The following is a 141172-nucleotide window of genomic DNA, read 5'->3' as shown; positions in this document are numbered from 1 at the left end:
CCCCGCCCCTGCCGGCCGCACCCCCAGACTGCCAGCCTCCAACACCCCCTCCGCCCAGCCGCGTGTCGTCCCCTGTCCCCGTCTCCCAACTCGTCCTGGCCTTCCGCGCAGCTCAGCCCCTCCCCTGCTGCGTGCACTGGCACGCGTGCTCTGCGGCCCGCAGACCCGAGTCCCACCTGGAATCTTACCAGTTTTCTCCCTCGCCTCTCCCCGCCCCTCCCCTCCGCCCTGTCACTCGCCCGCCCCCCCTCAAAATAGCCAGCTCCCCACCCCACCGCCTCCCCCTCCGCTCGCCCCTCCCTTCCCACCGCTAGCCCCCTCCGGCCCGCGCAGTGCCCCCTGAGACCTGCCCGCCCCTCCCGGTCCCCGGCCATCCTCACCCGGTCCCCTCCTTCCGGCTGTATTCGGGCGGCGGAGTAACTACCCAACAACCGGACCTGACGCCGAAGACCGGAGGGAGGGGGCGGGGACCGCCGGCATCCAGGGTCTGCCACGCCGGTCCCTTGGAGTGTCCCTACCGGCTGTAAGACGTCTAGCGCTGAACCGTTAGCGCTGAACCCCTGCTGTTTTGGTCAGGCATCCTGGCTGGAGGCCCCATATACGTTCTTGTTAATTCTTGTTAGAATTCCCATCACCTTTATGGCATATGGCCATAAGATGCATATGGCCGTGCATCTTACCCCCGTTTCACGGGAGAAAGGCTCTGGCAGGAGCCAATGCATTTATGTTGACTCCAAAGAATATTCTAACCAGTAATAATGCCTGCCAACCTTACGGAGCATTTCACTGCCTGTCGGGGTAACAACCTCCCCAGGTAGGTACGGCTATGTCCCCACCTCACAAGTGAGAAGACTGAGGCCAGCAGAGGCCCAGTGGTCACAGAGGCCATGGTCACAGTAGGTGACAGAGCTGGATTTGAATCCTTGCTTTTAATCTGTGTCAACTCTAACTAGTAAAAATAAAATGCAAGCCACACATATAATTTAAAATATCAGCAAATAAAAACAGACCTGGATTCTTGCCCACATGGAATTTACCTTCTAGAGGGAGGAACAGAATAAAGAAATTATGCAGCGGTGGGGAAATAAAATTTCCTGCAAACCCCCCAAAATCCTCTCCACAAATGCAGAACAGAACAAAGTGGTTTTATTATTGAATGAGCGGGACCCTGAAGACCAGTAGACATAGCATGTAAATTGTATAGTGTTAGAGGTGATGAATGCTCTGGAAAAACAAGCTGGGGGCATAAACAGCCTGGGTCAGGAGACCCTTAATTCTAAAAGATGGATTGACTATGACACTGGCCTCATTTCTTTTCAGTACACACATTTGCACTCAACTTTTTACTGTGGAGGTTTTCAAAAACATACCCAGAAGTGGAACGTTAGGAAGAGCACCCAGCCCCAGCAGTTAACTCCCGGCCAGTCTACTTTCTTCTCTGCTCTCACCCACTTGCTCCTCCAGACAATTTGAAGCAAATCTTAGACATCACACCCTTCCGTCCAGAAGAATACATTATTTTTTAATGTGATACATATGTTAGGGGGATATTTTTGATAAGAAGATTGTGAAAATTGATTATCACCCAATCATATGAATTCAAAAAACGATTAAAAAAAAAGTTTAAAACTTCCAGTAGGATAGAAGGGCAGGCACTGATAAGTCAGTTTCCCTTCTCATTCCTCAACTCTCCTCCTCAGAGGCAGCCTCTGTTAATTTCTGGAATTACATAGTACCTGTACTCTGATTAAAAAGAAAACCAAATGTAAATAGGTTCAAGAAGGGCCTGTCACCTAGCAGATACCGACTAGGGAATAATGGCCCCTAGGAGGGTGGTGGTGTGCAAAGCACCCCAGGGGCTGCTTGGGAAAGTTATGGGGGCATTTTGGTGTCACAGTAATGGGGGGTAGGGTGGTGGTATGCAAAGCACCCTAGGGGCTGCTTGGGAAAGTTATGGGGGCATTTTGGTGTCACAGTAATGGGGAGTATCATTGGGAAGCCATGCATAGGACAGTGCTGTCCAGCAAACTATGCTGGTCCCTCCTCCTGTTCAAAATCGTCTATTCTCAAGTAGGAGGAAAGCCAGTCCCCGTGAGCCTAGAAGCCCGTTCCATTTCCCACATAAATGTAAAGTGTTTTACCAGACACTGAATTATCTGGGAATGCAACTACTGGGTCAACTGGAAGATTGTCCCAGGCTTGGGGATTTTACCACATGTTCTCCAATTCAGAAAAGCAGAGAATCTCTTCATCTAGGCAGTGCCACCTGTGGGTTTTATGGAGTGTCAGGGATTATACACGGAGGGATGAACATCCTGGGAATATATCCAATCCCCTGTGGAGATTTTAAACATGCATATTTTGAATCATCAGGTTTGCGTGTGTTAAGAAATCCCTGGGGGACTTCCGAACATTATAAATGATAACTTTTGCTCCTTTTACTTTACCTTTACACTATAGTTAAGGTGTCTTGTTAACATTTTAAGAATTATCTGTGGAGGTAGGTTTCATTATCTAAGATTTCACTTCAAAATAGTAAAAGGCAGCTTGAGAAATTATTTGCTCTAAATCAGGGGGTTGGCTCTGACAGTAGCAGGGAGCGCAGGGGAGGGCTGAGTGGAGGCTTCAGGGGCATCTTTCCACTGCAGGGGCTGGTGGGACAGGGAAAACCCGTCAGTCCGGTTTGCAGAAGTAGAAAACAGACTATTTGTGCAGCTCTAGGAGGTGGGCTGCAAATAACTGCAAGGGCCTCAGAGGCTCCACCCCCTCAGCGTCTCTGTCTCCCGCTGTCCTGCGCAGAGGCCACTGTTCACAGAATTGGGGCGGTCTGCACGGCTGTGTTTTGATTCCAGGAAACAGAATTCGACAGCAAATGGACTCTTTAGGTGGTGGGAAAGCCAGAGGCAGCAGGTCAACAGTTAGAAATCTCTGCTTTCAGAAGGGCAGGAAAGAAGCTGACTCCCCAAAGGCTGGACTTAGTCCAGCCCTGGGTAAGGGGTAATTAAGCTCCTTCCCCAGGGTGATTCAGCCCCAGAACACGTTTTTTCTTTCATGGGTGGGGGGGAGAGAGGAGAAGACGGGATATCAGTGTAAAACCCTCTTGCAAGAGCTCCCCCGTCAGCCCAGCCTTGAGGGGTCAAAGGCATGAAAAACAAAAGAGCCACAAACCCCACAAAACTTCTTTGCCCTAAAGAAGTAATTCTTTCTACTGAAGCTGCATTTGGACATAGTCAAGACCTAAGAAAAATTTCATCAAGGAGGAAGGGCCTGGAGGGAGAGCAGTGGAGAGGAGGGGTCTGCAAATATGCGGGAGTGAGGAAAGGGAGATGGGCCTGGAGGGAGCAGAGGGGCTGCCTCCTTCCAGAGGAATCCATCCTGTCTGCAGCCCACAGGACTATCTAGCCGGAGTAGCCACAATAACAGACCAAGCGAGCATTCCTGATCAGAGGGTTAAGCGGGTCAGTGGCAGCTAATCACATCTCCCATGCATTGTAACCAGTAATATCACTGAATGCTGGCAGCTGCCCATTTAGAAAATATAATTAACAGGTAACTCCATATATTAAAAAATAGATTAATTCCTTAAGTATGACAATGGTATTTGTTTAAAAAAGGAGAAAGTCCTTATCTTTTTGAGGTGCAGAGATACATACTGAAGTATTTTTGGAGGAAATGATATGAAATCTCGAATTACTTTAAAATTATCAAACGGAGGGCTGGGTGGAAGTATAGGGCAAAAAGACTGACCACAAATTGCAATGAACACATGAAAAGATGCTCGACCTCCTTAATCACCAGGGTAAAGTAAATCAAAACCATCACCCACCCATGAGAATGACTAAAAAATCCAAAAGCCAAAAACTCAAACAAACAGCAAAGTGTTAGCAAGAATGGGGAGCGAATGATTGGAACTCTGTTCCATGGTTTGTGGAGATGTGGCCCTACTGTGTGGGAAAACTGTTTGGCAGCTGAGTTAGCCTAGCCGAGAGGGGCAATCTCACTTGCGAAAAGTAAACTTGGAAGGGAAACCTGACTGACATGGACATGGGAGGCCAGCAAAGGGAGGTCTCATTCCCACCGGCCTCCGAGGTTGCAGACCTAATGGGAAGAGAGATAGGCACCTTGCAAGTTATACAATTTCAGCCACTTTACTACTCAGCAGGAGGAAGGAAGAGTTTCTGTTTCCCACAGCAACAGCCCAGCCAATGAGAGACTGTCACAACTCAGCTAATGAGAAGCCAAGAAACGAGGCAATTCCAGTTTACTCCAATGGACTCTTTTTTTTTAGCTTAGAACAGCCTTTCCAATTCTGGCATTTCTTTCTAGAAAAGAGTGTTCCTCCCCTTTGTTCCCAGGACTTGCCTGTGGTTTTGCCATAGCTTGCCTGTCTCAGATTGTAATTCTTTGCTACTCCTGAATAAACCCGTTTTTGCTAGTAGATTAACTCTTTTATTTTTAAGGTTAACACACTCCTGAGTATAATAAATGCGTGCATGTAGAACTAGGTAACTAGAATGTTCACTGCAGCTTTATTTATCATAGGCTCAGATGGAAACAAACCAACGTGCACCCACAGCAATCGGATAGATCAGTATCATGCAACACCGGGGTGGGGGGGCAGGTACAGCCACTTCCAATCACAGGGAAGGACTTGAGGAGCCTAAGGTAAAGGGAATAGTTCAGACACAAAGGAGCAAGTGCGGTGTGATTCAAGTAGTGGGTTGCCATCCATAGATGATTCTGTTTCTGTGGGAATTGTTTGCTTTCCTTGTTATCTGTGGTGCATGCCGCAGCTCACTAAATCTAAACCGAGATCTGTTTCTTGTTATCTCTACCCCCTCATTGCCTGGCGCCAGGGACGACTTGCCCCAGCGACCTGGAGGCAATTACATTCCTGGAGTAAAGCATGTTAATCATTGTGTCTAGAAACTTGTTAACCCGCTCAGGAATGTGATGCCTGATCAATAAATATGAGAGGCGCCTTTCCAGCACCACTCTTGAGCTGGTATGCCTTGAGTCCCCTGGCTGCCCTACTCAGGTCTTCGATATCTCATCGCGTCGCCTCCTCTGTCTGCGGGTTGGAGACGGGGAGGAGGCTGACACAAGTTAACATAGATCAGGAAAGAAGAACCCATCAGTGATGTTGAAAGTCTGGATTGGTAATTAGCCTAAAGGCACAAGAGGCCAGGTCTGATTCATTTCTCAGCCTGATTGCTGGCATTAAAAAGAAAAACACAGGCTCAACATGGGGGTACTTCTCTGAGGCCAAGTCACCAAACTGGGGAGCACTGCTCTACCAAATTGCAGTGTCAGGCTCTCCCAGGAGTGGAATTTTAAGCCAATCAGTTTGGAATTTCCTGATTCCTGGTGTAACCTGCGTAAGACCCCGTGCTCCCCCTAAGGGAGGGTGACCTCACTTGAAACAGTCCCTCATCTCTTCTCTGTCTAGTAACTTTTTGCCCCACCCTCCTTTCTATGAAAGCCTTCCATTTCGTACAACTCCTCAGAGCATTTCTCTACTTGCTAGATGAGCTGCTACCCAAATCATGATCTCTTAATAAAACCAATTAGATCTTCAAGTTTTCTTGGTTGAATTTTGCAAATTTTGTAAATTTGACATTTTACCACATTAAGAGCTTTTGACATTAAAAGAATTCATTTTTTTAATGAAATGAAAACATTGAGGTGACTCAAAATAAATCTAACAAAAGATATGCAATATTTTATGAAAAAATTGATAAACCTTTATTAAAGGGCATTAAAGAAGAGTTAAATATTGACACACAAGAAAACAAATCTACATGTAACAAATACGGGCTAGTCCAAAAGTATGTTTTCCAGGCAAACATGAAGTTTCAGGCTGGTGAGTGTAACATACCATTTACATAGAACTTATTAACACATAAAACATTGCTACCTAATAACTGTGGGACAAACATAACAAGAAAAAGGAGAAAATACCTCAAAGTGTGTGTGCTTTCCAGATGGTGGTTGGGAGTAGGAGTGGGATTGGAGGGAGGGGGAAGACGTAGAGCGTTTGGTTTGTCAGCTAGGATTTGAAACCTGGCAGTCTTGGCTTCAGAATCCACACTCTAACAATTCCACTAGGCTCTGTGCCAAGTTCATGGATTCTTAGTGAAGACGGGCCAGGAGCTTAGGGCTCCCGCCTCCACCTGGCCTAGGAGAGCCTGCTCCTGGCTGAGACTGACTCCTCCATCCATCATTGCCCCGACTGGGCATCCTGCGCTGTGGACCAGGTTCAGCTGTGTGTCTTTGGCAGGCTGCTACCCTCTCCAAGTTTTGATTTCTCATACTGTAAAATGGATGGTAGCAATACATAAACTAGGGTGAGTTGAGAGGAGTTGATAAAATAGTGCCCCTAAGACTTTCAGCCAAGTGCCTGGGATGCGGGGAGCGCTATTATTGCTGGTGTTATTACCATGCTCCCTGGGTGGAAGGGCTCAAGAAAACTTAGCCACCCTCCAAGGACAATCCAGGCAGCCCTTGATCTCCCCACTCACCTGCCAGACCTAGAATCCCCGCCAGAAACCTATTTCTCTTGGGCAATGACAACATTCACACCAGCACCATTTCCCTCCACTGAGGTGGTGCAGTGCAGGGCTTCAGAGCACCAGAGTCACATGCCCCCAGCACCACCCCTCCAGAGCTGGGCAAGTCACTTGTCTTCTGTCAGAAGCTCAGTTTCTTCCTGAATTCAATGTGAACTGTCACCTTTACTTCCGGAGTTCGACAATGATTTCCTGACGTGGTCCATAACTGTCTTCATGCAGCAGGCCCATGCAGAATCTAGTTAAAATGGAACCGTGACCCTATGAGGAAATGCTGCAATTCACTCACAAATTCTGCAAGCATTTATTGAGCTCCAACTATTTGCCAGGCTGCAGGCTAGGCACTGGGGACACAGCAGCCAGTGGGACTGGTAAAGCATTTACTCAACTGGAGCTGAAAACAGACAATAAATAAGTAAAGATGAAATAAATAGAATATAGGAGGATGGTAAATACTATGGAAAAACTAATAAAGTGGGGAAGGAGGATGGAAAATCTGGTTTCAGACAGGGCAGTCAGGGGCTGACATTTGAGCTGAGATCTAAAGGGATTAGGGATTAAGTCCTGTCAATATCTGGGAAGGAAATACTTTCAGAAAGAACAGCAAGTGCAAAGTCCCTGTGTTAGGAACAAGGAGCAAGAAGTCCTGTGCGACTGGGGAGCAGAAAGGAGAGGTAGAAAATGCACTCGGAAGTGATGGGCTGTCTGTGGGGGCTTTGTCTTTTTCCCTGAGTGAGATGGAACCATGAGGGCTCTGAGCTGGGAAGGGATGTGACCTGGCTTAGGTGTTCACAGGCACCCTCTTCCTGCATGTGGGAACAGGAGGATGTACGGAGAGCACGGAAGGATGCTGCCAAGATGCAGATGTCCACAGAGGAGGGTGGACTGGACTAGGGCATGGGAGCAGAGAGCAGTGGGCTGTTTCTACACAGATTCTAAGTGGAACAGACAGGATTTGCCGGAGAATTGGGTGTGAGGTGCAGAGCCACGCTCTGGTGTGTGCGGCCCCAGGCAAATTTTTTTTTGTGGATTTCCTGTCTGTAGAGATGATTTGATTGAAAATATGTTAACAAAAATTCATGGACTCAAGTGAAGTATAGTGATTTGCCAAGGAAGATAGAGAAAAATGGACAGAGAGGAGATACTTAGGTATTTGCTTATCATTCAACCAACTGCCCGTGAGATTCTTCAGAGTACAAGTGCCATCTTCTCCGGTCCTTCTGGCCAGATGTGTCATTTTCAGCTGATTTAGTCGCCCTCGTCATGGCGGGAGGGGGCAGTGCTGTTATTGCTACTGTTCTAGTCTGCTTTCTCCAGTGCCATTTATTTAGTTCTGATGACATCATTATTCATGAACCGCCTCAGGCGCTGATCCTCTAAAAGGTTTTACTAGGCTTCATTGAGGATGGCCACAAACGTAATTTGTAACCAGAGAATGCAGAGAAACGTGAGCAAGAACTTCCCTGGTGGTGTTAAATGGCCACGCTGGGAATTTCATAGCATAAATGTAGATGACCTCTTCTGAACAGCTGTTTCTTTTTTCTTTTTTTTGGTATTTATTATTTTAATTTATTTCCTCTCTGTGTGTTTATGATTTTTTTTTAGCGTTTTTAAAATTAAGGTATTGTTGATATAAAATCTTATGAAGGTTTCACATGAGTAACATTGTGGTTTCAACATGCACCCATATTATGAAGTCCACCCCCCGACAACTGCAATCACAGTCTATCAGTGCAGTAAGATGCTATAGAGTCATTACTTGTCTTCTCCGTGCTGTACTCCCTTCCCCATGACCAACCTACATTGTGAGTGCTAATTATAGTGCCCCTTAATCCCCTTCTCCCTCCCTCCCCAACCCCTTTCCCTTGGTAACTGCTAGTCCCTTCTTGACCAGCTGTTTCTTACTCTTTAGGCAATAATCCCTGAGTTCCTGGGGTCTGTCAACCTTAACAGTGCCCTGGCCTTACACATACCTCCTTCCCCCACCTCCCACTCCCCAGTGAGGATGCAAAGCAAGGCGAGTGGTCTCCTGTCCCCCCACACAGATGAAGACTGATCCAGGGCAGCATCTTGTCACCCACCACCTGGAAGGAGTCGTGGTGTTGTGGAGTCATGGTCTCGATAGCCCCTGGGAGGAAAGAGGCCTTAACATTTGCTGATGACGGAGAAGGTGCTGGCCGGTGCTCTAAGCACCAATGTCTCTTCCTGGCTGCAGGAGCTACAAGCATGAGTAATAGTTTGTGTAGCAGAAATAAAAGGATCTTCACAAACATCAGAGAATGGTGTAGATCACCCCTCTCGGAAGGGACATAGCCTTATTATAAATCCAAGTTTACTAACTAATTAGTCTCTTGAAAATTCAGGAAGGCACGATTCTTAGATTAATAGGCCATTTAGATCAGAAGCACCAAGTTTATATAATCTGCATTTTGATCAGGAAGCATATGGTGGATTTTGATGATGCTTTATTTAGACTTGTAAAGGAAAAACCCAGATTTTTCCTTCCTGTGCCGGCAAAATCCCAGCTCTTCCCCATGTTTCTCCTGCATGTCTCCTTTATTGTTTGTTCACACAGAACACTTCGCATACGACGCTTTTGGTCACCAAATGTGTGCAAGTTTTCCCCACACGAAACAATTCTCTGTGATACCAGCTGGTATCCTACAATTCAACTCAGTGCTGACAGTGTCTACCCAGAGGTCGCACCAGGTCTCCCAGGGTAAGGGCTCAGTCACACAGCACTGCCCGTGCCAGGACACCAGCCACAAGCCCCAGGCTGTCACCTGTTCTTCTGACCAACCGGCTAGATAGATCAGAGGTCCCAAAGACGCCCCTCCTTGGGTCCGACTAATTTGCTAGAGCTGCTCACAGAACTCAGGAAAACACTTAGATTTACCAGTTTACTAAAGAATATGATAAAGGATACAGATGAACCGCTCAATGGAGAAATACATGGGGTGAGTTCTGGGAGGGTTGGAGCCCAGGGACTTCTGCCCCAGTGGAGATGGGATGCGTCATTCTTTTAGTGTTGCTGTGTCCACTCATGTGGAAGCTCTCTGAACCCCCTACAGTTGAGATTTTATGGCGACCTCCTCATGTAGGCATGATCAGCCATCAAGCTCATTTCCAGCCCCGCTCGGCTCTCTGGAGGATGAGGGGTGGGGCTGAAACTTCCAGGCTTCTCACCATGGCTGGGCCCGGTGGCTTCCCCATCCAGGAGCTGCCCAGAGTCACTTGACTAGAACAGAAAGGTGCTCCTAGTGCTCTTACCGCTGGGGAACGTATAAGGCTTTTAGGAGCCCTGTGCCAGGAAGTGCAGGCAGAGACCAATATATATGTTTTCTGTGATCTCACTGACTCTATGATATTGTATTTTAAGTAATATAATTCAATGGTCCTTTATGTGGTTTAAAAAGCAAAGCCCTCAGAGGAGAGCGACAAAGACTACGTGACCGTGGCCTGGAACGGGAGGAGGGAGCGGCCACAGCCCTGCCTGCCCGTGGCTGGGGTGGGGTGCGTGGATAAAAGACACCTGTGCTACGCTCACGCTGCCCTCAGGTGCTGAGGGCTGGTACTCGCTCCCGCCCAAGCAATGGTGTTGGACAGTTGACCCAGAGCCCTGAACTTGCCCTGTGAGCAAGTGAGAGGTGTCCAAAACCAACCTACCAGCACAGCTCTGGTGGCCAGTCAGTGGGACCCAACAGCTCACCAGGCTGCTGTCCTGGAAGTGGGGTCCAGCCACTGGGCTCTGGGATGGCCCCATTAGGGCAAGAGTCCCAGCGCTCCTCAGGGCTTCCAGCGACCCTTACAAGGTGGGGTGCGCAGAGGCAGAGGCTTGGAGAGCGCCTTAAACGGGGAAGAAATAGGACCGGACCCACAGAAAAGTCCAGATGGATGCCAAGGTTTCTGGCCTAAGAAGGGACGAGATGGGAAGAATGGGGAAGAAGTGGATGGGGAAGGGACAGGGAAATCAGGATGCAGTTTGGGGGAAATAGAGGCTCAGAAAAGTTAAGCCCAAAGGTGCAGAGTAAGGATGTGAACCCCCTTTGTCTTGTCACCCCAGGTGCCACTGCCTCTCCAGCTCCACGTGAGGTACCATTTTAAAACGTTTAGAATGCATCAGGCCTCCTGCTGCATGTTTCATAAATGATCTCAGTCTTCCCAGCCACTAGCGTCCTGATCCCCTCTTAGGGCAAACAAAAGGGGGCTCAGAAAGACCTTGCACAAGGCCTCAGACTCAGGAGGTGGCAGACATCAGTCAGCCTCGAGTGTGAGGTCACGGACCACTCTCCCCTTCCCGTCCTCCCTCAGAGGATCAGGGAGCTCAGGAGTCTTACCTTTGTCTCCTGGGGTGCTGGGCCTCATTCCTGCTATTTTATTTGTATTGCTCAGACCCAGCTGGCCCCAACCCCACAGCCCGTGTGTCCCCAGCCCTACAAGAGCCCCATGCAAAGGCGTGTGGGACAGGCCCTAAAAAGAAAGCACCCCTCTGCCTGGGACACAGCCAGACGGAGACTGTGGACTGATCCCCACCCCCAGGACTCAGGCATGCCTGGAAGCATGGTCTCCACGTAGTGGCGTGGGTGACCTCACTGTGCACTGTGTCCAGGCCTGCCAGGTGCCACGTACTGCACTCTGCGTTCTCTCACACCCACGTCCAACCTCTTTGCAACCCTGTTGGCTCCAACTTCGCCCAATCTATCCAGAACCTGCTCCCTTCTCTCTGCACCACAGCCACTGCCCTGGCCCTGTCCACCTCACCTCCCCTCTGGACGATGGAAATAGCTCCTCTGCAGTCTGCCTGATGCACTCTCCCTTACCCTCACAGTCTGTCTCCCCAGCCAGTGGGACCCCGTGAATACCTGCGTCAGATCTCAGAGCCCTCCCAGGGTGCCATCCCCCTCTGAGTAAAGGGTATTGTCTTCTCTGTGGCCCCTGGGGCCCTACGTGACCTGCACAGCCTCCCACCCACCCCCTGCACACCCTGCTCCAGCCTCCTGGCCTCCTTGCTCTTCTATGACCACATCAAGCATATTCCACCGCAGGGTCTTTGCACTAGAAGTTCCCTCCCCATGGAACACTCCCCCACAGGCTTCCCCATGGCTCCCTCTCTCCTCTCTTTGGAATTCTTGCTCAGATGTCACTTCCTTGGCCAAACGTCCCTGACCACCACATTTAACATCACCCGCCCCACTTCTATGCCCCTTACCCGGCCCTGTTTTTCTCAGAAGCCATCCATAGACTTCTCCACCAGCAACTCTTCGCATTCTCATTCATCCAGCTGCTGGACGTGGCCACCTCCCAGACTTCCCAGGTTCATGCTCTACCAGCGCGCCAGGGAGGCTGCACAACTCAGCCTCCCGACTGGAACCCTCTGCTCATTTTCTAGGGCCGCTGTAACAGAGTGTAACAAGCCACAGACTTGGTGACTTAAAACACAGAAATTTGTTCTCTCACTGTTCTAGAGGCTGGGAGTCCCAAATTGGCTTCACTGGGCTAGAGTCAACCTGTCGGCAGCGCTGCCTTCTTTCTGGAGGCCCTAAGAACCCACTTGGTGCCTCTCCCACCTTCAAGGCTGCCAGCTCTCCTTGGCTTGTGGCCTCGGCACTCCAGTCTCTGCCTCTGAGGTCACATTTCCTCCTCCTCTTCAGTGTGTAACCTCCCTCTGTCTCTAATTTAGGACGCTTGTGATGGCTTTCAGGCCCACTGGGATAATCCAGGACAATCTCCCTGCCTCAAGATCCTTACCTTTATCACATATGCAAAGACCTTCTCTCCATATATAGGGGAGGAGAAATAAAGTTTCCCTTTACCCTTCTGAGCTGTGGGCTGAGACATCTTGGAATAAAAGAGAGATTAACGAAAGAAAAACAAACAAGTTTACCAACATGTATGCATGGGAGATACCCAGGGAAACTAACTCCCTGAGGCGGCCCAAGCCATGGCCTTAAAATACCCTCTTCAGCTAAAGACAAAAGAAGGATGTTGTGGGGAGGAGAGGCTAGTTATGGGAGGAGGTTGCCAGGAAAAGCAGGGTAAACAAAGGTAAGGTTGTTTGTAGTTTAAATGGGTGTCTCTCTGTTGATAACCTGCTCTTGTGATTTAGAGTCATCTTTCTATTCCTGGAACAGAGAGGGAGATTGCTTATCAAAGGAGATTTCCTTTATAAATGTAAATTTCCCTTACAAAAGGGTACCTTCTACTGTGTTTTCAGAGTTTCTCCTGTGTCTGCAGTTTCTCAAAATTATCAGTTCAAAATAATCTGTATGCCAAAGAGGTGTATTTTGGGGTGGGCTATTCTGCTGCCTTCACATGTAAGTTAGCATTCATAGGTTCCAGGGATTGGGACCTGGATATACTTGGATGCTGGCTGATAGTTATTGGTGCCAAAAGTGGTTCTAGAAGAAAAGACCCTTAAGGATGGGGATCTGGATTTGATTCTCTAATCTGTTGGATTTAAAGGCATCATTAACACTATTGCTGTGGTAAAGGGAGTGTTGATAGTTCATAATATGCAGAGCCAAACAGTTACTTAAATTGTCACCTGTGGTCACCTGTCATTTACAGGGTCAGCTCCACGTCACACTGGTCTCCTTATTGACCAAGGATGGTGGCCATTGTTGATCAGAGTTGCTTGCTTCCTTGTTCTTCTACCCATGGTCTCCTTAAAACTCCTCTCAAGTGCAAGGGGACTCTTAAGTGCAGAGCAAATGGTCTGGTTTCTTACAGGCAAGATGGTGGACTGGGTAGTGGACACCCACTTGTCCACCCCAGCAGAGATCTGATATAACAGACCAGCATGTCAGAAAGCCTGCAGTGGACATTAGATATTGATTCCCAGGTCCAAGTGTGGTAGGCACTGTGGAGGCCTCCCCTTCAACCCCATGTCTGTGTTGAGGAGCCCCCATGGCAGTGGGAGGCTGACGCAGCTCCAGGGTTGGTCCTGATTGCTCTAATCAGTGAACTCCATTTCCCTCATTGGCAGTGATTAGCTCAGGAATGGGCACCTGACCCAGTTCTGGCCAAAGAGGTGCAAAGGGATGTTTGCTGTGAGGACTTCTGAAAAGATGTAGAAAAAAAGGATCACAGATCTAAGAATAGTTTGTGGTTTACTAGAATGACATGGAAGAAAGAATGAGGGCAGATGCCTACAAGGTGGATGACTACTACACCCCCATTCTTTGAGAGGTGTGGACTGACAGCCACAAAAGAGGGAAGTAAAAGATAATGGATTTTCTTTAGGACTGTAAGTCATGGGACCAACTGGTAGTGGTGAAATCTCACAACATTGGAAAATAGTGTGGGTTGTTGACTTGGCAATGAAGCCATAGATTAGCCACCATTTTGCAGAGCTATCTGCAAAGGTACTCATGGCACACGACTGGGGGAATCACAGTAGTGGTCCAGGATAAAGAATATAGGAATCCATCACGTGCATTGACACTGTAACTTTTCCTGTAAATGACAGTCTATGCAACATGTAGATCTGTCTTCTAAGGCAGCTGATCTCTTATTTGATGTGTCTTTTGAGAGGCACCAGAATCTGTGGCATCAAAATATGCCTCTTTAGGACAGGAATTACTTTGAGCTAAAGGCCATTGAGAACCAGCAAATGTAGGAGAAATTCTAAAAATAGGGCACAAGCTTGCCTATTTATTGCTGGGGGCTCCCATGTGTACATCTGTCTTCGGCCAGTCTAATTTACAGGGCCTGGCTGGAGAAGCTAAGATGGTTTAAAAAGAAAACAACAGGCCCCAAATGGAGTCACTTGTGCTAAGCCCACCTCTTCAAACTGACACTTAATACTTAACCTAATTACAGTTTCAACCTTCCCCAGGAATATAATCTTAATCACTCATTCTGGAATTTGCTGGTCGGCACTAGTGAGAATCTGCCTGAATAACTCTTTTATCCTGCAAATAAAATGCCTGAAATAATCCTTTTTGATTTATGACTTCCTTATGCACCCCTTTTCTGCCTTTAAAAACCTTTCATTTTCTGTTGCCTTTGCAAAGACCACCTTTCTATTTGCTAAATGGGATGCTGTGATGGGATGCTGATTCATGAATCATTGAATAAATCTAGTTAGATCTTTAAAGCTACTCAGTCAAATTTTGTTTTTAAACCTATTTGGTGGCAGCAGTGGGATAGGAAATGAACTTCTGAAAGCATTCAGGAACCACAAGAAATGCAGACATGGTACCCTAAATAAACCCTTTCAGTTCTCTGTTTTCTCACCATTTCTGAGGGTCATAGGTAAGTTCCTCTCAGTTCTGAGTTCTGTTCTTTTTGCACTGAGCTCTTGATCTGATTGGTTTTCCAGTTTAGAGCTAGTCAGCTTGAGTGGCAGTCAGTTCTCCTTGGAGCCCAAGCCTCTTAGCCTTTGTTTCAGACACAATTCTTGTTTAATTGGTGGAAACCTCAACCCTTGATTCTGTTCAAAGTTGTGGAAATAGTTAGTGGCCATTCCCAGTTCCCTGTTTATGTGGAGCTCCCAGTCTACAGTCCCCATTTGCTGAAGTCTGCTAGTTCGATCCTTTCCCCAGTCCAAGGTTCCACAGTGGGAATTGGTGGTGGTATGCACAGGGCCTTATCTTTGCCAGGATGCAGTAACAGAACTTGGTTACTGCTGATATATTAAGGTTTATTTGTCTCATCTTGTGTGGAAAAGACTAATTGATAATGGGAGTCTTGGAAGTCGAAAAGTTGTAGAAGTTGGTGGGCATGGGTTGAGCACTTAAGAGCTGTTAGAGCACTCACCACCTCATGAAGACTTCTGTGACAGGATAAATGGTCACGGAACAGGTCAGATTGATGCTAGGTTAACCCCCAACCTCAAGAGAATTTCTATACAACAAGGTGCATTGTAAAACATCACACAGCTCCCAAGCCCACGGCACATCCCCTTTAGGCATTTGGCTTTGAGAGACCCAAAGGCTTAGCTGAAAAGTAAAATAAAAATGGGATCCTTAAACATTTAAAGAGTAAAGCATACCATCTTCTGGAGCACCTGCTTATTTTATGTCTAAGAACTATGGTCTTGGAACTATAAATATTTACAAAAATGGCAAAACCTTACTAAGCTTATTTCATGTTCTGAGAACTCGGCTCGGTAACTGTCAGTTTGGGCACACCAAAATATAGCAAGACAGAAATGTGGTTTACACCTTGTTTGCGGCTAGATATGGCTGGACAGAAAACGTGGGTTAAGCTCCATTTGCAGCTATGACCCTATCAAACTGCTGCCAGTCCTCAGGGGAACTGCAACCTAGAACTACAATGGTCATTATGAGGAACATTCTTACTAGATAAGATCATTTAAGAAGTGCACTAGAAAGCAAGGCTTCCAAATCCAACAGAATGGGTACCTATTTTAATTGGTATCTCTTCCTGCTTCATTCTATCCTCCTTGAATGATTAATTATTCTAGTAGTTTTCGGTTTGAATTCCCTTTACTGGACCATAAACAAGAGTCCACTAAGCTAGTGACTTTATAGATACCTCATGCTTATGCTCTAAAGAAGACCCCCATATGCATCCTTTCCAAAGTTGATGGGACTCTGAGGGATTTTCTGGTAAACTGCCCTATTATTCTCTTCAACAGCCAAGGGAAAACTAAAATGAAAAACAAGGAAAAATCTTGCCAGATTTTGGTAAATACTGGAGCTATAGATAGGATCCTGGAAAAAATGGCAGAAGCCAGCTAAGGGTGAGAATTCTTGCCAGAGTCAGCTCTCCGGGATCTCTGTCTATGGTACTCAGTATAAAAAGGAAAATAAAGTATCTTTTGCACCCTCTTTGGGGATGCCTCTTGAGTCCAGGAGGTTGTTCAATACTGTGAGAATATTTACTGCTTGTCCCAGCTAAAAATCACAGAGTAATTCTGTGGTCAAAAATAGACCGAATTTTAGAGCTGCTAGAAATTTGTTTTAGGCCTTTTCTCCTAAGCTAAAATAACGTATGTGCCCAGAGTGAAAGAAAATTTTCTAAAGCCTTTGCAAAAGGATTTAGGAGTAGATCAACCTATGATATCATTTAAGTTGCTACCCAATTCTCTGAGGAATTGAGAGTAACTCTTATTATCTTACAAATCTTTGTAAACTAAAAATACACCTCTGCCGGCAGTTCAAAGTTCAACTATTCCTTTTTACTAATTCCCAAACCTCCCCTATTTATCTTAAAAGGCTTGTAGCTTGCATTCTCCCCTGTGCCTTTTAGGTGTAAATATTAAAGTACAAATTTCAGGGAGGCAATTCTTATCAGAAGGAAAACAAAAGGGGGAAAAGTCATTTGGATCTTGGGCTAATGGGAAATCTTTTACGTGTATAGAAATACAAGGTCTTTGCATCTGTATGTTTATGTGTGTCTATATATGTGTGTGTTTTAGATGTGTGGTACTTTCTATCGCTAGATGGTACTGCCAATATTAACTTGTAAAGGAGCTCTATTTAATTGGCTTAAAGAAAATCAAGTGCTTATATGAATTAAGTATTCACAAAAATTCTCAAAAATGTGATAGAAACTAACCCAACTACTTTCCATGTTCACAGGATCTGTGATAATATTTGACAAATAAAAGCTAGTTTAGGCTTGGTTTAATTAAAATAGACATGTCTTCAGAGTTATCAGCATTAAATATAATTCAGCTTTGCAGCTTCTTTTCTACTTGGGCTTACAAGTCAAATAAGTTAATGTTCTCTCACAAAATTGTCAGCGGTAAAAGGAGCTTGAGATGATGGCTGACTTTGTCTAATGTTTCATGAAGTTTTTGTGGGTGGTCTAAACATAACTGTTATGAACAAGTAAATTATATAGATGTAAGTAGAATAAATGTTTTTTGAACTTTTGAAATAGTTTCCCCAAATCTTTTTGGTAACTGAAACCTTAAAGTTTTGCTAAGTTAAGTTAAATTAATTGAATACCCAGATCATTTCCAAATGAGATTAAATACTGAAACATTAATTACTGAATATAGGCTTACCCACTTTCGGTTTCTTTTTACAAAGGAACTAAATATATTTTGGTCTATTAATACACATATGTTGTGCCATACTGGGTAATTTACTATGAGAGAGCATATGCTTCTAAAAATGATAAAAAGTAGTTTTAAATTTGCCAAGCCACAGAATGCCAATATAAAAGACAGTTCATAATTGTTTACTTCTTTACTTGCACTAAAAATTAAGGTTTCTCGGATTAAAATTCTAATATTAAAAATTTTAAATATACAATTAAAGCCACTACAAATAACAAGGGAAACATCTCCATATGCAAGGCAAGTAGAATATGTGTTTTTGGTAAAAGAAGGTATGAGGAATGGAAATGCATTTTTGTAGAGGAAAAACAAAGTTGTAGAAGATTTGTGGTAACAATCTTTGAAAAGGGATTTTATGCATGATCAGAGCTGGCTAAGATTGGAATGAATTTAATAAAGTGAATGAGTTTTAATATCAAAAGTAAACTGGTACAAAATTTGGATTTGTTTTCTTCTTTGTTAAAAGGAAAACATTTTCTTGGATTACTGGTCTGTTCTTGGTAAGAGATTATAAAAGGGTTTTCTTTGTCTTTTAAGGTAATTTGCCTAGAATGCAAGCATTTTGTGTTTATCAAAATAATTTCCTGTGCTTCATATTACCTTTATTCTTTCTTTACTCAAGAAAGCTGAATCTTCTCTATTAAAAGAGCTAACTTTTAAAGACAATGATTTAACTTTCTGTATGTGCCTGCAAAGTCTTTCATGGTCACTATGGTTAAATGGATACCTAAGCATTGTTTCACAGTAACATAGGTTCCTATTGGACCAAGTGTTTTAAAATTTTTTTATATTTTTGGCAAACTTCCCCAAAGTTAAAACCTAAATAAAGTCTATTTGACCTCAAACTAACTTTCTGGGATTTTTTTAGAGAGTACCTACACCACCTCAAAAGGTTTTTTTCTCTGTGCTTATAACAATGTTACAATAATTACGCTTATTTAGTATGTTGAATTACATGGGAAGCATTGTCAAATAAGTATTTAGTATGTTGAATTACATGGGAAGCATTGTCAAATAAGTGATGCTAACCCTTCTTAGATTACATTTGTGTGGGTATATGTTATTAATATAAGTGTTCCAAAAATTGTATGAAACTGATAGGTCCTGGTATATTATCACTTATAATTCTAGTTATCTCAAATTGTCGTATGCCAACTTGTCAATTGCATTTTAATGAACACTCATCAGATTTTTAACCATGGACATTCTTAAATCTGTCATTTACAGAGAGTTATTGTTTTACTCTGATGCTTTTGCAAGAGTGTTTTGCAAAGTGCTTCATCTTCAAGGAGACTCATGGAAAGGAGACTCTGACAAGTACTCTAGAACACAGGTCTCTGATAACGTTACAATCATAAAACTGAACTGGATAAGAATTTTCAGAACTAATGGAAAAACTGGAGTCAAGCAGAACAAGTATTACATGAACCAAGGATGGTTCTAATTTTTTATGACTTTTTGTTTGAAACATTGCTGGTTCCCTAATATTTTATTTTCCCAGATTTAAGGAAACTCTTCTCTTAAGTTAACTATGACAGTTAAAAATTTGGTAAAAGCATACTTTGTAAACAAATATAAAACATTTCTTTCTCTCCTTACCTGGTCCCTCCAGGATTTTGGAATTCATGAGTATTCTTTTCATGGAAAAAAAATTATTATATAAGTTCAATAAGAATTTGTGTTCTTTGTAACAGGACACAGTATTGGTTATGTTACCAAAGCTTTAACTGACCTGGTACCTGGCTTACAAGGTTCCAGCAAAGCAGTCTTTTTTTTTTTTTTAAGTATCATTGATATACAATCTTATGAAGGTTTCACATGAGCAACATTGTGGTTTCAACATTCATGCATATTATCAAGCCCCCCCCATTGCAATCACTGTCCATCAGGGTAGTAAGATGCTATAGAGTCATTACTTGTCTTCTCTGTGCTGTACTGCCTTCCCCGTGACCTACCTATATTGTGAGTGCTAATCATAATGCCCTTGAATCCCCTTCTCCCTCCCTCCCTGCTCACCCTCCCCAACTCCTTCCCTTTGGTAACTGCTAGTTCCTTCTTGGAGTCTGTGAATCAGCTGTTGCAAAGCAATCTTAAAAAGATCACATATGGTCAATCACTATTCTTGCTGCACTTATATAAATAATCAGACCAAGCTTAATGTGAACAAATTAAATTTACTGTGATTTTTCTTAATGGGGATAATTGTGGAGAGAAAAAGTGTTTGTACCTTTGCAGATATTAGATTCTAGTCCTGTTAATGGCCTTTGGGGTTTTGTTACACACCTATACATTAGACAGGATCCTGAATTCTTCTAGTTACCTCAGATATCTGGCTATGACTCATCAAACTAAGATTCCCAGTTTTCTCCCATCCTTCTTACTTGGAATCACTAAAAACTAAGAACTAAGAACAGAGACTGCTCTTGAACCTCCTTGGAAGGAACTATGACAGAGTCCCCTCACTACCCAGAGGACAGCCAGACTTCAGAGGCTGGGCTACACATCTCACAGAGGACAAAGCCTCTGGTATGCAGATGTCAGATTCCAGAGACCTCCAAACCAAACTGACTAAGAGAAATAACTGATCTCGAGGTACACTGCTTCTTCCCAAGTCACTGGCTCAAGACTTCATACTTTAAACATAAAACCATTCTTTCCTTTACTCTGCCACTGGCCTGAAAGATAATGCCATCGCCCATCTCTCCCATTGCTAAGGTAGGATAACCTCTGCTGGAATTTAGAACTTTTCATTTCAGACGAGAAGAAGACCTAACTGACCCCTGGCTTGCATGGACAAATTCAATAATCCCTGCAAATGAACCCACTAATAGTGACACCTTAGTGGAAGTGGTTTGTGCCAAACAGGGATTGTCTTTCTTTGTGGTGGTCATCACTCTCGGGGGCCTGTGAATGCCTAGGTGGCTGGTGCATAGCTTGGCAATGACTCCCCTCAGCTGTTACACCTCCTTGGTCAACCTCCTGAATTTACAGCATTTTGTTATAAAGAACCTACTAGGAGGCTTTCATGATCCTGGATTCACTTCCTTTGGCAGGACCATACTTCCCTGGTTAGGAGTAAATGTAAATGAGAATAGGATAAAAAATCTCTCCTTAAAGGGGAACCCTTCTACACTGCTGGTGGGAATGTAAGCTAGTTCAACCATTGTGGAAAACAATATGGAGGTTCCTCAAAAAACTAAAAATAGAAATACTATTTTACCTGGGAATTCCACTTCTAGGAATTTACCCTAAGAAAACAACTTCTCAAATTAAAAAAGACATATGCACCCCTATGTTTATCACAGCATTATTTACAATAGCCAAGACATAGAAGCAACCTAAGTGTCCATCAGTAGATGAATGGATAAAGAAGAAGATGTGGTACATATACACAATGGAATATTATTCAACCATAAGAAGAAAACAAATTCTACCATTTGCAACAACATGGATGGGGCTAGAGGGTATTATGCTCAGTGAAATAAGTCAGGTGGAGAAAGACAAATACCAAATGATTTCCCTCATTTGTGGACTATAACAACAAAGCAAAACTGAAGAAACAAAACAGCAGTAGACTCACAGACTCCAAGAAGGAATTAGTGGTTACCAAAGGAGAGGGGTGGGGGTGGGTGAGTTGGGAGGGAGGGAGAAAGGGATTGTGGGGTATCATGATTGGTGCACATGGTGTGTGTGGTGTCACGGGGAAGACAGTGTAGCTCAGAGAAGACAAATAGGGACTCTGTGGCATCTTACTACATGGATGGACAGTGACTGCAATGTGGTATGGGGGGGACTCGATAATAAGGGTGAATGTAATAAACATTGTTTTTCTTGTGAAACCTTCATAAGAGTGTATATCAATGATACCTTAATAAAAAAATCTCTTAATAAAAAAAAAACTCTTAAAGATAGTGTAGAATCTCTGCTAAGACAATAGCTGCCCAACAAAGATCCTTAGACTCTCTAGGCAAATTTAATCTTGATAATAGGGTAGCCTTTGATTATCTTTTAGCTGAGCAAGAAGATGTCTATGCTGTGGCCAACACCACCGGCTGCACTTGGGTTAACACTTCTGGGGAACTGAAACTCGATTACATAAAATCACCGAGTAAGTGGCTTGGCAGAGAAAGGTGATTCCTTCAATGGGCTCCTTCTTTGACTTAATTGGTTTTGATCAGTTTGGATCTTGGGGTCTCTGGTTCCAAGGACGCTCCAAACCCTGGGAATTGTCCTGCTTATAATAATCACAGTAATCTTTCAGATGTCTCACAGACTTTCAAAAGATTTAAATGCATGTTTGCAGCTGCTAACCACCATGCAATGGGTCTCCCTAAGACTGCTGCATCAGAAAAGGAACAAAGAATGATCGACTTAACAGTTGATCACCTGAAGTTATGACCTTTGACTATCACAGGGATTAAGCAAAAATGTCATGACCTATGACCTACACAAAGGATCAACAAAAGCTGTGAGAACTGTAGAGTGGTAGCTGAGAGTGATGCGGATGCCTTAAATTTTTTTAAATCACATCTGTCCATTAAGCTGAGTCTAATCAAAAAGCAGGAGCTGTTCAAAAGAAACAACAGGCCCAAAATGGAGTCACTTGTGCTAAGCCATCTCACCAAACCAAGACTTACTACCAAACCTAAATGCAGTTTCAACCTTCTCCAGGAATGTAATGTTAGCCAGAATGTAGTCTGGAATTTTCTGGTCAGCAGTAGTGATGTAATCTGCCTCATAGCCAACTTTTGTCCCCCAAAGAAAGATGACCTTGCCCAAAATAATCCTTTTTTGGTTTATGACTTTCTTGTCCCACCTGCTTTCTGCCTTTAAAAACCTTTCCTTTTCTAGAGTGGGGGCAGAGCCAAGATGGCGGCGTGAGTAGAGCAGTGGAAATCTCCTTCTAAAACCACATATATTTTTGAAAATACAGGAAAGACAACTCTTCCTAACAGAGGGACCAGAAGACACAGGACAACAGCCAGACTACATCCACACCTGCAAGAACCCAGTGCCTCGCGAAGGGGGTAAGATACAAGCCACGGCCCAGTGGGACTGAGCGCCCCTCCCCCCAGCTCCCGGTGGGAGGAGAGGAGTCGGAGCGGGGAGGGAGAGGGAGCCCAGGACTGCTAAACACCCAGCCCCAGCCATCCGCACCAGAGTGCAGGCACAGTGCGTGTGTGGGGTGCTGAAAACTAGGGAAACAGGACAGTAAGACCTGTGAGCAGGTCCCCACAGCCAGCGCCCCGGGAACAAAGAAAAGCCAGTGCTTTTTGGAAGTCTTAAAGGGACAGGGACCCCACAGCTGGACGGAAGCATCCAAGGACACTTAGCCCAGTGGCAGGGAATCCCAGGGAACTCTGGGCATCCTTACCCCCTGGATAGCAGGGCAGCTCAGAGGCCTCTCATGGAGATAAACAGCCTCCCAGCGATTTCCCCTCCAACGCGGCTCCGCCATATCGGAGCAGCAGCCTGAGGCAGGCCATGCACACAGCAACAGTGGAGATAAACTCCATAGCGGCGGGGCAAGAATCAGAAGCCCTGTCTGCGCCCAGCTGCGCAGCACAAGCCACTAGAGGCCGCTGTTCTCCCAGGAGAGGAGGGCCACAAACCAGCAAGAAGGGAAGTTCTCCCAGCCATCACTCGTGCCAGATCCGCAAACTATCTCTATCGCCATGAAAAGGCAGAATTTGAGGCAGACAAAGATCAGAGTGAACATCTGAGAAGGAGACAGATCTAACCAGTCTTCCTGAAAAAGAATTCAAAATAAAAATCATAAACATGCTGACGGAGATGCAGAGAAATATACAAGAGCTAAGGGATGAAGTCCAGAGGGAGATTACAGAAGTGAAACAATCTTTGGAAGCATTTAGAAGCAGAATGGATAAAATGCAAGAGGCCATTGATGGAATAGAAACCAGAGAACAGGAACGCATAGAAGCTGACACAGAGAGAGATAAAAGGATCTCCAGGAATGAAACAATATTAAGAGAACTGTGTGACCAATCCAAAAGGAACAATATACGCATTACAGGGATACCAGAAGAAGAAGAGAGAGAAAAAGGATAGAAAGTGTCTTTGAAGAAATAATTGCTGAAAATTTCTCCAAACAGGGGGAAGAAATAATTGATCAGACCATGGAAGTACACAGAACTCCCAACAGAAAGGACCCAAGGAAGACAACACCAAGACACATAATAAATAAAATGGCAAAGATCAAGGACAAGGACAGAGTTTTAAAGGCAGCTAGAGAGAAGAAAAAGGTCACCTATAAAGGAAAACCCATCAGGCTATCATCAGACTTCTCAACAGAAACCTTACAGGCCAGAAGAGAATGGCATGATATATTTAATGCAATGAAACAGAAGGACCTTGAACCAAGGATACTGTATCCAGCACAATTATCATTTAAATATGAAGGAGGGATCAAACAATTCCCAGACAAGCAAAGGTTGAGGGAATTTGCCTCCCACAAACCACCTCTACAGGGTATTTTAGAGGGACTATTCTAGACGGGAGCACTCCTAAGACTAAACAGATATCACCAGAGAAAATAAAATCACAGCAAAGAAAGCAGACCAACCAAATACTAACTAAAGGGAAAAAATAAAATCAACTACCCACAAAAAGCAGTTAAAGGAAACACAAAAGAGCACAGAATAAAACAACCAACATATAAAGAATGGAGGAGGAGGAATAAGAAGAGAGAGAAGAAAAGAATCTCCATAATACTGTGTGTCAACTACCCTTCAATAAAAAATAATTATCTAAAAATAAAAAATAAAAAAAAAAGAATCTCCAGACAGTGTATATAACAGCTCAATAAGCGAGCTAAGTTAGGCAGTAAGACACTAAAGAAGCTAACCTTGAACCTTTGATAACCATGAATCTAAAGCCTGCAATGGCAATAAGTACATATCTTTCAATAGTCACCCTAAATGTAAATGGACTGAATGCACCAATCAAAAGACACAGAGTAATAGAATGGATAAAAAAGCAAGACCCATCTATATGCTGCTTACAAGAAACTCACCTCAAACCCAAAGACATGCACAGACTAAAAGTCAAGGGATGGAAAACATATTTCATGCAAACAACAGAGAAGAAAGCAGGGGTTGCAGTACTGGTATCAGACAAAATAGACTTCAAAACAAAGAAAGTAACAAGAGATAAAGAAGGACATTACATAATGATAAAGGGCTCAGTCCAACAAGAGGATATAACCATTATAAATATATATGCACCTAACATAGGAGCACCAGCATATGTGAAACAAATATTAACAGAACTAAAGGAGGAAATAGAATGCAATGCATTCATTTTAGGAGACTTCAACACGCTACTCACCCGAAAGGATAGATCCACTGGACAGAAAATAAGTAAGGACACGGAGGCACTGAACAACACACTAGAACAGATGGACCTAATAGACATCTACAGAACTCTACATTCAAGAGCAACAGGATACACGTTCTTCTCAAGTGCACATGGAACATTCTCCAGAATAGACCACATACTAGGCCACAAAAAGAGCCTCAGTAAATTCCAAGAGATTAAAATTCTACCAACCAACTTCTCAGACCACAAAAGTATAAAACTAGAAATAAATTGTACAAAAAAACCCAAAAAGGCTCACAAACACATGGAGGCTTAACAACATGCTCCTAAATAATCAATGGATCAATGAACAAATTAAAATAGAGATCAAGGACTATGTGGAAACAAAGGACAACAACAACACAAAGCCCCAACTTCTGTGGGACGCAGCGAAAGCAGTCTTAAGAGGAAAGTATATAGCAATCCAGGCACACTTGAAGAAGGAAGAACAATCCCAAATGAATAGTCTAACATCACAATTATCCAAACTGGTAAAAGAAGAACAAATGAGGCCTAAAGTCAACAGAAGGAGGGACATAATAAAGATCAGAGAAGAAATAAACAAAATTGAGAAGAATAAAACAATAGAAAAAATCAATGAAACCAAGAGCTGGTTCTTTGAGAAAATAAACAAAATAGATAAGCCTCTAGCCAAACTTATTAAGAGAAAAAGAGAATCAACACACATCAACAGAATCAGAAACGAGAATGGAAAAATCACGACAGACTCCACAGAAATACAAATAATTATTAAAGACTACTATGAAAACCTACATGCTAACAAGCTGGAAAACCTAGAAGAAATGGACAACTTCCTAGAAAAATACAACCTTCTAAGACTGACCAAGGAAGAAACACAAAAGTTAAACAAACCAATTACGAGCAAAGAAATTGAAGCGGTAATCAAAAAACTACCCAAGAACAAAACCCTCGGGCCAGACGGATTTATTTCGGAATTTTATCAGACATACAGAGAAGACATAATACCCATTCTCCTTAAAGTTTTCCAAAAAATAGAAGAGGAGGGAATACTCCCAAACTCATTCTATGAAGCCAACATCACCCTAATACCAAAACCAGGCAAAGACCCCACCAAAAAAGAAAATTACAGACCAATATCCCTGATGAATGTAAATGCAACAATACTCAATAAAATATTAGCAAACTGAATTAAAAAATATATCAAAAGGATCATACACCACGACCAAGTGGGATTCATCCCAGGGATGCAAGGATGGTACAACATTCGAAAATCCATCAACATCATCCACCACATCAACAAAAAGAAGGACAAAAACCACATGATCATCTCCATAGATGCTGAAAATGCATTCAACAAAATTCAACATCCATTCATGATAAAAACTCTCAACAAAATGGGTATAGAGGGCAAGTACCTCAACATAATAAAGGCCATATATGATAAACCCACAGCTAACATTATACTGAACAGCGAGAAGCTGAAAGCTTTTCCTCTGAGATCAGGAACAAGACAGGGATGCCCACTCTCCCCACTGCTATTTAACATAGTACTGGAGGTCCTAGCCACAGCAATTAGACAAAACAAAGAAATACAAGGAATCCAGATTGGTAAAGAAGAAGTCAAACTGTCACTATTTGCAGATGACATGATATTGTACATAAAAAACCTTAAAGACTCCACCCCAAAACTACTAGAACTGGTATCGGAATACAGCAAAGTTGCAGGATACAAAATTAACACACAGAAATCTGTGGATTTCGTATACACTAACAATGAACCAATAGAAAGAGAAATCAGGAAAACAATTCCATTCATAATTGCATCAAAAAGAATAAAATACCCAGGAATAAACCTAACCAAAAAAGTTAAAGACCTATACCCTGGAAACTATAAGACACTCTTAAGAGAAATTAAAGAGGACACTAACAAATGGAAACTCATTCCATGCTCTTGGCTAGGAAGAATGAATATAGTCAAAATGGCCATCCTGCCCAAAGTAATATACAGATTTGATGCAATCCCTATCAAATTACCAGCAACATTCTTCAACAAACTGGAACAAATAGTTCAAAAATTCATATGGAAACACCAAAGACCCCGAATAGCCAAAGCAATCCTGAGAAAGAAGAATAAAGTGAGGGGGATCTCATTCCCCAACTTCAAGCTCAATTACAAAGCCATAGTAATCAAGACAATTTGGTACTGGCACAAGAACAGAGCCACAGACCAGTGGAACAGATTAGAAACTCCAGACATTAACCCAAACATATATGGTCAATTAATATTTGATAAAGGGGCCATGGACATACAATGGGGAAATGACAGTCTCTTCAACAGATGGTGCTGGCAAAACTGGGCAGCTACATGTAAGAGAATGAAACTGGACCACTGTCTAACCCCATACACAAAAGTAAATTCTAAATGGATCAGAGACCTGAATGTAAGTCATGAAACCATAAAACTCTTAGAAAAAAACATAGGCAAAAATGTCTTGGACATAAACATTAGCGACTTCTTCATGAACATATCTCCCCAGGCAAGGAAAACAAAAGCAAAAATGAACAAGTGGGACTATATCAAGCTGAAAAGCTTCTGTACAGCAAAGGACACCATCAATAGAACAAAAAGATACCCTACAGTATGGGAGAATATATTCATAAATGACAGATCCGATAAAGGCTCGACATCCAAAATATATAAAGAGCTCATGCACCTCAACAAACAAAAAGAAAATAATCCAATTAAAAAATGGGCAGAGGAACTGAACAGACAGTTCTCCAAAAAAGAAATTCAGATGGTCAACAGACACATGAAAAGATGCTCCACATCGCTAGTTATCAGAGAAATGCAAATTAAAACCACAATGAGATATCACCTCACACCAGTTAGGATGGCTACCATCCAAAAGACAACAACAAATGTTGGCCTGGTTGTGGAGAAAGGGGAACCCTCCTACACTGCTGGTGGGAATGTAAATTAGTTCAATCATTGTGCAAAGCAGTATGGAGGTTCCTCAAAATGCTCAAAATATAAATACCAGTTGACCCAGGAATTCCACTTCTAGGAATTTACCCTAAGAATGCAGCAGCCCAGTTTGAAAAAGACAGACGCACCCCTATGTTTATTGCGGCACTATTTACAATAGTCAAGAAATGGAAGCAACCTAAATGTCCATCAGTAGATGAATGGCTAAAGAAGATGTGGTACATATACACAATGGAATATTATTCAGCCATAAGAAGAAAACAAATCCTACCATTTGCAACAACATGGATGGAACTAGAGGGTATTATGCTCAGTGAAATAAGCCAAGCAGAGAAAGACAAATACCAAATGATTTCACTCATCTGTGGAGTATAAGAACAAAGGAAAAACTGAAGGAACAAAACAGCAGCAGAATCACAGAACCCAAGAATGGACTGACAGCTACCAAAGGGAAAGAGACTGGGGAGAATGGGAGGGTAGGGAGGGATAGGGGCAGGGAAGAAGAAAGAGGGTATTATGATTAGCATGTACAATGTGGGGGGTGGGGGAAAGGGGAGGGCTGTGCAACACAGAGAAGACAAGTAGTGATTCTACAACATTTTGCTATGCTGATGGACAGTGACTGTAATGGGGTTTGTGGGGGGGACTTGGTGTAGGGGAGAGCCTAGTAAACATAATATTCTCCATGTAATTGTAGATTAATGATAACAAAAAAAGGGGGGATTACTCCCTGATAGGATAAAATTAACTGCAAATCAACGATTAATGCATGCTTCACATATCCTTAATTTTGATCTTTTAAAGGGTGTCGGATGATCAGCTATGGAAGTACATTTTTCTTATAATATTTCTTTCTCTTAAAAAAAAGCAGTTCCTGTGTGGTGGTCTCCAATAGGTTCTTCACAATGGTATAAAGGTCATATCAAAGTGTGGGCAAAGGGTTTGTTTGTGTTTATACAGAGGATCAAAGCCTAATTTGGCTACCCAGAAAACGAATTAAGATACGATATGAAGAAGAACTTCCAACATCAACATCCTCTGGAAGAGTCATTCTAGGAGATGATCATCAAAAAACTTCAACAAAGATCCTGGTGCTGTTGCAGTTGTAGTTGCATTCATCCCACTGGTTCCTGGACTTGCCATTGGAATGAAGAAGGAGATATCTAAGCTGGCCTGTGAATACAGTAAAACAACAACTTTGACTGGATATACAGTCGGAACTCAACCACAAAGAATTAGGAGAAGTGCAAGTTGCAGTGCTCCAAAATCGTGTGACTATAAACTACCCACTATTAAAAGAACATACGGGATGTGAACAGTTCCCAGGAATGTGTTGTTTTAATCTGTCTGATTTTTCTCAAACTATTCAAATTCAGTTAGACAATATCCATCATATTATTGATGTTTTCACAAATGCCTAGGGTACCTAACTGGTTTCCTTGGTTTCACTGGATATGGCTGGTAATTGTAGGTCTGCTTTTGTTATGTAGCTGTATTCCTATTATGTTAATGTGTGTACGCAATTTAATTAGTAGTTTGTTAAAATCTATACATGCTTATGTTACTCTACAAGAAGTTACATCAAAGAAATAATCAATCTTCCCATGTTTTCTTCCGCCTGCTACTTCTATAGCTTTTCTTCTTCCTTCCTAATTACAGCCCTTTAGTAGAATTCGTGCCTCATATTGAAAATTACCAAGTATCATGGTAAAGATACCTCAAGACAAATGCTGGGCATAGAGGCCACAGGGCATAAATCTGCAAAGTGAAAAGCTAACCTTTTCAAAGAATATTGCTTCTCTCTCACTTACCAACTTTACATTTCCTTGTATGGCCCCGGAAGACGGCTGGTTAGCCAGAGACGGGTAAGATTCCTCAAGGGAGGAACAACCTAAGACAGGCACAGTCGCAGGGCGGCCATCAGGAGAGAAACTGGGGACCAACAGAGGTGAGGCTTAGAAACTCACCCCCCGTTTTGAGAGAAATCTTCTGCATCCGTGGATGTTTTGCTGCCCTTGTCTAGCTTGGATTAATACTTAGTCTATAGGCACACACCTGATCATCTACATTTGCCCTCTTACAGCACTGAATTATGTTTTCTACCTTTATCTTGCATCTACCTACCACTTCAGCATTTTATTTAAAAAAAATAAGGGAGAAATGTGGGATTCACATATAAATCAAGTATAAAAATCAAATGAATAATCATATCTGACTTGATTGTTTATAGTTCATGATGCGTGATCAAAACCGAAAGTTTCTGTGATGACTGCCCTTGCACTGTTCACCATGTAAGAACTTATTCACTATGTAAGAACTTGTTCACCATGTAAGAACTTGTTTGTTATGCTTCAGAAGATTGGAGACTGTTGAGAATTAGGCTTGGGGTTGATTAATGATTGTGCATTGAGTCCCCTATACAGAATTTTATTGTTGTTAACAACCATTTGATCAATAAATATGAGAGATGCCCTCTCAAAAACAAACAAACAAACAAACAACAAAAAAAAAACTTTCCTTTTCTGCAGCCCTTTGAAGCTCCTTTCTATTTGCTAGATGGACTGCTGCCCAATTCATGGATCACTGAATAAAGCCAATTAGATCTTCTAATTTACTCAGTTGATTTTGTTTTTTGACAATAGGCAGAGGAGAAGTGTTGGGATGCTTTCCCTACACTTTGTAAGGTAACACTCATCATGTTACCAACTAAGGGAGATGTTTTCTATTCCACTCCCCAGAAGGGGGAAACAGAAGAACAGCTCTGGTTTGTTTCTACCCTTCGTGATTCTCCCAGGAGGAGGAAAAAATGGTTTACTGGAGCTTATCCTTGTGCTGTGAACCCTGCCAAAGAGAAGCCTACATTTTGGAGAATAAATTAAATTTGAGGATGTTAGGAAGTCCACTGTGGCCACCCATCTAAGCCTTTCGGTCTCTGTCAGTATGATTCCTGAGTCGACTTCGCATGTGGTTCCAAACTCAGACAGGAAGTGGGGAGGCAGTATGGTGAGCAGATTAGAGCTAGTACTGTGTAGCCAGACTGTCTGAGTTCAAATCCAGGCCCCTCTTCTGATTAGCTGGGGGACTAGCTATTCAGGCTATTCAGTCTCTGTGGCCTCAGTTTCCCTATATATAAAGTGGGATTGATGAAGCTCCCTATCTCAAAGGAGTGTGGAGTGAATGAACTAATATAGGGTATTTCCTTGATCTAAGGGCTTGGGAAGGTTGTTAAAATTGGTGGTCTGCACCCAAGAACGGACTAACAGTTACCAAAGGGAAAGGGACTGGGGAGGATGGGTCGGAAGGGAGGGATAAGGGTGGGGAAAAAGAAAGGGGGCCTTACGATTAGCATGTATAATGTGGGGGGGCACGGCGAAGGCTGTGCAACACAGAGAAGACAAGTAGTGATTCTACAGCGTCTTACTACGCAGATAGACAGTGACTGTGAAGGGGTATGTGGGGGGGACTTGGTGAAGGGGGGAGCCTAGTAAACAATGTTCTTCATGTAATTATAGATCAATGATACCAATAAATAAATAAATAAATAAATAAAATTGGTGGTCTGCTATGGTTAAACTAGCTGTGTATATTCTAAGATGCCCCTTACAAACAGGGTATCTTGGAGCTCATGAAATAGAGTGTATGGAAAGGCTAAGAACAGTGCCTGGAGCACAGAAATTGCCAGATAGTGTTAAGCAGTATTATTACTATCAGCAACTCCTGAACACTCCTGAGAGCATCCCACCCTTGAAGGAGGGTCCCTCAGGAAGACAGAGCTTCTCTCTCTGTCTCCGTCTGTCTGTCTCTCTCCCTCTCTCCTGCTGAACTCAAGCAAGGAGGTGTGTTACACTGGTGTTTGCAGCCTTGCCTCAATGTGAGGATGAACCTGAAGCAGAGAAACAGGAACCAGTACTGCCAGCAACATTGCTGAGCATCTGGATGGACCAACAAATCTTGGTACGTTTCCTGTTATTTATACCCCAGAGCATTCAGATATGGGTTTGTGTGTGTGTATGTGTATGAAAGTGTATAAATGTGTGTGTGTGTGTGTGTGTGTGAGTGTGTGTGTGTGTGTAAATGTTCTCCCCAAAGCAATGGTGGGTTTCAGAGTTCTGAACATGGGCTGTTTTTTTGACCTCTCCTCCACTCCTGAGCCCCCTGAGTATTCTCTCTAATAAGCCTTCTCCCTAGCCCAACTGCAGATCTCTCGAAGTCCACCCCAACAGTCTGATTGACAGGTAACTCCACGATGTTCAAAGGCACCCAGTGCTCCATCTCCCTAACCCCACTGACACAACAGCAAACTGTCTGCCTTCAACCTGGGGGACTCTGACCTTGTTACCTCCCCTCAGATGCCCAGCCAGCCATCCTTGTCTTTTCTTCAACACCTTTGGGCCAGTTTCCCACCTTTGACAAAATGGTCTCTCTAGAAATTGTCACTGATTTCCTCTCAAACAGCATCTCCAAAAGAGTGGGAGATTTTAGGTGGCACACAAAATGAACATTTGATATGTAAATAGCTCATGTTTTCTTTGGAAAAATATTAAGTGATACTGGTTTTCCCATCATAGGAGTGATACAAAGTTACCTTTTAAGCTAAATGAAGTCTAAAACTGAGTTAAAGAAAACTATTAAGTAGATAAAAGTTCCAGTAGCCCCTAAATATGGCTAAAAAATCTCAAGTGGTACATGAGACACTTAAGTTCGGGAAACTGGGCCTTAGAGAAACCCTACACAATTTTCCTGCAGGCGGCGGCCCCCAGTTTGTGTGGCTTGGACATGAGATTTCCCCCTTCCTCCTACTTGGGTCTTCTCTTCATATCCATGGATGTCCAAGCACCTATGTGGCCAAACTGAGGGCTGATGGTTGTCACCAAGGAGCCATATCTGCCTGTTCAAAGCATCAAATGGATTACATTTAAAGTGATTCCAAGTAAGCTGAGATTTTTAGGACATCTCCGCTGAAGTAGTCCTACAGGTAATGCCCACATTTGTGTTTCTTAATGCCCATGGAAGGGCAGGGGTGGGGGCAGGATGGTGACTAGGGAGTATTGCACAAGCCATGGAATGGGAGAGACCCGGGTTCAAGTCCAGGTTTCACCACCTACTAGATACGTGATAAGGACAAGCAAGCTAATCTCTCTGATCTCAGTTTCCTCATCTGTAAATGGAAATGACTAATAATGAAACCTACTTCCTGTACTGTGAGAACTGAATGAGATAAGAAATATAAAATCCTTTGAGTGCTTGAGGCCAATAAGCTAGGGATAGCAAAACAAGTTAGATGACCCTGTGAGGAAATAATCAGACAAATTCAAAATGTGGGACATTGTAAAGAACAGCCATCCTGGACTTGTTCAAAAAGTCAGTATCATAGAAAATGAAAGTATGTCCATGGGAACTGTTCTAAACTAAAAGGGATGACAGGCACATAACAACCAAATGTGGCTTCATTTTGGTTCATACATGAATCTTGACTGAACCAAGACTTGAAAAAATTAAGAAGGAAAAGGAAGGAAGGGAGGGAGGAAGATGGAAAAATTCATGATAAAAGATCATCTTGAGACCATTAGGGAGGGAAATTTGAGATGGACTAAGTAGAAGATATTATGGATTCAGGAGAGATAACAGTGGTATGGTTGAGTAGGAGAATGACCCGATTCTTAGGAAATGTGTGCTTAAACTTTTAAGGTAGATCAGTCATCATGTCTGCAAAGTACTCTCAAATGGTTCAGAAAAAGATAAGGAGAAAACAAATATGGTGAATCATTAAAAATTATTAAATCTGGATGGAGATAATAGGTGCTGTTTATAATACTAATCTATCCACTTTTCTGTATGTTTGAAACCTTTTGGTAAGAAAGAGTTTTGGCAAACAAAGCACCCATTATGACAACACAGTCCACTAGGGAAGGCAGGGCTGGGAGCCCCTGAGGGGCATTCAGAAGAGATGGGGGTCCACTTGATGCTCAAAGTTCCCCTGGATGGTAGACCTGCTCCGTCTTGAGCCAATGGGCACATCGCCAACCGAGCCCCAGCCTCATTCAGGTGCCAGAGGGCGATATTCTCAGGGGCGGGCTTCATTTGAGGTTGAGATGATTGGGTCTGTGGGAAGAATTATGGGGGCACTTTGGGGAGTCTTTCCTACTTGATAAAAACTGAGATACACACCCCTCCCAAAGCTGGGAGGCCCGTGATCGGGAGGAGTCCTGAGGAGGACTCTGGGGTGAAGCGATGTCCTATTTCTTGAGCAAGTTGCTGGTAACATGGGTGTTTACACTATAATAACACATTTATGCTGTATATTTATGTACTTTTTGGTGTGTACACTTTAGTGTGTGAGTATGTGTATAAATGTTTTGTTTCCTTTGTGTGACAGAAGTTGTGTGAAGATATGATCATGTAAGAGGCACTGGAGGCATCTTCAGACAATGAAGTGACAAGTCCCACGACAGACGCCAACATGCTGAGGGTGATGGAGGAGAAAACTGGATGGAGATGTCCCTTGCTGCCATCCCTGAGCCCCTGCAGTACCTGAGCTGTGCCCCTGCCTTCACCCTCCTGGTGATGAGAGAGAATACATAGCCTTCTCTTCAAACCTTCTGGGGATTGGATTTCCTTTTACTTTACCCCAAAATATCTTGGGTATCATGTTAGGAGTCTCCAAGAACACCCTCTGGTTTGGTGATTCCCTCGAAGTCTCACAGGACTCAGAGGTTGTAATGCTCAGAGTTCATTGCTGTAAAAGGGTATAAAGCAAAATCAACAAGGGAAAAGGTGCATGGGGAGAAATACAGAAGAAACCAGGTGCAGGCTTCCAGGAGTCCCGTCCCAGTGGAGCCACACAAGATGCATTTAAGTCTTCCCACGATGATGTGTGACAACACATGCGGAGTTTTGTCTACCTGGGAAGCTCACCTGAGCCCAGGAGTGCAGGGTTTTGATTGAAGGCACTCGTGTGGGCAGTGCTTGAGTGACTGAGCACAGTTGCTAAAGCTCCACACCCCCAGGAGGAAAGCAGGTGTTCAACCACAAATCACATTATTCGCACAAACCATCTAGATAAACTTGTACAGCATGCTTAAGACCCCAGGTGTGCAAAACACTTTTACCAGAACATTCAGAGTTAAGTTCCCAGGTGAAAACAGGCCTTTCTTGGGAACGTGCAGGGTTAGAGCCACTCCGGCCTGCTCAATTAACCCTTTCTGCCCAAGTCTGATCATCATTCTCATTCTTTTGCTGGAGGAAATGGAGGTCCAGAGGGGTTAATAAACGTACCCAAAGCCACCCTAGTAAATGGTGGAGCTCTGAAGTCCTTGGTGTGACTGCTTCACATATCCCCTTTCAAGCTGGCCACCATCTGGGGCCACTCTCTGGGCCAGAGAACACATGGCTATGGGTTGGATTTGTCCCAAAGGCCTGCAGTCTGCCTCCTTGGAACAGTTAGAGATTCCCCTAAAATGCCTGTAAAGAAATAAAAGTGGGGAAATTCCCAAGGAATGGAACTTGCAGGAAGACTGTGCAAAGGCCTAGAAATGTCAACAAATTTCCCAAAGACAGAACTTGTTCAGAAAGCTGTTGACTGTGGGACATAACGTGGCAGGAAGGGCCTACAGGGCAGGAATCAAGTGTGGCTTGGGTGTAAGTGGGAAGGAGGCTGAAATCAGGGGCTCCAGCTGTGTTAGCTGGCTGCCTGCACCCTCTTTCTTCCTGCCCCACGCCTCCGCAACAAAGCCCAGGGAGCCCAACATTTAAACCCAGGACCCCCCAAAATATGGGAGGGACAATTTCTAAAGTGGTGCTTCTGGAACTGTGGTAGAGACTCATTTCTAGAGCGGCTACTTCTCCCCTTGGGGATATTGGGGCAACTGGAAGAAGGTTTCTGTTGTGGCAACAATTAGGGGAAGCCACGGGCACTTCCTGGGCAGGGGACCAGGGAACCAGGATGTCAACTGTACCACCAGGTGTCCCACGGTGCCCGACAGGCAGTCTCACCCTATGTCCTATGTCACTCATGGAGGTAGAGAACCGGTTCACAATTACCTGAGTCCAGCACTGAGCTCCATTTTGCTCTTAAAGTTTTAAAGTTTCCAGGAATTCCACTACTGGGTACAACCTGAGAGGTTTGTTGAGTGTACACCATGTTGCTCTCTCTGCGTCTGCCTTCACGTGGGGTGTCCCAGACAGCATTCCCAAAGCTCCTGCCCTGGCTGCCGCTTCATTGTACATCCTGCAGTGTAACCAGGCCTGAGCCTTTCATTACTGTATTACAAATTAGTTTCTTCTTATTCTTCCTTCATTACAATAAGGACATTATCTTGGTTAAAAAAAAATATTTTTTTTTGTATGTGGGTAGGTTATATTATCCATAAACTTCACTTCAGGATAGTAAAGGGAGCATATAAAAATATTTATTATAACACTAATCTATGGCGATCAAATTCAGAACAGCAGTTACCCCAGGGGGTTGGGAGTGGGTGGGGAGAGAACTGACTGCAAAGGGGCCCAAAGGAACTTTCTGGAGGGATGGAAACGTTCTCCACCTTGGTTGGGGAGGTATACAACCGTCAAAACTCATCAAACTGCACCCTTAAAGTGGGTGCGTGGCATTGTAATTGTAAACCATACCTTGCTCAAGTTGAATAGAACACAAATTTTAAAATATCTGCAGAGAAAATTTTAATATATATATATATATATATATATACATATATATATATATACATACATACATATGTTACAGAAAGGAGGCATTGCATCTGCTAAGGCCTTGAAATGGGTCAAGTGGATTTGGACAGGCATTTGAAAACAACAGTGAATCATAACACAGGAGACCAGCCAGCCAGCCAGCACTGCCCATGGGTAAGGGCTGCTTTCTGAATCCTGCACATGTTATCTCACACTTTCAATGAAGTAGCAGATACACAGATACATGTGCATGCTGCGTTGTGATGTGAATACATTTCTCATTCTGAATTGCAAAAAAGAAAGTTTGAAAACCACACTCTAAATAGGAACCATCAGACTTTCAAAATAGTCACCCGTCTTCCAGTAAAACACCCACTTGGCAATAGTCTCACGGAGGATGGTGAATGTGAATCTGCCTCCTCACAGTTTTCTTGATATTTCTGATTCTTACAGTAATGTTATCAGGTGTGATTAGATTCATCCCAGCTTTACCCACAGCTCGGGACCTTGTATGTGCCAGATAATTAAAAGGGGAGGGGGGGGCGGAGTCGGCATTAGTTCTAATGGAAGTTACAGGGAATGGTGAAAAAGGCAGTGGGTTAAGAAATCTAAATCTAAAAAAATGCACAGAGAACATGAACAGAGAGTTCCTAGAAAAGGAAATAAAAATGGCTCTTAAGTATATGAGAAGGTTCAAGACGTGACTCAAAGTAAAATAAATGCAGATTAAAACAACACTGAAATATCAGGGTTTTTTTTATTTTGGTATCATTAATATACAATTACATGAGCAACATTGTGGTTACTAGATTCCCCCATTATCAAATCCCCACCATATACCCCATTACCGTCACTGTCCATCAGCATAGAAAGATGCTATAGAATCCCTACTTGTCTTCTCTGTGCTATACTGCCTTCCCCACGCCCCCCCCAACATTATGTGTGCTAATCGTAATGCCCCTTTTCCCCCTTATCCCTCCCTTCCCACCCACCCTCCCAAGTCCCTTTCCCTTTGGTAACTGTTAGTCCATTCTTGGGTTCTGTGAGTCTACTGCTGTTTTGTTCCTTCAATTTTTGCTTTGTTCTTATACTCCACAGATGAGTGAAATTATATAGAATCCCTACTTGTCTTTCTCTGCCTGCCTTATTTCACTGAGCATAATACCCTCTAGCTCCATCCATGTTGTTGCAAATGGTAGGATTTGTTTTCTTCTTATGGCTGAATAATATTCCATTGTGTATATGCACCACATCTTCTTTATCCATTCATCTACTGATGGACACTTAGGTTGTTTCCGTTTCTTGGCTATTGTAAATAGTGCTGTGATAAACATGGAGGTGCATATGTCTTTTTCAAACTGGGCTGCTGCATTCTTAGGGTAAATTCCTAGGAGTGGAATTCCTGGGTCAAATGGTATTTCTATTTTGAGTTTTTTGAAGAACCTCCATACTGCTTTCCACAACGGTTGAACTAATTTGCATTCCCACCAGCAGTGTAGGAGGGTTCCCCTTTCTCCACATCCTCACCAACATTTGTTGTTTGTCTTTTGGATGGTGGCCATCCTTACTGGTGTGAGGTGATATCTCAATGTGGTTTTAATTTGCATTTCTCTGATGATTAGCAATGTGGAGCTCTTTTCATGTGCCTGTTGGCCATCTGAATTTCTTCTGAGATATCAGTTTTAAATAGAGCAGATCAATAAAGCACAAAAAGATTGGCAAAACCGTGTAATGGAAAGACCCCGGGGGAAAGGGCACACATTGTCAGTGGGAGGGTCAGTGGCTACAGTCTCTGTGGTGGGAAGTTTGCAACATCTGACAGAATTAGAAATGCACCTAGTCTCTGACCCAGAAATTCACATGTAAGAGAACAGCAGATGTGTAGAGTACAAAAAAGGCACACATACCAGGTTCTTCCCAACACTACTGTTTGAAATAGCAAAAGATAGGGAAAAACCTAAATATCCCTCAGTAGGGGATTGATTAAATAAGTCATGGTACTCCCAACACTGCACAACGTACAGTCATAAGAAATCAATCTATCAATAGCTCCTAATGACCAACCTATTCCTAAATTCAAAGTTCAATTCTTTCAATATCCTTGGTCCTCCAGCAACATTTGACATGCTTAAGTTCTCCGTCCTTTTTTTCTCTCTGGCTTCCAGGATACCATGTCGTTGGCTGTTCCTTTTCAGACTCTCACATCTTAGTCCTTGGTCCTCACCAGTCTCATGGCCTTAAATACCATATGGATAAGCTGTTGGCTCCCAAATTTCTCTCCCCAGCCTGGTCTCTTCCCTGAACTCCAGACTCCTTATGCAATTGCCTATTTGACATCTTTATTTGGATGACTAATAGGCATCTCCAGATTAACCTACTGAAAACAGAATTCCTGATTTTCTTACTCAAATCTTTTCTTTCTTCCTTGTCTCAGTGAAAGGCAGCTCATCCTTCCAAGTAGCTCAAGCCAAAATCCTTGGATTCTTCAGTTTCTCTCATCCTCATCCAATCCAGCATCAAATGCTGTCAGCTCTACCTTCAAACTCTATCTGAGCCATGATCACGACTCACTATGTCCATGCTCCCCCTATACCTGATCCTGTCCACCCATCTCTTCTTCCTGAACCATCTCAGCAGACTCCTTGCTGGTCTCCCTACTTCTACCTGCCCTCTTCCCCAAAGTTGATAAAAATAGACCTTTCCTAGGATATGTCACTGTGAAATTTTAGAACTCCAGGGACAAAAAGATTTAATAGGCTGGTGAGGAGTAGGGGGTGACATCACCATCGTCAAAAAGGGACCAAGAAACAGAATGACTTCTCAAGAACAACACTGCCAATGAGACAACAAGGGAGTAATGCCTTCAACATTCTGAGAGGAACTAACTTTCTGTCTCCGAATTTTGTAGCCAACCAAACTATCCATCAAGTAAGAGGGGAAATTGAAGACATTTTTTGATGTGCAAGCTCTCAAAAATTTACCTCCCAAGAAACCATCCTCAAGAAGCTCCCTAAAGCTGTTCTACTCAATAAAACATGTATTTCATGATTTTGTTGCTCCTTCTTATAAAACATTGTTCTCATAGTAACTGTGATGCTAACATCTGATATGTATTTTTAAGATATAATGAATCTTAAATGCAAGTGAATCATGTTCAGTGATTTTCTGTAATTGTTATCAGATTTTAACCTCAACTCAAGCTTTATCCAAACCACTGTTCAGTGATCAACTCTTAACATTTTTGTAGGGAAAATAAGAGGTCTACATGGTGGCTTACCCAGAAACAGGAACTTTATGTTTAGCTGTCCTCATCTGTGAAATGAGCATCATAAAATCCCTACCTCACAGCCTTGTTAGAATGTGTAAAGCACTTAGAATGGTATCCTGGCACCCACTGTTTTTTTTTTTTTTTACAGGTAATTAAAATAATATCTGCATTTAACTCCTATATATTGATTTTTTAAATCTTCCTCAGCCCCTCAATACGACTCCAGTGGAAAATGTAGCCAAACAACAGTATGATAAATAGTTGGGTAAATGCGGATAAGAGCATCCATTTCTTGAAGGTTTGCTCTGTCCCAGGTCTCAGTTCTGGATCTTATGGAACCATCACTCCCACTGCATGATTGTACAGTGTTGGGAGATGCCGTTGGATTTGAGGCCTGAAATCCAGGATGTGATGGCTGATGTCTCTGGGGAGAGGATGGATTAGAGAGGGAGGAGCCCAGTGGTCAGGGGCCCAGAGGCAGAGAGCCCTGGGAATGAATCCCAGCTGTTCTTCTTACTAACTGTGTGATCTCAGGGAAGTGAACTCACTTCTCTGAGCCTCAGTTCCCTCTTCTAGAAAATGGGGATATGAGGAGGGGTGTGGAATCCACACAGTCACACTCCTGCTACTTGACACATAGTGAGTACCCAGCTGATTGCGGCCATGATTACAGGCATGAAGACTCAGGTGGGTGGGAGACTGAGTGTTCCGAGGGGGCTGCCCTGGGTCTGTCACAGGAAGCTTCCATATTCAAGAGGGTGAGTCACCCTTCCTTCCTGCCATAATATGAGGCAGGATGTCATCCCTCAGGTGAGCTATGCCCTGGGCACACCCCTCACCACTAGTGGCTCACCAGTCCCCTGACATGTGACATCACAATGAGGATGAAATCATGGAGCCCGAAGGTTGGGATGAGAGGAAATGGTTCTCTGCTCAGCTCTTCCTCCTAGTTTCAAATTCTTGGACCCAGAGCTTAGCCAGGTTCCTCCTGAAGCAGAAGGGCCCTCTGGTATGGGCACTGGCCACATGCACCCCTGGTGAGGAAGTTGGCATGGAAGTAAAGGGTAGGTTCATGCTTCTAATAGTCATTAGGACTTATTCATGCATTCAATCATCTAACAAACCCTTATTGTGCTCCTTCCATGTGCCAGAGAGACAAAATCCCTGCTATCTTGAAGCTGACAGTTTAGTGGGAAAGTTTGACAATAAACCTAAGTAAATATTATAGTCTGTTAGAAGGTGATGAGAGACATGTGAAAATATTGGGCAGGGTGAGCAGAGGGCAGGAATCAGCAAATTGCAGCCCGCAGGTCAAATCCAGCTCATCCTTTGTTTTTGTAAGGCACCCAAGCCAAGGAAGGGCTGATACCTATCAACGGTTGGGAAAAGGAAATCGAGAGAAGATTCTGTGACACAGAAAATGTGCATGAATAAGTGTTCAGTGTCCATAACTAAACTTTTTGCTGGAACAAGGCCATGCTCATATTATTATCTATGGTTGCTTTTGTATTATAACGACAGAGTTGAGTAGCTGTGACAGCGACCATATATGGTCCACAAAGCTAAACTATTTAGTAGCTTGCCCCCTGCAGAAAAAGTTTGCAGACCCATGGCTTAGGGGATTAGGAATGGTATGTGGAGATAGATTACAATTTGATATTAGAAAGTCAAGGAGAACTGAGAACACCGAGAAAGTGACATTTGGGTAAAGGCTGAAGGAGGGAGAGAGGGAGCTGCAAGCGCATCAGGAAGAATGTTCCAGGCAGAGGGAGCCGCTAGCCCAACGGCCACTGCGGAAGAGTGAGTGGGGGTGGGGATGGGAGGTGAGGTCAGAATTTTGATGGGGGGGCAGGTCCTGTGGGGCACGGGGAGGGCTCTGGACAAGGGAGGGACATGATCCAACTCCGGGGTTCCCAAGGTCACCCTGGTTGCATGTGGGGAAGATGGGGGGAGGCAGCAAGGGCGCAGGGAGAGCAGAGAGAGGGCTGCTGAGATAGTTGGAGGAGAGGTGCTGGGGAAGGGGGGGAGGGGGGCTGTTCTGGATAAATGTGAGTGTGGAACCGACAGTACTTCTTGATAGATAATATCCTAAATGGGAAACATCTCTCCAAAAACTGTTCACATCCCAGGCTTTCGAATCAGACACACCAGGGTTTTAGTCCCAGCTTGACTACATAATAGCTGTTACCAGCTGTGTGATCTTAGGTAAATTGCTCAATCTCTCTTAGCCTCAGTTTCCCCATCTATTAAATGGGGTTAATGACCAGAGTGAAGCATCAATGAGATCATTCATGCAAACACTCAGAATGATGCCCAGCACATGGGAGCACTCCATTCAAGGCAGCTGTGATAATGAAGATCTTTCCCCATGTGGGACCCCCAAGACCTGTCAGCCCAGGTCACTGTCCCTGAAGTGTAGGACACCCTCTTGGAAGGGAGCTGTCCCTTCACCACTCACCTCGTCTGGATCCCACACTCCTCTGCCCCTCCCCCCACATCACTGACCTGGCAGCCACACAGTGAGGTGCTAAGCCTCGCCAAACCTCAGTTTCCAGATCTGTAAAGTGGGCCTCCTGCAGTCTGCATTACAGATTTTCAGGGCCATTAAATGGGCTATTCCATCTATGGGGAGCCTGGCACACATTGGACTCTTGGGAATCAGTTGCTGCTCTGTTTTCACCATGACCATCGGCAGCACAGCTACATGGATCTCCTCAAGTATTTCTCCCAACATTTTATCATGAAAATTTTCAAACACACAGGAAGATTGTAAGAATTTTACAAGAACGCACTTTATTCACCACCTAGATTTTACCATTCACATTTTACTATTCTGGCTTTATCACACATCTGTTGATTCCTCTATCCATCCATCAATCCATCTTTCTTTTTTATGATGAATTTCAAAATCCTGAACTAATTCTATTAAGATTTTTGAGGACTCTGTTTGCACCAAGCACTGTTTTGATTACTATTCTTCATTCATTACATCCACTCACTCATCTAATTCTCACAATAACTCTTTAAAACATGTCAAGCATCCAGTGTGGTATATTATCCCCATTTTACAGATGAAGAAATTGAGGTACAGCGAGGCAAAGGACTTAGAGCTACTAAGTGTTGGTGTTGGGTTTGAACTGAAAAGTCCTGGCTTTTACCCTTAATGCATCTCTCTTCCCTTCAGAATGGGTGAAGTATGCCACAGAATGGAGTATTGTGCACCAATATAAAAGAATGTTTGGAAGAGTCCATTAAAAATAATACTGGACTATAGTATGATCATGTTTCAACCCAGATGTGGCATCTAAGAAAAAATGTTCAAAGGAAGGGCACCTACTGTTTCCAGTGGCAGCTTAGGGGCAAATGGTCACTGAGTGATTAAATTATATCCTTTGTTCATGATTGCTGCTACTATTCATTGAGTTCTTTCTTTGTGCCTCACCCTGCATTACAGGCTTTACATGCTGTTATCTTTCCCAGCACTGGTAAAGTAGGCATTGCTATACCCATTTTAGAGATTAGGACACTGAAATAGGAGAAGAACAGGACTTGCCCAAGGCTACCCAGCCAAGAAGTAACAGAGCCAGGATTCAAATCCAAGTTTGTCAGTTCCCTGAGCTGTTCAACCTTTCTGGCTCTTTCTAATTTCATATTTTTCAGATATAAGATGATTTATTTTCATACTGGAATTTTTTTTAAAAAAGGGAGTCTTCTTTAAGAAGTAGACTCAGTCTTTATTAGCCATGTACATTATCTTAATAAAATTAAAAACCTTAGCTCACACCACACGCAAAAATCAGTTCCACATAGACTGCCAATCTAATGTAGTGCAAAATAATAAAGCTTTTGGAAAATTACTTAAGAGAAGATTAACAATTTTGGAGGTATAGAAATATTTCTTAAATATGATGTAAAAATAACTATCCATAGGAAAAATGAGAAATTGGACTGCGCTAAAGTTAAGACCTTCTGTTCATTAAAAAATGCCATTACAAGAGTGAAAAGGTAAACCATAGAATAGGAGATGTTCATAGCTTGTAAAACTAACAAATGGCTTGTGTCCAGAATATGTAAAGAATGAATCCATTTAAAAAATGGACAACGCGCCCCAGAAGATGACTGGTTAGCCAGAGACGGGTAAGATTCCTCAAGGGAGGAACAACCTAAGACAGGCACAGTTGCAGGGGGCCATCTGGTGAGAAAATGGGGAGCAGCAGAGGTGAGGCTTAGAACCTCACCCCCCCGTTCTGAGAGAAATCTTCTGCATACGTGGATGTTTATTGCCCTCGTCTAGCTCGGATTAACACATAGTCTACAGGCACACACCTGATCATCTACATTTGCTCTCTTACAACACTAAACTCTGTTTTCTACCTTTATCTCGTATCTACCTACCACTTCAGCATTTTATTAAAAAAAATAATAATAGAGAAATGTGGTATCCACATATAAATCAAGTTTAAAAATCAAATGAATATTCATATTTGAACTGACTGTTTATAGTTCATAATGCATGAGCAAAACCGAAAGCTTCTGTGATGACTGCCCTTGCACTGTTCACCATGTAACTTATTCACTATGTAAGAATTTGTTCTACATGTAAGAATTTGTTAGTTATGCATCAGAAGATTGGAGACTGACGAAAATTAGGCTTGGGGTGGATTAATGATTGTGCATTGAGTATTGACCCCCCTATACAGAAATTTATTGTTGTTAACAACTATTTGATCAATAAATATGAGAGACGCCCTCACAAAAAAATATATATATATATATATATATATAAACACACTTCCAATTGTAAAATAAATAAGTAACCGGGATGTAATGTATAGCATAAGGAATATAGTCAAAATATTGTAACGACTTGGTATGGTGATAGCTGGTACCTAGAATTATCATGTATATAAATGTTGAATCACTGTGTTGTACACCTGAAACTAATGTAATGTAATACTGTGTGTCAACTACCCTTCAATAAAAAAAAAAAAAAATGGACAACACAATAGAAAATTGGGCAAAACACTTGAAAAACGCATCATAAAAAAGGATATCGAAAAGGCCAATAAACATGAAAAGTTGTTCAATTTTATTACTCGTCAAGGAAATACATATTAAAATTGCAATGAGCTACCACTACATAACCACCACAATGGCTAAAAATAAAGTTCCTGACAAAGCCAAGAGCTGCCAAGGATGTGGAGTGATGGAAATGTTCTTGTGGCTGGAGGTAGGAGAAGAAATTATCACCACCACTTTGGAAAACTCTTCAGTAGTATCTACTAAAGATAAACTTAGTTATACACTATGATCCAGCCATTCTACTCCTGGGTTCATACCAAAAAGAAATGTGTATATATGTTCACACTATGTTGTGAATGTTCTAGAACAAAATATGTATTAGAATGTTAAGAACAATACTATTTGCAAGAGCAAAAAATCGAAACAAGTCAAATTTCCATTGACAGCATATAAATATATTGTGGTATATTCACACAATGGAATACTACTCAGCAATGAGAAGGAAAATACACCCAACCTGGATAAATTTCACAATCATGTTAAGTGAAAGAAACCAGAAACAAGAGTTCATACTATATAATTCTATTTATACCATATGGAAAACAAGCAAAATGAAGCTACTGCATATAGGGAGACAAGCCTGGGTGGTAAAACCTAAATGAGGTCAAAGTCAGTAATGCAAGTACCTTCACGGTGAGGTAGAAAGCAGTGCTTGGAAGGAGGCAGGAAGGGGCTTGTGGAAAGCTTCTAAAATTTGTTTCTTCCCTGGGGGGAGATTACACAAGTAGGTTCCCCTTTGTCATAATTAATTAGGTAGAACGTTTATGTTTTAGGTACTTTTCTGAATGTATTTCATATTTCACAACAGAAAAGTTTACAATAATTTTTAAATGATTTAGAAAAGTGAGTTCATCAGAGTCTTCTCTTACAAACTGAGCAAACTAGATGTCTTGGGTGTAATAAAAATTGGAAGGGATGTGTGGTACTTGCTCTGAGCTAGACACTGTTCTAAATGGTTTATATGTATTATTTAATCCATACCTCCATGAGCCAAATATTTTTATCCCCATCTAACAGATGGGGAAACTGAGGCATGGTGAGGTTCAATTATATGCCCTAAGCTAGTCAGTGCTCGAGCTAGATCCAAACACAAGCCATCTGACCCCACAGTAGATCTTGTGTTCACCGCCACTAGACACTTCTCTCTCAGGAGTAGAATAAGAAGTAGGGCAGTGGAAGTATATTTCACAAAATACAAAGGTATCTAAAAAGAAACTAGAAATAGTTCTCCAGCTGTCCTCAAAGTAGGGGAGGGGCCATCAGTGAGCTATGAGGGACCACATCAGGGACCCACAGGTACAATTCCAGTGGGGCTTTTTGAGTGAATTGGTGGATAGGATTAAGAAGCTACATGAACTTTGGTGGGAAAAACAATTGCCTCTTCGCTTTTTACTACCTTTTAACTCAGCAGTTCTCCAGATGTGGTTTGGGAACCCCTGTGCATCCCCAAGGCCTATCTCAGGGGGTTAATGAGTTCAAACTATTTTCAGAACAATACTAAGATGTGTTTGTCCTTTTCACTATCCAAAGGCAACCTGACCTGTGAGGCTGTCATTGCTGTGACGGCTAATAGAATGTATGCATGGACACTCTTGTGTTTTAAAAACTTCTCATTTTTATTTTCTCACATGACCCATGTCAATAAATAAAGCCCACATACACAAAAGCTCTTTGGGATTCTTGGTAATTTTTAAGAAGGTAAAGTCTAAGACTGCTACTGTAATTGAAATTTACTTCGTCTTTCTGTTGTGGGGGGACAGACCACAGCCAGCAGACTTCTGGCTTTGTCCTGGGAAGAAACCGAACATGCTTTCGAATGTCACTGCATGCATCACAGGGCTCTCAAACATCTTCTATACACTCATTAAAACTTCTAAATTGCCAGGATTTTTGGACTTGACACTAGATCTTGAAGTGTAATGCATTACAGAAGCACATATATTACTCTCTCACATAGGTGTTTTACAAATATTTGTATTATCTGTAGTAATTCAATAACATCGGTTTCCTTTGTAATCCTGTGTATTTGAGGCATGTAAAAACATGATCCCGAGAATGGCTTCACCAGCTTGCCGTAGGCGTCTTGAGCACAAAAAAGTTAATAACTTCAGCTTCTGGGAGGTTACCAGAAAAAACTCAAATCAAGGGAAAGTTACAGCTAGGGGGGAGTCTCGAGGGTATTTGAATATAGGGTTGTTTTTTTTTAAATTACATTTTGAGCTAAAACGGAGACTCTGGAAGATGGGGAAAAACCTAAGCAGGGCACCCCGCCCCCCACCTCCATCGACGTCAGTTCTGAAATTGGTGGTCCCAACCGGCAGGAAGCGCTGTACTTTGAATTTGCAAAACCCAGTTGTTGGGTCATTTTATCTGCAGACAGGAAGGGGTGACAACTGAAAACCTGGACCCTCAGATTTTCCTGCTGCTCTGGGAACCTCCACCCCCAGCCTGCCAGCCCCGAACACGTTTTGTGGCAAGCCAGTCACAAACCTTAAAACGATTCATAAAGCTTTACAGGGAAAATTCTCACCTGCTCCACCTAGACCCCAGGGCATTTTCTGGAGTGGATGCATTACTACTAATAAAAATAACAGCCCTTACTCAGGCCGTGTTCTCAGCATGAAATTTCATGCCTCAACTGGTTTAATCCTCCCAACAGCCCAAAGGGCAGTACTATTACCACCTTCGCTTCACTGGTGAAGACACTGAGGCCCAGCGAGGCCCAGGCACGAGCCCAGGGCGCACAGCTCAGAAGCAACGTTGTTATTCGCGGATTTTGGTTGGTGTTTCCAGCACGCCCGTGGGTCTGGGTTAGAATCAGTGGGCCGAGCTCGGAGAGGGAGTTAGGCGGAAGGAACGCTCGGAAGACGAAGCCGCGGCAGGAAGGGATGGGGGAATCCCTGGGGGCACAGACGCCGCCCACACAGCTGGGCGCAGCGGGATCCCGCAGGGCAGAGGTGGGCGCCGGGGCCCGTGCCCTGGGGGCTCTGCGGCTGCGGAATGGGCCTCTGGGGGACGAGCGCAGCCTTACCTGTCCGGGCGCTCACCTGACGGCCAGCTTGGATGTGGCGGCGCCGCGTACCAAATCTTCCCGGGTCCCCCTTCCCAACGCCCTGCCCCGGGGAATGGGCGGGTGGGCGTGGGGCGCTCAGGACCGGCCTGACCTGTGAGACCCGGGGCCCCGGTTGCCTGGGGAGCCCGTCATCTGGAGAAGGCAGGCCCTTCCGGGCTGGGACGGCTGTGGGAGGCGGGATGCCGCGGCGCCTGCAAACTCATAAATACTGCCGCCGCACTGGCGGCCGGAGACGCGCGTGCGGGCAGCTGGTGCCCCGAGGGTGAGCCGAGCACCTGGAGGGCGCTCCCTGCCCCAGCTCCCGGCCTCTGGGCTGAGAGTGCAGGCCCAGCTCCGCCGGGCAGGCCCTCTGCGATCTGGAGAAGGACGTGGAGCGGGCCAGGGAGGGCTGGGGAGACAGGGGGTTAGGGTCACGTTAGGATGGGATGCTGGGGAGGGGCCGGAAGGGATAGGGCCGCTCCAGGCAGGATGGGATTCTGGAAAAATCTGGGGGTGGAGTGGGGGTAGTGGGTTCACTAAGACCAGAGTGGAAGGCTGGGGGCCGGAGTAGAGAGTAATGAGGACTCCGAAGGCAGGCGGAATGCTGTGGATTTAGGGACGAAGGTAGCAGAATCTGGGGTTACTGAAAGCAAGGTGGAATGCTGGGGTGGGGTTACCACAGGCCACTTGCCTCACTGGGCCCCTCATTTGCACTCCCCAAGCGATTTCACCAAGAATGACTTCCCTTAAGAGCAAGGGCTCTGGAGCCAGGACCCCTGGCTTCCAGTCCCCGCTCCATCACATCCTAGTTGTGCAACTGAATCACCGGAGGTGTGCCAATGAATCACCCCCTCAGCTGCTCATTTTCCTCGACTATGATATAGGGGTGATGATCCTCGTAGCCACCGCACATAGGAATGTTGTGAGGCTCGCGTGAGTTAAGCCATACAGAGTGCTTAGAACACAGTGCGGCTCAGAGAGCACTTGCTGCTCGGTACTGATTGTCATTTTTGTTTTCTCCCCAGCACCTGGATAACCGTACCCTTGAAGACCTCCCTGCCATCCTGCCTCCCTGCTAGAGACACTGCCTGGTCCCCCTCCATTCTCCAGCCTCCCAGCCCCCTCCTGCTGTTCCCGACAGAATTTGATCTACTCTAGACTCCTCCCCCCACCCCTTCCCTGCCCCCCCACCCCCTCTACCATGCACCCCCTTCCCTTCTGCTGGTCCTGCTGCTGTCTGCTCCTCCTTTTCTTCTTGGGAGTCCAGGGGGCCCCAGTGGCTCCCAGCGCTGCCCCTGAGCAAGTTCACCTGTCTTACCCAGGTAAGTGTCTGTGACCCCTCCTGGTGTGTTTCCCAGCCAGGCCCAGTTGACTGGGGCCTCAGGAGTCCCATGTTGATTGCTGTGTGACCCGAGGCTGGTGGCTTGTTCTTTTTGAGATCCGTTGTTCCTCTCTATTAAATGGTATTACAGGCAGTGGTATGTCTGGCTGTGTGTGGAAAATAATCATGGTGTCTAGCTTATAGTAAGCGCTCTCCGAAGGGAGCTGCTGTTGTCCTTGTTTACTGTGGCTCCACAAAGTTACGTCCAGACCCTTGACCCAAGGGGGTGGTGCACTGTAGTGGTGAAAACTTGGACTTTGGACCCTCTCCACCCAGACGTCATGAGTTTTAAACCCAACTTTGCTGTTTACCTGCTGTGTGACCTTGGGCAAGTGACTTCTTAACCTCTCTGGCCTCAGCCTTCTTATCTGCACAATGGGCTAACAGTGTGCCCTCTGAGTGAGGAGTAAATGAGCTATTACCTGTGAGGTGGTAAAATGGAGTGTGGTGTGTAGTAGTGGTTTTCACACTTTTTTTACTGTTCACATAGCTAAAAATTTTTGAGAACCTCAAAGAGTTTGTGTGTCATTATGAGTCACATCCATAGTTACCGCATTATAAATTAAAACTGAAGCATTTAAAAATATTTATTAAGTCATTTGAAGTGAACAATAATAAATTCATGCTGTGTTAAGGTAAATGACATTTTTCATTAAAACTAATCACACTTTACAGAAGGAAAGAAATTGAGAGAGACGAGTGGCATTGATTTACATCTTTTTACGCCTCTTTAAGTGTCTGGCTTAATAGGAGACAGATTCTCCTCATGCCTGCTTCTGCTTCAGTCTGTTTCCATACGCTGCTTTGAAAGATGCATATGAAGAAGAAGTGGCCTTGCCCAGACACATGGTTGCAACAGGGAAGAGGATTTTAAAAGGATTTTCGAGTAATGGTGGCTATTCCTTTTCAATTCTGCACCCAAACTCAACACTGTTTCCTTCTTTAAAATCATTTTAGCTTTTTATTGCGAAACACCTTTAGATTTACAGAAGGGTTGCGAAGATCATACAGAGTTTCTGTACACCCTCACCCAGCTTCTCTTATTGTGAATCTCTTACGTATCGTGGTACCATTGTCAAAGCTAAGGAATTACCATTGATATCATATCACTAACTGAACTATGGGCTTGCCTTGGATTTCACCAGGTTTTCCGCTCTTGTCTTTTTTCTCATCCGGGACCCCATCCGGGAATCCCATGCTCCATCTAGCTGCTGTGTCTCTAGTCCCCTCTGATCTGTGATAGTTCCTCAGTCTTGCCCTGTTTTTGTGTCCTTGACACTTTGAAGGAAGACAGTTTCTTAAAGGTTAGTTGCAACGTGGATTCTGAAGCCTCACAAACGAACTGGCTTTGGCATTTTGCTGTTAGGCCAAGTGACCTTGGACAAAGCACTTCACCTGGAAGCCTCTATAAAACTTAGTAACAATACAATCCCTTTCGTGGTGCTGCTGTGAAAATCCAGTGAAATCACAGCTGTCCTTCCTTTGGCACCTACATAATAGCAATCACAAATATACTCTGACTCAGCGCTTCAGATGGATAACTTACTTAATCATATATTGGACTTTAGGCTGTAGGTATACTGTTGCTCCCACTTTACAAAAGAGTAAACTGAGGCTCATAGTGATGAAAAGTCTGATCCCAGGTCACACACTCTGGAATCTGAACCCCCAGGCAGGCTGCCTCAAGAGTCTACAATATTTGTTTCAAAACTTTAAATTTCATACAAATTTTAGATTTAGCAGAAAATCTGCATAAACACTACAGCCTTTATAAACTCCTCACCCAGTTTCTCCTAATGTTAACATCATACATAACCATTGTACAATTATTAAAACCAGGAAATTAACATTGGTATAACACTATCAACTGCAGACTCTGTTCAAAGTTCACCAGTTTTTCCTCTCAGTTGCTTAGTGTTTAGTTGCTATGTCTCTTCTGTCTCCCCCAACCTGCCTGTTTCTGTCGTTCCCCTTCTTCCCTGATCTTGACATTTTTAAGTTCTGAGTAGTTACTGTGTAGCGATCTCTCATTTGGGGTTTATCTGCTGTTTGCTCATGATTGGAACCGAGTTGTGTGTTTCTCTGGCAGGGCTCTCATAGATGTGGTGTGTGTGCTGCTCAGTGCATGGCATCAGAGAGCTCACGATGCTGACCTGGCTTCTAAGTGATGCTAACTTTCACTGTTTGCTTAGAGTGGTGCCTGTTGCATTTCTCCACTGTTAAGTTTTTATTCTTTTCCTTGTAGCTCACAAATATCTTGAGGGAAGATTCCTTGAGATTATGCAAATCACGTTTCTCCTGGAACTTTTGTCCACTAATTTTAGCATCTACTTGTGGATCTTGTCTGTAATGATTATTAGTGTGGTGTTTGCATAATTGTGATTTTGTAATTTTCTAATTCCCTCTCTCTGTCTCATTGATATTTTACTGTAAGGAAAGACTATCTCCCTCTCCATCCCCATCACTATTTATTTATTTATTCAATTCTTTAATTATATCAGTATGGATTTACAGACATTTGTTTTATTCCATGGGTTAAAATCCACTACTATTGTTATTTATTTTGTGGCTCACCTTGTCCTGGATACAGTCTTTTGGAATTCCTTCCGATTGGCTTCTGTGTCTTTCAGCAAACCCCCATCATTTTTTGAGCATTTCCTCACTTTCTGGTACCACAGATTATTCCAGGCTCATCCGGTATATTTCCTGCCTCATGTCTGAGCCCTGGTTCCTCACACTGCAGAATGGGGATTTAGAAACTATGATCTGGGCACTAAGTGTGCTCACTGCCACTGGGGCATCATTGCTTCTAGGCCTCCTCACAAACAGAGCTAGGCAATACGTGTGTGTATGTTGCTATGCATATGCACACATGTAGATGTCTGCATCTGTATTAAGTGCCCTGAGATCACACTGATACCTCTGATTTCAGTCCAACATCAAGGTTTACTTTAGCCACCTTCTTATTTGTAACTGCTTAACAACATTGAGAAAACTAGCTCCCACTATCTACAATATACTTACTTTTCTTTTTAATGCCAGCATAAACATAAAGTGGTTTCAGGATTGTCTGTCTGCATCCCTCACCAGATGATGGCACTGCTGTATGGTCCTTTTTTTGGTAGTCTGACAAGGCCCAGTTACAACCTATTTCCCATGGTTACTTTTCCGTCCCACCCCCTCAGTGTTGTACTTTATTCCTTTTTTAAAAATAGTTACATATATTTGTTAGTATTTATATTCCATATTGCCTTCTCCCTGCATCCCAGGTGATGGTGTTAGGTTTTTCCAGGAGGGGGGCATGTGTAAAGGAAATATGAACCATGATTATAGTTCTAGGAGTCAGAATTACACAAAAACGATGGTCTTAGAGAAGTTCCCTCCCTCTCCATCTCGATTACTCCATTCCTAGTCTCCCTTTGGTCTACCCCTTCCCCATCCATCCCATCTAAGTAATCCGTATTGTTAGGGTATGGTGTATCCTCCCTGTATTTCTTTTGTACAAATGAGCAGATACCCGTGTATCTTCTTATATTCTTTTACATGAAGGGTAGCTGACTATGTATACAAGACTTTTATTAACTGCATGTCCTAGACATCATTCCATACCAGTTCCTAGAGCATGTCCTTTTTCTTTCTGACAGCTGCATGCTGCTCCATTGCCTGGATATTGTATAGATTATTATTCAGTCACTCTCTTATGTATGGGCATTTCAGTTGTTTCTGATATTTTTGCAGTCATAACAGTGCAACAGTGAATGCCCTCGTGCACATGATTTTCATGTTGCTGGAGGAAGAACTCATGTTCTTAACATTATACTATGCCACATGGCAATTTAAACATCTTGATGTAGGTGCTAACATCTAAGAATTTGGACCTATCACTTAAAAGTGTGGATTTGTATATCTATCTGTCTATGCTCCTGGGATATAAAACCACCATATGAAGATTTACTCAGTAGTTGACAGATTTGGTGGCACTCAGCCTGCTTCCTGCATGGAAGCTACACCAGAGCTGGGTGATGGCTGCCCTTTTTAGACAGGGTAGAGTCTATAGTTTGCCACGCACTGCACAGCTCCATGATCCATTACTCCTCACAGCTGTCCCTTGTCCCCATTTATATTGCTTAGCTGGCCTCCAGACATCTGCATTTATAACCCCTAAATGATATCAGGTATGTAAAATATTTGGTGCAAGGCCTGCACACAGTAAGTAATGCTGTTAATCCTAATAATATCAATTCACCCACTTAACCCTAACTGCATGAGGCACTGTTTCAAGTGCTTTACTTATTCATCAGACAACCCTATAGACTAGATACTATTATTAGTACATTTTACAGATAAGGAAACTGAGTCTCAGAGAGATGAAGTGACTAGCCCAAGGTAAGTGTAGCTTGGAAATGGCAGAGCTGGGATTGAACTTGGGAAGCTCCGGAATTAGGGCCTGAACTACCAAGTGTCCAGCAGGTGTTCACTGTTGGCCCTGGCACTCTCTGCACGGCCCCCTCTGCTCCTTTCTCCATAGGTGAGCCAGGCTCCATGACTGTAACCTGGACCACATGGGTCCCAACCCACTCTGAAGTGCAGTTTGGAACGCAGGCAGCAGGGCCCCTGCCCCTCCGGGCCCAGGGCACCGTCAGCACCTTTGTAGACGGCGGCATTCTCCGGCGGAAGCTCTATATGCACCGAGTCACGCTGCGAGGGCTGCTGCCGGGAGTTCAGTATGGTGAGCGGGTCCCAGGCGGGAGAGTTGAGGGGGGAACAGGAAGAGCAGTGGGATGTGGACTAGAAGCTACCACTGGGAGGTGGCTCAGCCTGGGCTGCTAATTGCTCTGCTTACCTGCAAGCCTGTTGTATGAGACCCTGGGATGAAAAGGGAAGGCTTTGGAGCTGGGGCGAGGCAGACAGAAGTTGCCTGGGTCAGACCCATTCAATCCCCCGCCTCCTGCCCCCACTAATCTGAAGACAGATAGGGTGGAGATGTCCTGGGGTTCCCGGCTGACTGTACCCTTTTCTTCTCCCCTCAGTTTACCGCTGTGGAAGTTTTCAGGGTTGGAGCCGTCGTTTCCGCTTCAGGGCCCTGGAGAATGGGCCCAACTGGAGCCCCCGTCTGGCTGTGTTTGGGGACCTGGGGGCTGATAACCCCAAGGCCCTACCGCGGCTGCGCAGGGACACCCAGCAGGGCATGTACGACGCTGTTCTCCACGTGGGTGAGGCACCTGCCAGGGTGTGCCTGGAGGCATGGGGGCGGGGCTGAGGGGAGGCCACGCCCGGTTTGTTGAGGGAACCGGACTGGGGCTCACGTGGTTCTGAAGCGACGCGGGGAGATTGGCCTCGGAGATGGTGTCTGTGGTTAACCAGACTGCCCAGGTGAAAATCCCAACTCCAGCACTTGGAGTTACAGTGCCCTGGTTTTCTCTAACAGAGCTAAGACGAGTCAGAATTCATACGACTCTAGTGATGACTCAGTAAGTTGACAGGCCTGTCATGTCGTAAGTTAGATGTTGTTATCACTGTTGTTGTGACTTAAGAGGACAGGGAACCAGGTGCGAGATGGAGATTGGTGCTGAAAGCTAGGGAGTTCAAAGCCACAGAGTCTGGAATCAGACACCTGGGGTTTGATTCCTGGATCTTCGCTGACCAGCTCAGTGACCTTGGGCAAGCACTTAACCCCTCTGGGTCTCAGTTTCCCTCTCTGAGGGAATAATAACACCCACATCAGAGTGTGTTTGGAAGATCCAGGTGATCAAGCGTGTAAAGCGTTTAGAGCAGTACCAGACTATGTCAGTCTTAATGTTACTGTCACTGGGAGGGGACAAGATGGCAGGCAGAGATGGGGGCTAGTGCTCAGAGTCCACATGGCCCTGCAGGGGTCTCAGGGAGAAGAGGTACAGGAAATGGTTCCAAGTGCACATGTGTGTCGGTGTGAGGTAGGGATCAGAGAACCAGGGCAGCTCTGAGGCCAGGGGTTGTACAGCCCACACCTGAGCAACTGGGGCTCTCAATTCTGGCAAAAGCAGAGCTGGGTCAGTGTCCCCACTCTCCCCTCCCCACCCTCTGTCCCGCAGGAGACTTTGCCTACAACATGGATCAGGACAACGCTCGCGTCGGGGACAGGTTCATGCGACTCATCGAACCTGTGGCTGCCAGCCTGCCATACATGACATGCCCTGGGAATCATGAAGAACGCTAGTGAGGGCCCAGGGCTTCGGGGAGGGCAAGGGCCTGGCCAGTGAAAACAGACACATCCTTCTTAGTGTCTCACTTTAATTTCTCTTACTGCAACGGCTCATTTGTAGCAGTGAGCGGAGAGGAGATGAGACATGGGCTGGGAGCCAGACTTGGCCTGACAGTGGGGACATGGGGGTGGACGGGGATGCCCCAACCCTCCCCCTACCCTTTTACTTCCTTTTATCCAGCAACTTCTCTAACTACAAGGCTCGCTTCAGCATGCCAGGGAACACCGAAGGCCTGTGGTACAGGTAATCTGGGGCCTCCCTCTCTTAAAGGATGGGAGGTGCAGAGGAGACCCCCCTTCTCTGACCCCTGCCCTTTGACCTGTCTAGCTGGGATCTGGGCCCGGCACACATTGTCTCCTTCTCCACCGAGGTATATTTCTTTCTCCATTACGGCCACCACCTGGTAGAGAGACAATTTCACTGGCTGGAGAGCGACCTCCAGGTAATGTGGGTGGAGGTCTCCTTTATCCTGAACCTGACTCCCATTCTCTCCCCCGACTTATGCCCCTCACTCTGGGCCCCTTTCTCTAGAAAGCTAATAAGAACCGGGCTGTCCGGCCATGGATCATTACCATGGGTCATCGGCCCATGTACTGTTCCAATGCTGATTTGGATGACTGTATATGGCATGAAAGCAAGGTGAGGCCCCTCTTCCAGGGGGTGGGATGCTGAAAGCCAGGCGGGGGGCCAGCCTGAGTCACTGCTCACCTCCTCGCTCATCCTGCCCAGGTTCGCAAAGGCCTCCTTGGCAAGTTATTTGGGTTGGAGGATCTATTCTACAAATATGGTGAGTGACCCAGGGTGTGGGGTGTGTGACGTCGCGAGTGTTCGTTGGCAACCCCAGGAAGTGCCCCTCCCATCTCTCGCACATGCGGGGGTCTGACCCCTACTTGTTCTACCCTAGGGGTTGACCTGCAGCTGTGGGCTCATGAACACTCATATGAACGGCTGTGGCCAATTTACAACTACCAGGTGAAGTTGAGGGAGAGCTGAGGGCCCATGCGGCTGGTGTCAGTGGACCCCTGGTTGCACCCCCAGGCGTGGCCTGGTGTAACACGGCCTTCCTCCTTGTTTCCTTTCTCCAGGTATTTAATGGCAGCCAAGAGATGCCCTACACCAACCCTCGAGGCCCTGTCCACATCATCACAGGATCTGCTGTGAGCAGGGAGAGGAAGGGTGCCCTGGGCTTCTTTCCTTTGCTATTTGTTGAGTGCCAAACTTGTACCAGCCTGGGTGCCACAAGTTTTATACTAACTCTCATCACTAGAGCTTAGGTACTCCTAGTAGCATGCCCATTGTACAGATGTGAAAATAGAGGCTCAGGCGGTAAAATATTTGTTCAAAGTGCAAAAAGTGGCAGGGGTCACAGGCCTGCCCAGGTCTACTTGATGGAACCGGGGGCAGAGGGCTTATTATTATTATAGCAAAACTTTAGGCTTTATTCACATTCCACCAGCCCTCTCACCAATGACCTCTTTCTGTTCCAGGGTCCCACCCTGTAGTAATTGTGGCTCTTCCGTCTCCTCCAACCTGGGGCAGTTTCTCAGCCTTTCCTTATCTTTTATCCTTTGCATTTCTGAAGACTCCTGGCCAGCTGCTTTGTAAAGTGCCCCTTAATTTGGGATTGTGTGACATTTTCTTAGGCTGAGATTCGGGTTATTCATATTGGGCAAGATGGTCACAGAAGCAACGTTGTGGCCTCTCGGTGTGTTACACTCAGGGGTACATGTCATCTGTGTGTCCCACTACTGGACATACTTCTCTGAATTGCCTGGTTAAGAAGTATCTGCTGATTCCTCCACCAGAAAGTCATTATATTTCCTTTTAATTAATAAATATCTTTGAGGAGATACATTTAAGCCATGGAAATGTCCCGTCTGTCCTCAAACTTGCCCCCACTAATTTTTGAATCCATCAGTGGGTCTCGCCTGCCACAATTACTGTGATGTTCTAATGAGGATCTCCTAGCTCCCTCATTTCTCCTAGACTCATTAATTAAAATCCTCCTGTGAGTAAGAACTGTCCCTTCTGCCCCATTTATGTAGCTAGTTAGTTATTGATTTATATCAGTATGGACTCATGGGTAATTAGTTTGTTCTGTGGGCTATAATCCAATACCATTGTTTTTATGTTGCTGCTCAAATTGCTCCAGCTTTGGCCATTTGGGAGCTCTTCAGGCGGCCCCGTGTCCTTTCCACGTGCTCCTGTCATTTTGTGAGCACTTCACTACCTTTTGGCCCTAAAGGGTACTATAGGATTATCTGTTTTTTTCCCTGCCCCCACCTTGGCATCAGTCACTTCCCCAAGAGGGCTTATTTTTTAAGCTGGTTCTTACAAATTAGTAAGAGCGAATGAAGATCAAGTCAGTAAGAACCACTTGTGATATTGTGATAAAAATTCAAACAGTACAGAGGGCAGGTGTGACCACCAGCCATCCACACCCCTTCTTAGTCCCACTCTGTTGTCTCTTGGGTGGTGCTTTAGAACATTCCCTCTATCTGCAAATGAGTAATTGTCACTGTAGAGATATGTTACATTTCTCCCACTTTTAAAAAGCAGCTTGGATCATGCTTCATACCCAAGGGGTTGTTCTCAACCTCGGTTCTCATTAGAATTACATGGGGAGGTTTTAAAACCCAAATGCCTGGGCCATATCCCAGAATAAACACCTGACACTCTGAGGGCGGGCCTTGGAATTGCATGCCACTGGGTAGCCACCACCCGGAGCAGGAAATAGAATGTTTTCAGCACCAGATGGCTCCTCATGCTAATAGGTGATTGTTATTCTGACCTATCAACATAAATTAGCTTTTATCCTTAATTTTAAATTTTGAAATTATTCAGAAAAGCTGAAAAAATACAAAGACTTTACATATCTCCTTTACTGACATTTCCCAAATGTGAACATTTAACTGCACTTGTTTAATCCCTCTGTTTCTTTCTCTATCCATCTCTCTAAATATTTTATCATTATTTTCAGGTCCAGTGGAGAAAGTTGCAGAAATGATGCCCCTTTACCCCCTCTGTCTGTATTTCCTAAAAAAAAAACAACAAGGGCATTCTCTTACATCTTTATAGTATAATAATCAAATTCAAGGAATTAACATTGATAATATACATTACCTAATCTACAGACCGTATTCAGATTTAGCCAATTGTCCTGTTCATGTCCTTTCAATCAAAGCAAAGCATTGTGGTTTTTTTCTGGTCCAGGATCTAGTTTAGGATCACACATTCTATTTTGGTGTCTTGTTTTGTCTTTAGCTTCCTTTAATTGGAAACCTTTCCCTGCTCTATCTTCCTTTTTCACGACCTTGAAAAATGTGAAGAGTACAGTGAAATTGTTTCGTAAACTCTCCCTCCATTTGGGTTTATCTGATGTTTGCTGGTAATGAGATGAAAGTTATGCATATTCGGGAAGAACACACAAAAGTCACACCATGTTCTCAGAGCATCCCGCCAGGAGGCACATGGTATCTAACACCTTTAAGCCTCAGTTTCCCATGGCATAAATGTGGAATGGATCTGTCTCATTAGTGATGATGTTCACTGATCACTTGCATAAAGTAGTGTCTGCCCAGCCTATTCTCTGCTGTTACTATTTTCCCCTTTATAATTAACAAGTGTCTCCTGGAATAATGCTTTGAAACTATGCAAATATCCTGCTATGGCTCAAAGGTTCATCACTAGTTTAGCATCCATTGATGATTCTTGCTTCCATCAGTTTTTACAATGATGGCTGCAAAATGGGGATTTTTCAAGCTCGCTCTTCCTTTCTGCTCATCTCACCTGGTGTTCTACTGCAAGAATGAGCGCCCCCTCTCCCCCAGGCGTTGATGGTATTAAATTTTTTTCTTGGAGGGTCTCCTGCACAGCCAGGGTTGAGACCCACCGATCTGGTCTATTCTGAGAATTGTGTTTCCCTTTAACAACATCTTGGCCCTGCTTTGTGATGGCTACAGCGTTATTTATTTAATTGACCCCCACTGATGGGCATTTGGGTGGCCTCCAGCTCAGGGCTTTTACAGAAAATGCTGCAGTGGACAATCTTGTACAGCCCATGCACTTTTCTAGAAGTCAAAGACCCAGGGCGTAGGAAGCATGGCTGGGTCAAAACTCTCAATTGTGAGCATTATTGAGGACAAGGCTTAACCGACTGTCTTCCTTGGGAGTGACAGGATCCTGGCCTGGCAGGTTGTTTCTGCTCCCCTGCCAGTCCTCCACCCGCCCAGCCCTGAGTCTAAAATGATTCTCGATTCCCTCTGGCAGGGATGTGAGGAACTGCTGACCCCCTTTTCCCTCTTCCGGCGGCCCTGGAGTGCCATGCGCGTGAAAGAATACGGGTACACTCGGCTGCACATCCTCAATGGGACCCACGTCCACATCCAGCAGGTGTCTGATGACCAGGTGAGGGGTGGCCCAGTCACCTGCCTGAGTGGCCAGATTAGAAGTATGGATTCTAGAGCCAGAAATCCTGGGTTCAAATCCTGCCTCTGCTCCTTAGCAAGTAGATGACCTCAAGCAACATATTTCACCTCTTTGAACCATAGTTTTCCCATCTGTGAAATGGGGATGGTAATAGTTTCCACCACCCAGGATTATATGGGGTTGAACAACTTATATATAAAGTGTTTAGAACAGTTTCTAAAGCATAGTAGACTCTGTATCAACATGAACCAGGGGAAGAAAAAAGTGGGTGGTGGGAGGCATTTAAGGAGAAACCAATTTGGTGTGTGTGTGGCAGAGGTGGCTGAAGGTTAGGTGGACCCAAATCATGGCTCACCTTTCTTTATTTTTGCCACTGTGCTTTTAAAATGATAGTAACTGATTTATTGAGCACTGGTTTTGTACCAGATGCTGGGCTAAAGGCTTTATATCTACTAGCAGATTAATCACCACAGTAATCCCTGGGGGCAGATTTTCTTTTCCATTTTACAGAGAAGGAAACAGAAGCTCAGAGAGGGAAGGTAATTTTCCCAGGGTCACACAGCTAGAAGGCGGCCAAACTGGAATCTTGACTCCGAAGACCATGGTCTTTCTATTAAAAACAATTACCATTTATTGAGCAGCACATGCACCAGGAACAGGCTTTTGTGTGTATTATCTTTATCGGTTCTCCCAAGTTTATAGAATATGGAAGTTAGGCTCAGAGTCTGGTCATGTGCTTATAGCCAGATACAGATAGAGAGTGGCCGCACTGAGGTGTAAAGTGAGGTTTGTCTGACTCCAAAGTTGGTGCTCTAATAATAATAGCCTACACTTATATAGCTCTTGCCATGTGCCAGTTTCCCTTTTAAGCCCTTTTCAAATATCTCATTTAATTCCTACAACATCTATGATGTAGGTACTATTATTATCATCCCATTTTTCAAATGAGGAAAACTGACATCCAGAGAGGTCTAGCAACTTGCCCAAGGTCATACAGCCTATCAGAGGCAGAGCTGGAATCTGAACCCAGGCCACCCAGCCCAAGTCTGGACTCACTACCTCTGTTTTTGCCTCTTGCAGGATGGGAAGATTGTGGATGATGTCTGGGTGGTGAGACCCCTGCTGGGCCGGAGGATGTACCTCTAGGGATGCAGACAACTCTCATCAGGAACCCTGGGCCTCGCTGCCTTGGCTGGTGTGACAAGACACTGCTGAGGCCAGGGTGGGGAATCAGGGCAGGCCCCAACTCCCCTGCTCTCCTGAGACCCCATGTGGGGTGGATGCAACCCTGAGAGAGCTGGGGCAGCCTCCCCTCCTAGAGAGGTGTGTCGGGCTGGCTGTGACGGAAGGTGCCAGCAGAGTGTGGCAGGGCAGGTCTCGTGTGGCTCGGCCTTGCCTGCCTGCATAGCACTGACCAGGTGGAATAAAGAGGCTTAGAGCTGTGGCTCCGTGGACTTGACACTTCTGTTAGGGAGGCCTCCAGGACGCCTCTTCTCCTGCCTGCCAGGGGGCAAAGGGCATCACAGCCTCAAGTCGGCAGGGTGGACACAACTGTGATGACACCATTCTCCAGCAGGTGGCATTGGTGACTTTCTCCTCCGAGGCCAGAACTCTGTGCTCCAATTGTCCAAGGAGTGCTCACCAGGGTCCCTTTGTGCCTCGGTTTCCCAGCGCGTCCCTTATCCTGGAAGGAGAGAAATGTTAACACGCCCGCCTCCCAGCTCTGGTGGCTGACGGCGTTTTCCTCCCCTTTTTTCCTTCCTTTCCTCTGTTTCCTTCGTCCTTTTACTTAGTCAGCTGTTATTTATTGGGCACTGACCATGTGCAGGCCCCGTTCTCAGTGTCAGGGAGACAGCCGTGAGCTTCAGAGATCTCTGCCCTCATGGAGCTGACATTCTAACCAAGGTGTCAGACGGCAATCACAATACATAAGTAAAAGATGGCAGGTAAATAGTGGTGAGTGCTCCGGAGAAGCGGGAGGCGGATGGAGAGGGGAAGGCAGCTGCGGGTTTTATGAGGATGGTCAGTGAGACCACACTGAGAGGGTGACATTGGATCTAACGGCGTCTGGGGGAGGAGCCACACGGGCATAGTGTTCCAGGCAGAGGAGCAGCCAGTGTAAAGACCCTGAGGCAGGAACTTGGCTGCCCTGGCAGAGCATCAGTAAGGAGGCTGGTGTGGCTGGCAGAGAGAGAGGGAGAGGGACACGAGGGCAGGGAGGTGGCAGGCAGATCGCATGGGGCTTTGTGGGCTGTGGGGAGGACTTTGCCTTTGCCCTGAGCGACACGGAGCCACAGGAGGGCTGTGAGCTGGTGATAGGCGTGACCTGACTCCAGGAGTCCTAGGGGTGGAGGGTGTCCAGGGACAGCCCGTGGGCTCCCAGCTCTGCAGGCTGACCTCTTGTCTGTCCCTCTATGTGCAGTGCCTGCACATGCTCGGCCTCCTCATATCTTACTCCCACCTGCTCCCCACCAGCTTCTTGCAGCTTCTGGAACACACCAAGCTTTCTCTCTGTGCATTGGCTCTTTGTCCCTGGAGTGACCTGTCCTCAGCTCATCCTGGGCTGGTACCTTCTCAACCTGAGGTCCCAGCCTTCCCTGACTCCCGCAGTGGGAAGAGCTGCAGTCATTCTCTGTCCCATCCTTGTTTCATTTCATCTCCAGCTCCCAGCATTTCGCAATTCTCATGTACCTGCTACTTTGTTCACTGTCAGTCTACTCTCTCAGCTGGAGGTCCATGAGAATGGAGACCAAGGTCATCTGGTTCATTCATGGGTCAGTCACCTCCACCAACCCCTCCCAGAACCCCTCTCAGGCTGGGTTGGGGCCCTGAGTGCCCGTTCTGGGTCGTCACCTTCGGGGGGTGGATCTGTGTCTGCCACTGGACTGTCAACCCCAAGAGGGCAGTCCCAGAGTGTGGCCCAGAGCAGATGGGAACAAGATAGATGCTTAATAAATATTTGTTGCCTTATTGAAGGCCGTCACATGCCAGGCTCCAGGCAAGCAATGCCAGGACTGTGATGAATCAGCCCCAGTTGGGCCCCTGGGAGCTAGCAAGCAGGCAGGGAAAGTTACCCCACACAGCTGACATGCACCGAGGGAATGCCGTGGAAGGGCACCAAGCCTGTGGAGTCACCGCTGGAGAGTCATCATTGCATGCTGCGGCCAAATACTCAGCTGGTGCCCGTGGGGCCTGGCACGTTCTGTCCTGGGATGGAGGGGACTGTGAACATGCCTGGGTGGTGGGATCCACAGGTGGGTTCGAATCGCAGCTCTGCCACCTCCTGTGGGATGTGGAATCACCAGCCCTCTCTGAACCTCTGTTTCATCATCTGTTACAAAAGAATGATGGTATTTCGTGGGGTTGCCTTGGCATTAAATAGGGTTGAAAGCCTTTGTGTTGTCCTTGATTCTTGTTTTTCTTATGTCCTGCATTCATTCAGCTAGTAAATTCTGTTGGCTTTGTCCTTAAAATCTAACTAGAGTTTGTGCCCCTCTCCTGTCTCCACGGCTACCTCCCACCCTGGCCCTGTCCACCTTGTCTCTGGCCTCCTGCCTGGTCTCCCCCCTGCTCCCGTCCCCACCTCCCACAGTCTGTTCCCACCGCAGCCAAAGGGATCTGTGGGCGCCTGTGTCAGATCGTGTCCCTGCCCTTCTTGAGTGCTCCTAGGGCTCTGTCTCAGAGTAGAAGCCACAGTCCTCCCTGGGGCCCTCCACACACACGCTGTTCCGTCCCCTCCCCACCCTCATCTCCCCCTCCTGGCCCCTGCACACTCTGCTCCAGCCTCACTGGTCTCAAACCTATCCAGTTCCCCTCTACCTGTGTGCTGGCTGCTCCTCTGCCTGGGACGCTGCCCCCAGGTAACCCCACGACTCCCTCCCTCTCCGCCTTCAAGTCTTTGCTCAAATCTCACCTTTCAGTGAGCCCCCATGACTGCCCAACCCCAACCTCCCATCCCCTTCCCTTGCTTCACCTTCCTTCAGAGCTCTTCGACTTTGTGACCTGATGTATAGACACAGCTTTAATTATTTAGTCTTTATCTCCTCCATCAGAACGTGTACTCCTGGGGTGCAGGGATTTTTGCCAGCTCTGTTCACCCCTGTCGCCCCAGTGCCTGATACACAGCAGTGGCTCAATAAGCACTGGCTGAACTAATGAGCAAAGGAAGGAGAAATACAGGTAAAATGCTTAACACAGCACCTGGCGCTGAGGGAGCAGGTAACAAACAGTAGGAATGACAGTGATTTAGGAGACTCAGGTAGAGGCCCAGCCCTCGGAGCTCCTATTGCTGGGTGCACAGGAGACAGGCACATAGGGCTGATTGCAACACCTGTGCTGTGTGACATGCACAGGAAGTGACAGGTTGCAGGGCCAGAGACCCCAAGGCTTCTGGGAGGCAAAGCTGAGCAGACTTTTGGAGGCTACACAGGCTCCAGCCCAGCAGGTTAGGTGTGAGTGCTCCCAGAAAGGGCCACGGGGCCTCAGCGAGAGCTCCTGGGGTGGCTGGAGAGCCGAGAAGGGGGAGGTTGCAGATCTCTGGTTTTATTCACTAACAAATGCTGATCTGTTCAAGTCCTTCATTGCTTAAATCGGCCAGAAATGGCTGCTGTTGATTTTAATTAAGAACCATGAAAGGACTGTGTAACTACTATGATCCAAGTGGTGGCCAGGATGACGTTTCTGTCCTTGTGAGGCTTATGTTCTACTGGGGGAGGTAGAGAAGAAACTATGGGAACAAAAATGCTATCACATGGTAATTCCAGATGGTGATCAGCATTGTGAAGAAAGTAGCATTGATATTAAAGAATGGGATAGTAAAGGGTGTTTTGGATATGGTGCCCAGGGAAGCCCCTCTGAGGAGATAACATCTGAACCAAAGAATAGGGAGTTGGTCAAAGCAAAGACCAAGGATAGTGATCCAGGCAGATGGACCAGCAGGTGCAAAGGCCCTGAGGCAGGGCTTGAGCCTGTGTGTTTGAGAAACAGCCATGAGGCCAGGCTGGCTCGTGTGGAGTGAGTAGGATTACCAGATAAAATATAGGATGTCCAGTTAAATTTGAATTTCATATGAAATAAATAAATTTTTAGCATATGTATGTCTCAAATATTGCATGGGGATAGATTTATGTTAAAATTGACTCAAAGTTTGTCTGAATAGAGATATTGGCTAAATTGTTATTGCAACCCTATGAGTGAGCAAGGGAGAATGTGGAGGGAGATGAGAACAGAGGACATGGAGAGGGCAAAAAATTCCTCTCTGGATCCTGCACGCATGCACTGGGAGACAGGCTGCTCTTTGAGTTCTGTGTGGGCCTCTGTACAGGGGGTCCCTACGCCGTGGGCGACAGTCAGTCCTTGCAGCGCCTTCCTCCCTCTTAAGATCTCCTTCCACCCCCCTGTTCTGAGAGAAATCTTCTGCATACATGGATGTTTTATTGCCCCTGTCTAGCTTGGATTAACACATAGTCTACAGGCACACACCTGATCATCTACATTTGCTCTCTTACAACACTAAACTATGTTTTCTACCTTTATCTTGTATGTACCTACCACTTCAGCATTTTATTAAAAATAATAATAATAAAGAGAGAAATGTGGTATCCACATATAAATCAAGTATAAAAATCAAATGAGTATTCATATTTGAACTGACTGTTTATAGTTCATAATGCATGAGCAAAACCGAAAGTTTCTGTGATGACTGCCCTTGTACTGTTCACCATGTAACTTATTCATTATGTAAGAATTTGTTCTACATGTAAGAACTTGTTTGTTATGCATCAGAAGATTGGAGACTGACGAAAATTAAGCTTGGGGTGGATTAATGATTGTGCATTGAGCATTGACTCCCCTATACAGAATTTTATTGTTGTTAACAACCATTTGATCAATAAATATGAGAGATGCCCTCACAACAACAACAAAAAAAAGTACACACTTCCAATTGTAAAATAAATAAGTAACCAGGATGTAGTGTGTAGCATAAGGAATATAGTCAAAATATGGTAACAGCTTGGTATGGTGATAGCTGGAACCTAGAATTATCATGTATATAAATGTTTTATCACTGTGTTGTACACCTGAAACTAATGTAATGTAATACTGTGTGTCAACTACCCTTCAATAAAAAATAATTATCTACAAAAAAAAAAAAGAAAAAGATCTCCTTCCAGATCTTTGCTACCTCCTCTCAGCAAATTAAAAAAATTATAATATCCTTATTTTAATTCAGGGGAGAAAGTGACACACTCGTTTAAAAAAATAAAACAAATTCAAACCATGCAAAAGAGAATAAGGTAGAAGCAGGAATTTCTTGGCTATTCCATTCCTAATAGCTTCTCTTAACATTTTAATATTTTTTTCTCAAAACTCCTGGTATTTTAAAAATGAAAATACTACCATATGATATGGGTGGGTTTTTAACCTGTTTTTCTTTCCTTCATAAGTTAACATGGCATATCAACCTAAATGTTCATCAACAGAAGAGTGGATAAAGAAGTGATACATATACACAATGGAATATTACTCAGTCAAAAAGAAGGAAATCTTGCCATTTGCGACAACAGGGATGGACTGAGAAGGTGTTATGCTAAGGGAGTAAGGCAGACCAAGAAAGACAATATTACATGATTTCACTTATATGTGGAATCTGGATAACAAAAGCAAACAAAACCAAAAATGAGCAAACAAGCATTAAAAACAAAAACCCCACAGACACAGACACATAAATACAGCAAACAATCTGGTGGCTGCCAAAAGGGAGGGGTGAAACAGGTGAAGGGGAGCAAGTGGTACAAATTTCCAATTATAAAATAAATAAGTGAAAAAATAATGTGAGCATAAAATCATCTCTATTTTGCTTTTTTTTTTTTTTTCATTTTGAAAAGTCAACTTTGTCTTTTGGATAGGGCAGAGTTCCCATCAGTTTCCCCCATTAAAATCTTACCTGAATATGGTACAGTTCGTACAACTAAAGAACCAATATCGATACACGATTATGAACCAAAGTCCATACTTTTCTCTACTGCATTTAAAAAACATTTCAGTATAACTCCATGGAGATGTAATTTAATGCAATTAACTGCACCCTTTCCAAGTGTACGATTTGATGGATTATGACAGATGTGCATTCCCAGGAAACCACCCTCACCATCAAGATACAAGATGCTTCCACCACAGCAAAGGTTCCCTCCTGTCCCTTTGCAGTAAATCCTTTCCTGTGTTCCCCAGCTTCAGGCGACAGCTAATCTGCTATCACTACAGATTAGATTTACCTTTCCCAGAATGCTAGGAATGGAACCTTACAGTACATAACCTTTTGAGACTGGCTGCTTCTCCCCAGCCTAATACATTGGCAACTTATCCAAGTTGCCCTGCTTATCAATAATTTCTTCCTTTTCATGCTGTATAGTGTTCCATGGAGTGGATGAATTGCAATGTCTTTATCTGTTCAGTAACTGATAGACGTCTTGGGTTGTTTCCAGTTTTGGACAATGATGAAAACAACCGCTATGAACATCCCTGTACAGGTCATGTGTCTCTGTGTTTTCATTTGTCTTGAGTGAATACCTAAGGGTGGGATCGCTGGGTCCTGTGTTTTCCATGGACATAGCCCGTGACATGTTTTGAACTCTGCTCATCACCTTATTTTGTATTATTTATTTGTTCCTGTGTTTATTATCTCTCTCTCAAGCGTTTGTTCTTGAGAGATGTTCATAAGAGAAATGGTTAGGAGTCTAGACCCTGAAGTCAAGCTGCTCCTGTGACTTTGGAGAAGTTAATTAATCTCTTTGTGCCTCTGTTGGCACATTTGTAGAATGGGGGTGACACGGGTATACGGGAAGGTTATGGGGATTAAATGAAATGATAGAAGGAAACTCCCTCACACAGGACCTGCTTTTCAGAAATTGCTCAAGAAGTGTTTACAATGATCATTATTCAGCATACTCAGCATGCAGAGAGCATCCAATGAATCTATTTATTGGCTGATTTTGATGCAGTCTTTAAGAGCATCAGCTTTGAAGTCAGACTTCCTGGTTAAAATTCCAGCAAAGCTGCTTTACAAGTGGTAAGACATTGTTCCACTTCCCACCTGACTCCATGCCTCGATTTCCTCATCTGTTAAATGGAGCTAAAGATTCCAACTTATAGATAAGTGGGGAGGATTAGGTAAGTTCATGCAGGGGAAGCATTTAGAGAGAGTCTGGCATAGTGAGCAGTGAAAAAAAAAATTGGAAGCAACCTAAACGTGCAATAATGGAGGATTGTTAAATATAGTACTATAGTTCAATAATTTTAAAACAATGGTGATGGAAAAATCCTGACTAAAATAACACTAATGATGAATATCTTCACATATACACCTTTGTCTGTCTTTGTTTTTCTTTAAGAACAATTCCTAGAGATAGAATTGCTGTATCAAAGTGTGGACAGCATTAAGGCTCTTGAAGATATTGCCAAAAGCCAGATAACAACCCTAAAAGTAGGGTCTGAGTGGCTGTTACCTTGATTTTCATCAGCAGTGATTATAGTATTAAAAAAATATTTTTCTGAGAGGCCAAAAAGAAGGGGAGTGAGGGATTTGTTTAATAGCTTAGTATCCATTTCATTCATTTCTTGTTTGCCACTTCCACTTTTTCTTATTCATGAGACAGTCTGTATTATCAATTTTTTTTTGTTCATGTCTTTGCCTATTTTTCTGTTGTATGTTCACCTTATTGATTTGTAAATACTCTACATAGGAAAGACAGAAAGCTTTGCTTGCCAACTGTATATTGCCATTTGCCTTTTTTCTTGATGCACTGAAGTGTACCATTTTTACAAGGCCAAATCTTCCTCACCCTCCTCTCCTGTTTTCATCCATTGGGGTTCACCTCCTCACCACCTCCTCCAGGAAGCCTCTGTAGGAGGTTCTTTCCGGGCTGATTTCCTCATCCAGATCCCAGAGTAGGAGGGCCTGATTGTCCAACTCGAGGAAGTCCCTGGAACAGGTCTGCCACTGGCTTGTCCCAGGGGTCTGATCGCTGACTGAGATCCCTAACTAGTTATAAGGAGGCTTCCCCAGGCATGGGTTCTGGAGCCTAATAATGCCCTACTGTTTGTGCAGGGCATTAAAGAGGCAAAAGCTGTTCCTAGCCCTCCTCCCATCATCGTGACCTGGATAAAGTGCCATCATCTCAGCTACTAGACTTGCTTCTTTTAAAAACCGGGGACTCTGGAAGGCATGAAGATTTCAAAAGAGCACAAAAACAAGAATGTCTAATGCTGGCGAGGATACTATTTAAAGGACATATTTCCTCCGAATGCTGGTGGGAGGGTAAATCGGATCCCTGTAACACAACCTGGCAGTATGCATCCCAGGCCATGGGGAGGCAGCAGAGAGCAGCTAGCGAGAGCCTGCTTAGGTTTCAAGGCTAGCGCTGAGCCCTGGCTCTGCCCCATTAGCGTGTGTGAGACTTTGAGCAAATGGAGTTACTTTTCTAAGTCTCAAGTTTCCTCCTCTGTGAAGCAAGTATAATCACAGTCCCTGTTGTTAAAATTACAGGGCTTAGCACCATGCATGGTGCATAGAAATGTTCCAAGCATGGAAACTGTTACTATTATTAAATCTGAAAGATGTGCATTTCTTTTGACCCAGCCATTCCGCCTGTGGTAATCTCTTCAAAGGAAATAATTAGAGTTGTGCACAAATATTTAGCTGCTTGGATTTTTTGGGGGGTGAAATTATTTATAAAAGCAAAATATTTATCACTGCTTAGATATTCAACAAGAAAGAGTGATTAAACAAATTAGTTCATTGATAGTATGGCATTTTATTGCACCATTAAAACGAATGTTCTCAAAGAATGCTTAATGACATGGAAAGATACTGGTGATATTTATAATCTTGTATTAAAAAGACAAAATTCTCTATAAATACGTGGTTCCCATTCTGTATTTTTTTTTAAAGGTAGGTAAAATGTATGGAAAAAATGATTCATTGTACAATCATTCATTCATTTATTCTGCAGATATTAATTAAATGCCTACTATGTGCTAGACACTGGTGCTGGGGGAGGGGGACATGTACTAAACATGTAAGAGTATCTCTGAGGGAGTGGAATTAGGACTCATTCGACTAACCATTCAACACATGTTTATAGTACCAGGGCACTGGGCTTGTACAGTGAACAAAACAAAACTCCATGCTTCCATGGAGCTTATATTCCAGTAGGGGAGAAAATCAAAAACAATAAGAACAATTAGTTAATTATTGAGTATGTTAGAAGGTAATTAGAGCAACAGAAAATGAGAAAAGCAGACAAGGTGGGGGGTTTAGTAGCACATGAGAGGAATGTTTGCTGCTTTAGAGTGGGCAGAAGTAATTTCACTGATAAGGTGGCATTTGAGTAAAACCCTTTAGTAGGGGAGGGAGGGGGCCATGAAGATACCTGTGGATAGAGTCTATTCCAGACAGAAGGAACAGCCAGTGCGAAGACCTTAAGGTGGGAGAGCACCTGGTATTTCCTGGACGAGCAAGGTGGCTGGAGCTCAGTGAGTAAAATCATAGAAGACATCCGAGTTTAATTTATGGGTTCTTTTTTTCACCCCGAATTTTTTTTGACAAATGATTAACTTTAAAAAGTGTAAAAACGGTTAAGATCCAATGGTGTATCTCTTCTAGGTCATGTTACCGGGCGCAGACTGTCATTCAGAACTCATTACCTGAGACGGCTAGTTCGCATCCGCTTTGAGCCTGTTTCTTTATCTGTAAAATGGGTATTAATAATACAACAGCGTTGTGGTGAATATTCACGGAGACGAACAAGTGAAGCACTATGGGCCAGAGTAAGTGCTTAAGAAGTGTTTCTGGCCATTATTCTCCTTTACTGCCTTCCACCCAATAACTTCTTTTGGTGTAAAGTGGGAATGGGTGTTACAATAGCCATTTCCCCTTTAAGAACCCGAGTGGGTTTCTAGAAGGACCGGAAAAAAAAAAAAAAAAGGAACCCGAGTGGGCCTGGAGCCAGCCTTCCCGCACCCTTTCCAAATTTTCCAATCCCTGCTTGGCATTTTCAGCCCGAGGGCCTCTGATTGGACAATCTGCACCAATCAGCGACTTCAGCGGGCGCTGCCAAGAGCCCAGCTCCGCCCCTGGGTGGGCCCTGCCCCCGCCCGATCAGCCCCGTTGCTATGGAGACTGGTGGGCGGCGAGGGGGGGGTAAAGCCCCGGATGTTCGTTGGGGATTTAACATGGCGGCGGCAGTGGCCGCGGTGGTGGCGGCGCAAGAGAGCTAAGGACAGCGTGAGGGCGCGGAGTTCCGGGTGGAGCAGCTAGGCCGCGAGCGACGGCAGTGCCGAACCGGTAGAAAAGCGGTCGGGCCAGGGAATTGTGGTGGGCCGAGCGATGGCGGTGGGAGGTTTACACAAGTAGGGGGCGGGGCCGCTGAGGTCAAAGTTCACTCCTGGAAGGGTCGCGTCCGAGGGATCGGGGGTCAGTGCTGTGGGGAAGGGGAGGGGAGGTCAAAGGTCAAACTAGCCAAAGGGGCGTGGCGAAGGGGAGCGCAAAGTTCGAAATTTGAAGTGGAGGCGCGTTTGAGGGGTCGGAGCGATCGTCAAAAAAGGGGGTCAAAATAATTTGACGGGAGAGTACCTCTGTGAGGGGCAGAGGGCACAACCGTAGGGGTGGCGGGTTGGAGGGTCAGGGTAATAACCAGCGGAGCAGATGAATGAGATTTAGGTTGGGGGGCATCTTATGGAATCAAAGGTTGGGCGTGCCCGAAGGGGCAGAGGTCAGACTCTGCCGGCTGATACGAAGTTCCTGAGTGTCAGAAGTTAAAACCCAAGTAGGATAGATTGCTGGGGAGGAGGAACAGGGGAGGCCAAGAGAGAGATCAAAGGTGCTTGCTTCTTGGTGGAGGAAAGCGGGAGCCCCCTCCCACAAATAATGAAAATAATAGCCAACACTCATAAATCACTTACCATGTGCCAGGCCCTAGTATAAATGCTTTACATATATTTAATCCTCACCACAACTTTATGGGGGTGGTGCTGTTATCAGAGGTTAAGTGATTTGCCCAGGGTCACCTAATGAGTAAGTTGTAGGATGGGGATTCGCACTCGAATTTTGGGCCTAGAGTCATACTACACTCTCCTGCTTCTCAACAATCCTAATGTTGGTTAATATTTAATGAGGGCTAATGCTGCGCTCAGCACCCTGCATGCCTGGCCTTGTTATATCACGATCTTGTGAAGTGGGTACTAGATAGACCCATTTTACAGATAGGAAAAGTGAGGCTCAGAGAGCTTCTGCTAAGTGACAGAAGCAGATTGGGAGCTGGGTCTGAATGATTCCAGAGGTCCTGCCCCCCTGGTCACCACATTGTAGATTGTTGAAAGTCTGTTCCTGACAAGGCTGGGCCACTCCTTGGGAGGAACAAATTGTCTCTTTGGCCTTCAAGGAAGGGTGTGATGTGGGAGGAGAGGTTCCCATGGGTGTATGGGAGTGGGGTGTTTGTGGGTGGTCTAGAGGCCAAGTGAGTCTGATGGGCCTCTGGCTGGGGAGGCTGTTTTTAGGTGGCACCTTGGTACAAAGTTGGGTGTTCTCTGTACTTAAGACCCCACACTCTCATCATGGTCCCTGGTCACTCCCACCTCATTTCCTACTGCTCTTCCCATCCCTACCCAGGGGTGGGGGGGCCACCCACACTGGCCTATTTGCTATTCTTCAACTCTGTAGGCTTATGCTTCCCTCCAGGTCTCTGACCTTCCTGTTCTCTCTGCCTGGAATCCTTTCTCCACCCTGCCCCCCTCACTCACATGTCACTCACCACAGCCCCACCAGGACCACCCCAGCACTCACTGCCCTCAGACACTTTATCTCACTTCTTGTGTTTTCCCCAGCCCTGTGCTCTGTCCTTACCTTGTTTATCCCGGCAGTTTTGTTGTCTGCCTCCCCCACTAGCATATGGGCCGCACACAGGCAGGAATCTCTCTGTGTTCCCTCCCTGAATCCCCGTCTGAAGCAATGCCTAGCCTATGGAGAATGCTTGACCATCGGTGGCTGAATTTTGGACATTGTGCTCAGTGCTGAGGCTGCAGTAGTAGACAGGACACACAGAGTTCCTGGCCTCTGAGGACTCTCAGTGTCCCTTGGTGGGAGCAGACGAACCAGACCCCCAGCCAGGGATACGTGGCTACATATCTACCCCTAAGGTGCCTGGCCTGGGAGGGGCAGTGGAGCAGGGTTGGGGATGCTAAGTAGCTGTGGGGCAGGACTGGGGAATGGTTCAGAGAGAGGATGCTATAAGCAGGGATGCCTGGTTCACATTCACCTCCACCAGCCCCTGGCTGTGTGGCTGTGGGCAAATCACTTAACTTCTCTGGGCCTCAGTTTCCTCCTCTGCATAATGGGAATACTGATAGTGGTGACCTCCTAGAATTGCTGTGAGGATACAGAGTGAGAAGTGCATGGCCCAAGGCCTGGCTCACACTAGGTGCTGTGTAAGCATTGTCCTGATGCTGCTTCCCAAAGAGGGCTGAAGGGGCCTCTCCCCGCCTGCCTCCTGGCTTCCTCTGGCAGCCGCCCCACCCCCACCTGGCTGTAGCAGGGTCACCGTGTGGGCACCCCACCTGGCAGCCTTGTGAACTGGCCTGGCCTTGGGTGTCACCGTGCCCGCTCCCTCGACCTCTTGTGCTTGGCCAGATAAGGAGGGGTAGAGCTTGGGCCCTGGAGATCCCATTCAGGGCCCTGCCTGTCACTTTCCGGTGTTGGGATCTTGGGCGAGTAATTTCTTACATGCCAGTTTTGTTCCGGAGCTTCCAGTATAACAACCCCCCACCCCCAGCCCCGCTGCCCCCAGCGTCCGTGGGACAGAACACTGCAGATCCTGTTAAAGGCCCCTTTCCTCTCCCCAGTCCCTCGATGCCCTCCCTGCCGGTTTGCCACTGTCCTGGCTTTGGTGGTCAGCATTCCTCTGCAGGTGTCCCTACCTTTACTACCTTTGAATGTATTCACAAACGCTAGAGCAATAGCCTTCAGCCCTGGCTACACATTGCAGTCACCTGCAGGGCTTTCAAAATGCCATTACCCAGGCCTGCTGTAGAGATTCTGACACAGATTTACTTGGTTTGGGGTGGGGCCAGCATCTAATGACCAGCCAGGGTTGACCACCACTGTCTTATAGTTTTACAGATCAGACAAGTGCTATTGTGGTAACTAACCTGCTTTTTCTGCTCACCGTTAGAGTTTGGGTATTTGGATGGATGGATGTGTGTAGGTCTAGGGCAGGCCATTCATTTTTCCTGCTGTTGAATGTTTCTTATTGTGATTGGGCCACACAGGAGTTATCCGTTCACCTTTCCATCGCCTTTTAGGTGGTTTCCTATTGGGATGGTAGCAAGCAGCATGGCATTGAACATTCTAGAATGTGTTTCCTTGTGTGCTGTGGCTGGAGTCTCTCTTGGGTGTATGCCCTGCAGTGGAAGTGCTGGACCTTCCAAATTGCTCTCTTGAGCAGCTGTACCAATGTGCTTCCTCATAGGGCTTGAGGGACCCTTTGCTCTTCATCCTACTTTACACATATTTGTGACCCTTGCTAAAACACTTAACTCAGGCCTGAGATGGTAGGAGACAACTGATTGATGAGAAAGAGCGAGCCGGACCTAGAAAAGAGGTGGAAAGAATGGAACAGGTAGCGAGTAGGGAGTACTTAAGGGCCCTGAGGTCCAAATGAACACAGGATGATCCAGTACCCACAGAGGCTGATGTGGGGTCAGGAAGGTGGTGTTGACGTAAGGAGTATGGATTTCACTCTGTGTGTAATGGCGCTTTATTGGAGGACTTTAAGCAACGTCGGGTTTCCCTTGTATGAAGATTGCTCAGGCTGCCGTGTGGAGGACAGATCATGGCGGCCAGCAGCAGGGAGACCTGTGGGGAGGCTGCTGTGATAGTCCCAGCAGGAGAGGAGGGTGGAGGGGACAAAGGTGGAGATGATGGAGGAGGGACCTATGGGCTGGGCAAGATTGTGAGCACCTTATCCATATTAACTCATCTGATCTTCACAACAACCCACAAGGTAGGTACTGTTATCATCCCCATTTTAGAGATGAGAAAACAGACCCAGAAAGATGTGTGACTTGCCTAAAGTCTCACAGCAGGCAAGTTGCAGAGGCAGGACTTGAAGGCAGGCCTTCCGACTCCAGGGTCTCTGTTCGTTGTGGCTGTACTCCAGTGATCTGGAAGCGGTTTTGATAAGACAAGTCACTTCCTGTCCAGTTGATTCTTAGCAGGCTCCCCTTTAGGTGGAAACATCTTGTTCAACCTGGGCAGTTTCTGGACTTGGGGACCTTACCTCCTTCCGGGTCCCCCACAACCCCTTTCCCTTTCTTGTCCACTGCCTTACCCCTCCTTGTCCTGCTGGCTCACAGTGAGCCAGACTTCCTGGCCAGACACCGGTCGGGTGTCCCCAGCAGCTGTTTCTCCCATCACCCGAGCCAGGCGCCCACAGATGCTGCCGGCAGGAAGCAGTCTCCTTCCAAATCACGGCCAGGAAAATGGGACCCTTCCCGCCCCAGCCACCCATCCGGGGCTGAGGCTTATTGTCTGCCAGCTGCGATGACCCACAGGAAGGTGGGGATGGGGGACAAGGAGGGTCAGAAGGGGAGTTTTCTCAGGTCCCAGCGGAGGCAGCTGTGGCAGATGCGACATAAGCCACTACTCACTACAACCTGTCTCCTGGGGCCCTCTGGTCCTGCCCTGCCCTTCCCCAGGGTGGGAGGTGATCTGCTGCTGTCCTCAGGGGCAATGGCAATTTCCCTTCCAGGGCCACACAGTCCACACAGGTCCCTGACCCCCTAGCTGGGGACCCCTGGGAAAGAGTCTGAGGCTCCCCGTCATGTTCCTCAGCTGTTAACCAGGCTGTTGGGAGGGAGCAGTGGAGGATATCACGCTGAGGTGCTTAGCACATTCCCTGATACACAGGAAGCTCGCGCTGAGTATTGAATTCAGTAACCCTAACGATTCCCGTCCCCTTGCACACTTGGGCTGCAGCCTCCTCCTGCCTGCCCCAGCCTCTAGTGATATGGTACTAACCCCCTCCCCGACAATGCCAGATGCCCGCTGTGTGCTTTACGAGCATCATCACAGTGGCTCTGCCCAGATACCCAGAGGAAGTGTTATTAACCTCATTTCTCTTTTCTTGCACTTTAATTTTATAAGAAGACATATTTTTGCTCAGTGTGCATGTATTACCTATTCCCCTAAATAATAATAGAAAAACCGTGCATAGCACAGGAGGGTATCCCACCCTGGCTGTTGGTCCCCTTCTCAGACATGGCCATTGTTCCAGTTTCATTTCTTTCTTGAGATTTGTTCCTGTGTAGGTTCTCCCCCACTTTTGTTTTTCCCCTAGTGGAGCCGACTTCCCGTGTTTGTGTTCTGTCCTGCCCTGGCACTTTTCACTCCTAAGTTCTGTGTCAGGCATAGAGTGCGTCCTCGTGCTTTCTGCGGCTGGCTAATGTTCCCTGGCATGCGTGTGTCCCTGCCAGTGGCCATTCAGGCCTTCCCGGTCTTCTCTCCTCCAGACAGGGCTGCACCCCCATGTGAGTGCTCCTCTGGATGCCCCTCTGGATGTGGGCCTGGGGCTCCGAGCTGTGTGCCCAGCATCTCTGCCAGTAGCGTTCGGGCCTGCCTGAGCAGGGGTGCCCCTTTATGTGCCCCCCACCTCCCAGTGTCTAATGATTCCCAGGTTTCTGAGTTTGCTGGCTGGTGGATGGGATGTTATCTGATGCTTCGACCTTTACCAGTCAGATAGGTCAAACGGCCCTCCTGGTGGTTCTGATTTTAGTATGAGAGGTGGAGTGTCTTTGTGTTTGTTGAAAGCCATCTGGGCCTCCTTTTCTGGGAGCTGTCTTATTTGCACTATTTTTACTTTTCCTGAGAAGGGGAAACTGAGGCACAGGCTGAAAGCCACATAGCAAGTAAATGGCAGATTGAGAACTCCAGCTGAAGCCTCCTTGGCTCCAATCTGGAGCTCTTAACGTGTGACCCGGTGGAGGTTGAGAGCATAGGACTCTGGTGCCACTACTCGCTCGCTGTGTGATCTCAGGCAAGTCACTTCGCCTCTCTGTGCCTTGGTACCTCCTATTAGGGTTGCTTTGAGGATGTAAATGTATACTCCTTACCGCAGAATGTGTAGTAAGAGCACAGACTGTTAGCTGCTGGGATTTGTACTCACAGTATTACTCTGTATTATTAGTATTAACAGTCAGTTCTGAGTGCTTTCTGTGGACTAACTTCTTGGGTCTGCGAAACACCTCCTTCCAAATCACGGTGTTATTATTATTCTTTTATAGGGGAGGAAACTGAGAACCTGGGAGTCTTGCCTGGTGCCACAGAGCCAGCAGGGCTGGGCTTTGGCCCCGTGCGGCTGGCTGCCTAGTCTGGCTCCTAACCACTATGGCACACTACCTCTGCCAGCCCCGCAACTGAGCCCCGGGAATTAGAAGGCTCTCCCCCGGGCCCTCCTCTGCTGTGTCTTCATTCCAGGCTGCAGGCCGGAGTGGAGCTTTGGAGGGGCACACCTTGACAGGTGGGTGCCCCAGGCGGGGTCCCATACAGAGCGCCTCCCTCCCAGGCCCTCCTTGCTCCCACCCCCAGGTGCCCGGGCAGGCCCTGGAAGCTCCTGATAAAGCGGCTTTGTGCTGCGGTTTCGGGCTGGCTTCCCCAGGCTGGTTTCAGCCACTCCCACACAGTGGGAAGTAGTGGGACCTGGGCTGTCGTCCCGGGCCTCCTGCCTTCCTCCTGTTCAGTTCCTGGCACGGGGAGAGGAGGGCATTGTGGAGGGCAGGGCTCTTCTGTCTCATCCCCAGGTGACTGACCCCTCTCTCCCCTGGGTCCCCTCCTCTGCTGCCTACAGGGGTTCTGCTGTCCCATCCTCCCTTGTTCCAGATCCTCCACAGTGACCTGGCCTCAGATCATTTGACTCTGAAATGCTGTGTATTTGTGTGCGTTATGTATATTTATAATCCCACTACGCTTTAAACCCTTAGTAATTGTGAAGTATAAGGTGCCTACAGAAAAGGGTGTTAATTACACTCTTAGTTTAACAGGTAATGATAAGGTGAGCAGCTGTTCACCACACCTAGGGGAAGGGAGAGCGCTGGACCTTGGAAGCCCCCCTCACCTCCTCTTGATCACACCCCGGTAGGAAGCAGGTGTGGATGCCCTCCGTGAATGCACCTGCCGGGCCACGCGTGCACACATTTCTCCAGAAAGAGGTCCAGGCTGTGTTGCTTGGGTCAGAGGGTATTGTCGTCTTGGGAGGACACCACCATGCGGCTTCCCAGAGTGTAGTGCCTGCATACAGGCCCAGCAGACACTCCACATTCTCCCAATACCTGGTCTGTCAAACTTTTTAACTGACCACGGAACACGTTACATTGTGTTCTACTGGAAAAGTAATGGGTGCTCGTTGCCACTGAGGTAAGTCCTTCTTGTTATTTGCCCCTCCCGGTCTTCCTGGCCGTGCCAGCTCTCACCTGTCGGAGTCAAGTGCTTTTTCCTTGGTCAGCCCTGTGCAGGGGCCATGGGACCCAGAGGTGAGCACAACAGGTGGCCCTCACTGTGCTCAGTCTGGCTGGGGACACAGACCTTGACAGAAGAGGGACACGCAGACAGGTAAAATAAGCCAGCCTCCTGAGCCCGTATCCTCCCCCAGTGACCTGTCTTGTTATCGGGCACCCCAGCCGTCCTGACTGGGCCAAGAACCTGCTCATCCTGATTACTCCACATGCATGGTGTCAGGAGGGCCCAATTGCTCGGCCTTCACCAGGCACCTCCTTTCCCTCTTCTTTGTGGTCACCCGCTAGCCCGAGCCGCCCTCACCTCCCACCTGGACCATTCTGGCATCATCCTCACTCCTTCCCCCCACTCTTCCCCACAGTCTGTCCCCACATGAAGCAAGAGGGAGCCAGGGTCAGATCACGTCCCTGCCCTGCTTTGGCTTCATCTCTCTCAGGAAAAGCCTCCAAGGCCCAGCTTTCTGCTTCCCTCACTCCTCACCTGCTGCACTGCTGCTGGAACATTCCATGCTGCTCCTGCCTCAGGGCCTTTTGCTCCTGCAGCTCCCCTGTGACCTGTCACCCTCTCTCCCCACCTTCCCCTGCCTTTCTCTCTTCCTTTTCCTTGCTGTTTGCCTACCCTTGCCTCAGTACAGCACAGTCCTTATTTCTCTAGTTTGTAAGCCTTGATTGCAGGGAGAGCAAGCCTTCCTACTTGTTCTCCTTCAAGCATGTCTTGGCCATTCTTGGCTTCTTACAATTCCATTTAAATATTAGATAAGCGTCTTGTCACCCATGCAGAGACATGACATTGAGTCTCCCGATCCATGAATGTGGTATGTCTCTCTGATGTCTCAGGAAAGTGTCATACTTTTCCAACACAGTCCTTGTCCACCTCTTGTTGCGCTTATTCCGAGGTACTTCATGACATGGCAGGAGGAGTCTGTGGCCTCCTTGCCCACGAGTTGTCTGGCTGCCTGGTTTGGCCTTGCTGGGTCAGGCTCTCACAGCAGCGGTAATCGCCCATCTCCCCCATTCTCTGCTTCCTCCTGACACTGCCCCGGGCCCTGGCACAGGGCAGGCAGGGCGCCTGGAGAGGAGGTTGTAATTGTTCTGAATGATCTCAAGGGCTAATTAAGGGTTTTCCTTGACTAATCAGCTTATGGTTTAATTACTGGGGAACAGGTTGAGGGATGTGGGGAAGCAGCTCTGGTGGGGTCTCCTCAGCATGGTAGGAAGGAGGTGGACCCAGCCCTACCCTGTGGGGTTGCAGGACCTGGGGATACCCTGCATCCTCCAGTAGGGCAGCTGGGTTCCTCCAACCTTGTGAGAGAATGAGGTGGAGCACAGCAGGTGAGGTGAGAGCAGGTCCTGTCCCTGCCTAAAACCCTTCATGGCTCCCACTAACTGCCAAGGGGGCCAGGACCCTTCCTTCCACTGGTCCCCACTTCTGCTTGCCTGCTGCACTTCACCTCCCTGACCTGTGTTTAGTGCTCTCGCTTCATGCATTCTTTGCAGCTTGGCCTAAAGGTCACCACCTCTGGGAAGCCTTCTTAGGCTTCCCCCACCCTCCAGAGCAGGTGATAAGCTCTGCCAGCAACTTGCCACTGTCCAGGTCACTCATTCCACCACTGATAAGTGCTTTGTGACAGGAATGCCTGGCCTGGGCTCTGTGGTCCAGCGTTTGAGTTGCTGGGGTCCCAAGAGAAGGGGTTCAGGACTGGTGCTCTGAGGAGAAGGCTGGGAGTAGGTGTTCAGGGCTGGAGGACCTCCATGGCTGAGGCCTTCCTGGGGAGGCCACTGGCTGGACCTGACTGAGGATGGCTCCTGGGGGCTTCTGAAGGAGGAGGGGACCTGGCGATGGCTGTGCCAGGTCTGGCTTCATTCCTTGCATTCCTCAGCCGCCCCAGACTCCCAGCCCCAGATTTCCAGTGGCCCAAGGTGGGGGAGGGCGGGCAAGCAGCGGGGCCTCCCGAGCACTGCCCCCGCCCCTCCCCTTCCTTTTCCCTGCCCCAACTCCATAGTCTGCTTCTCTTTACACCCCGCCAGGGCCTCAGGCCTGGGACTGTGTGTCCAGCTCCTACCCACCCCCAATCCCGTGCTCACCCCGGCTGCTCCCTGGAATCACTTGGTGGGGGCATTGATGCAAGGGCCCAAACCCAAACCCTTTGACCCCCAATCTCTGACTGTCGTCCTCAACAATGGGGTTGATTTTTTCCCTAAGCTCCCCGCTGACTCTAGTGTGACTCTGAGCTGCACTGGTCTACAGAAACGATAGCAAACATGTATTTGCTTTGTGGTGTTTGGGGTACTTTTCTGGGCTTTCTGATGTGGTGTGATTAAATCATGTCACCCCCCCACCACACTATAGGAAGGTAACGATTATTACTCCCATGTTACAGACAAGTCACTGAGGCCCAGAGAAGGCTTGCGTGGCTTGGGGAGCAGCTTCCGTCACTGTCCTATCTTCCTGTCCCTGGGCCCTCTAGGCCTCTGCCTGGGCAGACATCTCTGTGTCCCCTCTCCTCTTCTTCTCTCTTGCTTTCCCTCCATCTCTGCCCTCAATTTCTGCTCCTCCCTTCCCCTGGCAGAAACCTCCCTGGCTTCCCTGTTCAGATCCTGCTGAAGCCACAGAGGAGAGATGGTGTCTACAGGCCCAGGACAAAGATGGGAAGGATGTTGGTGTCACCTTACCACCCTCTCTTGCTCCTGGCACCCAGGCACACATCCCACTGATGGCCAGGGGGTACTGGAGCCAGCTCAGCAACCTTGCGGGGAGGACTGGCCTGACAGGCAGACCCTGATGGATCCATGACCCCAGATCCTTCCATGGGCCCAAAATCTGGTGTTATCTGTTGCTAATTACCATCTCAGGCTCCTGTGGGGAGACCAGTGGTTTAATTTCAGCAGAGGTTTATGCTAAGATGTGAATATGGCAAAGCAGGAACCATTATTATTTGATGGGCATGTGGGCCCATGTGCCCTGGTTTCCTCTATCCACCCCCTCCAGGCAGGGGCTTGGGCAGCTCCCGCTTGGGCCTCTCCTGGCTCCAGCAGAGCTTCCTGTGGGAACTTAGGCCAGACCCTGAGACCCAAGTATCTCTGGGTTGATTTTTGCTGCCTCCCAGGGTAGCTGTGAAGATTAAATGAGTGGCGTGCCTGTGCGATGCCCAGCGCAGGGCCGTCGTCATTATGTCATTATGGGTACTATTGTGCCATCCCTGTTACAGTTATTAGAGGCAGGATATGTGTTTGGATTTAGTAATTAAGAAGCACAGGGTGAGTGATCCATAATTCTTGGCTGTTATGATTAGTAACATTTGTAAAAATGTTTAAAACCTTTATATAATGGAAGTGTTCACACAAGCTCAGAAAAAATGGTCTAATGCCCGCCCCCATGTCCCCATCACTGGCTTCAGCAGTTACCAGTCCTGTCCAGGCTTTTTCACCTGTACCCAACCCCCCATCTCTCTGATTACTTAAAGCAATTCCCAAATACCATGTGTTTTTGCCATAAATATTTCAGGTTTTTCTCTCAAAAGGGATAAGGAGTCTAAAAAACACACACACACAATACTGTTGTCACAGGAGAAAAAGAACCAGTGATTCCCTAATATCCTCACATTTCTCCACTTGTCTTATCATCGTTTTGTCAGCGAGTTTGTTTGATCTGGAATCCAGGTAGGGGCTGCGCTTTGCGTTTGGTTGCTAGGCCCCTTGTGTCTCCTCCAGAGGATTTCCCCCCTCCGGCGCGTTTGTGGGCTGTTGTTTGGGTTGCCGGTCCAGCAAAGACCCTGGACCTTTGTCCTAGAGTTTCCCACAGTGTGGACCTGGCCAATGCATCCTGTGTGTCATTTAACATGTTCCTCTGTACCCTGTGCTCCTTGTAAATTGGACTTTGGTCTAAAGGCTGGATTATATTCAGGTTCTGTTTCTTTCATAGGTGCTGCTATATATGAACATGAAGTCAACATTAGCAGCTGGGGTGACTTTTAAAGTAAATTTAATTAAGTTTTTAAAAAATGAGTAAATTGAAAAAAAAAAATCCATCTGTCACTCCTAGTAAGGCTGGTACCCAGACAACAGAGTAGGACAGGGGCACCCAAGGGACTGAGGTTCCGGAACTTCCGGGGCCTGGGAGCAAGGGGCTCGTGTAGCCTCCAGCCTCCAGGGAACTGTTGTCATAAATGCTCGGCTTTGGGCTCCTGCTTTGGTCGGACCTCAGGCCCCCTGCTGGGAGCCCTGCCTGGCCACCCACCCCCGTGCCTGACTCTGCTCCCTTCAGCCCGGCCTGGTGGTTAAGCTTCCAGGGCAGAGCTGGACTCCTGCCCCTGCTCTGCTCTTAGCCAGCTGGGCCACCCTGGGAAGCTTTCCCATCCCGGCCTGCTTCCTCCTCTGTAATGGAGAGGCTATGTGGTAGGGCTCTGTCGCCCTTGGCGGGCTGTGGTCAGGACTCAGGGAGACCTTGCAGAAAGGGCGTGGTGCATAGCGTGTAGCTTGTACTCTGGTGTCTGCTCTTCTGCCTTTAGTGTAGATCTCTGACCTCAGCTGCACCAGCCTACCCTCTCTTCTTCCCTCCCTGCCACGCTGGCCTCCTTGCACATTCTGGAATATAGAAGGTGGGGTCCAGTGGTTGGGCCTTTGCAGTGGCTGTTCCCTCCACTATGAATGCTCTTCCCTTGATGCCCCTGTGGCTTCCTCACTTCCCTCTGGTCTTGCTCAAATGCCGTCTGCCTCAGAGAGCTCCCTGACAGTGCTCCCTGTCCCCTCTCCCACTTTTTGCATACTTTTCTTTTGTGTATTGTCTTATCTCACCCACTAGTCAGCTCCAGGATGGAGGGACTCCTTATTCACTGCTTTATCTCCAGTGCCTAAAATGGTGCCAGGCACACACAGGGTGTGGAAAAAAACTATTGAGTGCATGAATGAATGAAACAGTGAAACATGGTTAAGTGAATGGACTGTGGCCTGGGTCACATCTGCTGTGGATCCTCATTACCATACATGCTGTGTGACCTCCCCTCTCTGAGCCTCACTTTCCTCTATGACATGTGGGTGTTAACAGCAAACAGCACCCTGCTCACTGCCTTGCTTTACACTAGCATGGTGCCCACGCATGACTAGGATACTGTTAAGGGAGTATCCTGTTCGCAGCTGGCCTGTCATCCCGTGGTGTCTCCAGTACAGCCAGAAGCTATCCCTGTGTAGGGACATTTTGCCAAATCTTAAATAATTCCTCCTCTCTGTGTGACCAGCTGTGGTGACTAGGGCAGGGCAGGGCAGGGCAGGAATGCCACGGATAGGTGTGTTCCATGGCCAGAAAGGTTCCCAAGGGAATGTGTCCACAGGACAACGGTGTCCGGGACATGGAGAGACCTGGGCGTTGGAGCCTAGTCTGAGGGCTTTCTGAGGGCCTTTGGGCTGACTGCTTCCAGGCCTTTGTCTTCCTTGCAGGAAACAGGCCAAGAGCTGCAAGGGGCCAAGGAGGCCTGCTGCTCTGATTAGGGTAGAAGTTACAGCTTGTGGGGGCATGCACGGGCGTGCACGTGTGTGTGTGTGTTAGAGAAAGAGAGAGATTATCTGCACATGCATGTATGGAGGAAGCTTCCAGCTGTCAGATTTGCTGTCCCTGGTGTTTCCTGCATGGGAGTGTAAAATATGACACTTGTAGAGAAAGGTGCATAAAACCTCCCAGCCCGGTTTAATGAGTAGCTGTAAAGCATACGCCCGTCTGCTCAAGAAGACAGCACTGCCAGTGCTCTGAAAGCCCCTCCTTCGCGTGCTCTCTCCAGCATCAGCAGATACTCTCAGCCCTCTTTTCCTTTTGCTTGTTGCCTCATCTTTTGTGAATTTTGAAAGATTTCAGATACCCCCAAGAGAAGAGAGAATGATCTGATGGATCCTCTCGGGCCCACTGCCCCACTGAGACAGAAAACACCTTTGCCATGGATAAGGCCCCTGGGTGCCCCCCCGCCCAGGTACCCCGGCCTCACTGTGGTCCCCATTGCCTCCCTACACAGTACCCTAGATTGTTCTGCAGCTCTTTAAACTGTATGTAAATGGTACCAGATCGCTAGCACTTGGCTGCAGCTCAGCCTCAATATTTTGCTCTTGAGATTTCTCTGGGTGTATAAATGAAGTTCTGCGCCAATAGGAGTGTTCCCCGGCACAGGTCAGAGTGCCCCTCACCCCACAGCCAGAGGAAAGCGTCCCTGCTTTGGTGGGGCCTCAGGAGGGTGCTCTGGGGCCCCTCTCACCCCAGGCCCGCAGCCCCCACCCACCTCCGTGCTCTAGTCAGGTTTGAAACTACTGCTTCAAGTGAAAGTGGGCATTTCCTGTCCATGCAGGTACTGCTAGTTCCCCAGGTTGCCACATGGGATTCAGTAGCAGACCCTGCATGTGTGAGGGGCCTTCCCTGAGCACCTGTGAGGGATGAAAGGGGCCCCGGTACCATTCTGGGGCTGTGTGTTCCTTAGAGGGGCCTTCCTTGGAGAAAGGCGAGACCCCCCCCAACACACACACGGGAACAAACTGGGGGCAGGAGGGCCTCTTCTCTTCCCCTGCGCCCCCTGCCCCCTTCCTTCTCATTCCCCTGAGGGCCCTTAGCCAGTCTCATTCAGCCTTTCATGGAGAGGCCCTCTGGGGTGAAGATGGCTTGCTGTCAAAGACTGGGTCCAGAGGACTAGGTTTGCCACTGGCCCTGCCACCTATTAGCCGGGTGACCATGGGCATATGGCAGCACCCCTCCGACCCCCATCAGCCTCAGTTTCCCCATTTGTAAAGTGGGATTGTGTAAAGGTTATTTCATCCATGTAAAGCACTCAAAAGAGAGCTGGCACATAAGAAACCTCATAATGAGTGTAGGTGTAGAATTATTGTCATTATTACCATTCACTTAACTCATTTGGTAGATAGTCACTGTGTACCTCCTCTGAGACCAGCTCTGTGCTGGTTGATGCCTGGGATAGACTGGTGACCTGTTAGCCCAAGGCCCTGCCTTCATGGCACTTGATGGAGACAGATGTAGCACCAGGCAGTCACAGCCCAGAGTGACCTTAGGAAAAACACAGGCCAGGGTCACAGCTGTGGGGCAGAAACCCAGAGGACTAGGAGGCCCTGGCTCTAGCCTAGGAAATCAAGGAAGGCCTCCTGGAGGGGGAAACATATGAGCTGAGGGCTAAAAGAGAAGTAGATACATAGAAGGGTGTTCTAAGGAGAACTAATGGCATGTTCAAAGGCTAAAAGGCAGGAAAGGGTCTTGCATTTTTATTGTTATTAATATTTTTAATTAAAGTTTTATTTTGAGATAATTGTAGATTCACTTGCATTTGTAAGAAATAACACAGAGAGAATCCCTGTGCCCTTTACCCAATTTCCCCAGTGGTAACATCTTGCAAAATTATAGTTAGTACAAGGCTACAACCAGGCTATTAAGATTAATGCAGTCATGATACAAACGATTCCTTCACAAAGATCCCTTCTAATAGCTACATCCCCTCCCTAGCCTTTGAAAAAAAAGAACGTTATATAAATGGAATCATACGTATGTAAACTTTTGAGCTTTGCCTTTTTTTGCTGATTCATCCAGGTTATTGCCTGTGTCAATAGTTCGTTCCTTTTCATTGCTGAATAGTATTCCATGATAAGGCTATACTGCAGTTTGTTTAACTAAAACATCTCTGGAACAAATACCCAGAATTGCAGTTGCTAGGTAGTATGGTAGTTGCATGTTTAAAGAAACTGCCAAACTGTTCTCCAGGGTGGCTGTACCATTATACATTCCCACCAGCACTGTAAGAGTGGTCCAGTTTCTCAGCATCCTCACCAGCACTTGGTGGTGTCACTCTTTTTTATTTTAGCTGTTCTAAGAGGCACATAATGATAACTCATTGTGGCTTAAATTTGCATTTCTCAAATGGCGAATGATGTTAAACATCCTTCCATGTGCTTCTCTGCCATCTGTGTATCCTCTTTGGTGAAATGTCTCTTCATGTCTTCTGCCTGTTTCCTATTTGGATTATATGTTTTTTTGTCCTGTTGAGTTTTAAGGTTTTTTATTTGTTTTAGATATTAGTTCTTTGTCAGATTTGTGGTTTGCAAATCACTTTTTACCCTCTTTGCATGGACTTTTGTGGTGTAAAAGTTTTTAATTTTGATGAAGTCTACTTTATTAATATTTCTCTTCATGGATCATGCTTTTGGTGTCAAGTCTCTGAACTCTGTGCCTAGGCCTACATCCTGAAGATTTGTTTTCTAAAAGTCTTACAGTTTTTACATTTTGCATTTAAGTCTGTGATCAATCATGAGTCAATGTTTGTGCAAAGTGTGAAGCTTAGACCAAGGCTTATTTTTTGTGTGGTTGGAAGTCCATTTGTTGCAGCACCATTTGTAGGAAATGCTGTCCTTCCTCCATCGGGCTGCTTATGCTTCTTGGTCAAAAGTAAGTAAATTACCACAATGAAGATACCACTTCACACCTACCAGGATGGCTATTATCAATAAAGTGGAAGATAACAGGTATTAGTGAGGCTGTAGAGAAATTGAACCCCTCATGCATCGCTGGTGGGACTGTACAATGGTGCAGCAGCTGTGGAAACAGTTTGGTAGTTTCTCAAAAGAACCATCTTTCTCCAAATCATTCCAAATAATAGAATGACCATATGACCCAGCAATTCTACTCCTAGGTGTACATCCAAAAGAACTGAAAACAGAGACTTGAACAGGTTTGTGCACACACATGTTCCTAGTTGCATTAGTCACAGTAGCTAAAAGATGGAAGCAACCCAAATATCGACAGATGAATGGATACCCAAAATGTGGTATATGCATGGTGGAATATTATTCACCTGTAAAAAAGGAATGGAATTCTGATAAATGCTGCAATGTGGATGGGCCTTGAAAACATTATGTTTAGTGAAATAAGCCAGGCATAGGAGAAATACTGTAAGATTCCACTTACGTGAGGTACCTAGAATAAGCAAATTCATAAAGACAGGAAATAGAATAGAGGTTACCAGGGACTTGGGGGAAGGAATGGAGAACTGTTGTTTAATGGGTACAGGGGTTTTGTTGGGGATGATGAGGAAGTTTTGGGTATAGATGGTGATGATGGTTACCCCACAGTGTGCATGTATTTAATGCCACTGAATTACATGCTCTACAAATGGTTAACATAAGTATATTTCACCACAATGAAGAAATCAGTGTTTTAAAAGCCAGGTGGGTGTACTTGTGTGGGTCTGTTGCTGGGTGCTCTGTTCTGCTCACTGATCCATGCATTTATCCACACTGTCCTCATTACTGCAGCTCCATAGCTCCTGAATAGCAGGGAGAGCAGATCCTCCCACTTTCTTCGTCTTTCTCCAAATCAGGCTGTCCTCAAGCCTGGGCCTCGGGTCCCTTGTGTGGAAGATGGCACTGTGGCTTACCCAGTTCCAAGTTGCCCTTGGCACCTGCCTTGCCCTCAGCCCCCATATGTGACTCACCAACAAGGGTTGCTTTTTCCGGGCAGATGTGGCTGTAGTCTGGCCCCCTCTCCGTGTCCAGCCGTCCTGGCTGTCTTTATCAGTTGCCTGGAACAATGCTACCGTCCTGTCACTTGTCCCCACAGCCACTCAAGCCCCTTTGACCTCCACAGACAAGACAGCCAGAGTTACATCTTCCAAATGCAGGCATTCCCGCGGCCTAGCTCCACCATACTCTTGACCCTCCGCCAGCCTGGCTCGGCTGAAATGTCACATTGCATTCGTGTAATCCTTGACTAGAAGCACCGCGGGGCAGGGACCTCCCCCACGCAGCACATGGCAGACACCCATTGGATTTCTGTTGATGGGACCCATGAATGCAGGAAAGAAGTTGGTGACTGGGGAGAAGGCGGGGAAAAGAGGCCGGAGAGGCATGAAGAGCCAGGGTCCCAGTGAGGAGGTGGCTTTAGCTGTGCAGGCCCTAGTAGGGTGTTAGCAGGAGAGGGACACAGTCAGGTTGGGTTCATAAAGGTCTCCCTGGCCCCACAGAAAAACGGGCAAAGGCTTTGAAGAGACACTTGGCAGACAAGGAATTCTGGTGGCCTTTATAAATGTGAAAGGGTGTGCATGCTACTAAAAAGAAAATGCAGATGAAAGAGGCTAAGACAGCTGGACCTCACCTGTGTGACCAGCCAGGGTTCAATGGCACTCTGGGCTGTGAGTAGGGGCAGCCCTCGCAAGGGGCAACTTGGCAGGGCTGAGCCCTGCCCGGCAGTCCCACTTCTAGGCATTTGGCCCCCAGACCCGCTGGCACACCGTGAAATGCCAGCAGCACAGTTACCACTGCTGCACTGCTGGTAAGAGCAAGAGGCTGAAAACTCTCCACCTGGCCCAGTGGGACTGGATTGAGGCTTGGGGCCCTTCTGTGCAGCTGTTAAAGCCGCGAGGCAGCACTTTGCAAACGTCAAGGCACACAAAGATCACCAAGACATTTTCTTCCTTTGTTTTTAAAATCATAATTTTAAATTGTTAGCATACACTCTGAAAAGTGCATAAAGTAGGAATATATAGCATAACCAATTACTCTAAAGGGAAAACCCACATAGCCCACCTCCAGGTGCAGAAGCTGATGGTGACAGCTCCCCCAGAAACCCCTCTCAGGCCCTGCCCACCCCCAGAGGCAGCCCCTCCCTGATGCCTGAGGCCACTGCCTTGCGTCCCCCTCTGGTTTTGCCGCCTCTCTGTGCATCCCTAAACAACGTGTTTCATTTTTTCCAGTTTGGAACTTTTTCTAAACAAGTCGTAGGATATATTGTTTCATGCTTTGCTTCTTCTGTTTAACATCACTTTGACGTTCCTCCCCATGAAGCTGTGGGCCGTCCCTCCTCACCCGTGGGGCAGGTAGAGGAGTTTGCTCTCCATTATCTGCAGATGAGCATTTGGATTGTTGCCAGTCTCCAGCCAGGTCAGACTGTGCCACATGCACCTTCCCATGTGTGCCTGCCTGCTGGCTCTGTTTTGCTTGGCTGCGTACCCAGGAGAGCACTTGCTAGGTCCCGAGTGTGTGTCCTCACCCGACCAGATGCTGCCAGACTCCTGCCAGAGCCAGCAGTTCAGGAGAGCTTAAGAATGCTGTTGAGAAAAACAGGGTTCAGAATAGTGTGTGTGTGCTGTGCTGCCACTTTTTTTAAGTGTGCAAGTGTGTGTGTGCGCACATCCTCAAGTATCCATGTATAGGTTCTCTCAGAAAGGGGAAGAAAAGGAACCTCGGTAGAAGTTGCATCCCAGGCTGAGCTGGGGCAGGGCAGGAGGATGCCACCCTGTCGCCATTTCCCCTTTGGTGCCATCGGCTTTTGAACCACGCGTGGGCATTATAGAGAGCGAGGTGGAGACCAAGAGGAGGAGAGGGGAAGAAGGGGCTGGTATGAAGCCCAGATGTGGCAGGCTGTTAATAGTTGGGAATCCAAGTGATGGATTTTATGTGGGCTCATTGGTTCAGTCTCTAATTGAGGGTATGTTTGCAAAGTTTTGTAATAAAGATCTTGTTCTAGTGTGAGAGGATCTCGGCCCATCCTGTCCTTGCCCCTGAGGCCTGTCCCAGGAGGCTCCTTTGTTTCCAGTGGGACTTCTGGAGGAGAGGTGCTCCCCCCCACCTCCCTCCTCTCCTCTCCCCTGTCCCTCCCCTTGGGACCTGGTTTCCCTTGGCTGACCAGAACTGCCTCCCCCACCAGAGCCCAAACCAGCCTGTCCGGTTTGGAGAGGTTTGGGAGGTTCGGGAGCCCGCCCCATTTGGCTCCTCTCTAGAGGGCTGCCTGACAGGTGCTACACCCCCTGGGGGAGGGATGACCTGAGATCTGGGACCTCTGGGTCCCCTCAGCCTGCCCTGCTGGGAGCCCCCGGCTTGGTGGGATTTCCAGGCCCTGGAGCCAGTGCAGCCCTCCTGGTCCTCCTGGTCCGAGTGACAAAGTCCTCGGGGAGTTGGCTGTGGTGGGGATGGCAGAGCAGGGGAGTGGCAGGGACACAGGTGTCTCTGTCCACTGTCCACCTGCCCGTTCTTCCCACTGGACTCCTGCCCTGGGCTGGGCCACAGCCACCTGCAAGAACTGAGAACCTGGTCCCTGCTGCTCACAGGGGCCCTGGAGGGGAGCAGTCATACGGGGATGTTAGCCCCCAAGGCAGGGAGTCTGTCTAGTTTCTTCACTGCTGAATTCTTGGGGCTTTCAGGTCTGCTGGTTTGTGCTAGGAGCTCAGGAAATATGTGAATGTTGAGGGAGCAGACACGACAGCCTGGAGGGGTCAGCGATGGGATGGGGTCTAACAGAGGTACATGATCCAGCCTGGTGTCAGGGAGGACTTCCTGGAGGAGAAGGTGCCTAAGGTAGGGCCCAGAGGGTGAATAGGGGTAAACCAGGCAGCCCAACCCGTCTCTGACCACCCCCTTCATCATGGGGGACACAGACAATCATACAAGAAATAAATTTCACACAGGGAGCTCTGAGCTGAGCCAGCCAAGGCTTTGCAGAAGGGAGATCTGAGCGGGAGGGAGGCGTGAGGCTGAGTTGGGGCAAGGCCAGCACAGCCCCTTCTAAATTCTCCATCTCTGAGCTTTCCTGCCAGTTCTAGAATCGGGTTCTTCGCGGCCAGCCTGATGCACAGGGCCCCAGGTGAAGGGCATGGGTGCTGGGATAGATGCCCGACTTGGAAGCCTAGTGCCTGGCCTCCCCGTCGGGTGCCTTGGGCAAGTAGCTCTACCTCTCTGTGCCTCAGTTTCCTCCGTGGCAAGTGATCCTGATATAGTACCTATCCAGTGAGGGCAGTGGAAAGGTGAAATGGCTTAATGCATGTCAGTGCTAAGAGCAGGGCCTGGCCCAGAGGAAGTTCCCTGTAAAGTTGGGCCACTTCTTTTTAGAAGGATTAGTTGCGTCCCAGCAAGACAGCCTGTATGGCTGGCAGAGGTCTCAGCCCTCCTCACCTAGAGAGGGCCATGGGGAGGGTCGCTGTGATTTCCCCTGCCTCCTGGGCTGGCTGCGAGTCTCAGATTCACCCTAATGGGTGAACTGCATGGAGCGGGAGAGGGGAGTTTGGGGAAGAAGTTTGGGTAAAAGGGAATACAGCAGGCTCTGGATCCCCAGCCACCCCTCCACATCAGAGTCTACCTGTGCCCCATCTCTCTATCTAGCCTGCCAGCCCCAGCCTTATTTCAAACCCAGCTGTCCCGCCAGCCCCTCTCAGGCGCTCAGCCCCATGATGTGTAGCCACCGCTTCCCTGGCTCTTGGTCCCTAGCCTGGCGCGGAGAGCGAGGTGGGGTGTGTGTGCTGAGGGGACTGACTCTGCCAGAGCAAGGGCTGTGGCTGGATCCCCTGCCGCTGTGTGTCTGCCCAGCCGCTCCCCCTGCCAGGAGCTGTCCCGGCTTGGCCCCACCTCCTACTCCCCCTCCACCCACTGCGCTCCCTCCCTCTGTGGGCTGGAGCCACAGCCAGCACAGCTCCTGCCAGGGCAGAGCCGCGTCCCGTCACCAACCGCTGCCAGGGAGGCTGGGCACAGAGCCCAGCCAACTCTCCCCAGTGGGTGCCCTCGTTGAGGGCCAGGGAAGCCCCCCTGGTCCTCAGTCCCCACTCTCGCAGCTGGAAGCCTGTCTGCTGGCCACCCCGCTAAGGGTGGCCCAGGACAGCTGGAAGAGGATGGTGGAGGTGAGCTGGCCTGGGCCTCAGGCAGGAAGGGAGGGGAGGGAGGGCCTCACCAGGCCTGGGCAGGGCAGTCCCGCCACTTGGCCACTGGAGCCACCGAAGCTGCTGGAGCCAGTATAAGCACGTGTGGAGGAGCCACACCTCTCTTGGGGCCAGGGTGGGGTCGCCACGACTCCATGTGTTCATGGTGGCAGGTGTCTGTCTGCTGGGGCTTTCCACAAGTCTGGTTTGCATGGGGTGGTTCTGAGGGCCGGCACCCGACTGGGTGACCCCGCAGTTGGCCATGGGTGTGCGTGGGTCTGTCGTGGGGGCTCATCACCTACTGCATGTGGACAGGATCGTGTGGGTCTCGTGGTCTTTGAGTCTCGGGGATGTTCCTAGGTGTGTGTACTGGGTCCTGGGGTAGGCCTTTCCAGGTCAGTCCCACAGCTGTGGGGCATCCATGGGATTGTGTGCATGTCTGCCTGTGTTTTGAGGTAGTGACTGAGGTCTGTACTGTGTGTGTCTCCTTCAGGAGTCTCTGAGTCACTGAGGGTATGTCAGTTTTCACAGTGTTTGTGGTGGGGGGAGTCCCTGGCTTCATCAGGGACTCTCTGTGGGCTGCCCGACTGTCCCAGCCCTTCCATTCTGAGAGCTTCCTTTTTAAGCTGGCTTCCCCCACATTGTCCCACTGATGCTCACAGCTCCTCTGCACACTCAGGAGCCCCGATTCTAGAGGTGGGAATGGAGGCTCAGGGTCGACGTCCCTTCCTGTGCCCAGGCTTCTGAGTGGCTCCTACTGCTAGGGTGCCCGGGGCCTGTGGGGTTGGGGTGGCCACCACTGGCTCTGACCGCTCAGAGTTTTCTGTGCAACCATGGTGTGCGTGCCTCTGCATGCGTGCTTATACAGCTGGATGTCTGCGCTGTGTGTCTGTGTCATGGCCCCTGTGGATGGCCTGGGCACTGAGGAGCATCTCTACAGGCTTCTGTGCCCAGGGCTTGAGTGTGTGTGTGGCGGGGAGCTGCACAGTCGGGGAGGACTTGGGTTCCCAGGGGCTTGGAGGTCCGGAGTGTCTTTTCTGCCTGTTACCCTTCCTTCCTTCCTACCCTGCCTCGGGAGGAATGAATGAAGTCTAATCTGATTTCCCCAGTCCCTGTGGGCTCACCACACTGAGGTTTATTGTGGCATCCACCCCACTCTGGGCACCTCGGTGGGGAGGCACACCAACAGTGCCCATTGTGTCTGTGCCTTGTTGTCCCTGGCCAGGTGGGGAGGGGGCACCCGAGCCCAGGGCTGCCAGAGGAGCTGCCTGGCCTCTTTGGGGGCTCTGAGCATGGCCAGGCCCTGCTCTTCATTCAGCCACACTCCCCACGCTGTGCCCTGCCTTCTCCAGAGCTCCCAGTCCAGCAGGAGAGGCAGCCCCGTCCTCAGTGACAGACAGTCTGTTGTGCTTCCTGATCCCCACTCTGGAGAAAGCAAGACAACAGAGACAGTAGGGAAGGCACCTCTGCCCTGGGCAGGAGCGTCAGGTAGCCTGTAGTGAGGACAGGCACTGTTCTAAGCGCTTGTCATATGTCATCTCATTCGATCCTCCAAGCATTCCTGGGAGAGAGGGCCTATCATTACGCCCAGCTTGCAGATGAGGACACTGAGGCCCAGAGAGGTTTTCTCTTGCTCAGGGGCACACAGTTTTGCATGGTAGAGCTGGCTTCTGAGCCTGGGCAGTCTGCTCTTAACCACCGACTGCCTGCTGAGTCCTGGTACTGCCACAGTCTCTGCAAAGGCCTGGTGGGGGAGGCTGGTGCCACATCTGGCCAGACCCCAGGGATTGCCGCTTCTCCTCACCCCTGTCTGCCAGCTCCGGGCCCTCTTTCCAAGGCCATGGTGCCCCCTGGATCTGTGTCTTTTATGGGCTCTCACCCTCTGTAGGGACTAATGGATTTCCGGCAGCATACCCCTGTATGATGCCTCTTGACTATAGCCAAAATTTGCTGCTTCTTCCTCAAATTCCCAGCCTAGGCCATCTGGCTGGGTGGGCCTTCCTGTGGAGAGGAGGGCCTGGCGGGGTGGGTAGGATCCCAAGGGGGCGCCCCTTGTGTTTGGAGCACATACCAGGTTATTCACTGAAGAGCCAGATTCAGGCTCTACTTGGGCCCCAGTTCCTTCTCAGGCCCCAAGGTCGGACTTGCAGGCAGCGAGGGCCTGGCCTGGGGGCCCTGTCTGCCCTCTGCCCCTCCTCAGGGCAGACTCACCCTTTTGGCAACGGCATCACTCCTTTGTCCCACAGGTATTTCCTGTGCGCCTGCTGGGTGCCAGGCCCTAGGCTGGGTGCCAGGGGGGCAGCAAGAGCAACACAAAGGCCCCTGCCCTCAGGGAGCCAGTGTCCACCGGGAGAGGGGCCCAACAGGCAGTAGGTACGTGGTGTCAGGAGAAATATACAGCAGAGTGCACATTTTGTCAGGGACCCAGGAGTGACCTTTCTGGGGAGGTTTTTGTACTAAGACTTGAATATCAAGCAAAGGTGAGGCATGCACTCTGGGCAGAAGAAACTGTAGGTGCAAGGTCCCTGAGGCTGGAACAAGCTCGATGTGTTCAAGACTAAGAAGGTGGAGGCCAGCGTGGTGGAGCGAAGTGAGGGGAGGAGACAAGGTCTGGAGGTTGGCGCCCCACCCCCTCCAGGCGGGGCCTTGCTGAGTCACAGTTGGGGGCTTCATCCCAGTGCAAGCTCCAGGAGAGTTTTGTGTAACGTTTCTTCAGATTCCCTCCTGTCCAAGGCAGCCTTTCTGATCATGGTTCTGGTCACTGGCAATAGAGTTGTCTGTCCTTGTCCTTGTCCCTTAAACCTCTGCTGTCCTTTGTCTGGAGTGGAGGCCTTGGCTGGAGCTGAGGCCACTGGGAAGCAGGAGGCCTTCTCTGTGGGACTGAGTGGGCACTTTTGTGACCTGACACCGGGGTGCCCTGCACAGTGACCTCCCTTCTCTGGGCTTCAGTTTCCTGGTTTGGGAAACAGGAAGGGGGAGGACTCTCCACCCACATAGTCACCCAAGAACTTACAGAGGGTTCAGCATGGCCTGATCTGCCCACCAGTCAGTGCCGAAGCACACACTGGTCCCCTCCGTCCACTTGACCACTGCGATGGGGAAACTGCTCCTGCTCCGGTGCTGGGATCCAGCTGTACCCAGTCGGAATGCGTTTCCTGCCTGCGCCGAGCCACCAGCTTAGCAGGAGACAACAGACACATAACTCTACAACATGTTAGGTGATGCTGAGGGCTGGGAGAGACAGAACCGAGTGCCAGAAGGTGCCAGGCTCTGGGGCTGCAGTGATGGGCAAGACCAGACCGAATCCCCGCCCCCGGAGCTCATGCTCCAGCTATTACAAAAGGCGGTGCCGCCACTCAGCGCATCCCACCACCTGGGCCTTTCTGACATGCCCAGACCCTGCCCACTTACTTCATTTGCCTCCAGAGTGCCAGCCCGGTCCTCTTCACCTGTGCCTCCCCCTGGACTGTCCCATCCTCCTCCTCCCTGGTCTCCCTGCTCCTGCCCCACCCGCCGCGCCTGTGCCCCACATGCAGCCAGAGGCAGCCTGTGAACTCCTGAGTCATGCCATGGCCCTGTCCTGCTCAGAACCTTCTTGTGGCTCCATCTCACTCAGGCAAAAGCCAGAGTCCTACTTGTGGCCCACGTGTCCCTACACAGTGTGCCCCCACCACCTGCTACCACCTCCCATCCCCGCCCCATCCACTCTGCCTCCTCTGCTGTCTTACCACATCAAGCATGTTCCTACCTCAGGATATTTGCCCTGGCTGTTCCTGCTGCCCTGCGCTCTTCCTCCAGGTACCTGCATGGTTCCCTCTGCTGCCCTCCTGGGGTCCCTGCTCAAGTTACCCTCTCAGTGAGGTCCTCCATGATTACTTCATTGAAAAGTCCAACCTCCCCTGACCCTCAACTCATCCCCGATCCCTGCTTTATCTCTTCAGCACTTATCATCTGATTTACAAGATATTTTTCTGACTTAAGCTCATATATTGACTGTCTCCTTCCCCCTAGAATGTGCGCTCTGCAAGGGCAGAGGTGTTTCTGGCTCCTCTGGCCTCTGCTGTCAGCCCTGGCCCCAGCCTGGTAGAGTGGACATCGATGGGTGGCTGGTGGGTGTGTGTGTGAGTGTGATGGGGTCATTTGTGGGCTGAGTAGGTGCTTGCCAAGGAGGGGGCTTGGGCACATGTCAGCCCCAAAACTTGAGGCAGGGTCTAGGGACAACTTTGGAGGAACTAGGTTCAGGGAGGGAGGCTTGGAGAGAGATTTGGATAGGGGAATGTGGAGGGCCATGCAGGTGGGCAATCACTGAGCAAAGGTGTGGAGAGGGGATTGGGCTAGGGTGTTAAGAGGGGCAGTGAGGAGCTTTCTGGGGACTGGGAAACTAAGCAGACTCCTCCTAGAGTCAGAGCACAGCCGAGGGAGGTGAGAGGTAAACTGAGGCAGAGAGGGGGCTTCCCCAAGCTGGTAATAAAGATTCTGGCAGAAGGGTGAGCCGGAGCTGGCGTTGCAAGTCCTGAGTGCAGGCTGGGGACAGTGAACCCTCTTCCTGGTTTAGAGTTTTGTCTTGGTGAATCTGAAAGGACAGCTGCGACAGGGCACATCCCCTGCCCTTTCCCTGGGCCCCTGGGTCTGGCTGACTCAGCCCCTCCACTGCAAGGGACAGCTTTACTCAGAGCCTGGAGGGCGTTGGGGGCAGGGGATGAGGACTTACAGACACACACCCCAGATGACTTTCACACACAGGGGTCTTCCTCTTCCCCCTGGGCTGTTCTTCGTAGGGGGCAGTGTGGGGGTACCACTTTCTCATGGAACGTCAGAGGGTAGAACAAGTACGTGCAGGGGGTGGCTGGAAAATGTCAAGCTTTTGCTAGGACGGGTTGGAAACTGCCTGTCCCGCTTGTTAAGTCATTCAAAAGACTTTTTAAAATTGAAATAAACACTTAGAGCAGGATGCTAAAGGTGCCTGCATTTTTGGGATCGAATACTGGACTGCAGAGGTATCTGTACCTTGGCTGGAGGCTGCAGGCTGCACTCTGTCCTCCATTCTGTCCTCAAGGGTTCCTGACGCACCCTTGCCTCTGGGTTCCTGGGGTTTCTCCACCAAGGTTTCACAAGTACAGTCTGGGCAGAGTCTGAGGTGTCTGAGCAGAGGTGTAGTGTAACAGTTCAGATGGATCAGTTCATTCATCAAGTGTTCCTTGAGTGCCTCCTGTGGGCCAGGCAGTGATGCAGGCATCGGGGCAGAGTTGGGAGGAAGACAGGTGACAGGTCCTTCCCACATGGAGCTGACATTCCAGTGGGGGAGGCAGACATGAAAGAATTACATACACACACAGGCTATGTATGTGGTATGTATGTACAGTGAGGAAAAAGAGCAGAGAAAGGGACATAGAAGGTAACAGGACAGGAACATTTGAGCACAGATACAGGTGGAAGGAAGGAGGGTTGGAGGCAGATCAGTGAGAAGACAATTCTAGCAGGTGGGGCAACAGCTGGTGCAAAGGCCCTGAGGTGGGGACATGTCTAGGGTTTGAAGAACAGCAAGAAGGCCCATGTGGCTGGGGCAGAAGGAGCAAGGGGGGGAAGGAGAGGAGGGCAGAGAGGTGACAGGCAGATGGTGCAGGGCCTTGAGGGCCACAGGGAAGAGTCTTGGTGGCCAGCAGAAGGTTTAAGGACACCAACTCTGTAGTGGGTTGGACTGCCTCCCAGGCTCAGCTCTTCTTGGTGACCTTAGCAAGAGATTTCACTTTTGCGAGCCTTGGTTTTCACATTTGCAAAATGGCAGTGAGAATAGCAACTCCAAGGTCACACGGAACCAGTGGGCTCAGCGTCAGCATGACATGCGGCCCTTGTGCTGGTGGTGATGGCGTGAGTTCCAGGGCTGAGCCTTGTAAGCCACATTTGGTGGCAGGGACTGGTTTTCAAACATCTTTTCCACTGCAGACTGTCATGCCCGAGGCCTGGGAGTAGGGCGTGGCAGATAAGGTAGATAAGGTGCCAGTGGGGCACATGGGTGGGAGCCTCACTTGTCCTGCCTCCCCCATCCCTGGGGGCAGGTTAGGTAGGAGGTGGGGACACTCGCCCCCAGGAGGGGTCAGAGCAGGAGCGGAAGGGCAAGGTCGGGGTGTGGACAGAGAGGATGGGAGGGAGGAGCAAGGAGGAAGCCAGAGCAGCCTCGGAGAGAGTGGTGGCGGCGGAGAGAGTGGTGGCGGCGAGACAAACACAGCAGCGGCCCTGGGGGCAGGGCAGTCAGAGCCTGGGTTCTGTGCCCAGCCACCGGCCTGCAAATCCCAGGTGCCCCAGACACGGGCTTTTCCCTCACTGGACCTCAGTCTCCCCATTTGCAAATCAGGGACGATGAGAGTCCCTGTCTCCCGGGCTCGCTGTGAGGGACAGGGAGTGGGCGCACAGAGCGCCGAGCAGGGCCACCACGTGCAAGTCTCCGTGCACGCCACTGCTGTGGAGCCTAAGGCCTGGCAGGGCTTGGGCTCTGGGTTAGACAAGCCTGGAGCCTCCGTCCACACTGCCGCCAAGCTGTGTGACCTGGGCAAGTAGAGTGCCCGCTCGTGCTTCGTCTCCCTTGTCTGTAACACATTTTCCTTGTCTGGCCTGGAGAAAGGAGCCATTATGAGCCCTTTCTCCAGGCCAGGCACGCAGATTAAATGAGGGACTCTGGGTCGACTGCTTAGAAGAGGGGCCAGCACACAGTAGGTGCTCAGTGAGTGCTGGCTGCTGCTGTAATGGAGACCTGTGTTTACTGAGCGCCTCCCTCCCTGCCGTGTGCGGTGGTCTTGAGGCCAGACCCTCAGTGCCTGAGTGGCTGCAGGAAACAAATACTGTCATCGCTCGCTTTTAACAACAGACAAAACGGAGGGACAGAGTGGCTGAGCCCAGGGCCACGTGGGGAGTTCCTAAGGTGGGCTGGCGGGTACAGACAGGGAGGTGGCTCCTCGCACAGCAGCAGAGCGCGGCTTTGAGGCTTTTGGAGCTGCTTAGGAAGTCCAGCACACACTTCGTCCACCCCACTGCTTCAGGCTTCCTTTATGAAGCGGCTCCTGTCCCTTCCCTCTGTGGCCCCCATAAGGTCAGGCAGGCACTTGGGGACTTGGGAAGGGAGGCTGGCAGGGGAGTCTGCAGTGCTTAGAGCTGCCCCAGGGTGGGGCTCCTGCCTGATCAGGATAAACACGGTCAGTTCCTCTGTTTGTCCTGCCCTCCAAGAGCCCTGGGCAAATATCCGGAGGTGTGCCCCTCTGTCCCCTTCCCCTGCAGAGTCACATGCAGCCGGGATGGCGGCTGCCTGCAGTGTGCAGAGGTGGCTAGGCGAGGGCTCTGAGTTGGCCGGCCGTCTTCCAGGCTGCCTCCTGCCCGCCCCTTCTTTATCCTGAGCTTCTCCCAGCTGGGGCTGCCCCTCCCTCTCCTGGGTTCCTCAGGGGTCAGTGGCTAATCCTCTCCTGCCGAGGGCGGGGCTGACTAGCTGCCCCCAGGCCCCAGGTGAGGAGTGAGGCTGGGCCTCGGGTCAGATGGGGGCGTGTGCGAGACAGGAGGCGATAGGATTTGGGGCTGATCTGGGGTAACAGCAGGGGAGGTGGGGGAGGGCTGGGGGTGTAGGGACAAGGCTGGGCCTGGAACTGGATGGAGAGCTGAGGACAGAGTTGCCTGGAGAAACAACAGGGTGGATCAGGGTCACTGTCGGCAGGCCAAGGACAGAAGTCTGGGAGGGATGGGTGGACAGGGCACTGGAACTGGGGAGACAGTGAAGGGACTCCTGGCTTGGCTGGGGTCAGAGGAGGGGCTGAGGTGGAGGAGGCAAAGGGGTGGGGGGGCAGCGTGCTACCAGACCTGGCTCCGGCCACCTGCTGGCCAAGAGGGCAGGACCAGTTGAGACAGGTTGGCTGCTGGGTCCCCACCCGCTTCCCACTGGGCTCCTGCTGCCAAACCGGTTCTCCTGATTGGCTACCCACTTACGGTCTAACGTGGGCTAGGGGTGGTGGCCTCCTCGCCCTTACCTCACAGAGCTGCTGTCACAGGACAGGAGCAGGGAAGTGAACCAGGGCCTGGAGGGGCCTCACTAGGTCACAAGACTTACTGAGCTTTGGGTGACCCTGTGCCAGGGGCTGAGGAGCCAGTCATGAGCTAGACAAAAACCCCAACCTAGCGCATTTCCCTCACCCTTTGGGTCTCAGTTCACATGGTTCCTCTTCGGCGAAGCCTCCCGTTATCCCCGTCCATCCTCCTGGCTGGATTTGCCGTTCCCTGATCCCAGGGCTGACCATCCTGGACTATCAGAAACTGGCTGTTAGCGCTGGGTCCCTAGCACCAACGTGTGCAGGTCCAGGCACAAAGGAGTGAGCTATGAATGAATGAATGAGTAAATGATATTTTCTTCCCATTTTATAGATGAGTAACCCGAAGCCCCAAGAGGAGACGTCACCTGCCTGAGGGCACTTCTAGCACAGCCAACATCCAGCCAGGTCTGTGGGGCTCCAGGGACCATGGCTGGGACAGGGGAGAGGACCTGGGGCCCCTCCTCCCCAAGACACTGCTGGGAGTGACCCCAACCATCAGCAAATGTGGACGGGGCCCTCGCCACATGCCCAGCCCTCTGCTCAGCTCTGCTCATACTAATTAATTTAATCCTAACAACAGCCCTGTGGGGGTTGGTCCAAGGCACAGAGAAGTTAAGTCACTTGCCCAGGGTCACACATAGTAAGTGGCACAGAGTGATTTGTACTCTGACCACCTGGCTCCCCTTCCTGTCATTTCGCTGATCTCCCTATGGGATGCCACCATCAGCATGTCTCCCCATTGGCCCCTTTGGTTTTTAAACTGGTATTCATTGAGATTTATACTGTGCCTGGTAGTATTCTAAGTACCCAACTGAAGACTGGCTGCTTGGCCTCTTAGAGTCTGTAATGCAGTGGGTCTACCCCCACCCTCCATGCGATGTGAGTGAGGAACTTCCCCACCTGCCTCAGTCATGTCTTAAAGCGGGAGTATCTTTGTAAGGCTCCCGGGAGGCCGTGCAGAGGACGAGGGCTCAGTAACCATTGTTGAATAAGTAACCAGAGTGTGTGACATTCCTGACCCAGAGTCCAGGCTGGGAAAACAGAGTGGCTGTGGCCAGGACTTAGGAATCCATCACTGAGCACACACTGTGTGCCAGGCACTGTCCCACCAGGGAGGGACACGAAAACTAGGCAAATGACACCTGCCAGTGGTGCTGATGTTCTAGTGCTTGGGGTTGTAGATGCTGAGCTAGTAAACACTGGAGTGAGCAGCAGAGTTTCCCGAAGTTTAGTATGCTATGAAGTGACATGGTGGGAGGATAGTGGGTCCTGGGGGCTCCTTTACCTGGGTGGTCAGAAAGGATTCACGCACGGCTCTGAGACCTGGAGGGCAGGAGGGAGGGAGCCATGTGTGGACACTGGGAAGAGTTTTCCATGCAGAGGGAACTGCCAGTGCAAAGGTGAAGCCAGTGAAGTTTGAAAGCCAGGCTGAGCGAGGGGAGAGGAGCACAGAGAGGTCGTAGTGGGAGGGCCACAGAGGACTCTGTTTTCCCCCCATGATGTGATGGAACCATAGGAGGGCTCTAAGTAAGGGAAGGATGTGACCTGACACAGGTGCTCACAAGATCCTTGGGACTGCATATGGCGGACAGACTGGAGGGGGTCGGGGAGACCAGGGAGCAGGTGAGGATGACAGGAGCAGGGCAGGGAGAGGAGTGGGGAGACGGGCGGGTTCTGGTGAGCCACCCCTCCCCCTAGGCCTGCCGGTAGGAGCCCAAGTCTGCACCCTCACGGTGCTGGGAGCCTCAGCATCATGTTTGGGAAGAAGAAGAAGCGGGTAGAGATCTCGGCGCCATCCAACTTTGAACACCGCGTGCACACGGGCTTCGACCAGCACGAGCAGAAGTTCACGGGCCTGCCCCGCCAGTGGCAGAGCCTGATCGAGGAGTCCGCTCGCCGGCCCAAGCCCCTGGTGGACCCCGCCTGCATCACCTCTATCCAGCCCGGGGCCCCCAAGGTATGCCGACGCCCACCGCTGTCTCCCCTGACCTGCACTGACCCCTTCAGAGTGACCCAGCACTGCAAGCCCACACCTGACCCTGTGACCAACACCTCCTTGCTGATCTCCCCATGCTTGCTGGCCTCCAGACACACCCCAGCCCTCCACGCTCATCCTTGTCCCTGATGCTGGCCTTTCACCCACTGATCCTTCACCTCGCCTCGCAGCCCTGACCCCCAGTCCACGCCTACCTCAGCCCCTCGGCCAGCCTCCCAGTCGAGCTCCTCTCCCTGAGCTCTGTGCCCCTGTCCTCAGTACCGCACACTTGTCTTTGGGCCTTTGCAGAACTTATTGCACCCAGAGGAGGTGCCTGACCCAGGCCCGGGGTCCAGGCCAGCTTCCTGGAGTAGGGGACACCTGAGTGAGCCCTGGGGGTGGAGGAGGAGGAGTCTCTGAGGAAATGGTGGGGCAGGCAGGGCCATTAGGGGAGGTAAAGGCCCATGGGACGCCCCAGGGATTTGGGTTTTGGAGGTTTTTTTCTCCTGCCATCTTGAGCAAAAGAGCAGAGTTGGGATTTGAACCAAGGTCTATTTCCAAGGCCCGTGCTCTTTACCCCTTGCCTGTCTCTGTGGTCCAGGCACCTGGGCATGGCCTGTGGTGAGGTGGGCCTGGTGGCCAGGGCTGAGGCCGCACCCAGCCTGTGAAGCTGGCCTTGCAGCAGGGACTTTATCCCAAGGGCAGTGGGAGCCGGGAATGGCCGCGGGCCAGAGGAACGCAGCCAGGGTTGTTCCGAGGGGTGGAGATGGCTGTGCCGCCGGTCAGCAGGCTCGGAGCCTGGGGGCAGAGCTGCGGCTGACTCATCCTCTCCCAGTGCCCTGCCCGGCCTGTTGGGAGGAGGGTGATCAGCGAGGTGGGCATAGACTCAGGCGTGGACACTCTCCCACCAGGCTCTCAGTCCAGCGGCCTTATGTTTTGAATGCTTTGAACTCTTTGCCACTGTTTAAAAAGAGAGAGAGACTTCACATACAATTCTCTGTTTCTGGCTTCCCCTGACTAGTCACCGGAGTCAGTGGAGTGGCAGCTGCCTCCGCGGGGCGAGGAGGCCCCGGCTCTTCTGGGCCTGCAGGTCCCACCCAGCCCACCTCACTTCCATGCCCTGCCTGGTCCCATGGCTGCGTGCATGCTGGTTTTGTGCTCATTAGGGCACCTCCTAAAATATAGCCTCTGCTCAGCCTGTCAGCCATGAGCACAGCCTGGGCCTGTGTTTACCTTGTCTTAATTCACACAAAGGTGCCACATGGGCTAGCAGTGGCCCAGGGCCCTTGTGGGCACTTGTGTTTGCTGCCCCTGGTTGGAAATCGCTCCCGTCCTTGCAGGCCCTTTCCCAGCCCCCAGGGACTCCTCAGACTCTTACTCCGGCCCAGAGTCTAACCAGGTTTCTGCCTTGCTTCACTGGATCCCTGGGCAAGGCCAGGCTTCCAGGTGGGCATCCAAGGCCCAAGAGAGGCAGGGGCAGGGTGGGCCCCATGGGGACCCTGTGCCTGTGGGCAGGTTCTGTGGGACCAGTGTTTTCTGCACAGTAGAGGCTCTTCTGGCCTCAGGATGTTTGGCGGCTCTGGGCCCATGTCCCAGCATGCCAGTGGTTGATAGAGGGATGCGGGCGTACCCTGTGCTTTCCGAACTCCTCCCAGGCCGCCTCACTCGCTGGTTCAACAAATGTTTGTTGAGCACCTTCTATATACCATATGTTATGGGTGCTGAGATGCAGCAAGAGCAGAAACAGACAGGAATAAATAATAGCTGCCATTGTGAATGGTGCACTGGCAGAGCAGGCTGTGGACAGTGTACGTGTGCTTTCTGTCGGCTGGTCCTGGGTGCTATAGAGAAAAAGCAGGGAAGGGCAGGGGTTTGTGTTAGGGACTGGCATTTTACACTCTGGGTGGGCCACAAAAGCTTCTTCCCTCTTAGAAGCTGAGTTTTGAGCAAAAACCTGAAGGAGGAGAGTTAGGGAGCCATGGGCCTACCTGGGGAGAGATGTTCTAGGAGGAGCACACAGCCCGTGCAAAGGCCCTGGGATCAGAGCCTGCCTGCTCTGTTTGAGGAGCAGTGGGGAGGCCCATTTGCCTGGAGCTGAGTGGGAAGCAAGGGGGTCCCTGGAGGCTGTGACTCAATACTCATGGAAGTGGTGGCTATGACCTGGATCAGGGTTTGGCCATGACAGATGAGGACTCGACGGATCCAGGTCCTGTGGATCCGGCTTTTACGTGGGCCCGGTCCTGTGGGCATTTGCGTCTGCCATCCCTGCTCATGGGGTACTCTTGCCCTCTACTTTGGGCCCAGTCCTTTCTGACTCCCCTTGTACTCCACCTTCAGCTTTCAGGGGAACAGAGGGCATGGTTTTTGGGGTTAACAACCCTGGCAGGCTGCAAGGGAGGAAGCGCCAAGCTGTATTCTGGCCCCTGTGTCCTGTAATTTGCAGCTCTCCAGGGGTGATTATGGGGTGGCGTGGCCTGTGCCCTCCTCCTCCACCCCGCAGGGTTGGGACCTGTCCCTGGCCGGGCGAGTAGGAAAAAGAAAGGGGGGCGCTTCTCAGAGGGCCATCCAGCCCAGGGGTGGCAGTCCCACCCACCGGAGTCGCTCCCTCAGCTCCCCTCCTGCGACAGCCAGCTCGGTGGTGGGAGTGGGAGGAGGGGCTGCAGGGGCCTCCCTGGCTCTGCCCCCCGCACAGCTCCGTCATCACCCCATGGCATTTCTTCATTCCGTCTCTGTCTTGTCTCTGTGTGTTGTGTTGTCCTGTCCTCGTGTGTCGGATACATGCTGTGTCCTCCTCCTCCTTGTCCGGCCCCACCCCGCCATTGCCCCGGACCCCAGACCATCGTGCGGGGCAGCAAAGGTGCCAAGGATGGGGCCCTCACGTTGCTGCTCGACGAGTTTGAGAACATGTCGGTGACGCGCTCCAACTCCCTGCGGAAAGACAGCCCACCGCCACCTGCCCGTGTCCGCCAAGAAAACGGGATGCCCACAGAGCAGGCCGCCACGGCCAGAGGGGGCCCAGAGAAGGCGGGCAGCCAAGGCCGGGTCGCCGGTCCCAGCGAGGCGGGTGGTGGCAGTGGTGACAGGCGACGGGTGGGGCCAGAGAAGAGGCCCAAGTCTTCCAGGGAGGGCTCAGGGGTGCCCCAGGAGTCCGCCCGGGACAAGCGCCCCCTCTCTGGGCCTGATGTCGGCACCCCCCAGCCTCCTGGTCTGGCCAGTGGGGTGAAAGTGGCGGCTGGCCGGCCCTTTAACACGTACCCGAGGGCTGACACGGACCACCCGTCCCGAGGTGCCCAGGTAACCGATCTCCCTGCCGCAGGTCCCCACACTGTCCCTTTTCCTGAAACTTCTTCCCCCGTTCCCCACCTACCAACTCCAGCCTGTGCCCGGCCCACTGTCCATCTCCATCCTGACCACCATGTGTCTGTCCCACAGCCGGGGCCCCCATCCTGCTCAGGGAGCACAGCCTGCCTCTGGCCCCTCCAATGATAGCCACCTCCCTCTCTTTTCTGTTTCAGGGGGAGCCTCACAACCTGGCCCCCAATGGGCCATCTGCAGGGGGCCTGGCTGTTCCCCGGTCCTCTTCCTCCCGGCCTCCTGCCCGAGCCCGCGGCGCCCCCAGCCCTGGAGTGCTGGGCCCCCACGCTTCCGAGCCCCAGCTGGCACCTTCAGCCCGCCCCCTCACCACCCCTGCTGTCCCCCCTGCCCCCGGGCCCCGCTCACCACAGCGGGAACCCCAGCGAGTATCCCACGAGCAGTTCCGGGCTGCCCTGCAGCTCGTGGTGGATCCCGGCGACCCCCGCTCCTACCTGGACAACTTTATCAAGATCGGGGAGGGCTCCACAGGTATCGTGTGCATCGCCACCGTGCGCAGCTCAGGCAGGCTGGTGGCCGTCAAGAAGATGGACCTGCGCAAGCAGCAGAGGCGTGAGCTGCTCTTCAATGAGGTGGGCGCTCTGTCCCTCTGTCTGCCTTCATCCTCCCGCCCCGCATTCCTCCACAGATGGATCTGAGGCCCTAAAGGGGGGGGAATGGGAGGAGGCCCTTCAAGTCCGGGTTCCCTAGGCTGGGTTCTGGGCCTGTCTCCTCCCCTCACTCCTCACACATCGCCAGGCTGTCTCCTCTGTCCCCACAGTAAGCACACCACCTCTGTCCCGTTCCTAGCCTCTCCCCGAGCCCGTGCTCCAGGCCCCTTCAGCCTACTAAACCCCATCCTCCACCTGTCTTCCAGGCCCCTCACACCCGAGTCCCAAACCAGCCCCCAGAGCTTCTCCCTGAAACCTGCCCCACTCTGGTTCCCTGTCTTAGTGAGGCCTCACCAACCCCGTCCCCAGGTCAGAGCCCTGGGCCCTCCCTGTCCCCATCCCAGCCTGCGCCCCTGGACCCTGCTCTGGCCTCTCCTCTTGGGCACCGTGGGCATCTGCCACACAGCAGTTAAAAAGGCTCTGACAGGCAGGCCTACCACGCATCCCCTTCACTGACCCTTACAGTGCCCCCTAGTGCCTCAAGTCAAGGGCTACCCCTTTGCTGGCCATTTGAGACCTGGGCACGATCTAGGCCCTTGGCTTAGGAGTGACCTCTGTGCCACAGAGCTGGTTACAGACTCCGGGCTCCGTTCCGAGAGGAGTCTGTGTCGGGAGCACCGTCTGGGCTCTGGCGGAGAGTCCCAGGATGTCAGGCCTGGGGGTGTCTGGACTCTTAACTCTTGCCTCTCGATCTCTCGGCTCCCAACTGTGCCCCTTAACCCATCCTGTCCCCCAGTATCACAGTGCTCAAGCTGCACTGTGTAGGGCCCCTTAAGCATCAGGTTCCCCCTTCTCCCCCAGGCTCTGCTTTGCTGGGCCTTCTTGCCCCTGAAACCCATCCCCGCCTTCATTCTAACTTTGGCTGATACATGTTTGTCCTTTGACCTCAACCCTGTACCTAGATGTTCTCCTCCTACCCCCCTTCCCCACCCTCAGCCTGGTGAGTCCGGCCACTCAAAGACCAGCTCAGGACTGGTCAGAGGTCGGGATTAGGTACAGCGTGTGCATGGGGTGGGCACTGCCCCCATGATGGAGGCGTCAGGCCGCAAGCTGCCCCTGGGGTCTGTCAGTGTGGGCAGTGAGGAGGGCAGTCCAGGGTGACCCCAGCGAGCAGGCATGGCAGGCAGCACTGGGCCTGCAGTGTGGTGGGGCCTGAGGCCAGGCCAGAGAGGGAGGCCAGAGGGCGGCAGGTGGCTAGGTCTGAAGACGGGGCTGGCGGCCCTCCCCTGCCTCACCACCATGCTGACCCAGCCTTGTGTGCCTAGGTGGTGATCATGAGGGACTACCAGCATGAGAACGTGGTGGAAATGTACAATAGCTACCTGGTGGGCGATGAGCTCTGGGTGGTGATGGAGTTCCTGGAGGGAGGTGCCCTCACCGACATCGTCACCCACACCAGGTACTGCTGGGCAGCTGGACCCCGGCTGCACGTGGCCTGCTGTCGCCCCAGGCTCCCGGGGTAGAGCTGGGTTCCCTAAGCCCTCTCCCATGACAGGACAAAGTCACCTCCAGACCCCTGAGGGTGGGGCCACGTCTCGGGACCAGCAGTATTACATCCCCTTCAGACCCCAGGGCGGGTCCCCGTCTGCCTAGTTGCTACCCCCAACCCCCTGCCTCACACAGGATGAACGAGGAGCAGATCGCCGCCGTGTGCCTGGCCGTGCTGCAGGCCTTGGCTGTGCTCCACGCCCAGGGCGTCATCCACCGGGACATCAAGAGTGACTCCATCCTGCTGACCCACGATGGCAGAGTGAGGAGTGGGGTGGTTTGTGCTCCCCCACACGCGCCCCGGCTTCCCTCTGCTCTTAGGGTAGTCTCTGAGCCCTGAGTCAGTGGCTTAAGGAGCAGTAAGCTTATTTGTTCCTCATGCAACAGTCTAGAGTCAGGGTCCAGGTCAGTGGGGGGGCTCTGTTCACAGTCACTGGGGGGCCCAGGCAGAGGCTCAGCCATCTGCACAGGACACTGGGAACTGTAGTGCAGCCCTGGCCCAGAGAGGGGAGAATGCCTTTGGGCAGCCAGCCACAGCCCTCAGCCACATATTTCTCCCTCCACTGGGAACCTGTTTCTAGCTGAGCACCTAGGGGTGGGCTGTGGACCCTGGTCCTGTTTCCCACCTTCCGGACTGAAGTTCTGAATCTGAAATCCACGGATGAGCCTCTCAGTATCCAGAACCTGCATTTGTATTCCAAGAGAGGACATGATATTCAGTGGGAGGGGCCCTTGATTTCCACCAGATTCTTGGTAGTTCACCTGCCCTTCCCCAGGAATGGTAAGCCAGTCAGCAGAGGCAGAGCATGGAGGGTCTGTTTCACTGGGGGTCTCAGTTGGGGTCCATGAACCCCTAAAGATGTCTGCAGATGTGTTTGGGGGACTCTGAGCCTGAAGTGTGTGGGTGTGCTTCCTGGGGCTAAGACCCACAGATAACCTGAATGAGGCCTGTTCCCCAAGTGTAAATCCTTGGTTCAGGGAACATAGGTGTTCCAGAGGCAAGCCGGGGTCCTCACGCCCCTGGTCAGGGCTACATCCCTCTCATGCATGTCAACTGGAGATGTGCTTCCTCCAGGGAAGCAGGGGCCCAGGGCATGGGCTTTGGGGCCCAGCCCCGGTCTTGGCCCCTGCCCAGCCTTTGGTACCTCTAGCACTTGGGCCACTTCCCCCAGGAGCCCAGTGCCGACCCTGTCAGGAAGATAGATGGTGTGATCCTGGGGGCCCCTGCTGGGAGATGGCCCAGCCGCTTGGTGGTCTGGCTCTAACCTCTGGGCTGTGCAGTGGAGACCCAGCACATGGAGGTCAAGGAATTAAATAGGTGGGTGCCTCTGCTCCCCCTCCCCCTGCCAGCACGTCTGACCCCACTGCCTGCGCCCTGCTCCAGGTGAAGCTGTCAGACTTCGGGTTCTGTGCCCAGGTGAGCAAGGAGGTGCCACGGAGGAAGTCACTGGTCGGCACACCCTACTGGATGGCCCCAGAGCTCATCTCTCGCCTCCCCTATGGGCCAGAGGTGAGCCAAAGGGGCCCTGGTTGTCCTGCCGCCGGCACTGGTTGATGCAGTGACAGCCTGAACAGCCAGAGTGCTGGTGCTGCGGTGGAGCTCCGTTTGGGGGTGGGTTGCCAGGGATGGTTTTGTGGGGAAGGAGATAGGCATTCGTTACTGAGGGTACTCGTTCAGAGCCAGGCCCAGAGCTTCATAATGGGCACAGAATGCTGAGCAGCAGTGGCCGTGGCCCAGCCTGGCAGCCTGCTGCAGAGGCCCCAAACTGGCTGGCTTCTGGCCTGTATGGTCTGAAGATGCTCTTGTAAGCATTTTAAAGAATTCTCGCATAATAGTCTGAATTTCCATCCTCTATCAGAAAACTACTTGTTCATCCTGTGCGGGGCAGGGGGTTGGGAGTAGCAACTAGGCAGACAGGGACCCGCCCTGGGGAGGCCAGACTCCCACATGGCAACAATTGACAGGCACTGAAGGGCTGCTCCACGTTAGAAAAGGCAGGGTTACCTTCATCTTGGCTGTAGTCCCCACCCATCCCTATTGTATGCTCTGACCTGCTTCACTCACTGCCATTACCTGCCTGGTCCTGAGGCCTTTGAGTTGTGGTCTGTGGCCCTGAGGATTCCTCCATGACCAGTCAACAAGATTTAACCCAGTGCCTGGCCATGAGAAAGGCGTCCTGGGAAGCATATTGTGGGGAACCTGAGGCTGGAATGTGGTCACACTGGAAGGGGAGGCTGGGATGAGATTCTGAGGGGCTATCTCAGTCAGGACTGCCTGTGAGTGACAAAACCCCTCAGTCAGGTTCAACAAAACATGAAAGCTCTGGGTCCCTAGAGTGGCGAATTAGGTGGGTGACAAGCTTCAGGCCTGCCCGCCCCCTCCCGTGTGCCCTGGCCCTCCCTGAAGTCTCAGGGTTCACTCTGACTGGCCCAGCATAGGTCGCGTGCCCTTCCCTGAGCCAGCTCCTGTGTCCAGACCATGTCAGTGACACAGCCTGTCACAGACCCACTCCAGATGCTCCATGGAATGAGAAGGGAGAGGAAACCAGGTGTGGTTGGCAAAAGGAAGGGGGATGGATGCGGGGTGGGCAGAACCGAGATGAAGGTGTCCCTACCCTTCCTGTGAGGACTGCGTGGGGTCTGGCAAGCTAGGCAGTAGGGGGTGGTCTGGGCCCAGGGACTCCAGGAGTAAAGAAGCAGAGGCAGAACCGGGCCCATACCAAGGGCTTCCTCCTGCTCGTGGGCTTCCCTCGGGCGCCGGCCCGTGCCTACCCGCCCAGCTTAGCCCTGATGTCCTTTCCCCGCTGCAGGTGGATATCTGGTCTCTGGGGGTGATGGTGATCGAGATGGTGGATGGGGAGCCCCCCTACTTCAACGAGCCACCCCTTAAAGCCATGAAGATGATCCGTGACAACCTGCCGCCCCGACTGAAGAACCTGCACAAGGTGGGCCCTCCTGGCGGGTGGGCTCGGGGTGGCCCACCGGCCGGGCACAGACAGGGCTGGGGCGTGGTTGGCTCCTGCGGGGCACTTCCTGCGTGCTGGCCTCACCCCCCGCCAGGCCTGTGCCCCGAGCCCTCGCCGTCCCGCAGAGGTGGTGTGGGGACTGGCCCAGCTCAATGAACACAGCACAGCCAGGTCCAGGCGAGCAGCCTCCCCGGGGGAGGAGTCGCCTGGTGAGAAGGGTGTCTTGGCCCAGCTGCTTCCAGCTTCTGGCAGGACCTCAGGGTAGGGTGGAAATGAGCCCCTCGGGCCTTTGCATTTGTTCCTGCCCCTGAGGCCAAACTCTATGAACCCCTGGGACATCGTGCCCCCTCCCTGGGTGTAGTAGATGTCAGCCCCTCTGACAGAGGAAGAAACAGGCCTCATGGTGAGCGAGCAGCACTCAGACGCCCCCCGACCTGCTCCCCCATCTCCCCACAGGTGTCACCGTCCCTGAAGGGCTTCCTGGACCGCCTGCTGGTGCGGGACCCGGCCCAGCGGGCCACAGCTGCTGAGCTGCTGAAGCACCCGTTCCTCACCAAAGCGGGCCCACCCGCCAGTATTGTGCCCCTCATGCGCCAGAACCGTGCCAGATGAGGCCAGCGCTCTGTCCCTCAACCAAAGAGCCCCTTGGGTCAGCCCCTACCCTGCCGGAGGCCAGTAGGGAGCTGGCCCTCACTCCTCCCCGCCTGGGAGACGCGCAGTGTGGCCCTGCCCTCCTTGCTGGGGGTGTTTGGGACCCAACTACTGAACTCTGGTTTTGATTTTGTGACTTTTAAAAAAACACAGGGACTCATGGGAGCAAGTGAGGCTCCCAGGACCCCCCACCCTCCAGGACAGGCTCTCCCTGTGTTTTCCTGTCTCCAGGAAGGACAGGTGGCCCTCCTATCACTGGAAATCTGCAGTGGGGGCCTCTGAGGGTGGAGAGAACACTATGAAAGAGGCGTGCATGTGTGCGTGTGTGTCTGTGTGTCTGTGTGGGTGCACATGCGTGTGGTAGGCCCAGCTATTCTGTCCTCCAGCCTGGGAGTGGGTGTCTCTGAGACCTTGCCTAACATTCAGTCACCTCTCCCCCCTGAGCCATTGTGGGGGTCGATCATGAATGTCTGAAGAGTGGCCTTTTCCCATAGCCCTACACCCCCTTTCTGTAGCTGGATGGGGAGACGGGTTTGGTCTTCCCACCCCATCCCCCCAGCCTCTGCAGAAAATGACTACTGCACCTGGACAGCCTCCTCTTTTCTAGAATATTTATATTGTCATTTTATAACACTCTTGCCCCCGTCCCCACCTGGGGACAGATGGTCCCTGTCCTGCAGGGCAGCCTCGGGGACAGAATCACGCTTGAAGAATCAGGTTCCTGCCCCCTCAGTGCAGCCCTGCCCTCCCTTCCCTTGAGTTAGTTTTACAATTAAAACATTTTCTTGTTTTGTGTGTGTGTGGTATGTAGAGGCCCCTCCCTGTCCAGGCCGTCCTGGGGTGAGCATCTCGGAGGAGGCTCTCCAGGGTTGGGAGAGGGAGGCCTGGCCAACCCCAGGACTAAGCCTAGCTTAGGGCAAGGGCCATGTGGGTGGGTGGGTGGGGAGGTCCCAAAGCAGCCAAAAATACCTCCCACCTCCCCAGCCCCCAGTCTGGAAACAGCCAGTTCAGCAGATGCCATGTGTCATGATGACCAGTTTGCCAGATCTGCAGTTTCCTGGAAACCTGTTTTAAAAGTTTTCTTGAGCATGTTCAGTGGGTAGGAACGATCCTGAGTGAGTTGATGTTCATAAATTGACCGTTCTGAGTATCACTCAGTGGGAAGGTAGGCTTTTGAGGTTTTGGCCAAGGCAGACTGACCGGGAGCTTCCAGCTTTGGAGATACTCGGCCAGCCAGTCCTTCCCTCCAGGTCGGGGCCCTAGGGGAAAAGGGAACTGGGCTGACATCAAGGTGACAGTGTTGTGTCTGCATTCTGTCCGTGTCCTCCCAGCGCCCGGAGAGGTGGTTGGGCAGGAACAGTCGCCTGGGGGTGCTGGGAGAGCGTGGAGTGAACCCCCTTCTTCAGAGCCCACCAGGCATCACGGGTACCGGGGAGCCCAGGCTGGTTTGTGGGCGGGCAGTGTGACAAGTCTCAGAGGGAGGCTCAGGCCAGGTGCACAGCCATGTGGCCTGCACCTCTCCAGAGGCCCTGAGCTCCCCCCAAAGTCAGGGTGCTGTTTCTGAGACAAGGCCTGGCCAAGAACATGCATGATCTAGATGGATCCCCACAGAGATTTAGACATAGCAGTGCGAGCAACTGTCGCCATATATGACTGAGGCCTGGGTGAAGTGGCTATCTCTGTGAAAAAAATACGACAAAATTGGTGTAAGGAGAAATAGAAAACAAGAAAAGATGAATCCCACACACACCAAAAAAAAGGTTCAAGTTGGAATGCTTCTACAAATGAATTCTACCAGACTTTGAAGGATCAAGTAATTCCTACCTTGTACAAGTTGTTTCAGAAAATAGAAAAAGAGGATGATCGCTCAACTCATTTTAGGAGGCTGGTATGCCCATGATTCCCAAACCAGATAAGGATGATAAACAGAACATCTGAGAGAGGCCACTGGGCCCGTGTGCGTGATCCCACTGGGCTCTGGGAGCAGCACCAGGACTTGCCGCCGTCCCAGGACGAAGCCCCTCAGGAAGGCACTTGCCACTCTGCCTCCTCGCGACTCTGCTGCTCTTGTTGCCTTCAGTGACCGTCACTGCAGTTCAGGGCGTGGTTTTGGTATGAGGAAGCCCCCGTGCCTCCCTCCTGCTGCCGTGGCCCATGCAGAAGGGGTCACACGGCACTAGTCAGAAACCCCCTAGGTTCAAACGGGACATGTAATACAGGGGTTGGGTACCAAGCCGTTGGGAAGGCTGGAGGAGCCAGAGAGGCCAGCAACCTGGCCATAATCAAGGGCAGGAGGCCACTCCCCTGGGGCTGGAGGAGCAAAGGGCTCTCCGGAACCCCTGGAAGACGGCTCATGTCTCTGCTGCGGCCACAGCACAGTGGCTCCTCCACCTTCTCGCCTTTTGCTCCACTCCAGTGCCTCCTCGCAGGACCACTATCCCAGCTGGCGAGGGAAGCCCAACAGATAGTTTTTCAGGCTTCCAGCCCTGATGAAGGAAGGGGGCACTCAGGTGGGCGAGTGTGGCAGAGCAGCAGCAGACACCTACCACGGCATCGGTGGGCAGTGGGGACCTGGACCCGCGGCGTCCAGATGCAGTTGAGCAGACACGGCACTGCACAAGGAGTGAAGGCCTCAGGTGCAGCAAGAGGTGCTGTGCTGCGGGTGGCGTTCAGAGCTGCAAAGGCCTTAGGTCAGAGGCCTGTTTATGGAGACGGAAAATGAGTGATGGAAACCCGAGTCAGACCAGTAGCTGTAAAGTGTGGTTCCTGGAACTTGCTGGAAATGCAGATGCTCAGGCCCCAACCCAAGCTGAATCAAACTTTGGGTGGGGCCCTGCAATCTGTATTTTAATAAGCCCTCCCAGGGATTCTGATGGCTGCTCAAGTTTGAGAACTCTGAGATCTACGATTGTGCTCTCACATAAACTGCTGAGGAATGTGGGAAGCAGCCCCACCCAGGCAGCAGCGCCTGGCCTCCTTCCATCTTGCTGCTCCGTCCTAGGATTCAGAGACCGGGAAGAGGAGGGCACTCCCCTTCCCTTTAAGAACAGACCCAGAGGTTGCACCACTGCTTCTTCAGCCAGAGCTCCGTCACATGGCTGCACACAGCTGCAAGGAGGTAGGGAAATGTATTCTTGATTCTGGGCAGTGGTCTACCCAAAAATTCTATTACTAGAGAGCCATGATTCTCCACCTCTGCTGTTCATTAGATTCAATGGCTTCTCCTCCAGAGAGCCCAGAGGCAGACCCAAGTGTATGCAGGGGCTTAATATATGATATGGGTGGCCCCACAACCCAATGGGGGCAATTAGATTGTTTAATAATAGTGTTGGGGAAATGGGTTCATTTTATGGAGAAAAAATACCTGAATCTCTAACTAATATCACAAAAGAGAACCCTAGATCTATGCTGTCCACTATGTATGTGTGTATCCATGTAGCCACTAACCACATGTGGCTATTTAGTTTTAAATTAAAATGAAATAAAGCACTCAGCCCCCTGGTGGCACCAGGCACATGTCACACTCCACTGCCACCTGTGGCCAGCTTCTGCAGGTCGGTGTAGTTGACCTCCATGATCTCGGATCTGCTGGACGGTTTTTCTCTAGATGGATCAAACATCACTATGAAAGATAAACTGAGAGTTGACAGAGGAAAATGCTTGATATCCTGGGGGCAGAGAAGGACTTCTTAAAACTCCAATGGAACAGAAGATAATGAAAAAGCTTTGATTATGTCAAAATGTAAATATTTTCTTCAAGGAAGGACGTCATGGGCAAATGTAATCGGTTTCAGAATGGGGAAGGATTTGCAAACTCTACTGCTGATATATTTTTTTTAAACAAAAGAGCAAATCTACTAGAAAAATGGCAAAGGATATAAAGAGGCAACTTCCAGAAGAAGAAAACCCAAAAGACCAGCAAGGATGCATATAGGTGTTCAAACTCATTAGTAATCAGAGAAAGGCAAATTCCAGCAGGAGCTGTCGTTTGAACACTATGAACCTGGTGAACACTAGGAGTCTGGCTTCGTCAAATGGAGTACTGCGCATGTGTGTCTCCCAACAGCTCCCCTCCTGGATGACTTCCCAACGAAACTGAGGTGGAGCCGTGTGGGGTGGCGCATGGGATGGTCACTGCAGCGGTATTTAGGGGGTGGGCGCTGGAGGCAGCCCAGCTGTCCACTCCAGGGGAGCGAGTGGTGAAAGTAGGGGGCAAACACCCAGGACTCCTGTGGGCCTGTCAGGAGCCAGGAACCAAGTGTGCCCATGGGGACAGGTAGCCAAATCGGTGATGGAAAAAGGAAAATCAAGATCTCTAAAATCAGTCCAGGTGTATAAATTACAAACTATGGACATAAAACAATAGACCCAAAAGAGACTCATTTATGTAATAGAATGGTTTCCAGTGGGGAGGAGAGAAGAAAGGGGGGCTAAAAGGGAAGGATGAATGACTGAGAGATGGGTCTTAGGAGGGATAAAGGTCTTGGCAACCAGGCTGAGTTCTATTAAGCAGAGGGCACCCCCCTCCCCACTTTGGTGTTGACTGAGGCCTGGTCACACATATTTAAAATGAAAATGATTTAGGTGATTCTAACACTCAGCCAGGATTGAGAATGGGGGTGGTGGCTGTGGGGACTAACCAGGACTTTGTCACAATAAGTCACTGTTAACCTCAAACCTCATGCCTGCCTTCTGCCAATGCCCCACAATTTATCAAGAGGGACTCAGGGATCAATCATCTCACATCCTCCTCCATTTCCAGATGGGAGACAGGTCCGTGGACGGAAAGGGCCTGCCTGGGCTCACATGGGCTCAGAGGGCCAGGCCTAAAGTCTTGGGTCCCGCCTCGGTTTTCTGTGCCAGGCCTCTCGGGATGGTCAGGGGGCTTCGGCAGTGAGCAGGACAGACGCGATCCAGGAGGTTCAGACTCCATTGCCCCTGCAGCCAGGCAGGTGGCGTCGGGGAGCAGAGAAGTGGCTGCACAAATGCCCCTCCAAAGGCCAGTCACTTCTCAGGCCACTGTGGCCTTGTGGGAGTTTGGTGTCATGAGGCAAATGTTCTGATTTTTCTTGAGAAATCCCCATTTTCATGTAAAAGCTCTTGAATCTTAAAGATATATTGTGTGGACCAAGTAAAATTGAGGGCAGTTAACATTCATCAAAATCTTACTGCACCCAGGGTTCAGCTGAGCAACTAGTTTTACCTCATTTAACCTTGTAGTGCATTGAATGGTGCCCCCGACCCCTACCCCCACCAAAAGATATGTCCATGTGCAACCTGTGAATGTGACATTTTTTGGAAAGAGGGTCTTTCTTTGCAGATGGGATCACGTTAAGGATATTGAGATATCCTGGTTCATCTGTTGGGGCCCTAATTCCAGTGACACATGTCCTTGTGAGAGAAAAGCAGAGGGAGATTTGAGACAACCAGGGAAGGCCGTGTGAACGCAGGCAAGTTGCCAAGCTTGTAATTCTTAGGCAGCTCTACGGAACTAACACAGCCCTCTGAGGGAGCACCTCCCTTGTCCCATTTTACAGATGGAAGACTGAGGAAGGAAGACAGAGTCACCAACCTGAGATTACACAGCAAGAAAGTGGTAGAGGCAGGGCTTGAGCCCAGGCACTTGGCACGGGAGCCTGCACGTCATCACCCCGCCCCAGCCTCTCGAAGACCTGGGCTGGGCCCCCTTCACTGTACCACAGGGGCCTGGGCCTGGGTCTGTCTCAAGAGGAAATGGTCAGCCTCTGTCGGCTCAGCTAGGGCCAGGCCCCAAAAAGGGGACTCCAGAAGAGAGGTGGTTACTCAAGCAGAAGGCTTGGGGCTGAGAGGCAAGGGGTGGTTCGGGGATGTGGGGACAGCTCAGAGGTTTGGGGCCTTCTGTGTTAAACAAAGCTGTTAACCTCTTTCTTCCTCCGTTCCTCTCTTCCCTAAATCTTTATCTCTGAATTTCTCCCTCTCTCTCTCTTATTCTACCCTTAAATCTTATTTCGTGTTTGAACAGGTAACCCAAGTCCATGCTTCAAAATATAATTGATTCTGTAAAGTCAGCTTCCCTCTCTCCCTGTTCCCAGCCTCTGGATCCACCTCCCCATAGGCAGCCACTGTGTCTCCTTCCAGAAATGTACGCAGGTACCAGGACCCACCTACATGCCTTACTCTGCACAGATGTTAGCATAATGTACACATACATCCTCCTACTCGCTGCTTTGTCCTACCTAACACTCTCTCCTAACTGTGGTGGTGCGTGGCTGGTACATAAACAGCAACCTCACCCCTGTTAATGGTTGTGTAGTATTCCAAGGAGCATGCGAACCATGATTTACCGAGACAGCTCCTGTTGATGGACATCCAGGAAGCTTGTGGTTGTCTGACGTTCCAAGCAGTGCCACAGTAGAGATCTTGCATGTACGGTATATTTGCAAGTGTATCCAATATGCATGGGCCTTGCCTCCTCCCCAACCTGCCACTGGACTCCCAGCTGCCCTCTGCCCCCCTGTAGTGCCTTCTGGGTATCTTTGACCCTCTGGATCCTTCCCTGGCCCTGGTCAACCTCACCGAGTCTCTATAAGTCTCTCTTTCTCTGTCTTTATCTTCATCTATCTGTCTCTTTGTCTCCCTCTCCACCACCCTCCCTTCTCTCCCTCCACCCCCTCTCATTTCCATCCATCTCCCCCAACACATCCCTGCCTCTCTGTCACCCCCTGCAGTGTGAAGCTGGCTCACTGCGCATACCCAAGATGCCTGTGGCTTATATTTGTGGGAGACATCACCCAACCCAGCCCCCCTATCTCCCACCTCCAGGCTCCTCCTGCCCTGGCTGGGCTTTCCCAATCCCTGCAGCCTCGGTGGAAAGCCCACGATCGCTCCTCCAGGCAGATGCCCACCCTGCAGGGGTGATAATGGTTTTGCAGCAGAAGCCACAGGAGCTAGACTCGCTGCTTTGGCCGCAGCCTCCTCGCCCTGCCCCAGGCCAGCCTTCTTGCCCTCCCTGCCTAGCAAACAGAGCAACCAGTCTGTGTCACCCTCCACTGGGGACAAATAAACAAACCCGTCCACACCTCTGCCCTGGTGAGACTGACATTCTCACGGGGTGACACAGTTCATGACCAAGTGAACATATGCACATCCTCATGGGTATTTACAAATCATAGTGCGTTCATGAAAGAATGAACAGGGTGTGGCCGGGGGTGGGAAACTGACCTTGGATGGGGAGGGCCCAGGTTGCTGCTCCTGTACCAAGGGGGGGCAATCACCAAGATATGTTTTTAGGTAGAATAAAGCCAGAAGGGTGTGTGTTATGAAGAGGTGACATTCGAATGAAGATGAAGGCAGCCATGGAAGCCTGGAGTGGGAGGCCCTTGGTAGACAGAAGGGGCAGCATGTGCAAAGGCTCTGAGGTGGGAAGGAAATTGGAGGGCCAAGGACCAGCAAAAATTGCTATTATTGTCATTTTTATCATCTTATTCAGTTGCTCAGCTATCAACATAGTGATGCCTCCCAGATTTGTGTCTCGGCTGTGACCCCTCTCTGAACTCCAACTGCATGCATCCAGTCACTCCCTGGATGTCCTGCACTTAACACATCTTCGATGGGATACTTGATTCCCTGCCCCTCCCCAGATCTATTTTATCCTTATCTTCTCTCTCAGCAAATGGTGCCACCTTTTGTCCACTGTTCAAACCCTCACAGCCCCTCAAGTCTTTCCTCTCTGTCAAGACCCCGATTCTGTCCCCTACCAGCCGCTCCATGGCCCCACCCTGGTCCTGACCACCCTAGTCTCCTTCCTCGCTGCTCCCCTGCCTCTTCCCTGCCCTCCCTCAGTCAGACACCAGTTCTATCTCATCAGTTCCCAGCTGCAACCTTCCCTGTAGTTTCTCTTAGAATTTATTACACTTAGATTAGCCCTCTGGAGCTGCCTCCGCCCTCTCTGGCATCTTCTCTCCTGCATTCCCTCTGCTCCAGCCACACGGGCCTCCTTTCTATTTACCAAACATACCACGCTTGATCTCACCCCTGGGCCTCTGCACTTGCTGCCCCCTCTGCCTGGACATGCTCAGCTCTTTCCCCTTTCCAGGTCTCTGCTCCAATGTCACCTCCTTTGAGAACTGCCCCCCACCCCAACCACCCCAGCTTAAACAGGCTTCCTGCCCTCCTCTCCTCTGTCATCAGCCTATTCTTGACCTCTGAAGAGCTCTGCGCTTCTCGTCAATGAGCTAGTTCCTTGTTGACTCATTGAAGCCCATCCCTCCTCCTACGAGGCTGGAAACCCCATGGGGATGGGAATTTGTTCTTTCACCATTATATCCACAGTGCACAGATATTGGCCACCGTGGATGGTTAATAGGTATTTGTTGAAAAAATAAGAGGTAGAAAGAGCAAGGGATCATTGTTTTCTTTGTACATGTTTCTTCTTCACACAAATAGGCACATATGGAGCCCACCATTCTCCATCTTGCTTTTTTCACTTCATAGGCTTATAGATCTTTCTCCATTAGTATGTAGACAGAGTTGCTGAATTCTCTTCGAATCATTTCTGATTGAAGTGTAAGTTACATACCGTAAAACACACCCACTTTAAACATACAGTTGAACGACTTGGCAAATGTACACACCCACGTAACTACCACCGCAGCCACACCGCCCCAGGAAGTCTGCGCCTGTGCCTCTTTTCAGTTGATCCCACCAGGCCAGGCAGGCACCACCCTGCTCTCTTTGATTCTAGGTTACTACTGCCTTTTCTAGAGTTTTACACAAATGGAATCACACAGTACGTGCTCTTTGTCGCCTGGTTTCTGTCACTTTGCATGTGATTTCTAATTTGATCCCCGCGGATGCATGCTGCGGCAGCTCGTTCCTTCCGTGTACTCTGAGTATTTTCTCAGCTGCATTAGCCACTCACCCGTCAATGGACACTTGTGTTGTTCTTGGAGCGATTAAGAAAAAGCGTTGTGTGCAGGCCTTTGTCTGTGGACAGACGTTTCCATTTCTCATGATGAAATCCTACAAGTGGGATCGCTGGGTTGTAGGGTAGGAGTATATTTGGTTTTATAAGAGATGGTCACATTGTTTTCCAAAGTGGTCACGCTGTTGCTCACATTTTTTGATGTTTCACGGCTTTTTGGCGGGGGTGGGGGCGCTGTGCCAGGCACCCAGGCCTTAGCTTGTTTGGAAGATAGCCTTTCAGAGGTTGAGTCCCCATGCTGGAAACTTCACCACTCAGAAGGCGGAGAGAGAGATGAGATCTAATGTCAGAAGCCACTTGGCATTCCTGGATCTCTCAGTTTTAAGTAAAAGTGTTTCTCATAGTTAGTAGTGTAGGGGTGGGGTCTTCTCAACTTTTAGGTTCTGGGGCCCAGAGGGACTGAATCAGACTCCTGGGCGTGGGACCTGAGAAAACGTATTTTTAGTGAGCTCCCTGGGTGAAAGTAATGTGCCCTAAAATTTGGGACCACTGAGTACAGGGAGATGGATGGCAGGGAAAGGCAGTCCTTGAGATGGAGAGGCAGGAATCAGAAGTCCAGCACCTTGGATACCAGCCAAAAAGCTGGGATTTTTCTCCTGAGGGTACTGGGGAGGTATGGCAGGCTTAAGTGGGGGAGTGACTTCTTGGGACTCCAGGAAGGAGATGATGTGGAAACCAAGGCAGGCTGGGGGGCCGGGGGCAGGCAGGAGAGTGATGTTAATCCCCATTCTGTAGACTCTTGGCTGCCCTTTATTTTAGGTCTCTGGCTCCCAGCCCCTCCCTGCCCTGGATTCTGACCTGGGGACGGCTCTGACTCCACTCGCCAGACACTCCTGCTCTGGCTCTGCCCCTTCTTCCTCCTCCTCTTTCTCTTCCTCCTTCTCCTAAGAGGGCAGGTGGGCAGGCAGCCAGATATGGGTGTGGGCGTGCTTGTGGTGGTGGTAGGGGGTGTGTCCCCAGTTGTGGGTGTGTTGTGGGCTCTGGGAGCATTTGGGAATCTCCTGGGGACTTCACTGTACATCAGCCCCACTGCACATCTACTGGTACGCCCCCTCCCATGTGTCCTCCGACCCCCCAGGGCCCCGGCTAATTCCCAACGTTCCCAGGACAGGCACTTCACCTCTTGCCTCAGTTTCCTGATCTGTGAAGGGAGGTACTATCACCAGTTCCCACCTCCTGGGGTTGTTGTGATTTTTGATGAGTTCAATAAATATGGCCATTATGTCCTTTCTGCTTCTGGATGAGCCAGTGTTTCTCCCTGGGGGCAATTTGAATCTGTGTCCCTGTGTATCTCATCTGAGACTCTAGTGTGTCCAACTTGCTGTGTACCAGCTGTGCAACCTTGGGTGAGTTACTAGACCTCTCTGTGCCTTGGTTTCCTCATCTGCAAAATGAGTATAACAATAGTACCAGTTTCCTAGGAAGAATGGGGAAACTGAATTGATTACTCCACCTAAAGAAGCTAGAGCAAAGCCTGGCTCACAGGCAGTCCTCAATTACATGAGCAACATCATTCAGGTGTGAGCTCAGCGCTGAGTATTTGAGCACATGTCTCTCAGTGTCTTGCAGGAATCTGGGGCATGAAGCGCCTGTGAAAGCATATGGGGTTATCTAGGGCAGTATGGGACCAGGCCTTCCTCATCTGGGAAATGGGGATACCAACAGCACCCCTCACAGGGTTGGTGTGCAGCAAGATGGGTACTGGAGCACATCCGGTCAGCACACCAGCCGGCACATGTTCACTACTATCTTCCCTTCACCTATAAAATGGCCATAATAGTGGCACCTACCTCTTTATAGTCGCTGGAGGACGAAATGAGCGTGCCAGCACCGGAACAGCACCTGGAAGTGAAATGAGCGTGCGAGCGCTGGGAGCAGCACCTCGCAAATGGAAAGCATGTGCTGTGGCAGTTGTTCTGGGTGATCTGAATGGGAACCTGCCCTACAGGTTCCTCTGCCACCCCACTTCCTCTACACCCCAACCTCCTGCCCACCGTCACCCCATCTCTCACTCCAAAATCCCCATGACCTCTGAGGGAGGGCGCTTTGGCAGCCTGTGCCACCTGACCCAGCCCCAGGAAGGGGTGCGGGCACCCCAAAAACCCAGGTGTGTTGCCGCTTCCCTCTCTGCTGCCATCTCAGTGTCTCCCTGGGGTCTGCTATCTGTGACTTCACATCTCTGGCTCTAGGTACCTCTGCCCTCCGCAACCCACCTTAGTTTCCAGAACAGGCAGTGTCAGGGTGGGACGCGTCCCAAGTAAGGGCAGAGGACAAAGTGGGCAGGACCCCACACCTCCACCTCCACTCCCTGCCACCTCCTGCTCCCTGGATGAGACTGGTGGGGGGAAGAGAGGGTCTTCATTAATGAACCCCTTAATCCAGCCATGCCAGATCTTAATGAGGTAAATGGGCCTCATTAGAGAGCAGGGAGCCCTGGCATTAGCTCGCTTGTCACCCCTGTCCCAGAGCCAGTGCCTGGGTCCTCAGCTGGCCGTGGGGAAATTGGGGCAGGAGACTTGAGAAGCTGAGGAGGGGGCTGGGGGCCTGGGCTCCTGGGTTCGAGGGAGGAGGGGCTTGGACCCAGCTCCTCCCCCCAACACATCCCTCTCTTAAATGCCAGTCCAGCGCCCCGCCCCCTCTCGTCCCCAGTTAACCCCAAGACCTACAGAGGAGCGCGACAGTAGCCCAGACCCAGCGATGGAGGAGGAGGTACGGCACAGACAGGAGCTCGCCGGCGGGATGCAAGCGGACGGGCCCGCGAGCCCCCGGGAGCCGCCGTCGCCGCCGTCGCCGCCGTCGCCACCCCCGCCGCCGTCGCCGCCCCCACCGTCCACGCCGAAGTCGCCCGCGGCCCCCGAGAGCCCCGGGCTCCCCGCGCCGGAGCAGCCGCAGCCGTCGGAGGCCTACGCCCGGCAGCTGCTGCTGCAGGAGTGGGGGCCGCCGGGCGGGAGCCTGGAGCTGCCCGCGCGCCTCACCTGGAAGCTGCTCCTCCTGCGGCGGCCGCTCTACCGCAACCTGCTGCGCTCGCCCAACCCCGAAGGTGCGCCTGGCCGCCGAGGCTGCGGGCCGCGCTGTGCCCCTCCCGGACCGTCTGTCTCTTCACCTCGTCTCTTTCCTTGTTCTTTCTGTTTCTGCTCCTGCGTCGCTGTCTCTTTTCCTGTCATCGTGCCTCCCTGACTCCTTGCGTCTCTCTGTCCCACCCTGCGTCTCTGCGTCTCCTATTTCGTACGCCCCGTCCATCTCTCCAGCATACTCTGCATCCCTGTCTCCCCCTCCCTCCCTCCTCTCCTCCTCTTGGTGCCTCTGTTTGTCCCCTCTGTCTCTGTCTCACCCAACGCCCTCCCCCCTACCTCTGCACACTGGCCCTTTCCCCGCAGGACACGGTCAGGGCTCTCCCAGGGCCCTGACTCATTCACCCCGTCCAGGCAGGTCTGGCCTGGCAGGCGGGCACAGATTCTTGCCCCAGCAGTGAAGTGGAGCCCTGGGGATAGGGAGTGGGGAGGATGCAGAAGGGGGACAGCTTCAGCAGGCCTGAGGCTCCACTCACCTCCGCATTTCAGGCATCAACATTTATGAGCCAGCACCCTCTACTGGTCCCACCCAGCAGCCCCTGGAGTCTCTAGGTAAGCGCTTCGTTGCTGTTGCTGTGCCCGAGGGCTGGGGTGGTCTGGAAATAGGCATGTTCTAACCCTTTGCTCCTCCACCTGCCAGGCAATTTCCACGGGTGGTTCATCAGAACCGAGAAGCTCCAGCAGGGCCACAGGTCAGTGACCAGGACCCGAGTGGCCTGTGTTTGGTTCACTGCTTCAGCCTTCTTGCTGTGGGACCTGGAGAAACTGACTTTGCGTCTCCAGGCCTCAGATTTCTGTTCAGTAAACAGGGCTGGTCATAAGAGAATGCTAGTCAAACACACAGCAGCAGGTCTGCCTAGGTCTGGCCTGCACATAGCAGGTGTTCAACAAATAACAGCTATTACTGTTACACTTCTCAACCTCTTTCCCTGGGAAGGGGAGAGTCACCCAGGCCACCATCCATCCTCCATTACTCTGAGCCCTGCTTCTGCACGGTGCTCAGAGAGCCACATTTCCCGGTTGGCATCCTGGCTCTGCCACTTCTCCGTGCTCCACATTAGGCAAGTTGCTTGCCGGCTGGACCCTCTGTTTCCTCATCTGTGCAGAGCTCAGAATGCATCGCCCTCAGGGGATGGTGTGAACTGAGACTCCAAGGCACTGAGTGGGCACGCTGCCCATACGGGGTGCCCTTGATGTCACCATGAGGGCTCCATGATCACGGCCTCCTGCTCCTGGGGCCAGGCTGATCTGGTAGGTGCCCACGAATCCCAGCTGGTCTCAGACCCGGCCTTGCCGTGCCCTCTCTCACAGCTGGACCGTGAAGCAGCAGTGTGTGGATCTCCTGGCTGAGGGCCTGTGGGAGGAGCTGCTGGACGACGAGCAGCCGGACATCACAGTCATGGACTGGTACATGCCTCTGCCCCGTCCGGTCGCACGCGGGGCTCCCCAAAGCGCAAGCCTCAGCCTGACCTCCCTTTTGGCCAGAGCTCCTCTCCAAGACCCTCTCGCTGCTGCCCGGGGCCAGCACTGCCTACCTCTCTGGCTCCTTCTCTCTGAGACTTCCAGTTTGTGCCAGGCCTGAGGCTATTCCTTCTGTTTTAGAGGCTTGTCCCTCACTGTTCTCCAGATGACTTCCTCCATATCCTCTGGGAGTCAGGTACACAAGGCTCCACATGGAAGCCTTCCCTGACTGCCCCCGGCTGGGCCAGATGGATTAGGCTCCAGGGCCCCCGACCTGCCCCCTCTCAGCCCTGACCACTCCGAGTTGTCACTGATGGTGACAGGCCTGCCTTCCCCACTGGACTCTGAGTCCTGTGAGGACAGGCTGTGGGGCTGTCTTGGTCATCGCTGTGTTGCCAGCACCATGCAGGCTGGGTGTACAGACTGGGTGTTGTGAGTGTAAGTTTAATGGTTGGGATGTTGGAGCTGCAGTGGCAGCTAAAGGCCTGGACCCCACCCCCAGGTATGAGGACAGCCGGCTGGACACATGTGTCTATGAGCTACATGTCTGGTTGCTGGCAGCTGACCGCCGCTCAGTCATCGCACAGCACCATGTGGCCCCCCAGACCTCTGGGAGGGGACCCCCAGGCTGCTGGGTCCAGGTGAGACTCCTTGTCTTGACCACCCCCCCCAGACATGTATCCTAAGCCTTCACAGAGGAGGAGGGAGGTGGAGGGGAGCAGGGTTCATGGGTCTCTAATAAGGACTCCATTCTAACCCTGGTGCTACCACAGGTATCCCATGTGTTCCGCCGGTATGGCCCGGGTGTGCGCTTTGTCCACTTCCTGCACAAGACTAAGAACCGGATGGAGCCCGGAGGACTGCGGAGGACGAGGGTGACTGACTCCTCTGTGTCTGTGCAGTTCAAAGAGTGACTGGCTGACTCTGGGCCTATTCAGACCCCTTGTCTTATCTATCCAACCCCATGACATCTTCCTGATCCCTTAGCCCCTCTCTGACCCCTTAGCACTTTCCCAACCCCTTATCATTTCCATGACCTCTTAGCACTTCCCTGACCCCTTAGCAATTCTCTGATCCTTAGCAGCTCACTGACCCTTAGTGCCTCCCTGACCTCTTGCAACTCCCTGACACTTTTGCACCTCCCTAACACCTTAGTACCTCCTTGCTCCCTTATCACCTCTGACCTCTTAGCATCTCTCTCACCTCCCTGACCCTTACAAGTACCTAATTACCACTGAAAGCCTCCTTAACCCATTATCTCTGCCATGTTCTCTTTACTCCTCCCAGATAGATGTTCAGCACCACCCTGCTCCCTTAATTTCTTCATGACCCCTCATCTCCTTGATGGTTTACTACCACCTAGGCCCCTTAACCCTGCCCCGTCCTGGGCTGCTCATTGGAAATCTTCACACATCCTTGAGTGTCTGACTTTTGGCATTTCCCCTGCATTCTCTGAGCTCTGGGAAGGCAGGGGCCCCTTCCTCCTGAGTTGGTGCTTGACAGATATTAGGTGTGCAATAAAGCTTTGTTGACTGAATGAATAATGTATGTGCCCAATGATGCTGAGTAGTAGTTCCCTGGTCTTTGCCCCTCAACATGTCACTGAGTTCACTGAGTCCCACTCGCACATCCTCTAATCCTTGATCCTCCAGTACCTTACAACCCGTATCCCTTTGCACCTCCCTTGGCCTCTGACCTCTTCACATAACCAACTCATGGTCTCTCAGCATGTCACTTAGCAGAGTCTCCCCAAATTGCTCTCCCTCTTCCAACCCTAAGTTGTCATCCCCCTAGATCTGTCTCCATACCAACCCTTCCCCCAGACCTTCATTCCTCTTCTCTAGCTCCTCCAGAGCCCCCAAACCTAGGTATCCATGAAGGGCTATCATCCCTGGGGACAGTGGGGGGACAGGTTGGAAATCCAAACTGAATCATTCTTCATGTGTTGGAGAGAGGGAAATTGGAAGGATTTAACAACCATAAATCCTGGGCTCTGGCCAGATCACACAGGAGACCCTGGCCCTAGCCTGGGACAGGGCCCTTGAAGGCCTCCTGTTGCCCCAGGCATGAATCCTGAGGGAGTCTAGAAGTCCCTGGCAGGCCAGAACAGCTGGGGGCATCCAGGCAAGGACTAGGTACCAAAAAGTATGGGAAGTATTTCAGTGTCTTAGAATCAGCCACACACATGTGTGACATTCCACCACATGTCACACACATGTCCTGTGGATGGGTGTCTCTGTGCACACTTAGATGCATGTCAGAATCTACGGGTGTGTCCACAGCTCTGTCCTGGGTGTGGGCTGACCCACGCCTGACCCAAATTGGACTCCCAATGTGGATCAGGGGCTCAGGGGTCTCCCCATCCTGCCCCAGTCCTCTGTGGATTTGGGTCCCAAGCATAAGCAGATGGCAGACAAAGACAACTTCACAAGGGCTGTATTGCAGGGAAGGTGGTGGGGGAGAGGGAGTGCAGGCAGAAAGCTCTCTCCTCCTGGGACTCGAGGCTGGCCATCTGTGGACCCCAGGGAAGGCCAGAGGAGGAGCTCCGACTCGGGGGCCAGAGACGAGGGGCCTCTAAGGTATCAGTAGCACCTGTAACAGATCCAAAACCACCAGGGGTGTCAGGGTCTCAGAGATGGGTATGGGGGTTCTAGAAGCCTGCCAGGGGTGGAGGACTGGGGCTGGGCTCTAAGTTCAGGAGCTGGGCCTCCTGGCCTAGGATCTGGGGCAAGGGGTTCTTGGAACTCCCGTGGGGAGAGGCTCAGGTGGTTTTGGAGGACACTATGGCCAGATTTGTGGTCCCAGGGTCTGTGAACTTGGATATATGAGTAGTTGAGTGTAGGGGACTCCAGGACCCTAACAGGGGCTCTGGGATTGGTTTCCAGCGCTGTGGCAGATCTAGAGGGTCTAGATGGGTGGAGAACATGAGGGCAGATAGGGTGTTCCCAGAATGGGTCTGGGTCTTGAAGTCTGCACCCGTTTTGGAGTCCAGAGATCCGTGCTGGGTCTGGGAGCTTCAGGATCTGATGATGGGGGTTGGGGAGAAGGACTGGCTTTGGTTCTGGGTGCTTCAAGGTGGGGGTGTTGCTGGCTCCCGGACCCCAAGTTAGGCTTAACAACTCCAGTAGTGGTCAACCTTCCCTGGGAAGTGCCCCTGTGGGTAGGCAGGCAGGTGGGGGATTCAAGGGGGGAGGGGTGCGCCCCCAGAATGGAAGCTGGTGGGCGGGGTGTTGGGTCAGTTTCTGAGTCTGGGAATCCCAGAGCTGAGTCTGAGGGATCCAAGGGAGAGGGGTGGTCCGAGGGGAGGAGGAAGTGGACCTCCCCGACCGGTTCTAGGGACTCCCAGTTTGGGTCAGGGGCTCAGCGCTCTGGACCAGCACGGAAACCTGAGTGCTGGGTTCGGCGCTTGGGACGCGGGTGCGCGGCCTGGGTGGGGACGCGCACCTGCAGTACAGCGAGGCGATGGCGTTGGACCAGTGGCCGAAGATGCCCCTGCGGTACTCTTCCAGGCGCGGGTAGGCGCCGGACGAGAACTTGTGCGTCTTGCCTTTCTTGCCGCGGACGGACCACACGGTGAGCTCGCAGCGCGGGGCCACCACGAGCGAGGAGATGACGTTCGTCCAGTCCGCGGGCAGGAAGGGCAGGTCGGTGCCAGGCTCCACCGCCAGCTCGGCGCCCTCGCAGCAGTTGTCGTAGTAGGGGTCGCTCTTGTCGTAGAGCTGGGCGCACGTGCGCGTCCCGTCCGCGCGCTTGAGGTCGGCGGGCACCGGGCAGGAGCCTCGGACGCCGGGGAGGGCCACCAGGGCCAGGGCCAGGGCCAGCAGCAGCGGGTGCAGCGAGGACATGGTGACACTGCAGGGCCGCGTCCCCGCGCGCTTTTATGTGCCTGACCCGTGGGAAGGCAGAAGCTGTGAGATAAGGGCTTGGGGCGGGCGGGGGAGGGCGCCCCTGCCCCGGAGCTGGGAGACCCTCCCAGCCTAGGTCGGAGCCCACAGCCTGTGAACACAAGGTGGGCATACTTGCTTAAGATTTTATGTAGCGAACAACATTACAAAGAAAGCCAATTAACAGGACTTGAGGAAGAGTCTCTTGCAATTCAGAGGCAGCATAGGGTTAACAGGCATAGGTAGGAAGAACGCTTAAAAATAGACAAGGGAACAACCCCCCTTCCAAAAGAGAGGTGGGGGAGTGGGGAGGGAGGCAGGACCTTGGGAAAGGAGAAGCTGGAGATACTGAGAGAGAGGCCCTGATCTGGACGGGAGTGGAGGGGAGGAGATGGGAAGGGAGCTCCCCCAGGTCCCCTCCTGCCAAGAGCAGGGGATCTTTCTAGCTTAACCTGTGAAATATGAGACAGACATATTTGCATAACATTTGCAAAGCCATGTACAAAAGGCTTGGGGGTAAATTGCAACACTTGGGACAGCATAGAGTTAATAGCTAGAATATATAAAGAGTGCTTACAAATTGACAAGATGATATCAAACAACCCCACCCCCTCCACAGAAAGGACAAGCCTAAGAGGGGGAGAAAGGGAGAAGAGGAGGTTGCCACCACCAACACCCGTTCCCTCCCCCAACTCCCACTCCCTAGGAGCCAGGTGATTTTCTTAATCAAGGTTGGAAATTTTGAATCTAGAGCTTAAACAGAGGACCTGTTGAACTGCATAAAACTTAAACCTTTTGTAGAGCCACAAACAAAAACCTAATCCAGGGGAAACAGACAATTCTTATAACATGAGATAATCACTGATCAATCAGCAAGCAGAAATGACACAAGCCAAAGGAAAAATTAAGGGGCAGCACAGGAAGGAGAGGGAGGCTGTGCTCAAAGGGCAGGAGGCTGGCCAAGGCTCTTCAGAGGCTCCTTGGAGTTCCCTGCCTTCTAGCAGATGAGATCAGGGTCAAGAGTGTGGATGAACTGATCAGACAGACAATGGATGAAGTCTGTGCCTCTGTGGGAGAGATCAAGGCTGGGTCTCAGTTCCCTCATCTGTAAGATGGGTATTTCTTCCTACACTGCAGGGCTGTTGTGAAGATTACAAGGGCTGATAGTAAGTACGGGGCTAAAGGAACAGCCTGTGGAGCCAGGCTGCAAATCCCAGCTCCCCCATGAGCTTTTGCACGTAATTCCACCTCAGGGCCTTGCAATGATGTTATATCCATGTCAGAATGCTGGTGTCAGGGGTAAACACGTCAGTGCATGTGACAGCACGTCTAGTGGGTCGCTTGCTAAGTGCCCTGAGAATTTGTCATCAGTATTATTATGAAGGCTCTTAGCACAGAGACTGGCACACAATAAGGGCTCAGCAAGCGTAAAGCAGCACAAGACAATCCACCACCAGCTGGCTCTTATCCACGGCTGCTCAGCTAACCCTACTCCCTACTGGCCCCCCCAGATGCTGTCTCTGCCTGGGCCAGGGCAATGCAGTGGTTAAGAGCCAAAGGCTGGGAACGCTTGGAAGTGGGTTCGGTTTTGACTCTGTCACCTTGCTGAGTGACCTTGAGCAAGTGAACTCATCTTTCTGAGATTCAGTTTCCCCCTACCTTCAATGGGATAATAGAATATAATAATAGAAAGAGAAAATGATAATAGAAAATTACCATATAGAGTGATAATGGAGTAAAATATTATTCATAAACATTAGGAACATGATTGTTACTTATGAATATAATATAAATACTATGTAATATTGACTGAATATAATAGTATAAATAATAATATATAAAGCATGAAGTACAGTGCTCAACACATGGTAAGTGCTCAATAAACAGGAACTATTATGACTACTTACAATGATTCTAAGACCCTGGATCCTGGCCTGGCCCAGAGCCCAGACCTGGATGCTTCTCCCTCCTTTCCTGACGTGATCCCACGAAATCTAATCTCCAGCTGCTAACTTCCCAGCGGGCCGCCTGGACCTCAGGGACACAGAGTCCCCACCCTCCCGGCTCTGCAAGGGCTCCTGGACTCAGGAATGGAGACCGGCAAGTATAACATGGTTGGACATGTCACCTAGAGCCCCACCCACCCAGGAGGGCCATCAGCTTCAAACCTGGATAGTGACATGGAACAGGGAAGAGACCTGATAGGGAGGCAGACCAGGGACAGGAATGCAGGGCCCAGTGGGCCACAGCACACAGCCTGGGTCAGAGAGAACGCATGAGACCCAGGGCATGGGCACCACATGCCAGGGGTTAGGGGACACCCTTTCACACAATCAGCCACTGCTGGTCACTGATTCCCATTGGTGAATTCCAGGGAACTGCATGCCTTGAGTGTAGACACATGCTTGATACACAGTCCCAGACAATGTCCCTCCAAACAGAATCACACCCCCACCATGACTGACAAGCCCGCAGCCCTCAACCACTCCTGCCCCACACCCCATGAGATCTCAAAAGCACAAAGCTCCAAGCACATATCTGTCACACCCGCATGAGCACCCACAGGCACCTTCATCCAGAAACTGTCCTCACTGTTTGTTAACACAAATGGACAAATGGTGGAAAAATAACGTCTCCTTATCACACATACTCTTTTTCTTCAAAAAATGGAAGATGTCCTGCCCTTGAGGAGCCCTTGAAAAAGTCATACTGTAAATCAATAATCCAAACACAATCTTAAAAGACTTGTAACAGGAGCATTGCAAAGGACTCTGGGAATGCAGCAGGAAGAAGAGCAGGGTCTTTTTCTAATATTCAGATACATTTTGATTCGTATAATAAGATAAAAAACCTTTCAGATCCCACAACCTTGATTCGACATTTTTCACCAGACCATAAAAAAGGAGATTGGTATACAGGCAAAACTGCCACTAGAAGAAAAAAGAAAGTATTTGTCTCCAAACAACATTATAGGTGGCCCATAATTTAAATGAAGATGCTAAGTCTGTTGCATAAATACAGGAAAAAATATTCAGATCAGTAAATTCACACTGGATCATTGGAACTCAGACTTCCATAATGATGTCACTGAAAGAGACTGTTTCTATATCATTCTTAAGGGCTAATATGACCCTTCAAAACATCCAGAACTATGTGATTTGGAAACAGTGGTTCTCAAAGTGTGTCTCTGGACCAACAGCTATCAGCATCCCCTGGGAGCTTGTTAGAAACACACATTCTCAGCCCCACCCCACTTGTATGATTCAGCGACTCTAGGAGTACAGCCCAACACTCTGAGCAACCCAGCGCCCTCCTGATGATCTGCACACTGGAGTTTGAAACCGCTGCAGGTTTGGTCTTCTAAGGCTTCATATGTCTCTGGTTATTTATTACATCTAGAATTTTCTGTATTGATACCTCTATTTGCTCAGCTCCTATAAAATGTATTTCACATAACCTCCCTGATTAAAAAAAAAATTCCATTAACAGTAGAAAAAGGGACATCTCTTGGGGTTCCAGAGGGAGCCTCATGAGATGGGGTCTGGAACTCAAATGCCCCTAAGGAGCTTGAATCCTCTCCAACACAGACAGAAGGTCAGCCATCATCTAATGCAGGACGTGGCTTAAGACCTTTTCTCAGATACACCTGCCCCAGTTGACGGGCCTTGTTTCCAAGTCTCCTTGGGTCCCAGGGACCCCTTATGGTCTAGGAACGAGCTACTCAACCTGCACTGTGCAGCGAATCCCTTGGGGGTGAGGGTCTTGTTAAGGTACAGATCCGGATTCAGCAGGGCTGGGGTAGGTTCTACACGTCTCACGAGCTCCCACGTGACGCCAGCTGCTGGCGACCATTGCGTAAGCCGCTCTCCACACGACTGACACCCCCAGCTGAGACGGATAGAGAGAAAATACAGCTTCAAATAGGGAACCTGCCACCAGTGGGGCATGGCTGGAATTCAGAGGTGAGCAAGGCCAGCGGGTCGCATGGGAGTGATTGAGAGAGACTAAAAGAGAAACTCGAATGATATTTCAGAAGGAAACCTGCGGAGGAAGCGAGTCTGAACTCCTCTAAGGGCTGGAACAGCTTTGGCGGGAAGGTGGTGCCACCGGCCAGGATTGGGGGCGGGCTTTCGCCGGTAGCGGGACGGGATGGAGAGGCTGGGAGTACCCGCCAGGTGGCGCCGCAGCATAGAGCGTCATCAAGCTAGTTAGGGAGTAAGGGAACTTGGGTTTGAATCCCGCCTGTGCCATTTATGTGTTGTGTGAACTTGAGTTCCTCAATCTCTGTAAATAAACTTCAGTGTCCTGAAGTGTGAAGTGGGGAAAGCATATACAAAAACTAGTTATCTTCTAGCTTTGAGGCTTGTAAGGGTCGTTTCCTTTTTTATTGCCTGTATTGGTCATTAGCATATTCTCTTTATCAGTTTTAAGATAGAACTGTAACAGTTGTACTAGTCTTGTCAAATTACCGACAATAACCAACGTTAAGCTTTGTAGATCCTCTCTATTGTATATTTGCCTTTTCTTTAATTTGATCTTAATCAATAGTAATAAACAGATTAGTTTCTGTTGTTTATTTGGGTTTTGTTCTTGCTTCCTTCTTTGAGTTGGTTGTGCTATTCTTGTCCTAACATATGAGCTAGATGTTTAGCTTGCTAATTTTCAGCCTTTTTTCCTTTTCCCACATTTAAATTTAAGGCTTCCCACTTCCTCTGCAGGAGTGTTGTGTGGCTCACATAAGATAATATGTGCAGCACGCTGAGAATGTGTCAGGCACACAGAAAGTATGTTAACTATTAATGTTGGCTTTGTTTTTTCATTATTATTATTAATCAGGAGTCTTAAAGACAGAGGAAGATTCAGGGGATGAGCCTGGATCAATTTATGCATTGGTTTTCTATTGCTGCAATAACAAACAATTACTAACGTAGGGGTTTAAAACAACACATTTATTATTTGACAGGCCAGATCTCATTGGGCTAAAATCAAGGTGTCAGCGACGCTACATTCCTTCAGAGGATCCATTCTGGGACAATCCTTGCATTCTCTAGTTTCTGGAGGCTGTTTGCATTCCTTGGCTAATGGCCCTTGTTTTAAGCAACATAGCATTTTTAAATATCTCTCTGACTCTGAACTCTTCTGCTCCGTCTTTCACCAGACTTATCCAGATAGCCCAGAATAATGTCCTTCTTTTAAGGTCAGCTGATTAGCAGCTTTTATTCCATCTGGAACCCTAACTCCCCCTTGCCATGTAACCTAATATGTTCAGTGACTGGGAATTAGGACATGGATGGTTTGGGGATGCCATTATTCTGCCTACCACAAATTAATATTGAGTTTTACTGTAAATGAAAGTATTATTCTCTCTTGTGTAAGAGAAGTGGCTACCCAAGCTCTCTGGGGTTCCAAACTCAGGGCCCAAGCTCCTTCTGTTGTCACATCATCAATATGTGACTTCCTCTTTATGGTCCAGGATGGTTGCTTGAGCTCCATTCTTCACATCTGCATCCCAGACAACACATGGAGGATGGGAGGCAGGGTGGGAAGAAGAAGGGACCAAATCAGAGAAAGATAAATATCATATGATCTCATTTACATGTGGAATCTAAAAACAAAAATAGAAACTGAGCTCACAGAAACAGAGAACAGATTGGTGGTTATCAGAAGTGGGAGGTAAGGATGGGCAAAATGGGTGAAGGGCGTCAAAAGGTACAAACTCTCAGTTAAAAAATAAATAAGTCCTGGAGATGGAATGTACAGCATGGTGACTATAGTTAATAATATCATATTGTATATTTGAAAGTTGCTAAGGAGTAGATTCTCATCACAAGGGAAAAAATGTGTAACTCTGTATGGTGATGGATGTTAACTAGACTAATTAGGTGATCATTCTGCAGTATATGCAAATATCAAATCATGTTATACACCTGAAACTAATGTTATATGTCAGTCATAACTCAATTTTTAAAAAGTGATTATGGGGAGCTGGGGGAAGGCACTTCCAGAAGGCAAGGGATAGATTAGATTGACTGCTGTCAATAATTCAAAAACAGTAGGAGTAGGAGCAATAATAGTAATAAAATTAATGATATTAGCAATAATAAAAATAATACCAATAACAGCCACCACTTTTTGAGCTCTTACTATGTGCTGGATTCCCTGGCAAGGCCCTTACACAGATGTTCTCAATTATTCTTCACAGACACTCAATGGGATGGTGACAATGAGCCTGTGTTTTTATTATTATTATTAAGGTATCATTGATATACACTCTTATGAAGGTTTCACATGAAAACCATTGTGGTTACTACATTCACCCATATTGTCAAGCCCCACCCCCACATACCCCATTTAAGTCACTGTCCAACAGTGTAGTAAGATGAACACAGGTGGTGTTTTGCTACAGTAACAAATAGCCCTCCATAGTTTACACTTGCAAAAGTTTCTTTCTCTTTCATCACAGGTCAGTTTGGGCTCCGCTTGTCATTGTCCTCACTCAGATTGACAGAACAGCCAATACCTGGGCCATTGCCAATCTCTGGTCATAAGAAAAAGCAGGTGAAGCAAGCACCGGTCCTTAAACTTTTGGCCCAGAAATGAAGCGTGTTGTATCACTCACATTTGGGTCAGGGGGAACAAGTGATTTCACAAAGTAGACAAAAAACATTACCTTTATGGAGATTATATTCTGGTTGGGGAGACAAGCAACAAAGAAAATAAAATAAATGAAATTACTAAGTGCCAGGTAGCATCACCTGCTGTGGAGAAAAGTGAAGCAGGCAAGGAGGATGGGGTAGGATAGAAGCAATTTTGAATGGAGTGGCCAGGAAGCCTCACAAAGAAGCATTTGGGAAAAGACTTGAGGAGGGAAGGAGGGAGCTATGGCAATACTAGGGGAAGAGCATCCCGGGCAGAGGGAACAGCCAGTGCAAAGGAGAATTTAAGGACTGGCAAGGAGTTTGTGTGGCCAGAGTGGAGAGAAATAGGAAGAAAGGGGAAGAGAGGGGGTCAGTCATGCTGGCATCTCATGTGAGGCCTTATACACAAAGACTTTGGCCTTCACCCTGAGTAAGATGGAGCCAGGAGTAGCTCTGAGCAGGGGAGAGACCTGACCAGATTCAGGTGTCCACAGGGTCCCTCCACCTGCCTGTGGGGGACAGATGGGGGGCTCAGGGTACAAGTTGGGGAGCCCAGGGAGGAGGCTACTGCTATGATCCAGCTGGGAGAGGGTAGACGGGACCAGTGTGAGGGCCGTGGAGGGAGGGAGAAATGTCAGATTCAGTGAGTTCTTTCGAACAGAGTCAACTACACTTAGGACCTGGAGGTGGGAGATGACAGAACAGAGAGGAGTCAAGGATGACTCCAGGGTCTTTGGTCTGGGGAACTGGAAAAATCGAGCTGCCATTTACTGGGATGAGAAAGCTTATAGAGGGAGCACGTAGAGTGGGAAGAGCAGGAGTTATGCGTCAGACAGGATATGTTTGAGAAGCCCGTTGGACATTCAAATAAAGTTGATTGATAGACAGTTTCATGCCTGGAGTTCGGGGCTCAGGTCTGAAGTTCTAAGTTTGGGAGTTTTATCAGTCAGTTTGTGCTGTGTAATAGATAACCACCAACATCTCAAAAACACGTGAATGACTTACATAGCCCAGCAGCTGCCGATCGGCTGTGGGCGGCTCTGCTGATCTCTGGGGCTGGCTGGTTCGGGCCAGGTTCAGCTGGCTGGTGGCTCCGCTTCAAGCTGTGGGCCCGGCTCAGGTCTGAGGCCAGGCTGGAAGACGTCAGCAAGCCAGGAGAGCTCTTCTCCCTCTTCTCCTCACCATGGCCAAAGCCCAGGAGAGTAAGTGGAGAACCAGACAGCATCACTTCTGGACACACGTCATTGACTTAAAAAGTCATACAGCTGGGTCTAAAACCACAATGTAGGGAAATAAATTCTGCCTTCAGTGAGGCTGTGGAGAGGGGATGGGGAGAGGTGGAAGATTTTGCACCAAGGATTCTGTCTACCACAGAAGCCATGATGGTGGAGTGGGGTTCGGTTCTAAAGCCGTGAGAATAGATAAATGCATCCCAGATAGATGAGAGATAAGGGCGGGGATGGGTGGGAGGGGAGGAGGGGAATCAGCGAAGGAGACCGAGGAGGAGTCACCAGAGAGGTGGAGGAAAAGCAGGCACGTGGGAGCCAGTGCAGAATGTGTTTCAGGGCGCAGCAGATGATCCCCCATGCCAACTACTGCTGATGGATCAGAAAGGTTGGACTGTGAATTGGCCGTTGAGTTTAGCCACATGGAGATAATTGGTGGTCTGGACAAGAGCTGAATCCGTGGGGTCGTTGGGGCGAAAGCTTTATTGGAACATGTTCCAAAGAGAATGCAGGGGGAGAGGAAATGGAGACAACTCTTTGACAAATGTTGCTGAAAAGGGGGTGTTGATGATCATTTTTATGTGTCGACTTGATTGGGTGACAGGGGTAGCCAGACATTTGGTCAAACATTATTCTGAGTGTGTCTATGAGGATTTATGGATGAGATTAACATTTGGATTGGTAGACTGAGTAAAGTACATTGCCCTCCTCAGTGTGGGTGGGTCTTATCCACCCAACTGAAGACCTGACTAGAAGAAAAAGGCTGATAAAAGGGAGCTCCATCTGCCTGGCTGCTTTGAGCTAGAACATCAGTCCTTTCCAGCCTTCAGACACAAACTGAAGCATTGGTTTCTTGGGTCCTGAGCTTCCTGACCTTTGGACTAGAACTTACCCCACAGGCTCACCCTGATCTCAGGCCTCTGGACATAGGCTGGAATTACACATAGGCTCTTCTGGGTCTCCAGTTTGTCAGCTGAAGATCATGGGACTTCTCAGCTTCTATAATTTCATGAACCAGTTCCTCATAACAAATCTCTCTCTCTCAATATCTTTGTCTCTGTCTCTGTCACTCTGTTTTTCTCTCTGTCTCTCTCTCTCTCTAAGCAGAGAAGTTGGACTTAGGAAGGACAGCAGAGTATCACGCCAGATGGTGGCAGGTAAGTAGATGTGGTAGTGGGAGCATGTGGGGTTTCTCTTTAGTCGCTTCTGTATTTTCAGCAGAGGAAGCAAAGCCATGTGTTACTGTGAGGATGGGACAGGAGGATTGGGAGGCTTAAGGAGAAAGAATACAATATGAAATGGGTATTAGAAGTCATCAGTTTTGATGAGAAATCTGTCTCTTTGCTGTGGCCTGAGCCTTCAGAGGAAGTGGGCCTCAGCCCTACTCCATGAAGCAGACCATCTGTGGCCTGAGCCAGTCCTAGTTGTCTTATATCCCTTTCCAGTGAACTTTTTAGGCTGAGGCATGTAACACAGTTCTGGCCAATGTGACAGTCATTCATTCTTTCAATAAATATTGACTGAACAACTACTATGTGTCACCCACTCTTTTGGGTGCTGGGAACACAGAGGTGAACAAAACAGACAAGAATCTCTGCCTTGGTAGAGTTTATAGTCTAGCAGAGAGAGAGGTAACAAACAACAACATAATAAATGAACAAATTTATGGTATGTTAGAAGGTGATGTGTACTATGGGGGGACAAAGCAGAGCAAGGTAAGGGATCTCAGGTACACTTGGAGCCTTGCAAATTCTAATGGGCTTGGAAGGGAAGTCTGCTAGGGAGTTCCTGGGAAAGGTTTTCCTCAGTGACAAGAAAAACACATGGTAAGATGTGGTCCCTTTTCTTCCTCTGGACATTGCCAAGAGGATGTAATGTCTGTAACTGTACAACTGTGTAACCATGAAGGGCTCTAACGAGGACGATGGCAAATCTGACAAATGGGAAGAATCTGGATTATTGATAACAACAGTGTGATTTCCTGAATTAGCCAACTCATGATCTATCAAATTCCTGGTTATATGAGATTATAAATTCCTGATTCTTTAAGCAACTTGAGTTGGGATGTTCCATTATTTAAGTTAAAAAAAAGGTCTGACAAATATATTTGCATTTAATATGCAGTAGGACGGTTCTATTTGTTCTACAACCATATGTGATGTGACAATATTTAATTAAAAATTAAAAAACCCCAGCAACTTATAAGTGCTGAAGAAGTTAATGGACATCCATCCACCACGGTCCCAGGGACAAAAGAAACCACTCTGCTGTAGCCGACAGTGGTGTTCAGAACCACGGAGAGCAGCCCTTTGGTGCTGCCTTCGCAGTACCGTAGACTAGCTCTTCTTACGGGGTTTCCATTAAAAAAAAAAAATCCCTTTTTATGGATCATTGTTCAGAAGATGGCAAGGGAAACTCTAGGATCAGAGTTTTTGTTGCTATTGGCTTTCAGGTGGTCCAGTCTGGATCCGAATTTGAGCTGGTTTCTATGCACAAGGATAAAGCTGATTTGTCCTTGTCCTTGAAATCAGAGTTGGAGACAGAAATTTAGAATGTGTTGACTGCCTTATCATTCAAACTGTTTTCTTCTCTTTCTAAGTGAGGAACCCATTTCTTGAGGGAAATTATAAGTCTCTGCCCTTTTGACCTCAGCCTTGACTATGCCACTTGGCCAATGAAATGGGGGTGGAAGTGAAGTGGTGTGCATCGTTTCTGCTTGGACGCTCTAAGAGCCAGGCATAGTCCACCGTGTACGCTTATCTCTCTATTCTAAGACAAGCAATATCCCGGATAGGGCTACACCTTCATCCTGATCCCAGAGAGGAGCTGAGATTCAGCCTACCCAAGATGGTCATGTTGCATGAGTGAGCAATAAATCTTTTCCGTTATGAGCCACTGAAGCTTGAGAATCATTTGTTACTACAGCATAACTCAGCCTCAGCTGACTGATACAACAGCAATCAGTGAAAAGGTTCTTGGTGAATCCACAGGAATGGAAGAGAGAACCTCAGAGAGAGTGTAAAGAAGGAAGAGAGACAAGAGTTCAGGATAAGACCCTTAGAAACTCTAGAATCTAAGAAGTGGGAAAATATGTGACTGAGAAGAAGCAGCCAGAAGTTGAAGGAAGACAATTAGAGTGTGACTCACAAAAGTCAAAGTGGAAGAGAGTTACAAGAAGGAATTGGTGAGGAATGGGTTAGATACTGCCAACGGGTCTTCTGAAAGATGGGAAGAATCTGGATTGTTGATAACAATAGCGTGATTTCCTGAATTAGTCAACTCCTGACATATCAGATCTCCGATTATGTGAGATTATAAATTCCCAATAACGAGTTGAGTTGGGGTTTTCCATTATTTAAGGGGGGAAAATCCTGATAAACATATTTGCATTTAATACACAGTAGGAAAAAATAAATAAAAGAAAAAAACGCCAACCAGCTATAAGTGCTGAAGAAGTCAACAGGCATCCACCAAGGTCCCAGATGAAAGAAACCTGGAAGAACGGAAAAGAAATCACAAGATTTAGCTATGAAGAAATTGTTGGTGTTGAGCGGAGCTCTGGGGAAAGAAGCCAGTTGTAGGAGCTGTGGAGCCTGGAGCAGGTAAGGAAGGGGACCAGTCAAAAGGAGAGATGGGAAAATGGTTAGAGAGAAGAGCGTGGATTCAGAAAGAGATTTAGTGAAAGGGGAGACTGCTGATGGGCATGTGTTTGTAGAAAGGAATTTTTGAAAAATAGGTAAGGGAGGGGACATGTATGGAGGAATTAGAAAGGAGGAGCCAGGATCAGGCACTGGCAAAAGGCAGATCATCCAAGGTGACAGGGGAGTGTGGGGCAGGTAGGAGACTGGTGTAGATGGTGAGGAATTTCTACCTGGTAGCTTCTGTGAAGTAGAGGGCAAAGCTATTCATTTGGAGAGAGAGGAGACATAATGGAGTAGTGGATATGAAGAAGCAGAGAAGACTGGAAAGAGCTGGAGTGGAACTTTCAAGAAATTGAGGTTTGAAGAAAAAGTGATGTCACAGAGATGGGGGTAGGCAGAAAATTGCAGCCCATTCCCCACCACCAAGGATACTGAGTACAGGGGTATGTTGCAGCTTCATACCAACGACAGTCCTGGGGAATAGTGCAGACAGAACAATCCCATGCAGCCGGAATTCTTCAGTTTTAAGGGAAACTCACCTTTCATTTCACGTGTATCATTAAGGATGTTTTTGGCTGCAAGTAACAGAAAGTCTTAACTCGCTGGCTTAAAAAATGCAGTGAATCTGTTTTCCCACCCAAAAATAAGTAATGAATATAAGCATGAAAATCCCTAATAAAATATTAGATTATAGAACTCAACAATAGATCAAAAGAATTATACATAATCCAATGTATAATTGGATTACACATTGGATGTAAGCTGGTTCAATACTTGAAAACTAATCAATATTATCCACCAAAACAAGCTGAGGAAGAAAC

The 141172-nt window shown here is 49.1% G+C and overlaps 5 protein-coding genes across 23 annotated transcripts in view; 3 read left to right on the top strand and 2 right to left on the bottom strand.

The window, feature by feature from the left end:
• FBXO27 (F-box protein 27) overlaps positions 1–46 on the bottom strand; it is a 22928-nt gene extending 22882 nt beyond the window's left edge. For 3 of the 10 annotated variants that reach the window (XR_008994095.1, XR_008994096.1, XM_057493083.1), the window contains exon 1: positions 1–41. This exon is cut by the window's left edge and continues 422 nt beyond it. The gene's annotated coding sequence lies outside the window, so the exon portion shown is untranslated. The other 7 variants (XR_008994093.1, XR_008994094.1, XM_057493084.1 and 4 more) reach the window with 5 other exon arrangements.
• A 47613-nt stretch (positions 47–47659) lies between these two features.
• On the top strand, positions 47660–61531 carry ACP7 (acid phosphatase 7, tartrate resistant (putative)). 4 transcript variants are annotated; one of them, XM_036894718.2, is made up of 13 exons: positions 47660–47763; positions 49062–49358; positions 53946–54146; positions 54448–54630; positions 55489–55612; positions 55840–55902; positions 55987–56101; positions 56191–56298; positions 56389–56446; positions 56564–56631; positions 56745–56816; positions 59929–60066; positions 61168–61531. In XM_036894718.2, the coding sequence occupies exons 2-13, from the start codon at positions 49238–49240 to the stop codon at positions 61231–61233; spliced, it is 1317 nt and encodes a 438-aa protein (XP_036750613.2). In that variant the 5' UTR covers positions 47660–47763; positions 49062–49237; the 3' UTR covers positions 61234–61531. The 4 variants fall into 4 exon arrangements, with proteins under 4 accessions (XP_036750613.2, XP_057349061.1, XP_036750612.2 ...); XM_057493078.1 differs by lacking the exon at positions 47660–47763 and adding an exon at positions 47817–47941; XM_036894717.2 differs by lacking the exon at positions 47660–47763 and adding an exon at positions 47822–48062.
• Positions 61532–71277: 9746 nt separating this feature from the next.
• On the top strand, positions 71278–112259 carry PAK4 (p21 (RAC1) activated kinase 4). Of its 6 annotated transcripts, none has more exons than XM_036894712.2 (11): positions 71289–71461; positions 77422–77657; positions 100698–100771; positions 102065–102323; positions 105177–105635; positions 105857–106285; positions 107629–107762; positions 107987–108113; positions 109236–109361; positions 110662–110796; positions 111274–112259. In XM_036894712.2, the coding sequence occupies exons 4-11, from the start codon at positions 102120–102122 to the stop codon at positions 111427–111429; spliced, it is 1770 nt and encodes a 589-aa protein (XP_036750607.2). In that variant the 5' UTR covers positions 71289–71461; positions 77422–77657; positions 100698–100771; positions 102065–102119; the 3' UTR covers positions 111430–112259. The 6 variants fall into 6 exon arrangements, with proteins under 6 accessions (XP_036750606.2, XP_036750607.2, XP_036750605.2 ...); XM_036894715.2 differs by having other exon boundaries at positions 71291–71431; XM_036894711.2 differs by lacking the exon at positions 77422–77657 and having other exon boundaries at positions 71278–71431.
• Positions 112260–123091: 10832 nt separating this feature from the next.
• On the top strand, positions 123092–126499 carry NCCRP1 (NCCRP1, F-box associated domain containing). The gene is made up of 6 exons (XM_036894733.2): positions 123092–123470; positions 123991–124053; positions 124142–124193; positions 124813–124908; positions 125465–125603; positions 125736–126499. The coding sequence occupies exons 1-6, from the start codon at positions 123128–123130 to the stop codon at positions 125874–125876; spliced, it is 834 nt and encodes a 277-aa protein (XP_036750628.2). The 5' UTR covers positions 123092–123127; the 3' UTR covers positions 125877–126499.
• Positions 126500–127382: 883 nt separating this feature from the next.
• On the bottom strand, positions 127383–130914 carry SYCN (syncollin). Of its 2 annotated transcripts, none has more exons than XM_036894691.2 (3): positions 130754–130914; positions 128407–128958; positions 127383–127554 (listed from the first exon to the last, which is right to left on the bottom strand). In XM_036894691.2, the coding sequence occupies exons 2-3, from the start codon at positions 128805–128807 to the stop codon at positions 127545–127547; spliced, it is 411 nt and encodes a 136-aa protein (XP_036750586.1). In that variant the 5' UTR covers positions 128808–128958; positions 130754–130914; the 3' UTR covers positions 127383–127544. The 2 variants fall into 2 exon arrangements, with proteins under 2 accessions (XP_036750586.1, XP_057349068.1); XM_057493085.1 differs by having other exon boundaries at positions 128407–128848; positions 130754–130913.
• Positions 130915–141172: the final 10258 nt, after the last annotated feature.

The sequence above is a fragment of the Manis pentadactyla genome, chromosome 15, assembly GCF_030020395.1.
Source record: "Manis pentadactyla isolate mManPen7 chromosome 15, mManPen7.hap1, whole genome shotgun sequence".
NCBI classification, from domain to species: Eukaryota; Metazoa; Chordata; class Mammalia; order Pholidota; family Manidae; genus Manis; species Manis pentadactyla.
The sequence above is the reverse complement of the archived record's forward strand: the minus strand, read 5'-3'. Positions and strand labels throughout refer to the sequence as shown.

Coding starts and splice junctions, on each gene's coding strand:
- ACP7 (XM_036894718.2), top strand. CDS start 49,238: ATGCACCCCCTTCCCTTCTGCTGGTCCTGCTGCTGTCTGCTCCTCCTT. Junction 56,102..56,190: donor GGCTGGAGAGCGACCTCCAG/GTAATGTGGGTG, acceptor CCCTTTCTCTAG/AAAGCTAATAAGAACCGGGC. Junction 56,299..56,388: donor GTATATGGCATGAAAGCAAG/GTGAGGCCCCTC, acceptor CATCCTGCCCAG/GTTCGCAAAGGCCTCCTTGG.
- PAK4 (XM_036894711.2), top strand. CDS start 102,120: ATGTTTGGGAAGAAGAAGAAGCGGGTAGAGATCTCGGCGCCATCCAAC. Junction 102,324..105,176: donor TCCAGCCCGGGGCCCCCAAG/GTATGCCGACGC, acceptor CCCGGACCCCAG/ACCATCGTGCGGGGCAGCAA. Junction 110,797..111,273: donor GACTGAAGAACCTGCACAAG/GTGGGCCCTCCT, acceptor ATCTCCCCACAG/GTGTCACCGTCCCTGAAGGG.
- NCCRP1 (XM_036894733.2), top strand. CDS start 123,128: ATGGAGGAGGAGGTACGGCACAGACAGGAGCTCGCCGGCGGGATGCAA. Junction 124,054..124,141: donor GCAGCCCCTGGAGTCTCTAG/GTAAGCGCTTCG, acceptor TCCACCTGCCAG/GCAATTTCCACGGGTGGTTC. Junction 125,604..125,735: donor CCCCAGGCTGCTGGGTCCAG/GTGAGACTCCTT, acceptor GTGCTACCACAG/GTATCCCATGTGTTCCGCCG.
- SYCN (XM_036894691.2), bottom strand. CDS start 128,807: ATGTCCTCGCTGCACCCGCTGCTGCTGGCCCTGGCCCTGGCCCTGGTG.